Genomic DNA, 129,205 nt, shown 5'->3' with positions numbered 1-129,205 from the left:
CAGCGATTCCCAACCTGTGGTACGCGTACCCCTAGGGGTACGCGATAGGTTGTTTAGGGGTACAGAAAAAAGTTAGTTATTATGGCAGAAAAAATAATATATTATGTATCACAAACTAATAGTATTAAAAAATTATTAGGTAAAATATGTTCCTTGCAACAATCACAACTTCATTATACATTTTTTCTTTTAGGTTTTTTTTCTTTAATTTAAAGTTACAATATGTAAAATTAACAATACGGTTACTCACTAAATTTCTTAAATGAGGGGTACAATCTAGAGATATGACATGTCAAGGGGTACAATCTAGAAATATGACATGTCACGGGGTACGCTAATGAAAAAAGGTTGGGACCCACTGCTCTACTGTATTATAAAATTATAATGCTTGATGAACTATCATCAAAAGAGAAGTTTATCATGAAATTTTTCAATTACATATTTTATTATTAAAAACTTTTAAAATGTACGAGTTTGTGTTTAATTCTATTTTTAAAAACTAATATTGAAATGCTAAATCTATATTAAAATATCATTGATAAATTTTTAAAATACTGTATTCGCAATAAGGCTGATTGAAAAGCATCGTTCTATCTAAATGAGTGCTCGTATATATATTAATATATAATATATATATTACACGTTATACGCAATATTATATAAACTTTTTCCATATTCTTACTATATTTAATTAATAAGAATATATTAATAACAAAACAATTATCACTTTAAGTAGCTATTGTAAAAATTTTAAAATTATTAAGCTTTATTTTCATATATTTGATCATATAAAATTTAGATGATAATCAATATCATGATTTTATAAAAAATAACTGGATGAAGTTTTAGTATTATCTATATACCAAGTAAAGAAAGTATTTTAATTAAAATTTAAACTACAAAATGTGTTTCATCAGTAATTTAAGACGGAAATTATCAAGAAATAAAAAAATTTAATTCTAATATATAAAAACATGTATAGGTACAGTTTAATGACGGAAAAGGAAGTGTTAGTTTCTGAAAAAATAACTTTGAAATGTTATAAATAAATAAGGATGATAATGAGATTTCTATTAATGTTTTGAGAAGATTAATAGAAATTAACTGTTCGTGATTTCGTTATAATATATAGTATACCAGAATAGATATTAATTATTAAGAACGAAGGAAAAAACACCTTTTATTTATCTTCAACATTATACTGCAGGGGTGGCTAAACCTTGTCACGATAAGAGCCATACACTGCCTATCAGAAATAAACACAATACTTTCTGTTAAGAATTATACTAGTGTATAATTCTTTACGAAATACACAGAAATACATCCTTTATTGAAATGTCTATAGAAGGACTGATAGATATAATATATCAATTATATTATATATAGTTAAAATCCAGTGGCGTGCCGTGACATTTGATGATAGGGAAGCTGTGTTTCTATAAGAAGCCGACTTCCAGGGGCAATTGTGCGTCAGTGATGGTCTAGGATCCATTCACATTCATTTGTTCTATAAGCCAGTAAAAACTGTACACTTCTCTAAATGTATTTTTAATAGATGATTTGACGTACTTAATAAATAAACAAGTTCATTATAATTACCTCTGTTATTAGATTCAATAGATTCCCTATGCCCTCTAAATGCCAATTCCTGCTTTGATGAAAACATATAACATTTATTTATTTAGATATAATATATCTATTAACCGTAACTATCTCGTTAAAATTTTCAATATTTATTTTATATTATTTACTAATGTTAAATTCTATTCCGCTTCGATTTCCAAATTGCTTCAAATACGAAAGAATCGACGATTTTTCATGTCTTTTGCCAGCTAAATTGTCAAAGCCATTCTTATTCCACACACTAATTTCATTTAGTAGTTGAAAATAGTAGGCAAGCCAAAAAGACTATTTTTGCATTTTTATGCATTTACAGAGCCATTTTATAGTGAAAATGTCGAACAAATTTTTTATTGAAGTTTTTATATTTAACTTAAGCATTGAGCTTTCTCTTTTAATAATGTTTTCTTTTTCATTATATGATCTCGAGCCAAAAATTTTTAAAAATATTTTTTCAATATCGCAATTACATTCCGAATCGCTAGCCACGATATAAGGGCTAAAATTATAAATAAAATTATAAAAATTTACTTTATGAAATAAAATGTGTGATGGATATACATACCCGGTACAAAACATTCTTCAATTGTATGAATATACTTTTAAAGAAAATTATAATTAAATATAGCTTTGTAATGAAACGTACATAAAAATAACAAAATATTCTTTACTCTTTAAATCTTAACCACTTAGTCAAATAGCTCCCTACCAGTGGAATCAGAGACGGTCCTGCTAGGCGTGCGGTGTGTATATGCACGCGGGCTGCCAAATCCCGATGGTGCCGATACCGGTCAATTTCAAATGCCTCTTTTGTCGCACCACTAATATATCTCAAAGGACGCGACAGGGTTGTTGTAAATTTTAAACGTTTCTCACCATAGCTGTAAAAGTATAAATATGTTAAACTTAATAGATTGTCCGTCGTTTGTTTTCTAACTAATCCGTTTTAGGACCAGGTGTTGTCCACGGAAATTTCCAAAATTTACAACTTTTCGGTCACTCTCGTTGAACTGGAAAAATGTCTGTCTTTATTACATTTAATATTTCGAAGAAATCAGTCCCACTGTACTAGGCTAGAGATTGGTTCAGTTAGGCTTTTGTTTAAGTAAAATTTTGGTTCTTTCATCAAGGTTTTGTTTATGTCCCCAATTCCCTAATCGCTTAATTATTTTCCTTCTTAAGTAGAAATAAGTTGAAACCGGTTACTTTGTACTCGAATATTTGTAGTCTCGAGAAAAAAGTGGAAAGACAAATTTTTATGACAAACGGATACATAAATCGTAAATTTAAGGAAAATAAATTCTAGAGCTTTTTCTGTACCTCGTGCATTTCTCTCATTCATTAAATTTAGTTGTAAATGATGCTACCAAAGTAACAGTTAATTTTTAACATTATACAAGAATTGTACACGTTTTTTTTCTACGTTCCCTTATAGATGGGATATACGAAATTGTAATATCACTGGTTTAACATTGAAATCCGTGAGTAATATAAAATCGGAGAGCGGAATAAAAATATCAAATATTTTAATGGATTTTTTAAAACTCCTGTCAACTATACAGAAATATCATAAAAACATACCGGTAAATTCTTATCGGTTGGGTTAAGTTATAAATCTACTCGTGATTCGCGTAATCGGGCGAGGGCGGCCAAATATCTAGCAGGCGGGCGGCTAACAGCCCGGAACCGGTCCTGGATAGAATTGGATGCGGTATACATGTAGCAGCCACCCGAGGTCTTAGGCTTTCACCGGCTAAACAGGGTGAGGTTGATGCTCTGTAAAGCGCATGCGCGAATCTGGCTTTTTGAATGCTGACAATACAGCAATCTTATCTTTTTTTCACGTGTAGTATAGAAATTTGTAATAAGATACATAATGCGGTTATAATAAAATATTGTGCGATTATTTTCATATAATTAAAATTAATATGTATTTATTTTTTAGAAAATACAAGGGAAGCGGCGCATCCACGGACTTCTAATGACGGACGCCACTGTTAAAATCGCTGTTCTTTAGCAATTATCACTGTTAATTTACTAGTACTTTATGATACACTGTTATTTTATGACTAACTAGGTAAAGAATTACAGTATTTAACTCCTTCGACTTTTTAAATGCACCCCAAGCTTTCAGTTTCGAGGTTAGTTTGAGAGTTACATTTACAATCACTATGTATATTACACTACGTAATAGCCTAAAACTTATAAAAATATTATATATATGTAATTAGCATGTACCAAATTTATAAAAAGAAACGGATCTAGAAGAGCCTCATGAGTTTGGCCACCGTGCTGTATTGTTTATTGAAATAGCAAAACGATCTTTGATTTTTGTTTTTTAAATTAATAAGTTTTGTAAATATTTTTTCTTCTAAGAATAGAGATTTATTTACATTTTAAAAATGCTGTTTATATTCGACGTCGCTACTGTAAAATTATATTTTTAATATTTTCAATATATAAAAAGACGAAGAAGTTAGTTTTTCTCGTAAATTTTAATATTCAATATCGTTTATTAGATAATTAATATTATTAAAAATAGTAGCGTGCCGTGACATTTGATAATATGGAAGCTGTATTTCCATTAAAAATTTAAACAAATACTGGAAATGACAAAAATAAACAGTTTACTTATTTTAATTCTAAAATAGATAATTGACACGAAACAAAGTTATAAAAACTTGTTTTTATTATTTTTTATAAACTAACTATTCGGCAATTTTTTTCCGCGAAGTCGTTGATTACTTTATCATAAAAATAGCTCGTCGTCGATTCCATCAAAGTATTTATAAGCTCTTTTTCTACTGAAAGCAATGCTAGTGAGGACAATCTTTTCTCTGACTGAGTGTTCCTTGCCAATGTATCAATTCGCTTCGTGGTTGAAAAACTGCGCTCAACAGACGCACTGTTAGATGGTACCGTAAAAATTAATGATATTAAATCATATAATTCTTTTAGTACATCTTTGTTCGGATCGTCATTAATTATAATATTTTTTTACGTCTAAGAGTGACTTGCCAATATAGTCCGGACATAAATCTAAATATTGCAATTCACTACGTAATTTAGATGAATCAAAAAATGCTCCATAAAATTATTTAAAGAATTAAAATTCGCTTCGGAAAAATTGTTTTTCATAATATTTAAAATTATTAACATTTAAAAGGGATAAAAATTCTAAAGATTTTATATCTTATGTCTGAAAATCTGTATATATAATTATAATTAAAAGAAAAATCACAATTAAATATAGCTTTGTAAAGCAACGTACACAAAAATAACATTGAATATTCTTTACTTTTTAAATCTTAAAACAATGCACTTAGTCAAATAGCTCCCTACCAGTGGCTAATGGATAGAATCGTTGGAAGCGTTATACGATATTTTGGTGTGTAGTATCCATGACCTAAACCGCGAGGTTGGTGCTCTGTAAAGCGCATACGCGAATCGTATAATCTGGCTGCTTTATACCGTTCAGATATTTTCACCGTGGAAGCTGTTCCGTATTCGACAATACAGCGCTTCCATTGGGAGTATGTATATACGAATTTATATTCGAATATACAAGACCAATCTTATCATTGTTTTTCACATGTATAGAAATTTGTAATAAGATACATAATGCGGTTATAATAAATTATTAATTTCAATTAATTTAAAGTACGTTAAAATATGAAAATAATCGAGCAATATGTATTTATAGTTTAGAAAATACAAGGGAAGCGGCGCTTCCACATCTTTCATCAACGGCACGCCACTGTTAAAAATTAACTTTTAGGCTAGCCGTTAACGCTTAGAATGATTAACATCAGTTATATTAATTACTTATAAACATGTTTATGAAGTTTAAATTCACGCATGCTTAAGATATGATCATTTAAAAGAACTTTTCATTTAATTAATTAAATGACAAAATAAGTTTTAAAATAAACTTATTTTATTCTGGTTCTTTTATAGAAATGCGCTTATATTATTCGAATCATAAATTTAAGTTTTCAATAATGTTATGTGCGATTAAATGTACTTTATCATGTAATTGCTTTCCTTGTTAATTAAATTAATTCCTTGTTAACGAATTAATTTCGAATTCGTATTATCGTACTATAAGCTATATCCTATATAGACTACTCGAACGATTTCACGTTTGACATTCAACAGAAAAGCCAGGAGTGTTTATCAAGATAATTTTCAAGGTAATTGATGTCGCAAATGTTTTATAAATAATTTCATTTTCAATAGAAAGTTTAAAAAAAGTTAATATATTTGATTCTCGAAACATCTCAGATTACACATTAAGATTCTATTCTAGCAGAAAAGTTTTGATTTCTTCGAAATATATAAAACAATTTTACAAGACATTTTAATGAAGCCATATGACTGGGAAGTAATCTATGAAATGTATATAGTCGTGAATTAAATAGTTTGAATGTTTGTGAAAGCAGACGTTTAGAAGTAACATCGAAAACTTGTAAAAACGTCAAGTAATGTAAAATATAAACCTATGTCAAAGTTAATAACTTTATACATTTAAAATTTTAGACATTTTTGTTTCAAGTAGTAATTTAAAAATGCTTTTAAAACTTCATTAAATCGAATAAAAATGCCTAAATTAAACATGTAAAAATTCTTATAATAAAAATATTAAACAATATTGAACTAAACACTGGGCATTAACATTAAAGTTATCAAATTATGACTAATATAATCAAACAGGGAAAAAACCAATTACTTTATATTTTACCAGTATAATTTTTTTATTTTTGTTTTGTGTTGCTTTGTTATTGATTAGTTCAAACATAATTTTATATTATTTAAAGACCGTATTAATCGATTAATTATTTGCTGGGTTTATTACAACCGTATTTTATGTAAGTTTATTCATAAAAAATAAATTATTGTTTCATTTTAAGGAAAATGAGAAATTACGTTTCAATATTGCGATTAAACGAATTCTCTAATCATGTACGGTAGGCCCTAATATCTTCGAGTTTTCATAAATTGTAAAGAAATATTTTCTATTTTCAGTAATAGAACTAATCATATGAATGACATCATAAAAGTATAAAAAAACAGCTGAAATCAAACATCAAGGCATAAAAGTGTAAAAGAAGTTTGGAAAGCAATAAGAATTAAACAACTTTTGAAAAATAAAAATGTTTTCTCAACTCTACAACAATGATAAAAATAAATACAAAACCTATCGAAGACAACAGTGATTTGTCAAGTGAACAATGTTTGCTTATTTTGGGTGATTGCCTACAGAATCGATGGACATTTCAAGTAAATAAAGTGTATAACTTACAGAGTTATGCACTCTATCCTCGCTATATATATAGAGGAGAGAATTATGTGATATATTTAGACTCTTCTACAGTATGTATTTAGAACTGTCAAATACAGTGGATTCTCGATCTATCGTTCCTGTATCAATCGTTTTCCCGCATCTATCGGTTGTTTTCTCCAGTCCTAGATAAGGATACATATGCATAATGTTAATTTTTCCCCTATTCTTCATTCTGTATTGTGTGTTTTACTCACAATAGAGGACGCAAAATTTAAACTCTTTTTTAAAACTCTTTCCGTCCTCCCGTCCTGTGGGCTTGCTAAGAGAGCCTCTTTTAGCAAGCCCATTATGGTTTGGCCCGCAATGTGGCAACGGGGTGGTAATAGTTAAAACTTTGACAACAGTTAACCAGTTTTTATTGTAATTTTTTACTACTTTTTGTCTACAGCTTTACAAAATACTGTACTTGATTGGCGACACTTTTTCTTAAAGCCTGGCAACACTGGTAAAAATTAGCACGTTGTCTTCAGGTAGAGATCATGTCTGGACAAGTGAGAAAAGTCAGAATCCTTGCTTAAAAATTGAAAGTTATTGAGGAAATAGTAGGAAATCCGTCAGAAAAAAAAATTAATAGAGAAAATAGAACAAATTTCAGTATTCTTAATAATTTTTTAAAATATATAGAATAAACGAACGTCCGTGTACATGCTCCATATCATTTAGTATTACATAAAGCCATCATATAAGCCTATCACTGAAAAATACACGTTCCATACGAGATAAACAATACAAACATCGATGTCATAAATTTCCCTTGTCAGTCGTTTTTCCGCATTACTCATTTCCCCCCAAACTAATAGATCGAGAATCCACTGTATTTTAGAAATAATTCGACTAGTATGAACTGTACTTATTTTTAAAAGTGTCAACAATAGAGTAATTCCGGGATAGATAGCCATTCGGGAGAGATTTCCAACTGCTGTAATTCTGAAAATAAATGTTAGAGGTGTGCTATGCACTAGTCAGTGGGAGTGATGCAACTATACTAGAAAGTGTATACTACGACGTATTCCGAGAAATCTTCTTGGTAAGAGAAAAAAATAAACGTCTTGTTTTGGTAAATAGTTAATATTTTACTTGGCGTATACAAAAGTGTGGAAGTACTACGTATAATGAAGCAGAAATCGGCGAGAACAGTCTTACATAACTTATGTATATGTTATACGTTATATGTTTGCTTCGTTTACCAAATTCACATCCAAACAGACAGTCGAATGAGTTATGTTACATAACTCATTCGACTATCTGTTTGGATGTGAATTTGAATTACGAGCAAACGCGACATGTTTGTACAGTAGAGACCGATAAATGTGTGTCTCTATAGAAATTGAAAGAGACGGCTCATTTATAGGTGGCAGTTGGTCATACCCAATAAAACCGTAATAAGCAGTAACTAATTGCAACATTCACTCTTCTCAGATGCAAAACAAATGCTTGAAACTGCCGGTAATTTCCCGAACAATTGGGGAGAGCTATAAATGCCGTAATTGATGCCTTCACTGGTGTAGATAATCCACTTTCTGTGAAGAAAGAAGCGTGAGAGCATAACATTTCAAGGAAAATACTCGAAAGACTGTTAAAGCTTGGAAACAGAGTTAAGGGTTTCACGGGAACAGGTTCAACTCTAATTTAAATTAGTTTTATTGATACCAATGGATATGGCCATCTCGCTCGTACTGTTTGGGTTATATGGCCAATGCGAAGATTTTCTATTTGTGTTTTTTGTTGCCACGCTTGTATTTTTTTTCTCACACTGTGTTTAAGTAAAGTTCAATCATCCAATCACACGTTGAGATCAAAAATAATTTTTTTCTTCAGATTTAACAAACACCATTTATTTACAACTAAAAAAAAAACTATGTGAAACACAAAGCAAATGCATAATAATTTTAATAGAACCTAATCAACAAGAATTTTGAAAATACAGGTCTATCACATATTTTCTGACAACTTTGATTCCAAAGCCTTGTTAGATTAACAATTTTGCAGGACCAACCGATGTCACGTAATAATAACAGCAAATCGTGACTACTAATTATATCCTTCTGATGTCTCTAAAGCACCATGATTTGCTGGAAACTTAATCGTATGTTAATATGGCATGTACAGTACAGTACGTTTAATGCCCCACACTGATAGTTGCACCTTTTTTATAACTTCAGCAAGAATTAAATCAGAATAAACTGAACTAAAAAGCACGGAATAGTGAGAACATCAACAATATCGACAATTGAAGTTGGTTGGTTGGTTATGATCTAGTCGGCTTGAGTTACTAGGGTATGCAGCCCCTGCATAAGTTTAATGGTTGGATAGTTGCAGATGGCATCTAGTATTTAGTATATTTACGGAAGTAGTTGGTTAAGATTCTGATGCATGATTGAAGGGTTTTAGCTGTAGGCAATCACTTAATTTCTTAATGGTTTGTTTGAACAAATAATTGAAAGTTAACGTGTGCTACACGCAATGCCATCTGTGGCCATTCGGTGAATTAGTCTGTCAGTCGCGGAATTTTAAGTGACCTTTCGAAAGTCTGTCTGGATTAAAGAGGTGTCGGAAAATATATTACAGGAAAAATGTTTCATATTTTGCCTTATATAAATTTCTTAAATTTTTATCAAATATTCGCGTCAAAAGATTTGAGAAGATATAAATTCAAGAAATTTCTTATAAAAATCTACTAGAAATTTTAGAAATGTATATATGAATAAATAACGTTTAATGAATTTTAAATGAAACAATCTATATAACATGATTTAATAGTTGTAAATAGTTCATAGTTTAAATAGTTTTAAATAATTTAAACAGTTCACAAATTTTTGAAATAGAAATTCAAGCGACTTAAATCACTTTTAAGAGAAGACAATATATATATTAATAGTTTTAATACAATAAAATTACTTTTAAATGTACTTAAAATAATTATGAAATAAATACAAATATTCAATTAATTTAGGGGAGATCGGGGCAAGATCGGCATGTTAAGCTTTACTTAAATTTTGTGTAATAAATACTGCTGTAAACTGAAAAAAAAGCTTTGAATATTGTCTATTGGAATGTTACCTTATTATAGAACTGGTTAAAATCAGTTTGGAAATAAAAATAATTAAAATAATTACAACTTTACAAGAAGAGAGAAATTGACGAAGTTGCCCCGGGTATAGGGGCAAGATCGGCAACTTCTCTCTTTTTGTAAAGTTGTAATTATTTTAATTATTTTTATTAAAGTTGCCCCTGGTATAGGGGCAACAGTAATGGGGCAAGATAGGCACGTATATAAAATTATGTTATTAACAATGTATAAGTTGGAATTCACTATTAAAACAAAGAAATACAAATCCAACACCCATTTAATATTATTACAACGAAATGCAAGTTCAAAGACATATATACATGAATAACAAATGCAAACATGTTTTCATTTATCATCTGTTTGATTTTTATCCTTTGCTTCTAATGTGGCTTTATGTTGCCGATCTTACCCCGCTAGTCATGATTTCGAAACATTAAGTACAACCCTGAGAACAGAATGCCAAGCCACGATCTGGCCACGTGAATAAGTTGAAGTTACATCCTTCTAACAGGAAAAGTAACTTTCGTTATCATGGAATTATAACAAAACCTGCCAATTCAATATAAATGGAAAAAAAATATTATATGGAATTGAACGAAAATGAAAATTTGCTTGATAATTCAACTACGCTTGTTGGAGAACAATAAAAACACTACACTCAACAAGCCACCAATAAAACTCAACTGCCTAACCTATAACCAAAGTCTCCTTTTAATTTGTTTTTTAAAAAAAGCGCTTGACAAACTTGCCCCGCATGCCGAAGTTGCCCCGATCTCCCCTAAATATATATAGCATTCTCAAATACTGCATTATAGAAATCAAATGTAAAAAAACATAATCCAAATTTATCGGAATGACGAAATTTTTCTGATGATTTGTTTATCATTGTTATTATAAACAATTTAAAACAATTCAAATTAAAGTGAATAAAATCAAATAATCGAATAATTTAAAATCGAACAAAAATTGAATTTAATTAGAATATATCTTCCAAATATATCAATAGTTTTTAAATTATTTATTACTTTATTTGGATAATATAACACAATTTATTTTTAATTATATTTATTTTTAGTCTATTGAACGGATATACGTGTTCTAAAATTATATTTTTCTAACGTAAAAGAATTTATTTCCGGCTATTATAAGAAGGGAAATAGTTTTTTTTTCACTAGAAATATCGTCATAATTATCCTATATTATAGTTAAATTTTACGTAATTCATGGAAATAATTGATCTCTCTAAAAGCAAATTTAATTGAACAACAATTAACAAAATTAATTAAATAATTATAATTGATTGCCGAAAAAATATTTTGATTATCTGAAAAATTTATATATTAATTTATATAAAACATTCTTCGATACAATTTCAAAATTATTAATCGTACCACTCTTAAATACTCGACTTTAAATCGAATAAGTCCACTATCTAAAACAGTGTTTCTCAACCTCTAACGAATCGCCCCTTCAACGTAGTATCGTCCCCTTCACTTCAAAATTCCGATGAAGAGGGCCAAGGCTAACGCCAATTTCGTACTGCATTGAATAGACTAGTGACTAGTATAAAGTTATTTGTTTAATTATTGTACGATATAATGAATAAAATAACTAATTAATCTTAATATAATGTTTTACTATATAGCCCAGAAAATTGTTTTTTCGCCCCCTAAAATATAAATTGTTACAAATCGCCCCCTCAACATGGAAAAACGCCCACATGGGGCGATATCGCCCCCGTTGAGAAACGCTGATCTAAAAGCTTTAAAAGTTATCGTTTAAATTATCAAAAATAAAATTTTGAACTAGACTAATAAAATTATATCGAAGTTGATATTTATTATATTAGAAAATTATAATTTTTACTTTCTATCTGTTTATATATATTTTATTATTTAAGAAACAAATAAAAAGTTATTATTGTAAACCGGAAACACATTATCTCTATTAGTAAACTACAGAATACGTCAATTGACGTTGGTTTGGGGCAGGAACTTTCATAATTTAGTACGATAAACAGAATGTAAAAGTACTTTCATTTCTGTTAGAGATTTCATACATATTGAAGAATTGTATATTCTTAAAACAATAATATATGAGAACATTTTATTCATTATGTTAATATGTTTACTAAATGGCAGTAAATATAGTAAATGCAAAAATTTCTATTAATTTCTTGATTATAATAATAATTATTTATTATATCATAATAAGAATAATTTCAATACATAATAAAGTTATGATATGATCAGGTTTATGCTTATTGACTTAATACATTTTCATAAAATTTTAAAATTATTGACAATAAATATTTCTAATATGTTTAGGGTAATGTTTGAAATACGGCACTTTCTATTTATCAATAAGATTAATTTTCTTAAATGTTTACGGATTATTTTTGGTGTAGCAATACGACAAAGGAAATTATATGGAAATTCTTTCTATAATGAAGAATTTCGAATTTGGCCGATGACTCGAGCAAATACAATATATTTTAAAATGCAATTCTAAGTATTTGTTTCAAATGCTTATTTCAATCTATTTTCTTAATTAAACAGTAACGTTATTTGAACGTTTTGATGTAGCACAATTAGAAATACAGTATATATGTATTTAATTTTATAGAGAAGACTTGATAATAAACGATTACTATTGAATAAATTAATTCTAGTACATAAATTACATTCATTAAAAAAATTTGTGTATTTTATTATTGCTATAATGAAAAAAGTATATGAATTACTTTCAGTTTTCATATTAATATATAAATTGGTCTAGAATAATAATTTACATTTATTTTTTAAAGAAATAATTCAATTCATTGTTAATATCCGTGATTTCAATTGTGAAACTGTTTAGTGAAACAAAAATTACCTATTGTAATACTATATTCAGTCATTGGGATGTAGGCAGAACTCCCTCGTGGTAGTGAAATCTTCTAAAACTGTTTTTACTAAAAAATCAAATATTTGATTTAGATCAGAGCTTTAAATAAAATGTATAATTTATCTGCTCAACTTTTCATATATTTCCTCTTCGACTCCTCCATTTTAATTCTAATGAAAGGAGTGTTACAAAATTGTTAATAATATATTATAACTTTTTTAAAATATAAAATATTTTTAATACAGCATGTAAATAAATAATCTCTTCAATTATTTTAATGTAGTAACAAAATTCATAAAAGAAATATTATTAGGAACGATGTAAACATCCGATTTTTAAATGTACTGTACGGTGTGTGCCGCTCGGTGTCGGAACGTCATAGAAAAAATAAATACACACTATATTGTGAAATAACACACAGAACGTATTCTTCCGTCATTAGATATGGATATGTACTGAAGAAAACGTGTAATATTAGCTTATCTTGTATACAAAATATATTTTGGAACAAAAGAGACGATTTTGGATACATCTATTTAATGATTGAAGACTTAAAAATTATTTTATTAACTTTTAAATTTATATGTATCAACAGTATATAAATTATATATGTATATAGACCTATATAATTTCTATGTAAAATAACTTTATTATTTAAAATAGAACTGTTTTTTTCAATTATTGCTCTAAAGCAATAATTGAAAAAATATGGATTTTTGATACTAGTGTAAGTAACTACACGTTGGCTTATGGCAAATTATCGGATGTTTCCATTAATCAACGTACTGTACACAAAATATTAAAAGGCCGAAGTTACGTTTATGATACCGCTGCGACATCGTAGGGATCTGTGGCACAACTTCATGCAAGATGGACGTGCGTCCATATAACGTCGCCAGAGGTATGTATGCGGAATCCTTCTGACTTACAGTATCCCACACCGTAATTCCGACGCTGCTGCGGTACCGTACGTTTAAAAATCGGATGTGTGCACCGGGCCTTATTCGGTTAATTTTTGTCATATTTCATAAAAATTATAACTCATTTAATCATCAACAATGATAAAAATATTAAATTAATATTTATATATTAGCCTATTATATAATTTTATTAGGGCTCCTATTTGTCCCTTGGTATGTACTGTACCGACTCCTTTTTCAAATTACTTAATTTATAACGACACTATTTAGAATTTCTAATTTAAATGAAACTTGTTTTTATTTATTTATTGATAATATTTTTAGAATGAATAATATACTGTATTCATTTGTCACTAGAGGGAGATAGTGATTTACGTGATCGTAACTCGGCGTGTTGTCTGGTAAAGCGGCTTTAATTCTCTTTATGAGGCGTTGCTTTAATACAGCTAGATAAGTAAGCCAATAGCATAGCCCTTTTCATATGAAACGGACTACTGTATGCTATTCGTCAGCTTACTTTTCTTCTTGTCACTTAGCTATGTTTATTTTTACGATCAGAGAATACTAAGCGCTTAGTATTCTTTGATCTATGGAACTATGAACATATATGGACATGGAACGCTCTATGGAACAAGCTTCCTAGAGTAAACAATTCCTAGAGAGGCGTCCCATGGACAGAGTTATCTGGTCTTTCGACTACCTATCTTCGTTACTTGCTAAAATCAACTCGAGACAAATGTTACCACCAGGGGCACTTCAATCATTGGGATTTTAAGTAAGAATTTTTCTGTGTTTTTTACTTTCAACTGATGAAATAAATGATTGATTAATCGTTCGAGTGAAAAAATGCAACCGACAGATAACAAAAAAAGTGAAAAATGTAAAGGTCAAGTATGACTTGTTAACAGCTTTGTCGCATCCTTTCATCAATGTAACAAAACATTAATTTAATATTATATCCATTATTGAGAAATAAACACCCATGTTTGGTTTTGTTAACTGTACATACTTTGCTTTTTGTTCAGTACATGAATTGGCAAAGCTTATGCTTGGATATAACAACTACCTCGAAATTTGATGAACGTAAACGTCTTCTCTGGTGCAGCATCTCAAGGTTTTGCTGTGATTATATTTTTCATTCATCGCAACCAAGTGATGGCAGTAGAGAATAAACAATGTAACCTCGTAAATAGTGTAGAATAAACTTAAATGTTTTTGGTGCAAAATAATCATGATCTAAGAATTCACTATCAATATGGTCTCCATAGACAGGCTCGGATTACAAAGCAAATTTTGTAAATGTTCTTCCAGCTGTACTTGGAAGTGCGTATCTTGCAAATCTAATGATTAATTGTATAATATTTCTTTATCAATCTCAAAGTATTTATAAGGAAAAGTGGGCCACAGAGAGATAGTTAAGATTTTTGATATTTACTGCTAAACAAAACCGTGATTAGGTAGGCCTATACATTAAAAATTGTTCAGATCCTAATAAAAAAAAAAACATTATAGTTAATGGCTACAGTGCAATTATTCTACATAAGCTTGCTCTTCAATGCGATGAAAGTTTAATGTTGTTGTTTGGAGCTATAGGAGCAGACGCGAGCGAGCGAGAAAATGTGGTAAGAAGTGGCGAGACGCCATAAATATCAAACCCTGTCAGATATGTGCGAGAACCAGAAATTCGCTCTCGCCAGCGAGATTTCTCGCTTCTCGCTTGTGCGTTGTTTTCCTTTGCGAGAACTATCGCTCGCTACTAAATTCGCATCTGCATAATCGCACCCTAAAGCTTTTCTATCTGTCGTCCCACCTTCCTTTAAGATTAAATAACGAACATATATTATCTTTGGTATTAACTTATGTATTTGTGAGCTCTTCCTAGATGGTTCATTTGTTGTTAGACATTGCGTTGATCGTTTCTGAGGTACAAACTTACTAATGTTCTTAGGACAGTTACGACATGACACGGATATGTTTGTTTTGTAAAATTACTGCAACACAACACTTGAGCGACCTGCCTAAAGGGGATGATTTACGGGAGGTCTTTTTAATGGTAACTGGCCCTATTCGGGCTTTACAGACTGGAGAAAACACGGATAACTCCATGTGGCCAGCCCGTTCTGGCGAGGCACTAATCCACCACCGAACGCCCAGTGTTCAGCGAACGGAACCGCTTGGCCACTGGTGGGCCACTTTGATGGATATGCATCTGACGTTAATGTCCTGCGATCTCGTGGAATTTCTACTTTCTCTCAATTTATAACATAGGAGTAAGTTTTTAAATAAATTTACTTGTAAAATGTATGTCACAAACGTAACATTTATTTGTTAGCATCTTGTCGTCTTGTGTCATCGCATCTACGCTTCAATCTTATCGCTAGATAACGGAAGAAATGTCTCTTCTCGTTTGATGACTTATATCCTGCCTTGCATCCTGGCACAAAGCACGTTCACATTTTTACGTAGCTTAAAAAAATAAACAACTATTATAGGTCGAAATCACTGACTCACCAGTACAGAGCCGTAACTAGGCAGATTTATTTTTGCGGGTGCACCTGTGCAGGTGCAACAGTTGCACCCGCACAGGGCCCACTTGGAAGGGGGGCTCAAACTGCTGTTCACAAGAAATTATATTTTAAAATTTTAAATTTTCCCGCTTTTCTACAGCGCGGTTTGGCGATTATATTTCGCCTTACTTAGACCTTAGATGTCTGCTCACCAGTGTTCCCAACTGTGGCGACTTTTAGAGGGACGTAGTGAGGTAGCGGAGACCTCAGACAAATCAGCCAAAAGTAGCGACTTTTAATTGAGAAATTTAAATTTATGTTTATAGTTTTCAAATTTACAGATTTTTCTCTCTGGCAACTACTAATATTATTACGATATACAAACTGTATTTCTAGATTTTTCTACAGTGTGCAGAGCTAGAAATCTGTAAAGGTAACATTATGTAACAAAAATAAATCTGCCCGAGGAATTTTTTAAAATTACTAAATTGAAACGGTAACTCCCGAATAAAATCTTAGTCTCGAGGTTGTAAAAGGCGTGCAGAAATTCTGACATCAATTTTTGCTTTATAGTGGTACGCATATGTAGTGTAAACCTGAACGACTGATTAAGCGGTAAGCGAACTATGCGGGCGCGTAGGGCCCTAAGGAACTCCCGCAGTCTTTAAAATGCTACTTAAAAAAGGGATTGCGAAAACGCAGAAGATAGAAATAGTCAAAAAAAAAAACGCTTCGACATATATAGATACATGGAAGTAATAAATGATATAGCTTTATGGCCAACAATATTAACAGATGCTATTATTGATCATATTCTTAAAACAAACCAAAAAGTATAGAAAAGGGATTTCTTAATTAATAAACGAAAAAAAGGAGTTAAGATAATGGAAATAGATAAAACACCAGATGAAGGAAGTAACTTGACACCCGAAAAATTATTTAAAATATAAATTTACAATGTTCTTGACACTCTATTATGTCAAATAGATTGGCGTTATGAAAAAATGAAAACTATGTGACGATTTTTGCTTTCTCTGTGGCTTGTCTTTACAATGCGCGAGTGTTGCTGATTTAAAAAAATCGGCTGCAGATCTCGCTATTAAATATAGCAAAGATTTAAAAAAGTACGAATTCACAAGTGAAATTGAAAGTTTTAATTTTGAAGTAACGACTCTTATACAAAATATAGAAACTGCATCTCCTCTTAATATTCTACAGGCTCTTCATGATTTTGGTTTAATTGAGTCTTACCCAAATATCAATGTCGCTCTTCGAATATTTCTAACTCTTCCCGTTTCTATTGCTTCGTGCGAGAGAAGTTTTAGCAAGTTAAACTTAATAAAAAATTATTTAAGATCAACTATCGGACAAGAACGATTATCCAATATTTCTATTACAGTGGTACCTCGGTATACATCTGCTTTAGAATACGTCCAATTCGGAATACTGTACGTCCTGTCTGGACGAAACAAATTTTGCTCGGTATACGACTTTTGTTCGGTATACGACATAATTCAATTATACGCGCCATCAATGAACAAGTAGCACTATCGGTGTACTAGACCAGACTAGACGTTCGCGGTGCAACGGTTTATAACTTTGTTTAATTTCTTCTGATTTTAATTCGTAAGTAAAATTTTATTATTTTTATTAATCACGAATCCCAAAAAGGCAAATGAAAAGCGACAGAAAACTAAAAAAATGACTAGAATTACAATGGAACTGATGAAAGAGATTATTGAGAAATACGAAGGTGGCACGCGTGTTCGAGATTTTAACTGTTGTTTACCGTATTGGGAGAACAACGATATGGACAATCGCAAAAAATAAAGCCATTATTAAATCTGCTAACGTTGCGAAAGGGGTTAAATCAATTTCTAAACAGAGATCGAAGACATTATACATTAGATCATGTCGAGAAATGGCTTTTGCTTTGGATAACTGAAAAACAGTGCTGGAGACAGCGTATTGGAAGCAATTATTTGCGAGAAAGCTAAAAAGATGCATGCTGATCTCACGAAAAATCAAGCAGGAACTAGCCAGGAAAGCGAGGTGTTTAAAGCCAGCCATTTTTTTTTTACACGAGAACGGATTAATCATTTTTATATTACTTCTTATGGGAAAGGTTGGCTTGGTATACGTCCAATTCGGTATAAGTCCAAACATCTGAAACAGATTAAGGTCGTATACCGAGGTTCCACTGTATTTCAATAGAATACAATATCGTTAAAAATATTAATTATGATGGTGTAATTAACGAATTTGCTGAAATAAAAGCCAGAAAAATTCAATTAAAATAAATCTTATTAAAAATCTATTGTAATGTATTTGTTTTATTATTTTCCCAAAACCAAATAAATTAAGGGGCCTAAATGCAAATTCTTACACAGGGCACAGGAATGGCTAGTTACGGCTCGGCACCAGTAGGCCTATATCCAAAGCAAGAAAAAGCTCTTCTGCCAACCGAGGTGCCAACTAACGGCAAATACTGGCTCTAGCTAAGTTTGAACTGTTAGTCGAAAGACCAGGTAATCTACCGAATCTACCCATGGATCAAGGTCAAAATCTAAGATGAGGATAACGCTCATACACTGCCATGTAAATAAGCAATTTATTGTACTGAATAATTTATTTCTGAAGTTTCAGAGGTTTTTTTATCGTACGTCTTCATTACGAGCCTATTAGCGTAGTACTGAACTTCATATATTCAACATTAATTTGTCTATATTATTTTGTTTTTTTTTTTAAGATGTCTGTCTCTTTGCAAATCAACTTGTTTGACATTGACAAAAACAGCTAGACCCTGAGCGAGCATTAATGTTAATTTCTTCGTGGCATATATGCAAGTCAGCTTTTTCGCTCGATCCGAGAGTAAAACTAGCGTGTTTACCGTTGTTTATCATACTGTCGATGTCGAGGAACTCGTTATACGTTAAATAAAATGAAATGTAACGAGTGTGGTTTAAAATANTCAATGTTGCCAGATCGCGACGCTTCTGCTTCTGATGTTGCCGAATGTTTTTCCCTTATTCCATACTTGCTTTATTCTTCATAAGTGCTTATCACTATATAAGGAAATTTATAAAGATCTTTTAACTAGAAGCAAGCAAACTAAAATTACATACATTTTGCAAAAAGTAAATATGAATCTGAAGATAATGCAGAAAAATGCTCAGAGGATAAGGATAACTTGCCAAAAAGAAAACGCTCTCGGTTAATTAATAGAGTTTTTAGTGATGACAAAGAATACATTGTTTAATTTATATTAATATGTATCACTTAAAAAATTTTTAATGAAGATATTTATCTTAATTATGAAAATACACTAGCATGTTTTTTTAATTTTTGGAACCTAACCCCCCTTTTCGTATTAGTTCTTTGTTTCGTATAACACGGATTCACATAACACGGCAATTTTTTGGAACGTAACTACCGTGTTATACGGGGGTTACCTGTATATATAATGCTATTGTTAAAAGCATTCTGTTATACAGGGAGGAGGCAAGAGAAGCGAAAAGTAACAACGGTTGAAATGAATGCATTGAGAATATCGTGCAGAGTCTCAAAAAGAGAAAGTAACTAATGAGAGAATCAAAGACCTAATGGGATTGAAGGATATGGTTTTGGAAGAAATAAAGAGGAAACAAATTATTTGGTTTGGACATGTGAAAAGAATGAGTAACGAGAGACTCCCGAAAATGTCAATGGAATACAATCCACAAAAAAGGAAAAAGAGAAGAAGACTCAGACAAACTTGGTACGATGGAGTAAAGTTAGCATGTAGTGAAAAGGGGATTAAAGAGGAATGGTGTATGGATAGAGAGATGGGGAGAGTTCCTGAGATCGAAAGGCGACGTCAGACGCCATAAACCGAATATAGATAGATATTATAATTGAATAAATATAGATCTCCAAAGGCTATTTAGATATTCGGATAAATTCTTAGGGGTGATTTAAATGAATTGAATGTTGTTTATTTTATAATAAGTACTGATAAATAATTTATGTATGGAAATTTTTATTAGTTACATTTTCACTTATTCCGCTTACTTTATATCGGCATATATGCAAGTCAGCTTTTTCGCTCGATCCGAGAGTAAAACTAGCGTGTTTACCGTTGTTTATCATACTGTCGATGTCGAGGAACTCGTTATACGTTAAATAAAATGAAATGTAACGAGTGTGGTTTAAAATATAGTCATAGACAAAAGTTTAAACAGATATATTAAGGCAAGCAAGCACATAAAGGACGCCAACGGCAGTGATAAAAATATTAAAGTATTTAAGTGCAAGTTGTGTTTACTTACAGAACACAAAAAGAACAGTTTTCTCTGCAGCATTGAAAAAGCTTCTTGAGTTGCTCTTGATTAAAATTTGCTCAAATCTCAAGAAATGTTGCAATGCAGTTAGGATTCTGTAATTAATAACAAATAGACAAATGTGCCAAGTATACTTCTATATTTCCATGTAAGGCATATTTCTATTTAAATTGAATTTGCTGATCTTAATTAAATGAGATAGTTAGGTTCAAGTCACCAAGCTAGTTAAACCAATTCCTCTTTATTAATATTAGACTACTAAACAAAAGTTTGTGGGGCAAAAATACGAATCCGTAGTCTTGCTCCAACACTCTTGCCCCACAGGGTACTTTTGATGTTACACTGGATAAGTTAGATTACATAGAAAAAACATTTACCTCAAATAACGAACAAGCCTTAGTCTCGGCGGTAGTAAAATCGCACTCAGTACATGTCCACCATCAGCTTTATCAAGTGATACGTTTAATGTTGTCAACAACATACAAAACAAGACAAAAAACTTAGATCGTGCTATTGCCCTTCGCCTAATTAACCTAACCGCTCTTGCCCCACATTCCTTTACCCCAACTACAATGCCTTGAGCAGCACTTTCATAAAAGATGGAGCGCTTCGGCATATTGAACGACGTGTAATTTATATTCCATCAAAATATCCGTTTAAATAGGCGTGCTTCATGGCTATTTAATGAATACCCATTAAATACGTTTGTTTTCTATTATTAATCAAACTCTATTATGAATTCTATTTTAAAATCTAGGATTTTGCTCTGGGGCGATCTAAAAGTACAGTACAATTAGAACGAAGAAAAATTAAGCATACCATAAAGTTTCGTTTATTTATAAGCAACAAAAATTATTCATGATAAAATATGATTTTAGATTTGTTGTTTAAGACGATTTTTTTTATATTTTAAACTTTATTCTTAATGCTTCTGGGGACCCAATACCCACATCACCCTAAGTATTACTACAGATTATAAATGAATTTAATTCATAAATAAATTCGAACAGCTATTGACGATAGAGATAGAAAGATAAATATTTATAGTATATTTAGTATATTTGTAGAAATTGTATATTTACAGAGTTTACATTGAGATAATTGAGTGATTCTACTGTAATCATCATAAACTTTACCAAGCAAATCTACGATCTTTTTATATATTTATTACGAAAATATTTTCTATTTGTTACAATCCTATAACAACATTGAGGTTGACTGAGAGAAAACTAACAAACGCTTTCGATTTACTTATTCAAATTAATTTCGATGCGCATGAGCGTAAGATATTACTCCGTTTTTCGGATTTATTAACAAGATATAAACATAGAAAAGGATATATCAATTCATTTAGAGACAAAAATTAAACAAGCATGTAAGAAACCGAAGAATAATAGAGCAAGCGGTCCTGGAGTAATACCGGAAGAATTGATAAAAAATGGAACAGAAAAATTATTTAGAATGACAACAAAATTATTCGAAAGGTGTCTTAATGAAGAAGACATTTCAAAAGAATGGAAAATTGGCTTTTTGACATCTATCTATAAAAAAGGAGATAAACAAAAATGTGAGAACTGTCGAGGAATTACAGTAACAGCAACATTTAATAGATTATATAGACGAATAATAAGAGATCTAATCGAAGAATAATATCAAAGAAAAGAAAAAGAAGAGTAGAGTGAATTCAGAACAGGAAGATCATGTATGGACAATATTTTCTGTATAAAACAGATTATGAATAAAAAGATTAGCAACAGGACAGGAAACTTATTTGTTGTTTTTAGACTTAACGAAAGCATATGATAATGTCCCAACATCAAAATTATGGGAGACATTAAAAGAGATAAATATGAATAACATGCTTATTAAAGCAGTTAAAGAATTAGGCTATATAGAGAATCCATAAAAAAAAATCAAAATTGAAATATATANAAAGATATTTTATTAAGTGAAATGATTTGTTTTTTTATTAGCTCATTACTATTTTATTTAATTTTTTAAATTACCATTAGGTACTTGCTATTCTAATACTTGATGTATTTTATAAAAATTAAATTTATCTCTTGCAAAAACAAAACATGTAGGTTATATGATACTTGTTTATAGGAAGCATTTTAAATTCAATTATAGTTTTTATGAGTTTTATGGTTTTGTATATATTGTAAAATGAAGAAATGTTAAACTTTTGCCTTCTCATAATTCATTATTTAAATTAGTGTTGTTGTTAGAATGTAAGCAGTAATATATACAAATACTTTTTTATATATATAAAAAGTATTTTTTAATTTGCATATTCCTTTCATGTAATTTAATAGTATGGTAGCTTCTCTGCAATAAATTTCTGTTTAGCAGAAAAGCTAGATGTCATAAACTTCTTTTGTGAATCACAATAATAATTTTTTTTTTATACATAAATGATTTTTTTTTAATAGTAAGGCTATTGTTCTCTTTGTTTTGGATTTTTTTTTTATTTCAAAAATAACAAAAACATTTTATGAAATGATACATAATGATAGAAAATATTTGACTTTAAATTTAGAATACTTAAATTTGTGATAATACTATGTTGTGAATTTGTAAGATTTTATAATATTTCAATATATTAATTTTATAGTTAGATCATATTTGATTTTATTTTAAAATTTAAAATATCAATGACATTTTCCAGATTTGTGTTAGAGAAAATTATCATTATGAAGAACATAATTAATTTGAGTTATAAACTTGAATCAATTGATTCCAATTTATGAATGAAACATGTTAATGATTTAGAATGTCATATTGGAAAATATTCTGTTCTGTAATAAAAATGATATTTCAAAAACTTTATAGGAAAATCTTTTTAATAATTTATATCAAATGAATAAAGTTAAATTATATTATATAACATTAGTGGGAACTTTCTCTGTTTTTTTCGTTGCACACCAGTCATTGGTTCATAAGGTACATTGTTTACTATGCCCCGGTATTGTGTGTTGTTCATAGTATATAACTTTTAATTCTGAATTTCTTTATGTTATAATAACTCTTTATACTATAAATGAATGTGTTTCTGGAATAATTAATAGCAAAGATTATTGGAAAAATATTATTATTATTATTATTATTATTAGATATTATTATTTTTCGTTTAACATATTTGGAAAATAATGTGTTAAATGAAAATAATAATATCCACTCTAAAAACCATTTAATGCAGTAATATTTCTTTATTCTAACATTTTCAATGGTCTTCAATCATATTCAGGAAAATTAACGTTGTAAAAAGAACAAATGCCAATTATTATTACTGCATTAAATAGTTTTTAGAGTGGCTATGTGTACAATTGCAGTTCATAAAAGGGTAATTAGTGAAAAAATAATTGTAAAACTATGCTTGGTCATAAGTAAAATTTCATATTTTTTATTGTGATCAAAAATTTGAAATTTTAGCAAAAACACAATATTTATAATCATTGTGTTTTTGCTAAAACAAAAATTTATACAATATATAATTTGTTTCTAGTTACACTACTATTAAATTTTAAAGAACATCATAAATCTTGATAAAGAATAATATAGTTTAAAAGAACTTTGTTTTTTTACTGTAAAACTATTAAACTATTTTTCAAATTAAAAAAAAAAAATGCTTATACTAAAGATACTTTTTTCTTGAAAGCTAAACTTATTGCAGGGATGCAGTTTACTTTCAGAGCATGCAATGAATATATGGAAATAGAAATGTCTTCTTTTTTATTGTTTTACTAGCTGCAAGGACCCGCTTCACTAGGTTTTTATTTGTTTGTACATTTGTATGTAATATAGTTTTTTTTTTTTATATAAAAGATTGTGTTTTTCTAAGTAATCTAGAGTCTAGCTGCAAGGACCCACTTCGAAGTATAACATTTTTATATATAATATTTATCATTATTTTATTTCTTAATTCGATTTAATCGTATTCTTGGATTTATTGCGTATTGAAAAGAAAAGAAGACACAACTAGTTTTTATTTTTTAAATACAACCAATAGTTATAGAAAGGTTTTGTGACGTAATAGTTTTTGACCAATCCATGTGTAAGCAGTTGGGACAAAGTGATACAGTATATCCGGGCATTCTTGGAGACAACAAAGGCCGCCATTTTGGAAATTGCAACATTGAATCGTTATTGTTGGTTAAGAGTTAACATGTAAATGTGTCAAAGTGACAGTTATCTCTTGAGCACGAATAATGTGAATATGTTCTTTTCCAATATAAGAAACGCAATGGCACGAATAGAATTTTGAATGGCGACACTGTTCACAATGTAATAGATTGGTCGATCGAGATCGATTCCTCGTCTTTGTTCAATGTTTGATTGAAAAGTTCAATAATTTGGACAAACTTGGACATGAAGTATGAGGGAAATTACTAAATATTGTCTAGTGATTTGGTATGCAACAGGTTAGTTCATGTTTATGTATTACATTTGTTTGTATGTAATGAGAATTAAATGAAATGCGGTCGTTCGCATCTTTGTACATTTGGACGAGTGCCAACTTTCCTACAATTGTTTATTATTATTATTTTTCTCTTTTTATCTAATAGATTGAGGATATTTCTCAGATATTGCTAATTATAAACATGCAATTAATCAGGAAAAATTTGTCAATATCTAATTGTAATTTAACAAAGAAAAATCGCAGAAGATATTACTTAAATATTAACAATAAGCGTTATTTTCCAATATAGTGTCGATTTCTGCAATATTTTGCCTGTTTAGTTATTTAATATTATACTTTTATCCATTAAATCTGNTAATATTTTTTTAATAGGAAAATTCCAATGTAGTTAAGTTTTAAAAATAGGTCATACAGTTAAAATGTTTTATATAATTGAAGAAACATTTTGTAACATTAATTTTAAAATTAGAAATATTCATATTAATTTTGTAATCATTATTAAAATTTAAGACAAAAATAAAAATAACATAATAAATAAAATACGGAAATAAAATGTAAATATTGGCAAAATCGTCAGTTTTATAATTTAAACATTTAAAAATATACATAAATATCCGGGATGTAACCAGAAATTTCTGATTGTGAGTCACCTGCTTTGCTGATTGCTTGGCATATGTAGGTATACTATATTATAAAAACACAGTAGCTCAAGACCCAACAACACATTGAGTACAGGGACATGCAAGGAATTGCCTTATCAGTATTGTAGCTTCTTGCATGGCATATGCAAAGCAGTGATACACATGACAATGGTCAACAGAAAAAAAGTGCAGAATAAGAACATCTATTAAATTTTTTTTTTTTTTCATCATGACTAATCATGTAACCTAGTATTTGAGTCTGATGTATCTGTTTTCTGTTTCATTGAGTGGTTAAATTCTTGTGACTTTATGCTGTTTTAAAGTTGTGGGGTGGCAGTGAGGACCAGCAGAGGGTGAATGGTGGAAGATCATTAGTATGGGGAAACACCATCCCTTTCTGCTTGTCCTTGTAACGAGTCCCTTTCATTAGAATTTTAAATTTTTGGAACAGAAAATAGTCACAGGGAACCAAACCAGATTGGGAGAATATAATGGAGGTCTGGGCTTACAATATCTTTTTGGGCCAAAAATTGATGAATGAGGCGGTGCTCTTGTGTGATGGTGCATTGTCATGCAGCAGTGTTCAGCTTCCTTGAGCTTGATACTCCGGCCATATGCGTAAAATTAGGTTTCAAAGATGTTTCAAAATACTCAAATCATAATCCCCAGTAACATTTGGCCATTCAGGATAAATTCTTTGTGCATGATATACAGTAGACCCTATAACACGGGTTCATATAACACGGCGAAAAAATTGCGATTGTGTTTGTATAACATGCTAAAAGAGACTCGTATAACACGGTAAAATGTCATCGCTGACTCGTGTCGTGACAGGATTAGTCGAATCTGGATCAATAGCGGATATTGTACAAACTGTTGAGTTTAAATGAGCAGCGGATCTACTGAAAATCATTTATTATTTAATGGCCATAAAAATTATATTTATATTAATGATGTCTTCAAAGTTCAGTGAAATTTTTGCAGAAAAATAACTTATAAGGAAACACGCGTTTGCCATTCTGTGATGAAAACAAGCTTAAGCAATGGCGTCGTTGAACGATGCACACTCGGTAAGTAATCCTATAATTTTTTGTTTATAGCGTAGTTTATATGGATTATTCCCAAAAAATTATACGTGTTTTGGAAATGTTGAGTCAAATTAGTCTAGAATTGGTTAATTTTATGGAAGAAAACCTTTCAAACAGCCATTGTCCCTAAACTGCATACGTGCCGACCTGTGATTGGCTCATGTATTTAAGTGACTCGTACAACACAGAATTCATATAACATGGAACGTATCTACCATGTTATAGGGGGGTCTACTGTATTTTTGGAATGAAAAACCAGTGGTGTTCCATGACATTTGATGATAGGGAAGCTGTGTTTCTGTAAGAAGCTGACTTCCAGAGGCAATCAGTTAATTGCATGCCAGTGATGGTCAAGGGTCCATTCGTATTGTTTGTTTGATAAGCCAGTAAAATCCGTAGACTTCTCTAAATGTATTTTTAATATCACAATTACATTCTGAATTGCTAGCCACGATATAAGGGCTAAAATTATAAATAAAATAATAANAGTGAAGATTAAGATAATTACATTATAGCCAATCTTACCCATTTTCACAGAATGCAAGAATTAGGTTTCCCGTTTCCAGACTAATTAGAGACCTGGTCCCGATTCTATTTCGGAACATCTCCTGTTCACGTCCAGTCAAACGAACTATTTTCAACGTTTCTGGAACATTTACAATCGTTCTATAATTGAACCAATATTCAAATTTTATGTTCAAATTCAAATTTGAATATTGTTCGAATTAAATTCGTACATAAAATTCAAAATAGTGGTTGAAAGACTGATAGTGCTGATAGTGGTTGAAACCACGTTTCAACCACTTTCAGCCCCATATCTCCTGCATTCTTATAGCTATTGAGACACAACCACCATAGTGCACGAATGGAGACTTGGGGCTACTACCACATACAAACACCATTCATGTGCGATGTGTAGTTTTGGCTGAAAAGTGAAATATAGGGACACACACGTCCATTTTTATATATACATATAGATTTCTAGTAAAAACATCAATTTAAAGAATTATATATTTTAAAAGATTATATATATATAATCTTATGATTTAAAATGATAATGTAGAGAGTATATTAAAGAATTTTGAGATAGAATTAAAATCATCTGACTTTCAGATTTTTACAAAATTGAATTTTAAGTTTTAATATTTCGTAATATTTTTTTAATAGGAAAATTCCAATGTAGTTAAGTTTTAAAAATAGGTCATACAGTTAAAATGTTTTATATAATTGAAGAAACATTTTGTAACATTAATTTTAAAATTAGAAATATTCATATTAATTTTGTAATCATTATTAAAATTTAAGACAAAAATAAAAATAACATAATAAATAAAATACGGAAATAAAATGTAAATATTGGCAAAATCGTCAGTTTTATAATTTAAACATTTAAAAATATACATAAATATCCGGGATGTAACCAGAAATTTCTGATTGTGAGTCACCTGCTTTGCTGATTGCTTGGCATATGTAGGTATACTATATTATAAAAACACAGTAGCTCAAGACCCAACAACACATTGAGTACAGGGACATGCAAGGAATTGCCTTATCAGTATTGTAGCTTCTTGCATGGCATATGCAAAGCAGTGATACACATGACAATGGTCAACAGAAAAAAAGTGCAGAATAAGAACATCTATTAAATTTTTTTTTTTTTTCATCATGACTAATCATGTAACCTAGTATTTGAGTCTGATGTATCTGTTTTCTGTTTCATTGAGTGGTTAAATTCTTGTGACTTTATGCTGTTTTAAAGTTGTGGGTGGCAGTGAGGACCAGCAGAGGGTGAATGGTGGAAGATCATTAGTATGGGGAAACACCATCCCTTTCTGCTTGTCCTTGTAACGAGTCCCTTTCATTAGAATTTTAAATTTTTGGAACAGAAAATAGTCACAGGGAACCAAACCAGATTGGGAGAATATAATGGAGGTCTGGGCTTACAATATCTTTTTGGGCCAAAAATTGATGAATGAGGCGGTGCTCTTGTGTGATGGTGCATTGTCATGCAGCAGTGTTCAGCTTCCTTGAGCTTGATACTCCGGCCATATGCGTAAAATTAGGTTTCAAAGATGTTTCAAAATACTCAAATCATAATCCCCAGTAACATTTGGCCATTCAGGATAAATTCTTTGTGCATGATATACAGTAGACCCTATAACACGGGTTCATATAACACGGCGAAAAAATTGCGATTGTGTTTGTATAACATGCTAAAAGAGACTCGTATAACACGGTAAAATGTCATCGCTGACTCGTGTCGTGACAGGATTAGTCGAATCTGGATCAATAGCGGATATTGTACAAACTGTTGAGTTTAAATGAGCAGCGGATCTACTGAAAATCATTTATTATTTAATGGCCATAAAAATTATATTTATATTAATGATGTCTTCAAAGTTCAGTGAAATTTTTGCAGAAAAATAACTTATAAGGAAACACGCGTTTGCCATTCTGTGATGAAAACAAGCTTAAGCAATGGCGTCGTTGAACGATGCACACTCGGTAAGTAATCCTATAATTTTTTGTTTATAGCATAGTTTATATGGATTATTCCCAAAAAATTATACGTGTTTTGGAAATGTTGAGTCAAATTAGTCTAGAATTGGTTAATTTTATGGAAGAAAACCTTTCAAACAGCCATTGTCCCTAAACTGCATACGTGCCGACCTGTGATTGGCTCATGTATTTAAGTGACTCGTACAACACAGAATTCATATAACATGGAACGTATCTACCATGTTATAGGGGGGTCTACTGTATTTTTGGAATGAAAAACCAGTGGTGTTCCATGACATTTGATGATAGGGAAGCTGTGTTTCTGTAAGAAGCTGACTTCCAGAGGCAATCAGTTAATTGCATGCCAGTGATGGTCAAGGGTCCATTCGTATTGTTTGTTTGATAAGCCAGTAAAATCCGTAGACTTCTCTAAATGTATTTTTAATATCACAATTACATTCTGAATTGCTAGCCACGATATAAGGGCTAAAATTATAAATAAAATAATAATAACTTACTTGGTGAAATAAAATTTGTGGTGGATGTACCGGTACATACCCGGTACAAAATATTTTTCAATTGTATGAAAATACTTTTAAAGAAAATTATAATTAAATATAGCTTTGTAAAGAAACGTACATAAAAATAACATAAAATCTTCTTTACTTTTTAAATCTTAAAACAATCCACTTATTCAAATAGCTCCCTACAAGTTACTAATGGATGGAATCAGAGATGGTCCTGGTAGGTGCATGCATGCGGGCTAATTGACCAGTATCGGCACCCTTGGGATTTGGTTCGAGGGTGCCGATACCAGTCAATGTCAAATGTCTCTTTTGTCACATCACTAGTATACCTCAAATGACACGACAAGGTTGTTGTAAATTTTAAACGTTTCTCATCATAGCTGTAAAAATCTAAAAACGTTAAACTTAATAGATTATTTGTCTTTTGTTTTCTAACTAATTCATTTTAGGACCAGGTGTTGTCTACGGAAATTTCCAAAATTTACAACTTTTCAGTCACTCTCGTTGAACTGGAATAATGTCTGTCTTTATTACATCTAATACAGTATTTCAAAGAAATCAGTCCCCACTGTACTCGGCTAGAGATTGGTTCGGTTAAGCTTTTGCTTAAGTAAAGTTCCGGCTCTTTCGTCAGGGTTTTATTTATGTCCCCAATTCCCTAATTGCTTAATTATTTAACTAATTAAGTAGAAATAAGTCGAAACCGGTTACTTTGTACTTGAATATTTGTAGTCTTGGGAAAAAAGTGGAAAGACAAATTTTATGACAACGGATACATAAATCGTAAATTTAAGGAAAATAAAAATTCTAGAGCTTTTTCTGTACCCCGTGCATCTCTCTCATTCATTAAATTTAGTTGTAAATGATGCTACCAAAGTAACAGTTAATTTTTTAACATTGTACAAGAATTGTAAATGTTTTTTTCTACATCCCCTTATAGATGGGACATAAGAAATTGTGATATCACTGGTTTAACATTGAAATCCGTGAGTAATATAAAATTGGAGAGCGGAATAAAAATATCAAATATTTTAATGGATTTTTTTAAACTCCTGTCAACTATACAGAACTATCATAAAAACATACCAGTAAATTCTTATTGTTTGGGTTATAAATTTACTCATGATTCACATAATTGGACGAGGGTGGCTAACAGTCCAGAACCAGTCCTGGATAGAATTGGAAGTGCTATACGTGTGTTGCTTCAACCATCTAAACCGGTGTGAGGTTGATGCTCTGTAAAGTGCATGTGCGAATCTGACTGTTTGGAAGCTGACAATACAGTGCTTCCACTCCGCCACTAATATTCGAATATACAATAGCAATCTTATCATTTTTTTCACATGTATAGAAATTTGTAATAAGATACATAATGCGGTTATAATAAAATATTGTGCGATTATTTTCATATGATTAAAATTAATATGTATTTATATTTTAGAAAATACTAGGGAAGCAGTGCTTTCACCGCTTCCAATGATGGCATGCCACTGATAAAAACAGATAAGCATGGTCTTAATCCTCAATTTTTGGAAGTGAAGTTTTTTCAGTGTGGGTTTGTCTGATGACTTCCACATGAAACTTTGATGTTTCATCAACAGGTTGTACTGGTAGCATCACGTCTCATCACATGTGACAATATTTTTGAGAAAATTTGGATTGCATTGAGCTGTTTTGAGGATGTCCTGAGCATGATGAATGCGCATTTGTTTTCGTTCCTCAGTGAGTGAGTGCAGAACAAAGTGGGAACAGACATTACATTCAAATGATCACATAAAATTATGTGGAAAAAGTCCTTTGACACTCCCATCTCCTCTGGCAACATTCTATGGGTCACATTTGGATTCTTTCCTAATATTTGTCGCACTTTTTAATGTTACTGTCCGTAGTTGATGTATTCGGATGACCACTTTTTAGATAGTTTTCAATTGACTCCCAGCCATCTTTGAATCAACCAAACCAGTCGTAAACTTGTATTTGGTTTAGGCAATCAACCTTATATACTTGTTTCAGTAACTTAAACATTTTGGTAAAAGTTTTCTTTAGTTTTACACATAACTTAATGTTGGCACATTGCTCCATTGCAATTTTCTGATGAGGGTCACGAAATAACCTTTACATTTTCACACCAAACAAAAGATTGTTATGAACCAATTCAAATGTAATTGCACACGATTGATAATATAACATTCAAAATTTTGAATTTGACTGTTAATACTAATTGCACCATCTAGTTATATTTCTAGAGCAAAAGTTAAGGTTTTTTTTTTAGACAACCTGTGTATACATAACAGCAGGGAAAGTGAAATGAAAAATTTATTTCAAAAATAGGCAGAGAGTGCTGAAAATTAATTGACCAGATGTGATAATTGGCAATGAATGAGATCAAAACTTACTTATTAAAAAATACATAGGCTATTTCTAAAAATTTATTATTACAAAATAGAACATTTTTACTTTAAAAACAGGTACAAAAAGCTATCAGTTTCTAACAGAACTAAATATATTGCCATGATTATCTCTGTTTGGGAGTTTCTTTATATCTACTGGAAATTTGTGCTGTTTAATGTAGATTATCTTCTATCCTCCCTCTGGCGGTGAATTATTATTAATTTTAAGCTTTAAATTTTTGCTGGATGATAAAATTTTCTTTTAAAATTTTTTAAAGAAATTTTTAATTTTTAAAGAAAATTTTATCATCCAGCGAAAATTAAAACTTAAAATTAATAATAATTCGCCGCCAGAGGGAGGATAGAAAATAATCTACATTAAATAGCGCAAATTTCCAGTAGATATAAAGAAACTCCTGAATGGAGAAGGATGAAATAAGCAAGATGTCATAAGATTATCAAATCCAATTTTAAAAAAATTATTACTTTTTTAATTGGTTGTTTTAATGTTTTAAGGAACTTTTTCCAGGATGGCCACGTAGCCTAAAAAGAAAAGTCAGGTCGTCTGAAGTTTTTACTAAGGAACATCTAAAAGAAATATGATGATCACCCAAGAATTTTTGGAAGTGACTATGTCTTAATTTTTAAAGTAAACATTTTATGTTTAATATACAGTGAAACCCCATTTATCTGGCTCAAATGGGACCAGACCCAATCTGGATCACTGAAAATCTAGATAATCCAGAAAATTCATTAACGACATAAATAACAATTTAGATGTATACTGTATTTTATTTATTGCAAATTATATGTACTTTTATAACAATATTAACAGTATAAAGCAAAAGACATATCTGCATACAGTATCAGTTCATTGTTTTCTATCAGCTGGTACAGTATATGTATGTAAATTTCCTGACCTTTTGTGTGGGACAAATGGTCAGGAAACTTGCAGACGTGTATAAAATATAATGTACATCTAAACTGTTATTCTCTTCTCTTTGGCTTTTTTTGGTAATTAGAGTTAGTGCTCCATAGGGAAAAAGAAGGACTAATTTGAACTGAAGTAATTGTGATGTACTGTATTTATTTTTACTAGATCCTCTGTTATAAAGTTGCAGGTGTTCATAATTTCCATTGAGCTAAGGGCAAATGGTATTCTTACAGCTGCAATAATGCCATGGCTCACTTTTCCCACCGTGTCATTCATGGTGCAGGGGTTAGCATCTTCACCTATAACAAAAGGTTCCCGGTTTGCACCTCTTTGATGTGGTTCTTTTTTTGTGTGTGTACGTTCTCATAGTCTGAGAACACATGTTAATTTGTTATCATTTACAAATGTCAACGATGTCCTCACAGTATATAAGCGCGGGCTCTTGGGTTGAGGGCGTTTGTTGGCTAGCACTGCAAGCTGCAGTGGTTGTATGTTCTATGAGTAAATAAACACACCATTGTGTTCCTTAAGACTCGTTGCTATTTGTCTACACAACAATACTCCAGCAAGAATGTACTACTTACAAGTCTTTGATTTTTTCGTGTCTATAGGTTTTTCGTATGTCTGTCTTTCTTGTTCTGGATAAACAGGGTTCCACTGTATTAGTTTTAACTGAAACACAATTCACTACCAAGTCTATATAAGCTTAAGCTTTTCGAAGTTTTGAGAGTTTGGTTATAACATATTGCAATTTTTTCCATTTAAATGATATGTAGACTCCTGGTTAAGATTTTCCTGAAGAACATTTTATTTTCAGAAATAGATTACTGGTATTAAGATTATATATGTATGCATGTGTATATATGTATTTATATTACAATTACAATAGAGTGTTGTTTATCTGAAAGCTGATCAACTGAAAAGTTGGTTAACCGAAAGCGTTCCAATCGGACTGTGTCGAGCTGAATTGAATGTTTTTGATACTAGATTAACATATACATATAACCAACACCTTATTCTTGCCGAGAAATATAAATTTATTCCAAACAAACGTTTTCAACCTGATTTACAGGCCATCGTCAGGTTTATAACCAAATTCGAATTATAGGATTCCATCAACGGAATACAAAATTCAAAATTAAAAATTAACCAAGCAACGGAATAAGATAAAAATAAAATTAAAATATTAAATATCCAACAGGGTAACATAAAACAAAAATATAAAAATGTAAAAAATGTACATAGAAGTATTAATACAATTATTATGACTGGTTAGAGCTCTTATTAAACTTCTTAACAATAAACTTCCATGCAGAGGGAAGACTTTCTGCATCCCTCGCATTTAAACAGCCTTCCTGTATTTTACTCCTATAAATCTGCAACTTTTCTGCTGTCAATGCCAAAGATGGAGAAGATAAAGGTTTTATGATGGCTGTCTCATTCCATTTGACTACAGATCCTGGCATTTGCGCCATTTGGGACAAAATCGTTGCATTAGATTCCTTTTTGATATTATAACTATGTTCCTTGATTCTAAGTCCTAAACTCCTGGTAGTTACTCCAATGTAGTCTTTTTTAACGACCAATTGCATATTCTCATAAGGTATTCTATAAACCCAGTTTTCTCTTCCGACTTTATATCATCCTTATCATTCCTGAGGATTTTGTATAAATTAGGGGCCCTTTTTGTAAGCATCCTCAAACCTTTTCTGCGAGCAATCTCTTTCATAACACTATTCATACTTTCATTATATGTAAATTTTATGATTCCAGTGGGAGCATTTTTAAAAGACCCTTTCTTGATGTTCGCTTCATACTTCCTAACCATTCCCAGAATTGCGCTTTTTTGGTAACCTAGGGTCTTGGCCACGCTTATTATTCTATTTATTTCTTTCCTCCTGTCTTGTACTCTTTCACAATACAAAAATGCCCTTCTTATTAAAGCTCTGAAAGCTGCAATTTTATATTTATACGGATCCTTGGATTGGGAGGGAATATACAATGGGCTGTGGGATGGTTTAATAAAAACGCTAGTGGACAGGTGGCCTTTTTTGAATTTAATACCGATGTCGAGAAAATGCAGATCCAAGGAACTCTTCTGCTCCAATCTTAAAGTAAGGCCATCATTGTTATCATTGATCTTATCCAAAAAATCCTTAATCCTGCTGTTATTTCTCCATAATATAAGTAGGTCATCAATGTATCTGCTAAAATATATGCTCTCAGGGATCCTATGCGAATTGGTAGTTAGAAGACTGGAAAGAAGAATTTTTTATGGTTTTAAGGAGGATATCATATATTTTATCAAATTGCTAAAATCTGCTAAAATATCTGCTAAAAACTGAAGATGGAAAGAAGACTGGAAAGAAGAATTTTTTATGGTTTTAAGGAGGATATCATATATTTTATCAGATTGCTAAAATCTGCTAAAATATCTGCTAAAATATATGATATTCTCCTTAAAACCATAAAAAATTCTTCTTTCCAGTCTTCTAACTACCAATTCGCATAGGATCCCTGAGAGCATATATTTTAGCAGATACGTTGATGACCTACTTATATTATGGAGAAATAACAGCAGAATTAAGGATTTTTTGGATAAGATCAATGATAACAATGATGGCCTTACTTTAAGATTGGAGCAGAAGAGTTCCTTGAATCTGCATTTTCTCGACATCGGTATTAAATTCAAAAAAGGCCACCTGTCCACTAGCGTTTTTATTAAACCATCCCACAGCCCATTGTATATTCCCTCCCAATCCAAGGATCCGTATAAATATAAAATTGCAGCTTTCAGAGCTTTAATAAGAAGGGCATTTTTGTATTGTGAAAGAGTACAAGACAGGAGGAAAGAAATAAATAGAATAATAAGTGTGGCCAAGACCCTAGGTTACCAAAAAAGCGCAATTCTGGGAATGGTTAGGAAGTATGAAGCGAACATCAAGAAAGGGTCTTTTAAAAATGCTCCTACTGGAATCATAAAATTTACATATAATGAAAGTATGAATAGTGTTATGAAAGAGATTGCTCGCAGAAAAGGTTTGAGGATGCTTACAAAAAGGGCCCCTAATTTATACAAAATCCTCAGGAATGATAAGGATGATATAAAGTCGGAAGAGAAAACTGGGTTTATAGAATACCTTATGAGAATATGCAATTGGTCGTTAAAAAAGACTACATTGGAGTAACTACCAGGAGTTTAGGACTTAGAATCAAGGAACATAGTTATAATATCAAAAAGGAATCTAATGCAACGATTTTGTCCCAAATGGCGCAAATGCCAGGATCTGTAGTCAAATGGAATGAGACAGCCATCATAAAACCTTTATCTTCTCCATCTTTGGCGTTGACAGCAGAAAAGTTGCAGATTTATAGGAGTAAAATACAGGAAGGCTGTTTAAATGCGAGGGATGCAGAAAGTCTTCCCTCTGCATGGAAGTTTATTGTTAAGAAGTTTAATAAGAGCTCTAACCAGTCATAATAATTGTATTAATACTTCTATGTACATTTTTTACATTTTTATATTTTTGTTTTATGTTACCCTGTTGGATATTTAATATTTTAATTTTATTTTTATCTTATTCCGTTGCTTGGTTAATTTTTAATTTTGAATTTTGTATTCCGTTGATGGAATCCTATAATTCGAATTTGGTTATAAACCTGACGATGGCCTGTAAATCAGGTTGAAAATGTTTGTTTGGAATAAATTTATATTTCTCGGCAAGAATAAGGTGTTGGTTATATGTATATGTATGATTTGCTGAGTACTTTAGGATATTATTTTAGGATATTACTAGATTAACTTCCAAAATATAATTTTTTTTGTTTTTATATTTTTCAATATATTTATTTTGTTTGTAAAAAATAAAGAAATGATTTTTAATGCTACAATAGCCATGATTATTATTTTAAAAAGTTTATGTTATGCTTACCATCGATGAAAATTCAACGCAAAGCGACATGCAACAGAGAAAAATTTCAACGTGGGATAGGTTAATATATTTTTTCTTACATAATTGGTTATCCGAACAACCCCAGTCCCTAATTGATTCAGATAAACGACGGTCTACTGTACTTCCAAAGTATATAAGTATTTATCATTTTGAAAACCTGCAGTGTTTATTATTTTGATATTACTTTTTTTTTCTTTTTTTTACTACATACTAATGTTTTTTGGTTACCTTTAAAGATTTTCTTCAGCAAACTACAACATAACTAGTAAATAATATAAAATNCTCCATCTTTGGCATTGACAGCAGAAAAGTTGCAGATTTATAGGAGTAAAATACAGGAAGGCTGTTTAAATGCGAGGGATGCAGAAAGTCTTCCCTCTGCATGGAAGTTTATTGTTAAGAAGTTTAATAAGAGCTCTAACCAGTCATAATAATTGTATTAATACTTCTATGTACATTTTTTACATTTTTATATTTTTGTTTTATGTTACCCTGTTGGATATTTAATATTTTAATTTTATTTTTATCTTATTCCGTTGCTTGGTTAATTTTTAATTTTGAATTTTGTATTCCGTTGATGGAATCCTATAATTCGAATTTGGTTATAAACCTGACGATGGCCTGTAAATCAGGTTGAAAATGTTTGTTTGGAATAAATTTATATTTCTCGGCAAGAATAAGGTGTTGGTTATATGTATATGTATGATTTGCTGAGTACTTTAGGATATTATTTTAGGATATTACTAGATTAACTTCCAAAATATAATTTTTTTTGTTTTTATATTTTTCAATATATTTATTTTGTTTGTAAAAAATAAAGAAATGATTTTTAATGCTACAATAGCCATGATTATTATTTTAAAAAGTTTATGTTATGCTTACCATCGATGAAAATTCAACGCAAAGCGACATGCAACAGAGAAAAATTTCAACGTGGGATAGGTTAATATATTTTTTCTTACATAATTGGTTATCCGAACAACCCCAGTCCCTAATTGATTCAGATAAACGACGGTCTACTGTACTTCCAAAGTATATAAGTATTTATCATTTTGAAAACCTGCAGTGTTTATTATTTTGATATTACTTTTTTTTTCTTTTTTTTACTACATACTAATGTTTTTTGGTTACCTTTAAAGATTTTCTTCAGCAAACTACAACATAACTAGTAAATAATATAAAATAGAATGTATAAGTATTTAACTACAGTTTATCAGCCTTTAATATGCAGTCTATTTTATTAACGTAATCTAATGTTTTCGGTCAATTTATTGACCTTCATCAGGATCAAACAATTTTTCAATTTATGATGAACGAAACTGATTATAGAACATTTTTAACTTTAAAAGTTTTCTCAACAGCTATTGCGCAAGTCCGAAAATAGATAAATAGAATCTACAGACTGAAAATGTACAAATGTCACATAAAAATAAAAGTAAAAATAAAAATTAATATTAATAAAGAAATTGATAAATGAATAGATAAATAAACAAGTGATGATATAATGGGCACCGACTAATGCCTATCTTCCGTGCTTCTTTCTTTTGCTGGTATGTTCATAATTCATCTGCTTCATCTGGGCATATTCACAAAAGCAGTCTAGCAGGACAGGCTATAAACTTCAGAGAATCATATAAAGTCTCCACAGCATGGAGAGAGGGGGCATTATGAACATACCAGCAAAAGAAAAAAGCACAAACAGATAAAAGATAGGCATTAGTCGGTGCCCATTATATCATCACTTGTTTATTTATCTACTAGCAGGTGGGCCCGGCGTTACTTGGGCAAAAGTAACGATAGCGAAGATTAAGATTATTACGTTATAGTCAACCTTACCCGTTTTCACAGAATGCAAAAATTGGATCCCCCGTTTCCAGACTAATTAGAAAATTTTTACATGGGTCTAAAAATATCTTCAATTTCCTGCAAAAACGAAAACCAACTGCACTTTCTCTTAAAACGTTGCTTTCTCTTAACAACTCCATTGTTATGTAACACGTCCATTGTTGACACTTCCATTGTTGACACTTCCATTGTTGACACTTTCATTGTTAACACTTTCATTGTTACTTAACACTTCTATTGTTGATGGAAGTGTTAAGCTTAATCCTGTCCCTCTCCCCCCAGGGGGGCATTTCGAAAAATCCCTTCTTAGTGTGCGTTTTCGTGACGCACCCTAACTGTGTACCAAATTTCAGCTTCCAACTCCTAACCGTTTGGGCTCTGCACTGATTATTATTATTATTATTATTATCAACTCGTCTCGATTATATATATAGATTCATTTATCTATTTCTTTATTAATATTAATTTTTATTTTTACTTTTATTTTTGTGTATAATTAGTGTATGCGTACATTTGTACATTTTCAGTCTGTAGATTCTATTCATCTATTTTCGGACTTGCGCAATAGCTGTTGAGAAAACTTTTAAAGTTAAAAATGTTCTATAATCAGTTTCGCTCATCATAAATCGAAAAATTGTTTGATCCTGATGAAGGTTAATTAATTGACCGAAAACATTAGATTACGTTAATAAAATAGACTGCATATTAAAGGTTGGTAAAGTGTAGTTATTTTTGAAAGTGCAGTTTGAGTAGTGTATAGGTATTTAAAAATTAATGTATATAGAATGTAGAAAATAGAATATTATATTTTGCATTAAGAAATCCAAAATATCTGAATAAAATTATTAACTACAGTAGAGCGTCGTTTATCCGAAAGTTTGTTATCTGAAAGTATTCCAGTCAGCAATTTTAAATTTTCGCTAGTGCTGCGGCACTGCAATCTTTGACTATATCTTGGGCTACTCCGATATTTTTTTTGTTGGTTTGTGTGTTTTAGTTGGCAGCACTGGCACATTTGTGTGGTGTTTTTCTGAGGACTGTGTATCGTGTTGAATCGAATGTTTTTGATACTAGATCATCTTCTAAAGTATATATTTTTTGGTTTTTATATTTTTCAATATATTTATTTTGTTTGTAAGAAATAAAGAAATAGTTTTTAACGATACAATAGCCACGATTATTATTTTAAAAAGTTTACGTTAGGCTTAACATCGACGAAAATTCAACACGAAGCGACATGCAATGGAGAAAAATTTCAATATGGGTTAGGTTAATATATTTTTTCGTACATAATCGGTTATCTGAAAAATAAGTTATTCGAAGAACCTCAGTCTCCAATTGATTCGGATAAACGACACTCTACTGTATCTTATAACAAATAAATAGTGTCATTATTTTATTTTTTAACGAAAGACACAAAGTGTTAGCTGGTGGAAGAAAGGAAAGGGAAGAAGGAGGGTGAGGAAATGGAAAGAAGAAAAAGGCACCTTATGTAGCTTAGCTGTTGAGAAAACTTTTAAAGTTAAAAATGTTCTATAATCAGTTTCGCTCATCATAAATCGAAAAATTGTTTGATCCTGATGAAGGTTAATTAATTGACTGAAAACATCTGAGGGGTAACATAAGGTTACCACTCTCTCTACAATTAATGTTGGCAAGCAGCTTTTAGGCTGCAAAGAATACTATCAGTATTGCAACAAGTTTCATTTTTTTTTTTTTTTTTTTTTGGTCAGTACATTTCATATAAGGATTTTCATACAGCCAAAATTCCATTTTCATCAAGGAAATTAGTACATTTAAGTTTTCTGGCCAATTCATAAATCTTAAGTAATTCTAAACTCGATCAAGCTCGAAGCTAGCAACATTGAACTGATCCCTTCTGTCTACTCCTGCTCACTGTTAATTAGTAGGAAAAAAGAGAATCTTTTGTTTTTCTAGTGCAATGTTCTTATTTGGATAATTTAATTTTTATTTTTACATTTAGTGTAATTTCCTAAAATATTTGTTTTAATTGTTCATTTTTTTAAAGAAAACTACAAAGAAAAAAAGGAGGCAGGAACTATGTCAGCAATGTTTGTAAATATTTTAATTGATTTTAAAAATGTTTTACTTCATGTTTTCTTTTTTTTGCTTCTTTAGTGGTTAATCTAAACCAGGGGTGTCCAACCCGCGGGCCGCATGCGGCCCAAGGCAAGTTCCAATGCGGCCCAATAAACGTGTAAATAAAACTGACAAATTTATTTATTTCAATGGCATAATCTCAAAAAAGAAGTTTCACAAAGCCATAAACCTTTATACATAATTTATTTTTGAGTGGAAAGAAAATATTTTCAAATAGTTGGAAATGTGTGAATGAGGAAGATATAGGCTACTAAATAAAGCTGGAGTTGTGACTCAAAGGAGTATAGACTCAAATTCAGGGAAAGGAGAGAAAGGTTTAAAGATAAAAAACAGTGAGAAAGGTTTAAAGATAAAAAACAGTGAGAAAGGTTAAATAGACCTTCGGTTATGCGAATATTGACCCTTAATTTTCCACATTCTTTTATCTTGTGGCCTTTCTCTCCTTTCCCCCAATTTGAGTCTATAATCCTTTGAGTCCCAACTCCAGCTTTATTTAGTATTCCTTACAGCGTTGCAAGATTTGGCTACTTTGTGCCAAATTTCGTTACTCTTTTATTACTTTGGCATAAAAATATCATTTGGACATTGGCTACGTTTTGGGCTACATCTTATTTATAAATTACAGTCGACCCCCCTATAACACTGTTGATTATTCCATTTTATATGAATTCCATGTTGTATGAGTTACTTAGATTTTACAAATAAGTGTGCCGGCTGTGAACGGCTCACGTATTTGTAAAATCTAAGTGACTCGTACAACATGGAATTCATATAAAACGGAATAATCAACAGTGTTATAGGGGGGTCGACTGTATTATTTGAATAAAAATGCACTTTAAAATGGTGTTTCGTCGTTTTTATTAATTAGAGACCCAAATAAAACAAATGTTTGTGTTTTTCAAATAAATTTTTGTTTGTCTCCTTTATAATAAATGAATTTATCTATTTCTAAGTAAAAACTGAAAGTGTCTATAGAAGTAATTTTTTAAAATAACCTTTTTCGTAGAGTTTTAATACTTATTACTATAATCTAGACATGTTAATCCTTAAATATACTTGTATATTGAAGGATTGGGCCAAAATATACTTAAGCCACAAGTATATATAATATACTAGTGGCCCAAAACTCCATGACTTCTTCCAATGTGGCCCAGAGAAACAAAAAGGTTGGACACCCCTGATCTAAACTCTATAATCAAGGTTTAATGAGATTTTTTGTTATTAGTTTTCATTGTTTTCAGACTACACCATACTTTGTCTAAAAATCTTTAATTGTGAAAATAATTACACAAAAAATTTAAATGCTTATTTCAGTCAGCTGTATTTACAAAAGTAATGTTTTCATTTCTATTTCATAACATCTTTAGCTTCACAAAATAGAAATAGGAATGAAAATGTTACTTGCTGTAAATAAAGTTGATTACCTGAAGTAAAACATTTTAATTTTTTGTGATTATTATGGTCCCAGAAATGCAAGAGAATAAATTTTTGATATCTTTATTTTTCAATGTTTTTATTCTGCTCAAGCAAATATAAATATAAAATTTACAATTTCAGACAACTTATTAATGATGTAATTTATTTCCTGTTGATTTGTTAACTGTGGTGTGTTCTGCTTCAATATGTGGTATACTTGCTGAACCAATCAGTCTTATATATTGAGGATTACCTATATTTAATAATCCTTTCCTAATACTTCACATATTTTCTCTAGTCTTTACATCTGTCCTATTTTCTACATTCTATATATGTTAACTTTTAAATATGTAAACATTTATTTGTATTCTTTACTAGTTATGTGCTAGATTGCTTGGAGATTTTTAAAAATGATCAAACATTTTAATAGATAAGGAAGTAAAATTAGTTTGTTACACATACAAGAAAGTTGCTTTTTTGTTATAATAAAAATGGTGTTGATCTAATAAAATCATGAAGTGATGCAATGGAATTAATGACAGAGAAATTAGATGCATAGCAACTAGAGGTCACTTATTATGATGCATATGATTTAATATGCACTTTATTTTCAAAGATATTAAAACTTGAAGAAAGTGCATCTTACATTCAAGTAAATATGGTAGTATTATATTAAACTGTATTTTGTTCTGTATTATATTAAACTGTATCTTGTTGTTATATTAAACTGTATCTGTGCTTGTTCTATTAATATTTAACTATTTTATATAATTTTAATTTAAATATTGTAATGTTTTAGTGAATATTGTTATAAATACTATATTTTGACATTTAAGATTCATTTGAAATTGAAATCAAATTTTAATTAAATTGTTCTTAAAATTACAGTTGTAACAACTGCTTCTGCTTCATTATATTGTGAATATTATAATGAAACACTTTGCAATAGTAATAGTCTTGGTCTAGGCTGTAATGGAACTGAGGAATGTAAACCTAATGAGGACATCAAAAAGAACTTGTGTTATATTTTATGGCAAAACAGCAGTGATGGACTTAGTATTAAACTCAAAGGTAGAAAAATTTTTATTTTTATATGAATATTAAGAATAATAAAAATTATTGATTACATTTGTTCTAATGTATAATAAATTTTTACTATAAATTTAAAACTTTATTTATGATCTAGGATACGTTTAATAATAAACATAATAAATTTGTCTTTAAATCCTTTTTTCAAGCTCTATATAATATAATATCAACTCAAAAGGTTTATGTGATGCACAATAGACTTTTTACATTGATTCATTTAGCTCATAATTTGAATAATTATAATCTACAACATGGCAAACTAGTTGTAACTAGCAGACCCAGTCCTGCGTTGTTGTGGCTCAAAATGTATCTATTATAAATGTATAATACTTTCCCTGTGGGGGGAAATTTTTTGAAAAATCCCTTCTTAGTGTACGTTCTCTTGATGTACCCTATTAAAACGCAAAAAACCGCATCTAAAATAGTATAATAGAAGCCAGGTTCTTCACGATAAGCCTTAATCCTGTTCCTCTCCCCGTGGGAGAATATAGAAAAATCCCTTTTTAGTGTATATTCTGTTGACATGCTCTATTAAAACACAATCAAAAATGCAAAAAACTGCATCTAAAATAGTATAAATAGAAGCAGAGTTCATTACTGTAAGCCTTAATCCTGTCCATCTCCTCCAGTGTGGGAAATTTGACACATATATTATGTAAAAACACATGTGCATTTGAATGCAGCATTGTGTCAAAATTTCAAAGGAATACATTTTTATTTATATAGATAGATAGAAGATGATCTGCTTTAGTTCATCCTCACAGAAAAGCATAATGCCTCACAGAAAAGCAAACTTGGGCGTCGTACTTGTAGCGCCATCTGTTGGACATAAATGCCTTAACCTAGATTATATATTGTAATTTATATGAATGTTTATCGGAATTATATACAGCCTATGTCCAGTCTGAGGTTCCATTCTAAATATTGGTGAAAGAATTTTTGAAATCGGATGAGTAGTTTCGGAGATTACCCCTACATACAAACTTGCAAACATTACCTCTTTATAATATTAGTATAGATAATTGGTTACTATATAGGGTATTCAAAAAGTTACTGTGCAGTAAGAAATTTGTAAAATGGCTCTAAAATTTTTGCTGGAATAGGGTTTTTTTTTTGTCTTTAAATATTTACAATAATCCAGTTAAAGCGCAGTATGTGAGAATAATATAATCTTTGAACAAATGAAATGCTAATTTAATAATTTGCATTGTATCTATGTAATTCGTGGTGAATTAACATTATGTCAACAATCAGTATTGAAGCAAAATACAAATGAAAAGAAATTTAAATGTATGAAAATGTTTTTTTTTTAAATTTAAATTAATTTAAAATTATAGGATCTAATTGATTTTTAATGACCTTTATCTGGATCTTTCATTGCATTCATCTATATTATTGCCTTTTTGTAACATTGATAAACATTTTCAGAACTTTGTTCCTGCTTCAGATCATTAAATTCAAATATTTTTTAAAATAGTTGAAACAATTATTATATCAAAAAATTGGAAAAGTGCCAATTTTTATGGCATACATACTTTCTTTAATTTTAAACCTCTGGAATATGTAAAATTTTTAGAATAAATAAATAAATAAATGAATTAATTTGTCTATATCTACATAGCTATCACTAATACTTTACATCTCTTATTTATTATACTATCATCTTATGTAGTGATAAAAATTTTCTTGGTCTTTCTTTTCAGGCTGGCACTTTTAAACTTATTTATTTTAACATCACCAAACGATTGCCTAAATAATTGGGCTATAATTCTGCTAATTTAATAATTAATACCAAGTAATTTGCTACTAGAGGTAGACGCTAGGCACCATTTCTTATCCAAATTAATAATTATAATTTAAATAATTTATTAAATAATTTAGAATCATCTGGAAAAAAAACTGACCTGGGGCAAGGCTTGAGCCTGCAATTTCCGTTTGCTGTGCGGTGCACTTGCCAGTTGCACCATCCAGACACCAAGCAAGCCTTCATTTCCAGATGTATTTAAATTTAGATATAACCTTATGTGGTTAATCATGGCACTGGCTTATATGTATGTATATATAAATAAATAAATAAATATATATATATATATATATCTCATCAGGTATATATAGCTCATCAGGTAAAATATTAGCTAGCTGAGTGCTGTTGTGGAGTTTTACTTAGTCCATGGGCATAGGAGTTGTCCCCAGCTTCATGATTAACCACCTTAGGTTATATATAAATTTAAATACATCTGGAAATGAAGGCTTGCTTGGCGTCTGGATGGTGCAACTGGCAAGTGTACCGCATGGCAAGTGGAGGTCGCAGGCTCAAGCCCTACTCCAGGTCAGTTTTTTTTCCAGATGATTCTAAATTATTTAATAAATTATTTAAATTATAATTATTAATTTNGCTTGCTTGGGGTCTGGATGGTGCAACTGGCAAGTGTACCGCATGGCAAGTGGAGGTCGCAGGCTCAAGCCCTACTCCAGGTCAGTTTTTTTTCCAGATGATTCTAAATTATTTAATAAATTATTTAAATTGTAATTATTAATTTGGATAAGAGATGGCAACTAACATCTACCTGTAGTAGCAAATTACTTGGTATTAATTATTAAATTATTGAATTATAGCCCAATTATTTAGGCAATTGTTTGGTGATGTTTCTATATGCATATTGGGCTTTGTGATGTTTGTTATACATATTTATTTAATTTAACATTGTATTAGCATAAATTTTAGTCTTAATAGATTTAGTTATTTTTAATGATATGTTTAATAGACAGTAAAAATATTATAGGTTTATTTTTTAATTAGATTACTTTAGAGAGAGAGCTTTATTTGCCTGTGCAGTGGTATTTTTTATTCTTGTAAATATTGTATTCACATTTGGCAAATCTTGCTTCTTTGGATCCAAAACTGTTTCCTGTATTATTTCAGATAGATAAGAATTTTTATATATTTTCTTGTTAAAAGTTTTTGATGAACAAAAACAGGAAGAACCTTCAAAATTTACTTTCTTACTGACATCAAAATCCATTGATCATACATCTAAGAAAATTAATTGACAGATTTCAGTCATAAAAGAAAAATATATTTTATGAAATTATGAATTTGATGGGAAATTCAGTCTTGAGACTTTAAAAAGATTCACAATATATGCTTTTTAAGATTGATAACTATTAGGAAGTTATCAATTTGCCATTTGGTTGAAAGAAACTGTTCTGTTTTACAAAAGAGTTGATGTTTATAAGATTCTTATACATATGACACTGATGATTTGATTAACAAGACTATAAAGACATTAGCCTGCTGATTCTGCAGATTGTTGGTCAAATCTGGGTTGGTTGACTTGGAAGTTTTTATGAATGAGTTGACATGAATATTATGGGTCTTTACTAATGATGCAATGAATAGTATATTCAGCCTCAGGCTGAATATCGAATATCTGACCAAACTATTCAGCTTGATTAATGCATGTACAAAAATTGGCGTGCAAACTGCATTATGGCAAGGATTGCAGACCTTGCTCTCTATTGGCCTGCTGTCACTATGCTTCGCCAATCATGTTAATTCTTGACAGTTGTAGCTGACAGACATGATCGTCATGGCAGTATGTGATAAGTGATGATATCAAGTATGGGTAACAATGAAATGACCTAAATGTATAAATAAGAGAAAAAGAACAGAGAAGGACCATGAAGTGAAAATATGAAAATAAATATGAAATTGAGTTGATAACATAAGTACTTGATAAGTACTTGAGCATGAAAACTTTAAAGAGAAATGACGATCCATTTGTCTGGTGGGCTACACATAAATCTAAATTTTCCCGAATGTTGAGTCAAACTGGCTGCTAAGTACTTATCAGCTCCTGCAAGCAGTGTGTATTCAGAGAGGCTTCTTAGTGAAGCAGGAAATGTATACAAAGAAAAGAGGAACATACTTCTTCCCAAAAATGTGGAAAAGTTGATTTTTTTGCACCATAACCTATCACTTATTAACTTCAGTTATGATAAATAATTTTGTACAATGAAACAAAAAAGTTAATTTAATTTTCGAGTTTATAATAAGGGATGATTTCATAAAAACACTTTACAGATCATTGATTATTATTATTTTCACATTTTATGACCTAAGTTTCGATTTAATGTGCCCACGCAGTAAAAATTTTCATACAAACTTTTTACCTTTTTACACCCCTTTAGGGTTGAATTTTGTAAAATCTTTTCTTAGCATGCCTAAACTTTACAAAAGGAACACACACTCAAATTTTTAAGTTTCTAGCACTGGTAGTTTTGGCTCTGCGTTAATTATCCTATTGGGACTTTTTCTTTTATATATGAGTATATAGATGACTAAACTACATAATAAGTATGTAGTTTTCATTTGATTTGTTACTTTTTTTTGATCTCTTAAGAAAATAAGTTAGTTATATTATTTTTCCTTTGATTTTTTACATAAATAAGCAAAAATTGTGCTATCTTGAACTTGAGATGTATATTCAGCATTTATAAAGGTTACCAAAATGATTAATTTACTGTGTTTTTGTTATTTCTTACTCCTGTTTTTAGGTATTCGGTATTTGCTGAATAGTGATTACATATTAGGTATTTGGCTGAATAGCGAAACATATCGAATAGTAATCAAATATTCATTGCATCATTGTTTACTCTGCTGCCCTAATGTGAGTATGGTAGAACCACAATGGACAATAAAAGATGTCCTCTCAGAAAAACTAAACAGTAGGTTGTCAATTTAATATGCTTTAGATTTAACAAATGAAAATTTCTGTCCTAAAAGAAAAATTAAAAAAAAAAAAACTCTTTCTTCTGCAAATAGAGCATGTTAAAAGATTGGATCAATGAGTCAGCTTTATTAGTCAACTAGCAGACTCCACCATACGTTGTTGTGGCTCAAAATGTATCTATTATAAATGTATAACACTTTCCCCAGGGGGGGAATTTTTTGAAAAATCCCTTCTTAGTGTACATTCTCTTGATGTACCCTATTAAAATGCAATCAAAAACGCAAAAAAACGCATCTGAAATAGTATAAATAGAAGCAGAGTTCATTACTGTAAGCCTTAATCCTGTCCATCTCCCCAGTGTGGGAAATTCAACACATATATTATTATAATTTTATAATATATACATATTATAAAATTGCTTGTCCTGACTGACTGACTGACTGAATGAATGACTCACTGACTGATTCATCATCGCCCAGAGCAAACCGCTTAACCTAAAGAGGTGAAATTTGGTACACAGATAGGGTACGTCATGGAAACGCACACTAAGAAGGGATTTTTCAAAATTCCTCCGCAGGGGGAGAGGGAGAGCATTAAGGCTTAACCGGAAGAATGGCTTCTACTGTACTATTTTAGATGTGATTTTTTGTTTTTATCTGTGTTTTAGTAGGGTATGTCATGGGAATGCACACTTAGAAGGTATTTTTCGAAATTCCCCAGCAGGGGGAGAGGGAGAGCATTAAGGCTTAACCAGAAGAACGGCTTCTACTGTACTATTTCACATGTGATTTTCTGTTATGTTTAGTCTTCATTAAGTACTTAAGTGTATTAAATTAATAACCTTTCAGACATTGTTATAAATATTTTTATATATTTTGATTTTTTAACCAAATGTTCGAACCTTTTTAAATTCAAATTTGTTATTGCATATTGGTTCGATCATAGAATGATTGTAAATGTTCCAGAAAATTGATCAAATTGAAAATAGTTTGTTTGATTCTCAGCAATTCTCATCATTCTCAGCGGTAGGTGTTATATAACAATTACTATGGTTGTTGAAATATTGAATATAAATGGGGTTTGCTTGCAAAACCTCTGCGGGCAAAGTCGCAGGTAACAGCTAGTATATTATATAAAAACACGTGTGCATTCGAATGCAGCATTGTGTCAAAATTTCAAAGGAATCGGTAGGAAGAAACGAACATTACATTTTTATTTACATAGATAGATAGAAGATGATCTGCTTTAGTTCATCCTCACAGAAAAGCAAACTTAGGGCGTCATACTCGTAGCGCCATCTGTTAAAAGCCTTAGCCCTAGATGATATGTTTGAATTTATATGAATGTTTACGGAATAATATACACTCTATGTGCACCCTGAAGTTCCATTCTAAATATTGGTGAAAGAATTTTTGAAATCGGATGAGTAGTTTCGGAGATTACCCGCTACATCCAAACTTACAGTACTTACTTACTTACTTACTTACTTACAAACATTACCTTTTTATAATATAGATATTTATTATAATAATTTATCCATTCTTATATATTATAAAAACATTTTAATACATTCTGTACTTTTAAGCTCATTGTTTTTTGTGGGGTGTGGTAGCCCGGACGACAACCTTGTGAAGTTGATCTTTCGGTTAAAGCTTATGACTTTCGCTTTGCCTGCAATCTGTCAGGATGACGCGAGAAAGCCTTTTCCTTATGGGGGTAGTGGTTTGCTGGACGCAGAGAGACTCACACAGACTGAATCTCCAAATTTAATGCATTTATTTGTATGGAAAATCATGCTTACAATGAATTATACCAATGACTGGTCAAAAGGCGTCCATCACTGAAGAGGAGCTCTCCGGATAGTCCGTTTTCTGATTATATAGGTTGGCACAGATAAAAATGGAGAGAATCCGCTTCCTGAGGGTCATAGGTAGAGGCTTGGAGGTTGGAGGGATGGAAAAATTGGCACTGGGAAGTCGAGTCCTAGTCCCTTCCGTTCACTTCTTGGGAGATTTCTGGGTCCTCTGGGTTATTCCAGATCCATTCTCTGAAATCATCATTCTTAATCTCCAGCTTGCATCCTCCCCATGTTCTTGGAATTTCAGGCTTTTATAACCTTTTTTTTCCTGAAATTTTGAGGTTTTGGTTGGTTTAAATGATGGTTCTCTGTAACTCTATTGTTCCCTTGGTCTGTTGCCAGGGATGCAATTCGGGCTGCGGGGTCGCTGAACATCCTTGGGCCGTTCCCCTCCTGAGTTGGGTCAAGCCCTTTCCCGGATGACGGATTCGTAAATTTTACCTAATGTGTATTTTTCTGTCCCGGAGAAGACATAGCTGTCTTAGCCGCCACCCCCTCTATGGGAGTGTCAGCAGGTCCCGCTTTGAACTCTCTGTAAGGTAACCATCCAAAGTTACCCCGGTAGACAATCCTCTTTCCTTCTCATGATTGATGATCGCAGATCTGTCAATTAGGTCTGGAATGCGAAATTAAATCGTCTCGCACCCCATTCCTTGGTCACACCAGTCCTATTTATGTAATAAGTCACTGATTTATTGACTTTAGCTCGACAGCAGGTTCCCGTCCGGGGGGTGTTGTTCCAGCCTCACATTTTAAAATACATTTGATTTAAAAAACTTTTGAGAATAGTGGATGTCCCTTCCTTTTAGTCGACAACTCTTGATTCAGCTAACAGATAATAGGTCTGCTGAATCAAGGGTTGTCGACTAAAAGTATACAGCCTCTAGTTCTACTGTTTTACATAAGAAATATTATAAATTAGAAGTTCAGACTATTTACAAAAAATTAATTTAATTTTTGAGTCTATCAATTAATCTTTTTCATGCACCATAGAAGTACACCTTTTACATTGATTTGAAGAAATCACTTCATAAAAACAATTAACAATAGGTAAATATTACATTATTAAAAATGATCAGACGTCAGCCTTTCACTTTAGGTTCTGACGCCTATAACATTAAAAATCAAAGTAAATCTTCTCACCCAACTGTCAAATTTATACACTTTGTATCAGGTTCAAGCCCTCTAGTGGTGGATACAAGTTATCTTTAATTTGCATGTAGTTTCAAATCCATGATGAACTCAGGATATTTTTCTTCTAAATTATAAATTAGAAGTTCAGACTATTTACAAAAAATTAATTTAATTTTTGAGTCTATCAATTAATCCTTTTCACGCACCATAGAAGTACACCTTTTACATTGGTTTGAAGAAATCACTTCATAAAATCAATTAATAGGTAAATACTGTATTACATTATTGAAAATGATCAGACGTCAGCCTTTCATTTTAGGTTCTGACGCCTATAACATTAAAAATCAAAGTAAATCTTCTCACCCAACTGTCAAGTTTATACAAAGATACAAAGAGTATAAATTTGACAGTTGGGTGAGAAGATTTACTTTGATTTTTAATGTTATAGGCGTCAGAACCTAAAATGAAAGGCTGACGTCTGATCATTTTCAATAATGTAATACAGTATCTACCTATTAATTGTTTTTATGAAGTGATTTCTTCAAACCAATGTAAAAGGTGTACTTCTATGGTGCATGAAAAGGATTAATTAATCCTTTTCATGCACCATAGAAGTACACCTTTTTCATGCACCATAGAAGTACACCTTTTACATTGATAGACTCAAAAATTAAATTAATTTTTTGTAAATAGTCTGAACTTCTAATTTATAATTTGGAATAAAAATATCCTGAGTTCATCATGGATAAGAAATATGTTTAAATCTTTAGAACAGGGGTGTCTAACCCGCAGTCCAATGCAACTGTCCGCAAGTTCCAATGCAGCCCAATAAACATGTGAACAAAACCAACAAATGTTTAATTTTTTTATTATTTAACAGCATAAACTCAAAAAAGAAGTTTCACAATGCTGTAAACTTTTATTCATATTTTATTTTTGAGTGGAAAGGAAATATTTTCAAATACTTGGAGATGAGGAAAAATTACTAAATAATGCTGGAATTGTGACTCAAAGGATTATAGACCCAAATTTGGGGAAAGGAGAGAAAGGACAAAAGATAAAAAGTAGTGAGAAAGGTTAAATAGATCTTCTATTATGCAAATATTGAGCCTTAATTTTCCAGCCTTTCTCACTTTATCTTTTGTCCTTTCTCTCCTTTCCCCGCATTTGGCTCTATTTACCTCCTTTGAGTCACAACTTCAGCTTTATTTAGTATTCCTTCCAGCATTGCAAGATTTGGCTACATTGCACTAAATGTGGCTACTGTTTTTTAATTTGATGTAAAAAATATCATTTGGCACTTTGGCTACTTTTTGGGCTACATATTATTTATAAATATATTAGTTGAATAAAAATGCACAAAACAACCATATATATATATTAGTTGAAAAAAGCAACAAAACACCATTTTAAAATGGTGTTTTGTTGCTTTTTATTAATTAGAGACTCAAATAAAACAAATATTTGTGTTTTTTAAATAAATTTTCATTTGTCTCTTTATATTAAATATAATAAATGAATTTATAATAAATGAATAATAAATAATAATAATAAATGAATTTATCTATTTCTAAGTAAAAATTGAAAGTGTCTGTAGAAGTAATTTTTTAAAATATCTTTTTTCGTGATAAAGTAATAGACATGTTAATCCTTAAATATACTTGTATATTGGGCCACAAGTATATATTATATATACTTGTGGCTTAAAACTCCTTGACTTCTTCCAATGCGGCCCAGAGAAACAAAAAGGTCGGACACCCCTGTTTTAGAAGAAAGATTTGATGAATATGATGTAATGTTTCTGGCACAAAGATAACATTGCACTAGTAAAAGTACTTCATTCAAGAATGTAGCCATTAAGTGGGATGAGGTTTTTATATTATTATTATTGAACACTTTCTCATTAAGATAGACTGGCTAAAGAAATTTTTACTGCTATGAGAAATTTGATAAATAAAAAATGCAAGGGATTAGTCATATATGTATAGGTATGATCTTTTTCTTGATGAGAATCTACATAATTTATTTTATTTATTCCAAACATTTAAAGTGTATTTAAAATTTGAAATTAAAAATTATCTATGCAGTGAAGAACATTGATAACATTTTAAACAAAAAAGAATATAAATATAAGAATTGAATATTTTATTTTGACTACAAATAATACAATTTATAAAAAATTAACCTTTCATTATGTATACTATTATAGGTTGTTGGGTTGGAAATCATCGTGATTGTAGCAGTGAAACACCTTGCATGGAGACTCGTAGAGAATCAAAACTACAGTTATTCTTTTGTTGTTGCGAAGGAGATTTATGTACAAGACATATGAATCCATCCTCCCTTATTCTTTTATCTTCAATGACTGCAGGTAATGTGTTATTTGATTCTGAATCTTTGTTATTAAAAGTTGGATATTAATTAATTAAACCAAATTTTTGATATTGTTTGCATTCTAATTTTTGAAATTATCATAATTAGTTTTGTTTTGTTTTGGCTTGGTTTCAAGTTTAATGTAAAATCTTGTGAGGACAAAAAGGCTAAATTTAAAAACTTACGCCAAGTTTTATATAGTTTCTGGATACAAATTCACTGAGTTCAGCATTAATAAAGTTTGATGTGCAGAACAAAACAGGTAGTACCGAAGAGCATACAACTCAAACGCAAGGCATTCCCGGTGTGCCTACGAGGGATGCTTCCGAAGGTAGAAAAATCCTTCTTAGCTAAGCTGATCAGGAATAAATGCAAGTGCCTCGTGGAAGCAGAACTACAAACTTATCAGACGCATCTGTAATTCTCTAAAGCGTGTGACCCTTCTATGCTATATATTGAATTAGGAAAAATACGGAGCATAGCATCTAATTCTACGCAGGTGATAAGAAAGAAATTAAGTGAAAAACTTCAATGGTTAATGAGCTCGTCACATATACAAAGAAGGGTGGTAACAACCACTCCGTATTATAATTATATGGAAGAAGATGTGCCCATTGAAGTGCACAGCATACTACAAAGGAGACCCAAATATATCTCCCCCCCTAATAATACCGACGTTAACTAGTTAGTCCCAGCGGCATTAGCAGCATTTGAAATCCTGCCAAGCAGCAGCCACGTATCCACAAATGGAGTTAGAAATCATTACAAAGCTTGCAGTGGCGAAGCAAGCGTCTGGTGCGCCTAAATGCCATGTGAACCATGAAGCAAGTAAAACAATTCCTAGCTACGAATAACTTGAGGCTTCTGGTCTCTGATAAGGACAAATGATTTGTTCTGTGCAAGGAGGATGATTTTGTCTTTAGAGCCAATGAGTTCCTATCACAATCACAATCACAGATGATAAACAACGATCCAACACCAACAGTACTGTGAAGGACAAAGAAAATAATAGCTTTACCAGGAGTAGCCTCGACTTTAACTTGGTGTCTTGATCCTCCCACCAACGTAGCATGCCTCAGGCTATTCTTTCAACCGAAAACGCATAAAGCAAACTGGCCGTTACGCCCAATGGTAAACAAGAGATTGCATCCTACATATTTCCTAGAAAAGACTCTCGCAAAGTTTTTGTGTGAACTTCTTCCGGAATCTCCATATGTTACCCTGTTGTCTGTAGCTGCCAAGTCCACCATTTGCTTCCAAAATGAGTGGTACATATGAAGATTCCTATACTTTCTAAAAGTTGGATGTGGTGTCCTTATAGCCATCTGTACCTGTTTTTGAAGCTGTAATACTTGCCAACTCCTTGATCATCAAAAAGGGATTTAACATACAAGTGCTAGACATACGTGATGTGCTGACATTCATCACTGAGCACAATTATTTCCTTTTCAACAAGAGCGTCTACTTTCAGAAGCGAGGAGTTCCTATGGGCTCCCTGCTATCTGCAGTCTTGGCCGAGCTCGTCATGAGAGAAATTGAGTGTAGAATTTTCAACTCCCCTCTTATCATCAGTTATCTGTGTGTATACTTACATTATGTTGACAATATCCTAATAGTATGGGAGAACACAGAGGAGGAGTTTATCAAATTTGTGCAGCAACTCTCAAGCATATACCCTACTATCAGTTTCACTTGGGAGAAGGAGCATGAGGAATCAATAATGTTCCTGGATCTGTGTATACAAAAGTCGGTGAGGGCCGCAATTTGCTGTTCATCACAAATCTAATGTGTTACCGTATATTATCCCGGCAGATGCTTTCCAACCGTCGCGGTACATCAATGCTGCCATTGCTGCACTCGTTAGAAGGGCATTACTGCTTCCATTGATGCAGCTAGCAACAAAAATTGAATTAGACATCGTCGGATTAGCAGTATCTCTCGCTGGATTCACGCATGGCAAATATAAACATGTGCTCTGTAAGGTAAAGTAACCACGCTGTACAGAAAAGAAAAAGCATCCGTGATCCAGTTGTCATTGCCGTATCTTGGACCAAACTCTACACGCATCAGCCGTATATTTCAGCGGTATAATTTCATACTGCCCATAACCTCCTACCAAACCTATGCAGATGTATCTGCAATGATCGGGACAGGCTGACCATTTTAGAAAAGTCAGGGGTTTACACAATACACCTAGAAAATCCGGCAACGGGAGCTATTACAAGATACATAGGAGCAACAACAAGAATGCTCGCCTCCCGCCTTGCTGAGTATCAGGACGATGTAGCCAAAGGAAGATGTTCTACAGAGCTCACTAAAAAAGTTCTTGAGCAAGACAACAACCCGTTATGTCCCAGAACAGTAATAATTAAATGCTGCAACAATCGAAGGTTTGTGTTCATCTGGGAAGCACTTCTCATGGCTACTACAGAAGCATGAAATGTTCCCACCCTCAATCTACCCGGGGTGTGGATTGCCTTGTATTGGCATCTAAAAAACGAAATGCGCCTGACATCGTATCGCCAATGCGGTAGCATTTCCACGCATGCGCCGCTAGCATTGTAAAAATTTAAAGATTCGAACATATCAAAAATTATTTGCACGTTCTTAACGAAATTTCTGGACACCTGGTTTGAATTTAAATATTTTGTTCCTTTGGAACATTCTGCTCATTTGTTTCGTTAAAATTTGTTCATTTCACCTGAAGACAACAGTTATACACTCATCGAAAGTGCTTATGTTAATACTAAAGGAACTTTATTAACGCTGAACTCAGTGAATTTGTATCCAGAAACTTGAGGACAATTTCTTCCTTCCAAAATATTTTTCAGAACAAATGTTTCAGCAATTTTACCAATAAAATTCAGGTCTACAAAATTAAAAAAAATTTTTCGAAAAAAAAATATTTAAAATATTGAATTTATATATTTGTTTTTATTGCAGTAGAGGATATAGTTAAACCAATGTTAACCTAATACAAAGTGCATATGGTACTATATTTCTTTTTGTTAAAGAGGATTTTATCATATTGATAATCACTGTACTGAGATTTGACTATTTAATAATAAAAAGTGTGATGCAACCTTTGCATAATTTTTTAAGTGTGCTCTGAGCCCATAAATAATTGAGAACCATTGTTTTAAAGAACACTATAATCTGCAAATAGCAGACACCATCGAGACCAAGAAGTTTGTCTGCTATTGGAAAGTACTGTACCGTACATACCAGTGGCCATACTGTATTTTAATGCAGTCGTCATATAGTGAAGAGTATGATATATTACAAAAACATCAAATTTTCATTAGGAATATGAAAATACCAAAAAGTACACGTAGCATATATAATTAAAAAATATATACAGTATATTCAATCATATGTTGAATTTACTAATTGTAGCTGTATATTCATTCAGTGAATGGTTGTCTCTTTAATCCGAAATAATTCTTTCGGTAGACTATCTTACAGCAAGTATTATACAGCACTATACAGTATATTATTTATCTCTTCAGCTTTAAAAATTATATTTTAATTGAATTCTAAAAAGAAATAGATTGAAAAGGATACTTTAATTAAATGGAATATAAAAATTATGACAAAACTAACATTGATTAATTATTAATTCATCAAAAATGATCTAAGTGGAAGTAATGAAAAAGAAAAATGAAACTGTTATTACAAAGAGAACGGTGGACGAAGGTTGGTTTAGCAGTGAGAGTTTGAATGTTGAGTTACAAAGCCACTTCAAGGTGTGGAAAGTGTATTCCATATTCTTGCATTTATAACATCATTTATGATCTAATCAACTAATAAAAATTGATATAGTGATTTATCTGCTTTATACTTATCAAGTAGGTGTAATTTTTTAAACATTTTTACTTTTTTCAATAACTGATTTATTAAAAATTACATTTATAACTACCACTCCATAAACATTTAATTATGATAGCAAATTCTTCTGTTAAATTACAACTTTTCTTATCCCTATTTACATCATTTTTTAGGTTCCACTAATAAAGTAAGAGGATAAGGGAACAGTAAGAAACAGACACTGAATTACTGCATTCATATAACAGGTGTTTCCTAAATTTTGCAGTCCAGTAACAGCTTTATCCATTTGCATTTATTTCTTCTCCAATTACTTGTATTGCATTGTCTTTCCCTTTCCCTATCAGTTCTCACAGTTCTATTAAAAATTTCACTTTAGCCACCACAAAGCTGTTAAGATCATAAATTATGTCATAAATTTGAGAAAACCGAATATCTTCATACACTATAAAGTGGCTGGCAAATCGTCTTTGTAACTCGACTTTTGAACTTTCACCAAATAAATGTTGATGTCATAATATTAAAACTGTTTTTTTTTTTTCATTATTACTGTACTATGGTTCTTGTCAAATGAATGAATAACTTTGGAAAAGTTTATGGTTTTTTGGTACCATAAGCTTAATTCCAACAATAAGACAGAAGTTTAATAACATTAGTATGTATGATGATAGTGATTGACAACGTAACCAGATTAGTCTTCTCTAACAGATAAAGAATATTGTTTGGCTTTTTACAACCTGTCTTCTTCCCCTATTCCTATTTTAAGCCAGTCTTTATTCAATGCTTACAGTCGAAATTTGTTCCCTGAAAGAGTACTCAAACTGATTCTTTGTTTTTGTTTTAAAAGATTTCATACATAATTAATTGTTTCTGAATATTGAAGGTGGGACTTTCTGTTTTCATGAGGTAGGTTATGGCGTTCGTTGTTTAGAGTGTCTGTTATTTAGAGATACATATTATAGATGTCCTATTTGAAGGGTCTGGGGATTGTAAAAATATCCATTAAGTAGAGCTGTCTGCTATTCAGGAGTGTTATTGGAGATTTCACTGTACGTATATTTAGAGAGGGCGTCGAGTCGGCAGTTGGGAGAGTCGTGGTTAAAGTGAGCTCGTGCAAATCGTGCAGTATTTCCGAGGATTTTATCTCTAACCTGTGTTGTTATACATTTTTGGATTCGGCAAGACGTAAGGAATACAGTGGTGTTGGAATTTTGGAAGTGTGACCCTTTTTTCGGAGGTTATTGGAAGTTGAAAATTCAGGATAATTCGGATCGTTTTTCCGGACGACGGAAGTTGATCTTCCGGAAACGGCAACGGGGGACCATACCGTATGCATATGTGAGTACTGTATTAAAATTTGGAGGTCTAGGACCTATTATTTTAGAAGTTATTTAACTTTTCCGAGAGGATAGTATCGGGAATCGAAGGCCCGCATCGGGCTAGGGAATTATTAATCGACGAAAATTTCGACGGTTTTAGTGTGTCCTACGGTTCAGTAACTTTCGTTAAAAATTTGGTTTAAGAATCTTTTTAACTTGATAAGTTATGACAATTTATAAAATAAGAAAAAAATCAGCTTTTCCACCACTGTACTTTAAATAACGATTTTTATAACGGCCGTTACTATAGCAACGGTGATTGACCGGAACACCTGTTGCTATTTGCCAGACCATCTGGCGATATTAAAAGTAAACAGGAAGTGACTTGGATAAAATAAATTATCTCTTTATTTAATAAGATAAATTAAAATAAGTGTTTTAATTAAAATTATGGATGAAAAAAGGAAGGATTTGATAAAAGAATTTAACAAAGACACAAGTAATATTATAGAAGAATTACAAGATTACATCGAAGATAATAGAAATGGCAGGATGTCAACTCCTGATCATTATAATATAATAATGAATTCCATACAGAAAATAGTTAAATTAGCAGAGATAAAGATTATAGAGATAGGATCAACAACAAGGTTGGATAGAGATTCCCTAGGGAATCTAAAAGAGGAAATAAAAGAAATTGTACAGCAAAATAACGAAAAAACACTTCAGATGGTTGAACAATTAAGAGAGGAAATTAGAGAAATTAGAAAAATGAAAGAAACGGGGAAAAGTGAAGAGGAGGAGAGGTCTGATATAAAAAGAGAACTAGAACAGTTAATTACAGAGAATACAAAGAAAACTATAGATGCAATAACGACAGTGCAAGGGGATATAACAGAATTAAATAAGAGCTACTCTAAACCGATTAGTGCGCAAACACAAAATACAAGTTACAGCGAAATACTTAAATTGGGGAGAAAACAAACAGATATTGCTCTTCCTACGCCAACACCCCGTTACTCAATATTGGTTCATAGTAAAAATAAGAAGAAAACATCTGAAGAAATCAAAAAGATAATGGTTAAAAATGTCAACCCTACAGATATAAATATTGGTGTCAAACAGATGAGAATGATTAAAGATGGAGGGGTGGTAGTGGAATTAACAAGTTCAGAAGATATGACAACATTGAAAAAAGAATTAGATAAGATTAAAGAATTGGAAACGGTTGAGAGGAAGAAAAAACTGCCAACTATAAAAATAGTCTCCGTCCCAAAGGATATTGAAAAAGAGGAGCTCGTACATAAAATGTACGAACAAAACATGTGCTTATCAGAGAACTTATCTGAAACATTTGTAGAGAAGCAGATAAAAATAAAATACTCAATTCCTCAAAAAGACTCGACACTACAGACTTGGATAATGGAGGTTTCACCCATGATCAGAGAAATTTTAATAAACGAAGAAAAATTGTACATAGGATGGGTTAGGTGCACAGTTTACGACCACATAACAGTGATACGATGCTTTAAGTGTTTGAACTTCGGACATTTTGCGAAAGAATGCCAAGAAAAGGAACAGGTGTGTAGTCACTGTAACGGTGCTCACATCTATAAAGATTGCGTCAAAGAGGGGCCAGCAACATGCATAAATTGTGTAAGAAACAGTCTAACAGAGGTAAATCACAACTCAATGGATAAGCACTGCCCAAGCTACGTGAAACAACTCCGGAAACTTCTTGGAATACAACGACAATAGAAGATCATTGTAGAAGCCATCGAGTTGATGGACAGCAGTATGTCTTCGACCTACATGAATGGTGAATATGATTCAACAATTAGAACAATTGATTGGAACCATCAGACTTTTCATAGTGGCCGAATTGACCACTACACTGGACACATCCAATTATGTTAACCACAAGTTGTGGTTAAATTGTACATACTGTATATACTTTTTTGGTGTTCAATTTTCTTTGTTCTTCTGTTATTTTAAGTTTATATTGTCGGGACCAAAATTTTTTATGTAGCCACTGCCAGTTGCATCTGGCTTTTTGTTAAATCAATTTTAAGGATTCAATAAATGCCCGATGCGAGGCGCCTATGGGTCCCATGCCTTCTTTCACACTTTCCTATCTTCCTTTCTTTTCACACTTCAAACCTCATGCTTTCTCTTCTTTCCTACTTCCAAGGGCTAAGTCCGTCGCTTAAAAGACGGACAGCTCTCTAATTCTCTTTTTAAAGATGTNTGTTGCACTCTTGTACGTAACTATCCTGTGGATAAAAGAAAAGACCAAGAGCAAGAAGAAAATAGTTGTTTCAGCCAATGTAAATAATATATATATATATATATAATAGTTTTTGTTCAGAAATATCTATAAATTATTCTATAAAATAAGAAAATTCTGTTTTATCAGCCAGATCGTAGTTTCATATCGTAAGAACACCCTTCTGGATGATTGTTCTTCACTTTGCTGTTCGAAAAAGATGAACATTAAGTAATAAGAATATAAATGTATTTTCTCACTAAATTTAGTATTGTAGATTTAAAAATTGTAATTTTTCTAAATGAATATATTTTAATTGGTATTAAAAAATAATAGTTTAAAAGATAAAAGTAAATGAATTTCAAAAATAAAAAGTAATAATCTATATAAATGACAATGATTGTTTGTTTTTTGTTCGCTATACACGCCTAGGCTGTTCGACCAATCGGCAGTTACGTTTATATAATGCTAACTTAGATAATGTTGAAATTCCACCCCAAAATATCTGGATTTATTTAAATCAATTAACTTTTATCTCCATACTGTTTGTTGGTTTACACGTAGCGCCGTCTATTGGCAAAAAATTAAAAAAAACCATTTGATTTGCTGAATTACACGCGGCTCCAATAGATGGCGCTACATGTTTTTACAATTAGATTTTCTTAAATTTCTTACGCTACTTGTATATCGCAAGAAAGTATTCTAAAATACAGTTAATAAAGAAAATTCCCGTAGGTACGAATTCGTCTTATTTCACATCGTTTCCTGGTAATGTTGTGGACTGCGTGGAATCGAAAGTGTTATCCTGTGAAAAGTCTATAAGAATTTAATTTTCTTCATTCAACAACTCGAGTGTTTTCATTTCTAAACGGTACTTTCTGAATTCTAATAAGCGCTTTTTAGTAGCCTAGTGCATAAAACCACCAAACCCTTGTAGTTAGTTAGTCGAGGGTTCGGGCATGGTCAACGGGCTGGATTTTTCCATGTTTTCTTCAAATTAGTAACACTTAAATAGATCAAGCTTTTCATAAAAGTCTTCCTGGAATGCTTCCCCCCTCGGCATATTCGGTGTCTCGTTGTCCTAACCAAATAAAACAAACTAATTTTAACGAGCAATTATTTATATACGTGGCTATTTATACATATGATATGTATACTCAATTGGCTATTTATACATACTGACTGCATGTTCCTATATTCCGGCTGGATACTAAGTGTATGCGCTATTATTATAATTAATATTTTGATAATAACTACACAATTATAAATAATTATAGTTTTATTTATTAAAATTCAGTTACAATGTTGTTCAATAAAGTAATCAATAAACTATGAAGTATCATTAAATCAGTGAAATATAGGTAATGAAATTTAAAGTAGATTGGTAGGTATACCAATAAAGTAAAATAAATATATTATTTTTTATTCTGTATTTTAATTTTATTTTTGTAAAAAGAGGTCTGCTTAGTCTTTCTCTTCAGATGTCCTTTGGATTTAATTTTAGTTTTAAATTTTAAGTTTTTATTTGATCGATTTGAACGGGGCTCGTTATTATACCGAATTTGTTCTTCAGATTCTTCTGGTTCAATTGTACTAAGCCCACTATTCTCATGTTCAAAAAGAGAAATTCCATTTTTTGCATTGCTTTCTATTACTTTTAATCCCTCTACATATTTATTGAAGATTTGCGTTCCATAATTAGACAAAATATCTGCAATATTTTTAGTTATCGCCAGTGCTGTATTAAATTTTTCCCTATCCGATAATATTTTGTTGGGACAATCAATATTATCAGTAAAAGTTTCATCTTCAATATGATCATCGATGTTTACATTTAACCACTGAAGCCTCAGCTTGTGCCATACTTAAAATAGTGTTGCAGTGTCCTTTATTAATGTTATATTTGTGTTCCTTAAGTCTAATAGCTAAATTCCTTCTTGTGACTCCAATATAGTCTTTCTTAATTCCTAGCTGTTTGTTTTCAAACGGAGTTTTATACACGCCCGCTTTTTCTTCTTTCTTAAGCTTGTCTTTGTCGTTTCTAAGAATACTATTCAAATTAGGAGCTCTTTTGTAAACAATTTTAGAATGTTTTTTGTCTGAAACTTGCTTCATGATGTCCTTGATGTTTTTATTATACGTGAACTTGGTGATTTTTAACTGTTCGGGTTCTTAACCTTTTGCCTCTTTCATAACTTTTAATTAGCCCTTCGATTGTACTTTTCCTATAACCCAAGTTGGTTGGTGACTTTTTTTGCTGAGCTGTTATGGCGACGTTAGACATGGAATTTTTACAACAGAATATTAAGTGTAGAACTGAAAAGAGTTGTTTAAATGTTTCATTAACTCGAATAATAATTTTTATGTTACTAATGATTGCTGGCATTGAGCTAAATNATTGAAATTTTTGGTATTAAATTAAGGTTAAAATTTAACATAGCATTTTTTATTGAATATTTTTTGAATTTAAATTTTTAAAAATGTTCTTTACAAAATGACAAGTTCATAAGATGATGTTTATTTAATTTTTTAGCTGCTAAACCAATAACAAGTATACCCATTAAGTTAACCAGCAGTGGTAGTCAAGTTATTAGTATTTTGATGTGTACACTGATTCCATTTGTGGGGCTAACTCTAATAACTGTTGTAGCTTATTGGGTCTATAGAAATCATAGAATGTTATATTTTAATGAAGTACCAACAGCTGAATCATTAGTATCACCACTACCATCACCATTGTTGGGTTCTCATCCAATTCAGCTGATAGAAGTCAAGGCCCAAGGAAGATTTGGATCTGTCTGGAAAGCACGTATTCTAAATGTAAATGTGGCAGTAAAAATATTTCCTCCACAGGTAAGTTAAAAAAAAATGCTTTTATTGGACTAAATTTTCTTGTTAGTTAAATTTAATATAAAATACTTATATAATGTAATTTAGTATTACTTGCAATTTATGTGGCTTTTTTTAAACTCTGTCCTATACATACTAAGAAGACGTTTTTTTTCCTTGCCCATCATGGGTTTGGTCAAATCCACAATGGGATAAGGTGGGAGCAACTATATGTTAATGGCTGACATGTCTGAAACAGACTACTTGTAAAACATTTTGAAATTTCTAATCTGCCTTTGAACTGACATTGTATAGTGGTATGTTAACACCTTTTACCATCTCGTCCATCCTATGGATGTCCTTATATGCAGTTTTGTTATGATGAAGTACACAGTACCAATAATTCAATTAATTTTAGCTATAAAATTTACTTAAAGCTCTAAAGCTCATTTGGCTCTTAGTATGAGACATTTATATGTAGGAATTAAGAAATTTACAATTAATTTGAGTATTTTGCATGGTCATTGTGGATAATTAATATATTTAGAGAAATTATTTAAGAAATTGGTGATTTTAAGAAAAAAAATTAAGTAGTTCTAAAAAATTACTTTTGATAATCAAAAAAGAATTTATATGTTTATTATTATTATTATTATTATTATGTTGTGTTTAGTGGGTTATACTTGGTACACACTGGTGGCTGTGTACTATACCGGAACAGAGTCAAGGCATAGCAACCAAGAACTAAAATTAAATAAGTGTGTCTGTGTCTGTATTCAGGAATTTCCTAACAATGTGGCATGTATTCAATATAGTGGCCTTCTGTAGTGTGATGTATGTATTTCTACTCAATTGTAATGTTCCCAGGCTTTTGTGTAGTGTGTGTGGCACACCTGTACAGGAGAGAACAACAGGTAGGAGGGCTGTTCGGAAAGTTTGCGGTCTCAAATAGAACAATAAACAAAATAAATGTTATAAGTTTTTTTATTTTTTAATGTAGTCTCCTTTGTTAGCAATGCACTTATTCCAGCGATGTTCTAGCTTTTTTATGCCATCACAATAGGTCGATTTGTCAAGGTGTGCAAAATACTCGTTCACTTCAGAGATGACTTCGTCATTTGAGTGGAATCTCTTTCCAGCCAAGAATTTTTTTAGGTTTGGAAAAAGGTGGAAGTCACTGGGGGCCAAATCAGGTGAGTACGGTGGATGTGAAACTAATTGGAAGCGAAGTTCGTTTATCTTTTGTTCAGTGATTCTGGCGGAATGTGCAGGTGCATTATCGTGGTGGAACAGAACCCTTTTCTTCTTCAAGTGTGGCCTCTTTTCTTTGATTTCTTTCTTAAGTTTTCCAAAAGTTTACAGTAATAGACAGCATTAATGGTCTTTCCTCTTTCTAGGTAATCAATAAAGATGATGCCTTTATCATCCCAAAAAAACGAGGCCATTACTTTCCCCGCTGATGGAACTGTCTTTGCCTTCTTTGGTGGTGGCGAAATGTGGTGCTTCCATTGCTTCAACTGTTCTTTTATTTCAGGATTGTAGTAATGGATCCACATTTCGTTGGTAGTCACAAACCGACGCAAGAAATCCTGTGGGTTTTTCTGGTAGAAGTCCAAACACTCCTTTGATATCAAAGCGCGAATATGTTTTTGCTCAGCAGTCAGCAGATGTGGCACCCACCTTGCTGAGACCTTCGTCATACCCAAATTTTCAGTTAGGATGTGGTGTACTCTGTCGACAGAGATGCCTGTTGTCTCAGCTGTCTCACGCGTTTTCAAACGGCGATCTGCTAATACCAAATCGTGAACTTTGTCGATATTTTCTTCAGTGACAGCAGTTGATGGCCGTCTACTGCGAGGGTCATCTTCCACACTCTCTGCCAGCTGTTTAAAGGGCTGTCCATTTTTTCACAGTGGTGTACGAAGGAGCAGACTCTCCCAAAACTTCATCCATGTCAGCTTTGATTTCAGATGGGGTCAACCCTTTTTTCGTCAGGTATTTTATGACTGCATGAGTCTCCGTCTTCTCCATTTTTGACAAAGCATGTGCACACTGACTATCTGCTAAGCTGTCATGGCAAAACTTTATGACAAATCAAGTGGAAATTGGTATTGTATCTCTAGCAAAGATGACTGAATTATTCCTGCCAAAAATTAAATTGATCGCCGCGCTGCATATAGGAAAGGCTGCAAACTTTCCGAACAGCCTTCGTACAATAAGCACCCTATCCATCTTCCACAGATGCCTTATTTCCTGGGCGAGTTCTGTGTACTTGCTAATTTTTTCAGTGCATGTGTTTTGTACATTGTGAGTGTTTGGAATGGCTATGTCTATAATGTATGTGATTTTATTGTGTTTATCAACGGTGTGATGTCTGGTCTGTTGTGGTAAATTGTTTTATCTGTGATTACAGCTCTGTCGTAGTACATTTTGTGCGTGTTGTTTTCCAATACTGTCTGTTGAATGTATTTGTAGTATGGTTTGTGGATGTCTACCAATTTGTGTTTGTTTGCAAGCTCTTGGTGTATTATATTTGCTACTTGATTGTGTCTGTGTAAATAATCTGTCTGTGCCAAGAGCTTGCAACCAAAAGTGATGTGTTGTATAGTTTCTGCATGTGTCATTTGTGAGTGTTGTATCTTTGAGTATGTGTTTTCTGTAGTTTTTAGTATTTATGACCTGATCCTGTATGGCAATCATGAATCCTTCCATCTCCCCAAAGAGGCATCCCCGATCTAACCAGCTGTTTGACGCAGTTTTGTCAACAAAATCCTGGGCCAGGTCATAAGGATGCCTGCCATGGAATGCCTTTTGAGCCCACGATTGCTTGATGGTGTCTATGCTTTTTATGTGTTGTGTCATGTAGGTGTGATGTGAATGTAAGTTTAATGGTGTGCTATTTGAGTCGGCTAGAGTTACTGCTTTATGTAATTGTGATGTTTCTTGTTTATTATTATTATTCTTATAGACATTAATGCACATTTAAAACCTTGGTTGTACCATATGCATCAGCTTCATTCACTAGTATTACAAAACAATCTGTCAGATTACAGTATTTATCAGGCTATATTAAGGCTACTTAATAATAGATACAAAAGCAATTTGGCCAGAGGTAATCAGTTAAGATGCTATATAGGACACTGTCGTGTTGTGGTGTTATTGACAGCGATTTGTTAAATTTCAGATATGCTCGCTAGTACTTTCGACAGTTTACAATCTTTCTGTTGTCTTCAGGCAAAATCGAATACCTCTGTTTTTGAATTGACAGCTTTTAACGGACTTTTCAAATTACGTAATGCACGTGGTTGGAATATAGAACAAATTAATAAAAATTGAATAAATAAATATTTTTAAAGAAACATGCTGTAATAACTTGAACTCCCCAAAACATATAAATATTGAGTAATGGTGCTGTGCATGGTAGTGGAATAAAATCAGATCACAAAATTATAACTTGGATTGTTTAAATAAAGTTATCTATAGCTGTGGTATTTCCAGTGTCGGCGCATTACATGGCAAAGCAGCAGATATGTAAAGGTTTTCCCATATGAATATTTGCCTACGATCATTGCAATGCTTAATTAATTTAATGTGGTTCCAAAGTGAAAGATAATCTTGGTCTAGAACCTTTTTTGCTAATTCTGTAGCAGGTCTGTTATTTCTAATGTCCTCTTGATGTTCAAAGATGCGGGACCATATCATTCTGGTGGTAGTTCCAATATAGATAATTTCCTCCCCTGATATTGTATGTTTTAATGGAATTTTATAAACCCCCGATTTTTCATTCAACGTGAGAGTGTCTCTATCGTTGCACAATGTTCTTTGTAGTGATGGTTGAGTGGTTATAGGTAATATAAAACCATGCTTCCTGAATATGCATGTTATTTTTAGTGAGATGGTGCCCAAGTACGGTATTGGAGGGTTTATTATCTTTAGACTTTGTTGCAGAGGAAAGATTTTGGAAACAATTTGTTTATGACCCGGTTGTAGAGATATTGATATTTGGAATTAGAATATCCGGCATTGTGCACTGCTCTGTTGATAATTTGTAATTCTTCATCAATTAATGCCTGGGAGGATGGAATGAAGAGTGCTCTCTGAATAAGCAAAGTAATAGCAGAGTTAACAAAGCTTGAGGGCTGGAAAGCAGTTACAGCTTTTCTTTTCTTTCTTTTCTTAATAACATAAGCAGAGTTACATTAAATTAATCTACGAATATAATAATAGAATTATTACAGAACTGTTCATTCTCTAATTTAGATAGGTTTTTTCCTTCTCATTACTCAGTTAATTCTGATTTTCACAAAATTATTTTAATTTATTGAACTATAAATCAGTAAACTGAAGCTCACATAATATTTTGTGGTCATATAACTTTTTTAAACTAGTTTACTAGTTGTTTCTGGGCTTGTGCCATTCATTTTGTTTGAACTATTTCACTTTTGTTATATATAATGAAATGCTTTCACTCTTCTAAGGCATATGGAGATGATTATGTATATAATCAATATAATCATATTTTTTAAATTAAATTATTTTAATTATAGTTTTTATCAATTACACTAAATTATATTATTAAAATTGCATACATGTATTTTATTAACATAATTTAGAAAAACAGTTTATGTAGAAAATTTGGAATAATTTGACTTAGAATTTTTGAAGTTATATTTTTTGCTTATGGATGTCTACCAATTTTTATTTTTTGTTGTATTATATTTGCTACTTGATTGTGTCTGTGATGTATTGTTTTTTTATCAAAACTTAAACAAACTGAACAAGCAGCACTTTTACCTGGAGTTTTATTACCATATTTGAGATTAAGTGTTAGCAAAGCCTTTTCTATTTGGCTTACAGAATTGTTCATTCTCAAAATCTTTTTTGATCAATTTTGATTAAGCTTTGCCATTTTAAATTAATTGCAATGAGGAATCTAAAAATGTAATAAAAATTAGGGGTTCATGACTTCATTTTTGAGTTATAAGATTGTTTCACAAGTGTGCGACAAAGCAATATCATATGAAACGTGTGACTTTGTTGTGTGATGTTTCATGGTCTCTAGCATGTCTTCTATGGGCTTATAGAATCGAGTTCATTCTCAAAATTTAATAGGCTGATTTTGATAAAACTTTGCCATTTTTTATTAATTTAGATAAGGAATCCATAAATGTAATGTGGGTCCATTTAAATGTAAAACATCCAGCAATGAGTTGCTTAACTTTCTCAGCAATTGTGTTTTGTACAAAGTAAAATTGCACATGTGTGACCATCTTTTATGATATTTTATTATTAAAAATTTTTTCTATTTTTAATTATTATAAAATGGCAAACAGCTTAATTTTGAGGATAGGGGTTGGTTTTACAAAAAATTGTAAATACTAGTAATGAGTAAAATCATCATTTAAGTCCAATCCTACTCAAGATACAACACATGACCCCCTTTATCTTCCCACCCTGTCAATCTTCTAACCACCAAAATTTAATAGCATCAATCTTCCTAATACACAAACCACCCTGCAAAATTTCAGAAATTTTTCACAAAAAACACAGCAGTTATTGAGCTTCAAAGAGAGTTTCCCCCACTAAATTGTGTTCCCCACACTAACATACAAAAAATAACCTGAATTTTTTGCATTTTTTGACGTTACAAGGTCCCGAGTCCAAAAATGTAAAACTCTTAAGAGGATCATTTTTTTTGACTAATTGACGTATGTTCCCTATGTTATATATAACATATCTTGAAAAGTAAAAATAGGAGTCCATTACTTTGACAATATACAAAGATGTTAAAGTGACAATGTCCAAGCTCTCTGATGAGACTAAGCATGCCTAACAGAATTTAAACATAGGGATCAAAAATAAAAACAGCATTGTGTGCACTTAATGTAAATAGGCATGAAAAATGCACAAAACCTAAACAATTGATGGCTATTGATTTGTTCTTGGATTGCATCTCCATGTTGGCGAGTGCAAGGATTGTCTCTCCTGTGGCTGGCAGGTACAAGGTTAGCCTCTTTTGAAGTGGCAAGTGCAAAATTTGCTTGTCTGCATTTGTTAGGTATAAGGATTGCCTCTTCTATTCCTAACAGGTGAAGGGATTGCTTCTTTCTTTTTAGCTTGCCTCAGTTCTGTCACGATATGACAAAGTTGTGTGATGTCCTAGTTATATTTTAAATGATTACTTGTAATAATTGTATTGAATAATTGATATCAGAACAACTCTGTGTTTAAACTTAATTTATTAGCAACATAATTTAGTTATCATGAATATAATTGAGATGAAAGGCGCTAATTAATAACTTAATTTGTTTCTTTTATATCTTTTGAAATTACTAATTGTTAAATTTGAAATAAGAATAGTTTATTTATTTCTACAGGATAAAAATTCTTGGTTTGTGGAGCAAGAAATTTATAGATTACCCCAAATGAAACATGAAAATATATTGACATGGATGGGAGTAGAAAAGCATGGAGATAGTATGCATTCAGAATATTGGTTAATTACAGCATATCATGAGAAAGGTTCTCTTTGTGATTATTTAAAGGTAAGTTATATATTTTTTAATAGAAAATATATTTACTGTAAATATTTAAATTTAGACAAATAATTAATAAAGCATTTAAGTATTATTATAAAATAAAATTTTGCTTGAAAGAACACTTTAAATTTTTAATAATTTGTTTGAATATCAGAAACATGTTTTTAATTTTTTATATTTAAATAATATGTTTTATTTGCAATTTTTTCATTAGGCGAATCTTATCACTTGGAAGGAACTTTTGAGTATTGCCATATCTATAGCAAAAGGTCTTACTCATTTACATGAAGAATTACCCCCACGTAAAGGTGAAGGATATAAGCCATCTATTGCCCATAGAGATTTCAAGAGTAAAAATGTACTATTAAAACGAGATATGACTGCTTGTATAGCAGACTTTGGTCTTGCTCTTGTATTTTATCAAGGCCAATCACCAAGAGATGCACAAGGACAGGTATAAAGTTTTATAATTTTCTTAAAATACTTGGGGAAAAGTTAACCTTTTTGGAATATTCTTTTATTAATGCATTTACAACATTTCTAAGAACTTCATTTCATACAATCTCTAATTTTATAATTAATTATTTCNTTTTTTATGTAGCCACTGCCAGTTGCATCTGGCTTTTTGTTAAATCAATTTTAAGGATTCAATAAATGCCCGATGCGAGGCGACTATGGGTCCCATGCCTTCTTTCACACTTTCCTATCTTCCTTTCTTTTCACACTTCAAACCTCATGCTTTCTCTTCTTTCCTACTTCCAAGGGCTAAGTCCGTCGCTTAAAAGACGGACAGCTCTCTAACTCTCTTTTTAAAGATGTATTAAAGATGTACGTATATTTAAGCACAGATAAAGAAAAAATTTGTAAAATATTTTAGTTCAAAATAGATATGTTACTGGCCAAACTAGTTTGTCCTAGGCCAAACGGGTTTATCTTACGCGTGTTAGGATATACTAGTTTGGCCTAGGACAAAACTGATTTTGATGATTATTGTTTTTATATTTGGAAGAGGTTTTCAAGTGTTATGAATTTTTTCAGATAGGGTTTTTGTATATTATTTACTTATAATGAAGGCCTGATAAAGATCTTCAAAGTAAAAAAAGCACGATGTTAAACGCCGTTTTGTTTGTTCTAAAAAGCATAAGTATGTTACGTAATTTGGTCAAAATAAAATATTTGTTTATTACAGTATGACTTTTGTACTCAAAAATTTCTATAAGAAAGTGATGTTAATTAAGATGTTCAAATCTCACTAAGGACTGCAGTTACCAAACATTTAGTTGGGACAGGACAAGATGTGCCTGTACCAAAAACTGTGCTACAAATAGGTGCCAATGTAAAAAAAATGATTTTGTGTAATTCGAATTGCCACAACAGTACACCCTGTAAAAATAAATAAAAGATTAAATATTTTATATGTTACACTAAGAAGCACAAATAAGTTAATTTTTAATTTTAGTTAGACTCTAAAAATTATTTCTATTAATGATGTCTCCAAAGTTCAATGAAGTTTTCACAGAAAAATAACTTATCAGAAATCGCGGTCATCGTTTGGTGCGCTGCTCCGCGACGAAAACAAGCTTAAGCAATGGCAACGTCGAACGGTGCACACTCGGTAAGTAATCCTACAATTTTTTGTTTAAAGCATAGTTTATACGGATTATTCCCAAAAAAATATACGTATTTTGGAAATGTTGAGTTGAATTAGTCTAGGAATTGATTAATTTTATGGAAGAAAACCATTCAAACAGCTGTAGTCCGTAAACTTCACACGTGTCGGGCTGTGATTGGCAAGGTCTCCTAAAACATAAATTTCATAAAAAACGGAAAGTATCTACCGTGTTATGGGGGGTCGACTGTATATTAAATATACTTATCTTAACCATTGAACAAAATAAAATATTATATGAGTGCACTTTCACTGTTTTAAGTTTGCATAACTTTATAAATATTGTTATGGTTAATTTATTAAGAAACTAGAGAAATATTATGTAAATGTACATTACACTGAAGGAGGTTACCAGCACCTTATTAGCTTTCAAAATACAGAATCAAATAAAAGTGTTGAATAAGACCAATTAAAGTGTGAATGGATACACAGAAAATGAATCAGAGAGGAATACAGGTGTGGCATTTGTATATGTCCTTATGATGATTTTTGGAAAAATCAAAATAGTAGATGAGTATATCTGCAATACACAAATAATTTTCCACATTTTCTAAAGATGCTCTTGGTGATTTTAGATGAAAGAAAAGGCATTTGACCATAATTGCAAGTTAAAATTGACAGATAACCCATATCATCACATAACTCATGTCTGCTTTTAAATTGACTTTTTTAAACACAGATAACCTATGGGTTATCTGCATGAAATTACACTAATTATTGTTTGTTTAATTCCATTAAATTTTAAAAGTTTTTGATATTTATGAAAACTTAATAAAATTATAGAACTTGACATTGTGAACAAATATAAATTAATATATGACACAGAGTACAATGTTATGACCAAATTGAACTTTTGACTAAAAGTTGAAAGTTTTGTTAAATTATACAAACACACTTTTCATACATTTGCAGCATCACTCAATACTTTGAACAAATTTACAGGCATGCTTCAGGTTAGAAGCCATCCAAATCCTTTGTATTTGGATGGCATCCAAATCCTTTGTATTTGGATGGCATCCAAATCCTTCGTATTTGGATGGCATCCAAATTGTTCCAAAATGGAATAATTTGAAAATTCCTTGACGTTATTTAAATTTTTTACATTGTAATTCAATATTTATAAATTTAAATAAAAATAAACTTATTTTATATTATCATCAAAAAGTAACTTATAGTAATATTAAACACATGGAAGTGGATGGTTAATAAAAAGTTATTTGTTATAATTACATTTAGAGAGTAATGCTTGTGATATGTTGAGGTTTTCTTTGTTAATGCAAAACCCTTTTGGCTTGCTACTTTATAGATGTTGATAGCTTCAGTTATTCTTAAAATATTTGATATACAAAAATTAAGACTAATAATACGATGTAACTCCTTTGAATGTAGTATGATCCAAAAGTTCGGGGACTTGGCATAAAATTCCTTACCTTAAAAAGTTTATATTGCCTTGAAAGTAATTATCTTGGGTGACGATACACTTTTGCCAGTGCTTGTATAACTTCTGGAAGCACTGCTGGAAGCCATTTTTTTGAAACCCTCCTATAAGGCCTCCTGCGATGCTGCTCTCACCTCATCTGACAACACAAAAGCAAATGCAAATGCTTTTTCATTGATGGAAACAAATAAAAATCACACAGGACTAAGTCCGATGAATAGGCAGGGTGTGGAAGCATATTAATTTGAGTTTTGGCAAGAAACTGTGTGACCATTTGGAACCGATGTGCAGGTATGTTGTCATGCAGATGGTACCAGTCTCAACTTTGCCAGATCTGTGGCCATTTATGACGAATGGATTCCCTCAAATGATGTAAAATGTCTAGATAATGTTCCTTGTTTAATGTTCTGTCTTCAGGAATAAATTCTGAATGAACAATTCCTTGAGAATCAAAAGATACTTCTATCATGACTTTCCCTTTACTCCGATCCTACTGGAATTTCTTCGATCATGGTGAGGAGTGTGATTTTTATGTTGGAGAAGCACATTTTGATTGGATATCAAATAAATAACATTACATTTCATCACCTGTTATGTGGTTCAAAAAAGCTGGTTCCTTATTGGCTTTGTCAATTAAATCACCCAATATTCTCATTTGTTTTTCCTTTTGTTCAGAAGTCAAAAGCTGGGGAACAATGTGCTGAGACACTCTGTGCATATTAAAATCTTTTGTTAAAATACGCTGGCAACTAGTCTTTGATAAGTGAGTAGCCACAGTGATTTTTTCAAGGGTTTGGCAACGATCTTTGTGAACACATTGAGTGACCAACTCAACATTTTCCTCGTTTTGTGAAGTCAAAGGTCGGCCAGAATGTTCATCATCTGCGATGGATTCTCGGCTCTCTCTAAAATGCTGATGCCATTCATACACCTTCGATTTCGCCATGGTGGAATCACCGTACACCTTTCTTAGCAATTTTAAAGTCTCTGTAGCTGTTTTACCTAAATGCTGACAAAATTTAATGTTGCAGTGTTGTTCTTGAAACTCCATTTTTATTACGTCTCAGAACAAAGGTAACTATTTCCAAAAGAAAACAGAGTGATTGTGGTTTAATCATGTGACATGGGCAAAACCAACCTGAACACATAGGGGTGGTTTGGTAAAATCCATGAGTGAGTGCTGGAAATGTATGAAAAATGTGTTTGTATAATGTTATGACCTTTTTGTTATAAAATAACATAAGAAACTCATAACATTGTTCTGTCATTTATTAATTTATAAGAAAACTTAATTTCAATGTTATTAAATTCTGAAATTCAGGAAGTTTCTCCCAAATAAAATTACTACATATTTACAATCTAATTCTTATTACTATGATTATTTTTATACAATAGAAATTATATTTTATATTTTGACTTCATTATTCAATTTAATCAAAACAATAATTTTTTTATATATAAACAACAACTCTATAACATGATTTTTTGTAATTAATCACAACCAGATGATCTGCTGGATTAGACTTTTAAAAGCTTGATAATTTGGCAGATCATCTGGTTGTGATTAATAATTATTTAATTTAACTAAATAGAAGAAATAGCTTTTATATTGAATGTATGAAAATAAGTTGTATCTATCTATGTTAACAAAATATCTTTAACCTGTTCCCTGGTATTCCCAAGATATTTCAGGCTGAAACATGATGGATGACCTTGACCAGTTGACCTGAGATATTTTGATTCATCATCGGAACATTTTTGAAACTAGATGTTGCTAGTTGTTATAATTTTTATATTAAAACTAACTTCCGAAATATAATTTTTTTTTGTTTGTACATATATTAATACAGTGAAAACTGTTTAGACGACCAACAGCATTTGACAGGCACCTGTCAAAATGGGAAAAAATTTCTGGCATGGAATAGTTTATCCATAGAGTCTTTGTATTAGTTACCCATATTAAACAACCACCTGTGTAACGTGACCGTGGGCATCGATTTTTGGTCCGAAACAACATACAACAACTGTAATAATAAGCAACCACTTCGGTGAATATAGCGTTTTACAGGCAATCTTCCTTTTTCAATTTCTACGATTTCATTACATTCTGTGATTGTCATTGGACAATCGCAGAATGTAATGAAATCATATTATGAGAAAAAATAATAAAATTGTTTTATTATTAATTAATAATTTATCTTATTGTACATAAGAAAATATTAAATATTAAAAAATACAATATTTTTAAAGTTAAAATAAGATTAAACTAACAAAAACCAAAATGATGGAGAGATATGACACACTTGTATATGAGACATAATACACGTAACTGAGGAGCAAACAAAAAGAACCAAATTGAATTAATTAAGTTGGAATAAAGAAAGTGTGCATTATAATTGAGAAAATGCGAGTATTGTATTAATTTTTAAAGTATTGGTATTGAATCTGACTTATAAAATCATGACGACTCCTGTAAATCAAGTTATTTGATAAGAATAAAATATTCATTAAATACCAATATAGCTCTCTCATTGAAAAAATTTGCTTATTTTTGCTCATCTCGAGTTTTGCTTAGAAATGGCTAAAAAGTGTGCAAAATATGTACGGAAATACAGTATTATAGCACCACCTGTATTGGATGACTACCTGTCTAAAAGACCACTTTTTGAAGGAACTGTGTGTGGTTGTCATAGACAAGTTGTACTGTACATCTATTTAGTTTGTGCAAAATAAAAACTTAGGATGATAAAATAGCCACAATTATTTTTTTTTTAAATGTGTAATTTTCATTATGCTTAACATCAACAAAAATTCAACATGGTGCGACACTCAATGGAGAAAAATTTCAACATGGGATAGGTTAATGAAATGATAAATTTTTGTCTTTAATAATAACAACTAAAATAATGAATTCATTATGAATATTAAATTTAATAGTTAAGTTAAGATTTAATAGTTTAATAGTTAGTAAGATTACGTTAAATTATTTTTAATATATATGTATATATATTTATCATTATATTAGGTTGGTACACGACGTTACATGGCTCCAGAAGTTTTAGAAGGAGCTGTAAATTTTAACAAGGATGCTTTTTTGAGAATAGATATGTATGCCTGTGGATTAGTTCTGTGGGAATTGATATCACGATGTTGTGCCCAAGAAGGTAACGTAAATTATTTTATAATGAATTTTGCGTATTTGTTGTTATTATTAACTATAAAATACAATATAATAAGGTGTAGAATAATATATTCATTATTATTATTTTATTTAGATTACAAAAAGTTTCTAAAAATTTTAATAAATAGTGATTACTACAATTGTTTTGGGATGTAGTTGAAATGATATTATTAATCAGATAAATGAAAATTCAACAATCACAAGAAATATTTGTAACCTAGAATAACGACTATATAACTAACTAGCAGACCCCATCATAAGTTATTGTGGCTCAAAATGTATCTGCCAAGTTCTTCATGGTAAGCCTGTCCCTCTCCCCTGCGAGGGGAATATCGAAAATCCCATTTTAGTGTATATTCTGTTGACCTACCCTATTAAAACGCAATCAAAAACGCAAAAACCCGCATCTAAAATAGTATGAATAGAAGCAGAGTTCTTCACAGTAAGCCTTAATCCTGTCCTAATATAATTTCGACATGTATATTATATGAAAACACATGCGTATTCAATTGCAACGTTTGTCAAAATTTCAAAGAAATCGGTAGGAACAAACGAACATTACATTTTTATTTATATAGATAGATAGAAGATGATCTGCTTTAGTTCATCCTCACAGAAAAGCAAACTTAGGTTGTTGTACTCACGGAGTTAGTGCCATCTGTTGGACATAAAAGCCTTAATCCTAGATGATATCTTTTAATTTATATGAATATTTAACGAAATAATATACAGTCTATGTCCACCCTGAAGATCCATTCTAAATATTGGTGAAAGAATTTTTGAAATCGGATGAGTAGTTTCAGAGATTATTAACTACATCCAAACTTACAAACTTTACCTCTTTATAATATTAGTATAGATGAGAGGACAGCATGATGTTGGGGTCATTAATTTTGATTAAACTTGGTGAGGTTGTAGTGCGTCTCCAATGACTGACATGTAAAAATTGCAAATTACTTAAAACATTTAGAATTTCTATCTTTTATCAATTGACCAGTGGCTCGGTGGGAGTGCATAATCTGTTTTATAATTGTGAGGTTGGTATTTTGATTCTTTATGGTATCAATGTAATTTTTTTTAATACAGAACTATAATTTTTACTTTATTCTTTGTATTTTTAAATTTATTTCATTTATTCAAAAATTATTTTTTAATATTCATGTACAGTACATATGGGATTTGTACTAGCATTTATTTATAATTTATTTGGGAAGAGGATTAGATATAATCATAATTAGCATTATTTAAGGCCAATTTAGTTAATAAAAAGATATATTTATTAACATTATGCAATCTATTTGCTCTCTGAGAGCACAATTTTGTGGATGATAATTGTCATAGAAGTTAGTGAAACAAAAAACATTTCTGCAGTTTATGTATTGAATAAATGCAGATTTTTACAATATAAAGATGATTTACATGTGTTACTGGAAAAATAAATTTGATTAAAAGTGTTTAAAAACACTTCTCCATCATCATCTAATTTGGAGGCAAATGATTTGTACTGTGATTGTCCAAATTTTAGCAAAGGTTGATTGTTGATGTCATCATACTTGTTCAATAATTATTGTCATCTGCTACCTGAGAGAATCTCCACTTACGTTTTCTCGATGAAAAAATGACACATTCCTGTAACCTGTTGACTTCTTGGCTGGGTGATATCATGCTTATAGCATAATTAATGGCCAAAGAGTCAGTCACCGTTTAGTCCTCCCCGACTCAACAAGTTGCAGTTTAGTTCTTTCAGAGATAAGTCGCCGGCTGATCTGAAAGGGTAGTTGTCATCGGACCCTCAAATCTGTTAGCCAGTTCAGGATCTCCTATATTACCTTAATGGATTCCTTGCCCATTCTCCACACAAAGACTCCTCCAGCAACGGATATCACCTATCCCACTAACAGATATTGCCAAAGTTCTCCAAGTTGTCTACTTTCGAACTGTCCGCACAACACCCCTACCAAAGATGAACTTTTGCAGTTGGAACATGACAACTGGATCCTTCAACTACAGGTATTTATTGCCATACGAACCTCATGTGAACTCTCTCTTGTGCAACCCCGGGCATATTTAGATGTACTTTTCTTCCATTCAATTTATTATAACTTGTTAATGATAAAAAAAGGTATAAAATGTATAAAATTTTCTTTACAAATAAACGATTGTTTAATTAACCTAGTCTCTGCATGTGTCCCTTCCTGCTTGCTAACTCACAGTCTCCATCCTGAATCCGATTGTTTGTTCATACAATCACTTGCGTGACCTATTTTCTAATCAAACTGCTGTCACGACTTCTGTGTCAAGTGGGACACAGTGGTGTCAATCCTGAACAGGGCACCAAAGAAGTGCTGATCCTCCGGTCAGAGTACCATATCACATTGGAAAATATCAGAGCACTTAATGTTTTTTTTTTTTTTTTCTACCAACTTTCAAACTTCTGAAATTGAATGATGAATGCTCGGCTGCAATTAGGTCTTGATTTTCAAGGATGCTTTTTCATTATGTGAATTTTGTAATATTGTCATGCAGTGATTCTTCTGCAGAACACATCTGCAGAACACATTTCTATGCTATTGATGTTACCCTGAGATATCGAAGCCATCTTTTTTGTTCTTTAGTGAACAAAGATGCAATTATAGACACATTTAGGGTAAACAATGACTTTGTTGCCAGAGTATGTACTGTACATGAAAATACAGAAAATGTTTTGTTTTTAAATAAATATTGTTAGGTAGCATTTGTTAATAGCTTTTGACACTGACTTGTTACTTGAAACAGATGGCTTTTATTGTTTTATTACCCTGTTTATTGTGCATTTGTACTTTTCTAATCATCATCAAATTTATCCAAAAATTACTCAAGTGTATGTTTAAAGGACAATGCAAATATAGTCTAAAACTAAATCAGTTTTTCTCTTTGACAATATAATCACATTATTCTTGGTACTTTTAAATTTAAAAATTATAGTTTTAGGAAAAAAAATTACATTGATATTATAGAGATTCAAAACACCAACCTCACGGTTTTGAACTGGAGCATCCCCACCAAGCCACCAGTCAATCAACAAACGATAGAAATTCTAAATATTTTAAGTGATTTGCAATTTTCAACCTCAATTTTCTAATTTAATTTTGAGTATTGCACCTTATTGCTTGCCACATATCAGTCGTTAGGAATGCACTATAAACTCACTGAGTTTGATCAAAATCAGTGACCCAAATGTCATGCAGTTTCCTTGTAAGAGACTGAAATTTGAATTTTGTGTAACTTGACTATTTAAAAAGAAGAAAAGAAAATACAAGATCTCCAAAAGGAATATTACCATTTTAAATTATTGTAATTATGTTATTCATTTGATAATGTTGTAATGCACAGTACATTAAAACATTGAAAATCTGTCCAAGTTTCACATTTGCCTATTACAATTTTAAGTTACAAATATTGAATGTGTTCAAAATTAAAAATACAGTACTTGACCATATATGTGGCAAGCTTGCCTGTGTCCAGTTTTCTGGAAACAGGCAAAATACGACCTCTGGTCAAAAGTATGGAATATTATGCACTTTGCAGTATGTCATTCATAGAGCTTAGTTTTAAAAAACATACATTAAATAATTAATTCTTTTTAACAAAATGTATTTGCAATCTTTTGCACATAACAACAGAAAAGAGATGAAGCAATTATATAAAAATTTAAGAAACAGCACATCAACACTTGAGCAACATTAGACAAAAATATGCAATATAGTAATTACAGAGACATAAGTATAGAATAAAGTAATTAATACTGTGTGGGACTGCCTTTGGCATTTATTACTGCTTTAACATGTCTCAATATTGAACTAATTTTTCACATAAGTCTGCAGGTATTTCTGGCCAGCTGGTTCAAATGACACTTCAATTTGGCAATGAAATTAGTTTCTTTTTTTGAACCATTTTCTTCAAAACATTCTACAAATTCTCTATTGGATTTAAATCTAGGCTGTTTGGTGGCCAATTTAAATGTGAAATGTTTTTGTTTAGGAACCATTGGCATACTGTTTTAGCATGGTGGGAAGATGCATTATCATCTTGATAGATAAAGTTCGAGTAATCAAAGTGTTCCTCAGCTGTTTTTAGTACAAAATTGTCTAAAATTTTCAAGTAAACCTCTTCAGTCACTGTAGTGTTGACAATTTCCAAATGTCCAGGTCCTGCTGCAGTCATGGCACCCCAAATTGTAACTCCATTTGGAAATTTTGTTTTTGAAAGAAGGCATTCTGATAGAAACTTTTCATTGGGTTTTCTTCAAACTTTGCTACCATTGTTATCTCTCTATTCCATACAAATATGTGACTTGTCATTAAACGTAACTTGTTTCCAATGCATCAAATCCCAGTTCTGGTTGGCTTTTGCCCACTGCAGACATAGTTTTTTTTATGCTTCTCAGTCAGATATGGTTTCTGCTTTGCTTTTCTTGATATGTAGCCATATTCATTTAACCTTCTGTGAGTTGTTTTTTCAGATAATCTGTACCAGATGCTTTCCATTCAGCATTTATCTCTCTGAATGACTTAAATCTTCCTCAACAATTTTGATGAGATTTCTGTGTAGTTATGTGGGGGAGTCCACATCGATGTTGATTGGAGACAGTTCCTTGTGTTTTATATTTAGCTATAATTTTAGACACTATACTTTGTGTACATTGTACATGTTTTGCAATTATCTGCTTCTTTTCACCATGCTTGTAATATGAAATTATCATCATTCTTTGCATCACTCAATTCTGGTGTTTTTGGCATAGTTTTAGAATGCAAACATTAAATATGAGTACAGTTCTGCAGATTCAATCTGAAAGTGTGATATTACTCAATAACAGTGTCACTAAATTAACTTTAATATGGAACATGCCCATCATATTCTAAACTTTTGTCCCTGTTATGTCTGTATTCCATATTTTTGTCCCTATTCTTGATTAGTAAAATGAATCATGCTTTTCATGTTTATGCAAATATAGCTTCTCAAACGTTGCATAAGAAACCAACAAGCAAACATTAAATATTTTTTAAAACTTGCCTATGAAATGTTGTGATACAGGAATTAATAACATTATTCCATACTTTTGACCAGAGATTCTACATACTTAAAATATAGAATAAACAATGGAAAGAACAAAATTGTATTTAACAGATACAAATTAATACATTTCTAAAACAGAGTCCATTTGATCATTATTAATCCTATTAAAATATAGAATACCTTAATTAAATATCAAACTCAGCTTCTTTTAAAAACACTTAATAAAACATTTAACACCTATCGCTGAGAATACTTCATTTAAACACACGTTTTCAGCCTAATGGAATAGTTCACCTGAGGATGGCCTATTCCATTAGGCTGAAAACGTTTGTGTTTAAATGAAGTATTCTCAGCGATAGACGGTGTTAAATGTTTTATTAAGTATAGAATATCTTGTTAATGTAATACAGTAAAACTTCTCTAACTCGAAGCTCCAATGACAAGAAAAAACTTTGAGTTACAGATGATTCAAGTTAAAGAACAATAGAGTAAAAAATGCTGATTCTGAATAGATAATTTGTACTTTTATCTCTCTTGTATTATATGAAGAATCTCTGATAGTTTTTTTTTAAAAGCTCATGTAACACCAGAAAATTGTTCAATGTTACTAATGGAATTAAACAGTTTTATAGGTACATCTTGTTGAGATAAAGTGAGAGGTCCTCTCACTTTGGACTGGAACGTTGCTTGAAAATTGGTGTTGCAGAGTAGATAAAACTGTCTGAAAATTTCATGGAGATCCGATAATTAGAATCACTTTGGATAGATTAAATATTAAAATTCAAGTCGGGGAAGTTGAAAGTAACATAAATTATTGTCTGGGGACCATGAAAAACTTTAACTTGGAGAAAATTTGAGTTAAGAAATTCAAGTTGGAGACATTAAAGCCCTATGCTATTCCACTGAGACCTACCAAATGCTTCGTTTTCTTTGAGTTAAGTTAAAGAAATATTTGAGTTAGAGACGTTTACTGTATTTAGGATTAAAATTAAATGAAGAAAAGTAAAGACAATAATTTTATTTAATATCTTTATTAATTCAATTAAAATTCTTAGTATTGTGTGATGTGTATGACTTGGAAATCAAAACAAAGGAGCTGTACTAGTCATTAAATTCAAAATTAGCCAGCTTCAAAAATATCCAGTTTTCTGATGATTTTGAATTTCTGGAAGCTTGTTATTTGGTCCAGTACTATAAAACATATTGTCTGAAAAAATTTAACGGAAAATATTTTTATTTGTATTTTTGTTGATATATTTATTTATTTATTTTTTGATGTTGGAATCTTTGACTCTCTTATGAGGCATACATTTTTAAAACTTTTACTCTATTTTAAGAGAATTTTAAATATTTTTCTAACAGGCTTTGAATATTAGAAAAGCACAAGAATAGTGCTGTATATTTGTATAAAAATCATTTTTTACAATCATGTATGGTCATCACCAAATTTATCCAAAAATTACTCAAGTGTATGTTTAAGGACAATGCATATTGTTCAAACAAATACACCTACAACTGCTGTAAATGATCAGGCTATATGTCAACATGTCCACATGGTAAGTGGGAGTTGCGGGTTCGAGTCCAGCTTCAGGCTGATTCTTTTCTTTCAGTTTAATTTAAATTAATTAATAAAATATTATAATTATTAATTTGAATAAAAGATGGCACTTAACGCCTCACTCTAGTGCCAAATTCATTTCTAATCTATAATTATACGGTCAATCCCCCTATAACGTGGGTTCATATAATGCGGATTCATATATCGCGGCGAAAAAATTGTGACTGTATTCGTATAAAGACGCTAAAAGAGACTCATAAAATGCAGTAAAACGTCATCGCCGACTTGTGTCATGACAGAATTGGTCGAATCTGGACCAATAGTGGACGAGCAGCTGAACTACTTACACGCTATGGAGAGCTTAGGCGGGTAAGTTGAGTTTACTATTAATCTGTACAGTATATAAATTAGGTACTGTAAGTCATAATACAGTACTGTAATTTTGTATATTTCTTGTGAAAAAAACATTTCTTATTCAATGGCCATAAAAATTATTTATATTAATGATGTCTCCAAAGTTCAACAAAGTTTTCGCAGAAAAATAACTTATCAGAAATCGTGGCCGTCATTTGGTGCGCTGCTCCGCGACAAAAACAAGCTTAAGCAATGGTGACATCAAACGGTGCACACTTGGTAAGTAATCCTACAATTTTTTGTTTATAGTATAGTTTATATGGATTATTCCCAGAAAATTATACATGTTTTGGAAATGTTGAGCCAAATTAGTCTAGAATCGATTAATTTTATGGAAGAAAATCTTTCAAACAGCTGTAGTCCATAAACTGCACAAGTGCCGGACTGTGATTGGCTCATATATTTAAGGATTCCTACAACGTGAAATTCTTATAAAGTGGAACGTATCTACCGTAAAAGGGGGGTCGACTGTATATCCAAAATATAGCCTGATCATTTATGGCAGTTGTAGGTGTATTTGCTTAAGATATTGGGTTTTCGATTGAAGTGTATGTTTATATTGTTCAAACATTGCAAAATTACAATATCTATGTATTTTATGAACAAAATGGCAGATTTCACTAAACTGTACAAAGGTAGATTTTGAAAAATCACACACATCATGATAGAAGTACTAACGTTTTTGGGTATTTATTGATGACTAACCTGATGATAAAATTCTTGTTTTAACAGTTTTGCATCATTCAGATGATGGAAGTGTTTGGTAAATTGTATGTGCATTATTTTTTGAATGTCATTTATTACTACTTGGAAGTGTAAGAAGCATTATATTTTATTTCTTAGTTTTGTATTTTTCCAGGACATATTTAATTATAATGGTTTTTCAACCTTTTATTGTTCAGCTGGTGCCAGTGACTCAATTGTGCATCATTGCATATAATTCCATAAAGACTGCTTGAAATAAAAAAAATTTTATTTCTTAATTTATATAGTTACTTCATGAAAAAAATGATTTGAAATTATTTAGTACAACTGTTTTGCTGTTGCCATTGAAAAAAAGTGTTAAATTTAGTTAAAATGAAAATATATCACTAATAGCATTTTAATTTTTCTAATTTATTTCTGTAGAAAGTTTCAAAGAATCAGAATTTACTTCTGATTGGGCTGCAATTTGAAAAAATTATAGACCTATAAATTCCCACTGTCATCTTGTCTGTTTGCCCTTCTTTAATCTTGAGAATGGTGTTAGAGAAATGAAAGTTGAGACCAAATATAGAAAGCTTAGAGGCAGGATTAACTATCAGTACATTTCTATATTCAACGATTGACTCAGCAGTGAATTTTCTGTTGAATCCCTCCGTTGAACGATCTGACATCACATTTTGTAGAAAAAAGAAACACTCTCGTTGAGAGTAGTGTTGAGAGGTCGCTTTTCAAGATGGCTGACTTAACTAACGAGAAGGTGGCGATTATGACTGTTTTATTAAATAGTATTTCTGAGAGTAGAGGGAGTTACAAGATGTTTTTTAAATCTAAAAAAGATATTGAAGATATTCCATTTCTGTATGCTGCTGCAGCGGGAAAATCGAAAAAAGCCAAAATAGAAGGCTGTGTCGAAAATATCGTTCCCAGATACAACGACATGGACTTTAAGTCTCATCTTCGTCTTTCTAGAAGCACTATCAAAGTAAGTCTCTGCTAAGAATTGCTAGCTGTAGTAACTATCTACAGAAAAATTGCTTTATTCGGCTTTTTTAGCTTTTTATTAATGTTTAAAAATAAATAATTGTGTTATACTATAATATGATATTTTATTTTAGATTTTAATGGAACAGCTTCCTGAACAAAGGACTGGCCCTGGTCAAATAGGACTAAGAGAAACATCACTACAAACAATTGTGTTGATGTCACTATTTTCGTTAGGCAATCAGGAGTCATTTCATGGCATTGCGGACAGATTTGGAATAAGCAGAGGACATGCCTATAGAGAATTTGTATATTTTATTAAAACCGTCTCTTCGTTAATCCACAAATTAAAGAATAAACCAAAATTATAGTTATAAATAATATATATATTTATTTTGTATAAAAATATGTACATAAAAGCATTTCAGTTATTTTTTCAATATTTCTAATAATTGCTTCATAACTTTAAGTTTCTCTTCTTCCATCTTTTGAAATTCCCTCCAACGTCTTTCTTCTTTTTCTTTATATTCTTTTTTCTTATTTTCAACATAGTTCTTAAACAATGCTGGAGGTTCTTCTTTTGACAGTTTTGGTTTTTTTGAATGTGGAGTATCACTTTGGTCATTAGAGGATGGGGAGAATTGTGAATAGAAGTAGTTGCAATAGTAGAGTTTTCCAAAGAATTCAATGTGTCAATAGGTGAAGGTTGGGAGTAGATAGGGCTGGGAAGAGAAGACAATAGTGTTTCTGCTGGAGGAGATATATTGGTTTTGTAACCATATTTTTTATCTAATAGTTGAAAATATGGCCAGGTGATGCAACCTTTCCCACTCTTTCTAGCCCTGTCTTTGTTTTTCCTGTATGTTGCTACTAAATTTCTCCATTTCATGTCACAATCTTCATCAGTTAAATTATACCCTTGTGACTCCATTATCCTTATTTTTTTTTTATTTCCTGTCTTTCCAAATTGATCCTCAAGTGCCAGTCTCTCTGAAATTAGTAATTTAATAATGGCATCTGTCCATACATCTGTAAAATTGGAAATAAAAAAATGTCAAGAATAAATTAAAATTACAGTAGAGCATCGATTTTCCGAAAGTCAATCATCCGAAAGAATTCCAGTCGGCAAATTTTAATTTTTTCGCCAGTGCTGTGGCGCTTCAATCTTTGGCTATGTCTTGGGCTACTCAAATATTTTACGTTTTTGATACTAAATTAACATCTGAAGTATAATTTTTTATTGTTTTTATATTTTTCAATATATTTATTTTGTTTGTACAAAATAAAAAAATAATTTTTAACGATACAATAGTCTTTGTTAGGCTTAGCATCGACGAAAATTCAACGCGAAGCGACACGCAATGAATAAAAATTTTAACATCGGATATGTTAAACTATTTTTTCGTACATAAATCGGTTATCCAAAATATCAGTTATACGAACAACCACAGTCCCCAATCGATCCGGAAAATTGACGCTCTACTGTATTTCTGATTTTATGACATGTTCATTGCTGGATGACAGATGCTAAATCATATGCTTACCTCTTTTCTTTGTTGTATAATTTTGGTCCTTCTTTCCTGTTAATGTAATACAAAAATTAATAACTAAAGTAATTTACGTAAGTATTATTCGAAAAAATTTTTACCTGTATCATTTTCTATATTAGATCTATCTTCAATAAGTTTGATATCTTCAATATTTAAGTCATTAGGCAAACCTAATGATGGCCAAATATCTGTTTCAATCAAATTTTTAAAGAATTCATTGAGATAGTTGGCCTCTGAAAAAGAAAGCTTAGTATTTCAATACTGACCAAATTATACAATATAATCGTACAATAACGTTTTATCATACATACCTTTCAGTAATCTGTCTGCTATTACATCGTCCACAGCAAGAGTGAATCAACAATTTTTATACAAAAAGTTTACTTGTTTCATGGAAGCCGCCATATTAGTTCATTATCTACTCAACAGCGTTTAAGGTCGTTGAGTCTGTTGAGCTCAACGATGAAACAGCGCTGACATCACTAATCTCAACAAACAACTCAACGGTCTATTTAGAAACGTCATTTTCTCACCGTTGAGTCAACCGTTGAATATCGAAATGTACTGTAAATATGAACTTCTGGTGTGCACCGGAAGTTAATTACAGTAATACCTCGACTTACGCTACCCCGACTTACGCGAACCCGGAGTTACGCAATTTTCAAATCTCGTCGATTCGTCTTTTGTTTTAGCGCCATGCAACTTTCGATTACTCACTCCCCCACACTATTGTTCGGCTTACATGTTCGGACGTGTAGCACGGAATCGACCCGTAGCTACAATTTATTTTGTGTTATTTATTTCTGTTCGTTATATCTACGGAGACTCGAGAGACTCTTATGTGGTGATTTCTTGTAACCGTGAACGAATCAAAAGACGAGATAAGATTAACGAGAACATTTATTAGCTTACATACGTCCGACTTGGATTTTATACAAATTGCAAAATTATACTCCGACTTACGCGAATTCGACTTACGCGGTTATCTCTCGGTCCCACCTATTGCGTAAGTTCGGGGTATTACTGTATTTCAGTTAAAAAATTGTCCCCTAAGCAGAGTTAGATAGATGACTAGCATGATTGTATTGTTAACAGGAAAAGTATGATTCACAGAAGCAATATACTATTAAAATCAAGGCTTATATTTTAAAAATATGATTAAAAATTGCAGCCTGGCATTGTGATGATTTTACAATAATTGCTCATTTTGAAGGTTTTTAAACTGATTTTGCATTTAATGTTAAAATTTGAACAATGGTAAAAATTCTCATTTTTTGTTAGTGCCATTTAAAAATTTTTTTTATTAACGTCATAAGTAAAATTGAAATAAGTTTTCTATAAAATCAGCTTTTTTGAACTCCATTTTCTTATTAGAATTTTTTATACACACACTATCTTGGAAAGAGAATTTTTGTTTTTAACTTGATACATATACATTTTCCATTTGTATTTTAGATTTTTGAAATTATATCTGGGATATATGCTTCAAAAAGTACTCAAATATATGTAAAATATAGTTTCTGCTGTAATAAAAGAATGCAAAAATTAGAAGATTTTATTATGGGACTTGATTTTTGAATTGGTATTTTCATTGTTAAGTCTGATAATAGAATTAAATTAAAAAGTTTTAATAAAAATTAATGTTTTTTTCTATATGAAAAATTGATAAATTCCAACAGTTACAGGTAGATTAAATAAAAATTTTAGAACATTTTTCATTGTTAATTTAAAGAATTCAATTGACATAATACCAACAATGTCATAATGTATATATTATACCATTATTTGTTGTTAATGTATTTTTTAATGTATTACATTTAAGATAAATAAATTTTATTTTTAATTTTAGGTCCAGTAGGCGAATATTTATTACCATTTGAAGAAGAAATAGGACAGCATCCTACACTTGAGGATATGCAAGAAGTGGTGGTTCAAAAGAAATTTAGACCAAAATTCAATAAAGATTGGAAAAAATATCCAGTAAGTAAATTTTAATCTTTATGCAATTGATTATATGATTTAAGTGGTAAAATTATATTACTTGTAATAGTTAATAACCAGAAATGGTTTTTGGTTTTTAATATATTCCAATACAAGTAAAAGGTTTTGATACATTTTAATGAATAGATTTATTTTTAATTTTGATAAATAGAACAGTTTACTGTTTGAACACTAATTGAATGATTTAATCAATTAAATTATATGAGGCATTTTTTTTAAGTAAGTACCGTTTTGATATTAAAAAAACACAACTGCAATTTTTAAAATAATTTTATTCTTACGTGAAAGCCTGTATCTTAATCTACTTTTCAACATAATTTCCTCTAATATGAAGGCACTTTTCATATTGCACAACCAGCTTCCGAATTCCATCCTCATAGAAACCTGCCGCCTGATTTGCCAACCACTGCAGCAAGGTATTTTGACATTGTCATAGTGCTGACTGCTAGATGCCTTTTCAAGTGGAGAAACAAGTGGTAGTCACTAGTCGCTAGATCAGGGCTATATGTAGGCTGATCAAGTTGTTCCCAGTGATAAGATCTTGGATTTGTTGAGCCACGTGTGGACAGGCATTGTCATGAAGCAAAACAATCCCCTTACTGAGCTTGCCACACTTTTTGTTTTGGATGACAAAATCATAAAGCGTCTGTTTTCTCAAATTTTTGCATCAACTTTCTGCACCAAGTCTTCAGTAATGACAGACGGTCGCCCACTACACTCCTCATCATGGACATTAGTACAGCTATCTTTAAATGCTCTAATCCATTCTCTTACCATTCCATTGCTTATAATGTTTTTTCCATACATCTCACTAATCTGCTGATGAATGTCAGCCGCTTTCATGTCTTTTGCATTAAAAAAATGAATCATCATGTGTAATTCACAATCGGCAGGATTTTAAATTGTCTGAGGCATTTTAAACATGCACAAATAAATGTAAAATGAACGAATGCTTCCATAATCGCGTCTGTGGCTAACCAACAGATGTAGGTACTCAGCACAATCACGGAACACCAATTGTAGCACTGCAGTGATCCTATTTTAAAATGGTACTTACTTAAAAAACACGCCACGTATTTATATTATATTAATGATTTACACTAAAACATGAAATTTTAAACAAAGACAACATTTAGGCAGAATTATTGTTATACAAGACCTGAATGTTGTTGAATAAAAATTAAGTAATGTGCAATATATTGAAGAATGTTGATTTATTTAAAAATCATGGAATTATTAAGCTAAGTAAAAATTAGTTAATAATCTTAAGTTTGCATATTTAACATTGTTCGTAGCAAAAGTGACAGTTATAGTTACAGACTAAATCTATGTGCATGACAGCGTTTCAGTTACTGTACAATCATGGTAGATGCATGACTACATGCAACTTAGAGGGAACATTGTTCTGCAGATAATGAATGGATTTGCTACCTTTCCTATTTCCCAAAATTTTTATTAAGCAGACAGCGTGATTTTTGAGAAATATATTTCATTTGAAAACTATCTTGCTTATCTTCAGTGTCATTGTTTTGTTGAATTCTTTGTTGAGAATACTGTAAAACCTTATTAACTTGGACATTTGAGCCAGTATTATATTGTAAATGTGTAACAATCATCTTTATTTTCTTCATAGAAATGGCTGTTTTTATAAAATCTCTAGGCACAGTTGTTTATAAATCAGTTGTCCGTAATGTGGGGAGCAGGCATTGTTCAGTAGCTGCCAAACTCTGGATCAGATGCTGCTTGTAGATTGTTTTTTGTTTTATTTGTCCTCATTGACTTTACTGGGATAAGTGAAAATGGGTGCTACTCATCTTAAATTAACAAAGTGCTCTGTTGAGAGAAGGGTTTTTTTTTAACTAAATGTTATATTTTTAGCATAAATAATTCTATTTAAATGTTTTAATAATAATGATAAATCTGATTTTAATTAGGGATTAGCAGCTGTCTGTGATACAGCTGAAGATTGTTGGGATCATGATGCTGAAGCAAGAGTATCTGCTAGTTGTGTATTAGAAAGGCTTTCATTATTAACTAAGTCTCAGTCATCAATATCTACCAATAATATATCTACAGGTAAGAATTTATTTTTTATTTTTAAATAAACAATGATGTTTATATAAGCATTTAAATATATAAGAGTATGTTGAAACTAATATCCCAAATATTATAGTAGAGATAAGAGACTTGTCACACTGTTACTGGTAACTTCAAAATGACACTTATATCATCAGAATGCAACTTTATTATTGATGATAGAAGTATCATTTTGATGTTACCAGTAGCAGTGTGATAAGTCTCTTATCTCTACTATAGTATTTGAGATATTAGTTTCAACAATTTTTGAGACAAGAAGCTCTTTTATAATATAAGAGTTTGTTTTATTGATTTTTTAATAGTAATTATAATTCAATAAAAACATTTGCTTTGTGTAGATCTTAATATGAATTTATTTATTAAGTTAGATTGTAAAATAATCAGTATTTAATAATAATGCATTATTAGATAGGCTTAAGAGAATGAATGTGATTGTTTAAAATTGAATGTAATTTTTGGATAAAAATAAACTGAATTTTAAGACATGTCTTGTGAGGTTGAATGCCAACTTTGTAGTATGTGAAATGGAAATTAAAAATCTTGCAAAGAAATATTGTCTATTCTGATACATAGAGGATGCAAAAAAAGTAATTACATTGCTTGAAACAATATCTTAATAGAAAAATCCCATTGTAATAACAGTTGTTATTCTCTTCTATAACCTATAGTCAAAAATACACATGTGACTAATGTCACATGTGTAATTTTAAAGGATATGTAGAAATTGTAATTTAAGTTAAAATAAGTTTTCTGTTAATAACTACAAATATGTATGATTGAAATAAAATCAATACATATCTAGTAATACCTCGACTTACGCTACCCCGACTTACGCGAACCTGGAGTTACGTGATTTTCAAATCTCGTCGATTCCTCTTTTGTTTGAGCGCCACGCAACTCTCGATTACTCACTCCCCTCACACTATTGTTCGGACGTGTCGCGCGGAATCAACACATAGCTACAATTTATTTTGTGTTATTTATTTCTGTGTTTGTTATATCTACGGAGACTCAAGAGACTCTATGTGGTGATTTCTTGTAACCGTGAACAAATCAAAAGATGAGATAAGATTAACGAGAACATTTATTAGCTTACATACATCCGACTTTGAGTTTTACACAAATTGCGAAATTATACCCCGACTTATGCGAATTTGACTTACGCGGTTATCGTTTGGTCCCACCTATCGTGTAAGTTCGGGGTATTACTGTACTTATCTCGTCTTTTGATTCGTTCATGGTTACAAGAAATCACTATATAGAGTCTCTCAAGTCTCCGTAGATATAACAAACACAGAAATAAATAACACAAAACAAATTGTAGCTATGTGTCAATTCGGCGCGACATGTCCGAACATGTAAGCTGAACAATAATGTGGGGGGAGTGAGTAATCAAGAGTTGTGTGGCGCTCAAACAAAAGACGAATTGATGAGATTTGAAAATCGCATAACTCCGGGTTCACGTAAGTTGAGGTATTACTGTATTCTTATTTTTACTATTGGAAAATTTTTAGTATATATTATACTAAAAATTCATTCTCTAATATTAAGAGCATTAATATACTTTTATAATTCCAAAAGAAAAAAAAAGAACTTAATGGAATAATTATTACCAATTCATAAATTTAAAATTTTAATATATGTAGGACACATGAATCACAGGATGTCCCATGTGAAGATTCAAAAATATACACCTTTCTTCTGGGGCAGTGTTTTTCAACTGGGGTGCTGCGGTGCCACGATTGGGGTGTCACAAAGTTTAGAGCCTTTAGGCATTTTCTTGGAAATTTACTTAAGTGTAGTTCAAGATAACTTATTGTCAGTTCTATTTTGCTACGAGATATCTAGTAAGCAAAGAAACTATGACTAATCGCATGTTAATGTAATGTTCTACGCTACGTGTACGCACGACTTGTCACGAGTTCGCCCAAACCACATTGCTTGGCCTTCATGTTCCCAGTCCCAGTACCAGGCCAACCACCAGAGAAGAACGACGTGGACACTTGTGTCTTGTATATGCTTTAAAAAGCGTTGCATTGTACTTTGAAAAGCGTGTGGTTTCAATCACAAAGTAGGTGCATATTACAGTATTTTCATAGTATTCAAAAGCAATGATGACAAATAAACAATTTTTAATCATTTTTTTAATTTAAATTTTTTAAATTGATATGAAAAAGATAAGAAAAAAATAATGAAATTTTATTTTATATATGCATCAAAATAATATAAAAAAACTTAACAAAAATTGTTTATCAATAAAATGATGATATATTTGATAATAAAACTATATTTAAAAAACAATAGCGAGACTATTATTTTACATGTAGGTATTTTGACAAAATTCAATGGACTTAAATTTTGATTTTGAACATGTAGAAACACTTTTGCGTTGTGCGTAATATTCGTTATAGCAGAAAATTCATCTGACCCATTAGTCCCTCTCCCTTATTTAGATTCTAGATCCGCTGCTGGTCAAGGGTGTTACAATTTTTTATTTTTCAATTAGGGGTGCCACTGAATGAAAAAGGTTGTAGAACACTGTTCTAGGGTTTCATTTGAAATAGGTGTGTGCCCCTGTCCCTCTATGAAAGAAAGAAAAGTGTAACATAATTTTATCATTGTTATGAATCTCTGTTGAAGTCATAAAAAAAATATAAAGTAGTTGACATTGGTTAAATTTCTTTCAAGTCATTAGTTTATAACACTTTGTGAGATTGTGTGTGTGTTTGTGTATGTTTATTTTTTATTGTTTTAGTTTGTCAAGATATTAAAGTTACAAGTTACATCTGCAACATTTTTGGAAGGCCATTTAGTAGATTTGAAAGCACTAGTAATTAAAATAGGATGATTTAAAATTGTTTGTATTTGAAGCAATAAAGATTTTATTCCTGAATTAGGTTTATCTTTTTATGCTCATAAAAATTCTATTTTCATGAAGAAATGAATGAATCCACATTTGAAAAATTGCTTGCTTGAAAATAATATAGTATCCAAGATTTAACAATAAAAAAAGTATCATAATTAACAATCTTCTTTATCACAGTATTAGTGATTAATTGATATAGAAATTATTCAATTTGATACCAATATTTTTTTGATCCTATTTGATATCCAATCAGGATACAGTAAGACCCCGCTTAATGCTGATTTGTATAACGCCATCTGCTCAAGGCCTAAAAAAAAAAAAACTCAAAATTTATGATGATTTAAATTATCACAGCATTTTATTGATTCATATATAATATGATTATTTGTGAACACTAACCAATCAGCAATAGGTGGCAAAAAAGTGTACTTTCTTTAAATTATGTTTGTTTGGTGCAATATTGGAAAAAATATAACATCATGGATGCCTTAGGAAATATTGACTTTGCTTGGCAAGAATTAACTGATAAATGCACGAATGGAGTGTGGAAGAAGTTATGGCTGAAGGTATCCAAGAATTCTCAACGAGAAGAGCCTATTGCTATATTGTTAGGTTGATCAAATTGTCAACCTAATTGATACAGCAGGACTAGGAGATATAGACGAGCAGATATTGAGGAGTTATGGCAGTTTTTGGTGAGAGCCTTACCAACTACAACCTTCAAGAACTGGCAGAACAAGGAATTCATGTAGAACTGGAAAATAGAGATTCTGAAAATGAAGAACCCAAAAAAATTTCTCTACAGATTTCCTTAGTAAAAGTTTGGTAATGATAACCAAAATTGTTGATCAAATTATAGCGAATGATCCAGATTTTGAAAGGAGTGCAAAAGTAAAATGGGGTGTTTTGGATGCTATCTTCTACTACCAATGTTTGTTTAAGGAAAGAAAAAGCGACAAATGAAACTTCACGACTTTATTGCAAAAGAACAAGAATTTCAGAAAAATCAGGACCTTCATCACAAAAAATGAACTTTACATTTCTGTATGAAATTGTTTATGTGTTATTTAACATATTATTATACAAATTAATATAAAAATAACTTAAAATTAAAGTAAAATTTTTAAATTTTTGGTCGCATGTTCCCCTATCCCTATTTACTCTGTGTTAAAATGACCTTGTTTTACGCTGTTTTGTTTAGCACTTTGTTGTCTAGGAATGCATCCTCCCCATTAAGCGGGGTCTTACTGTATCACATTTAAAAAACTTCTTAACTTTTTAATACACAACTAATGTATAAAAATATGAGTAAAGATATTAAAATTCACAGAAAATAGAATTTGCTTAATCCTGATAAATATGTGACATAATACTGATTAATTAATTCAAAATAAAATAGAAAATGCCACATTGGACTGAATGTAAGTCTACCCTGAATATAAATTGATTTTGAAATCTTTACAATATTTCTAATTTTGAAGTCATAACTTCTTGAAAATATTAGGATCTGAATAAAAGCCATCCTTTTATTATTAACTTCATTTATTTCATTTCAATTCAAAAAATTAGAAATTTTCATTAAAAGTCTTGAAAGTCACTGAAAAAATACTTCACCACTTTCATTTTCATCATCACTTTCTTATTATCATCATTCCTGTTTTCTCTTTCATTGCCATCATGCTCTTAGCCTGCTTGAACAGTGCATCATCCTCTGTTCTATCCAAAATATCAGTAATGGAACATTTCTGAAAGCCCTTTATAATTGTATCTTCACCAACAGTGTTTCAAAATTCTATTATTCAATTACATTTCTTTCTTTTCAAAACTACAGTAGATTATCCGACCCCCGATTAACCGACACCTCGGTTAACTGACCGTCCTAGTCGGCAAATTTCAAATGTCCGCTAGTGATGTGGTGCTACAATATTTGGCTATGTCTTGGCTACTCTAATATTATTTTTACGTGTTTTAGCTGGCAACACTCATTCGACCATGAAAGGGAGCCAGTATTTAAACGAGGTTTAATTTTGTAATTTTTAACAATACAATAGCGACGATTATTATTTTAAAAAATTTTTGTTAGGCTTAACATCGATGAAAATTCAACGCGAAGTAGGTTAATAGCGATATACTAATTACATGGGTTATAATAATATACTACACTAATAATGGATTTTTTCATACTTTTCAATTATCTGACCAACCCCAGTTCCCAATTGGGTTGGATAATCGAGGCTCTACTGTACTTTAGTTAGAAATAAAAAACTTTTGAATATGTATTTACAAATATCTGGGAATCAATCAGCATAAATTAATTTTTAATTGCTTTCTTTGTAATTTTTACAAATTACATTTAAACTATATTTAGTTGATTGGTTATAGCTATCCCTTGTCAAGTCTAGCATCTAGCACTGGAAAATGGTGAATCTGATTTTCTTATTGAATCTAATGACCAACACATGGTAGAAAATGGTGAATCTATTGTTGCCACAATTACAAGGTATGAAAGGCTTAGTGAGCAAATTATGAATGAACCAAGGCTTAGATAGAAACCTGCACTGCTATCACATTGAGTTTCTTGTCTTATCAGAAATGAAGAAAACAAATTCAGTCCTTTCTCACTATAAAACTACTTTCTATATCATTACAAAAGAAAAACTATTGGTGCTGACCAAATACAGTGTCCCCTTTAGTTTTCCTTGGTTTTTTGCTTACACATTAAATACAATTACCAATACAGAGTTCTATTGAGATTATTATTGATCACATTTCAGTTTTGAAAAAATTATATTTGTAATTTAAAATTTTTTAAAAGAATTCTTTTTTTAAGTTTTTGGTGTGTGTGTGTGTGTGTGTATCTACAAGTGCAGGGCAGAATTATATGCCAGTGTAATTTTTTAAAAAATTTCTTGAATTATTTAGAGTTTATGAATAAAATTTTACATAATTATTTAACGCTGTCTTCTAATGACTTATACCTTATATTATCCTAATAGATTAATCCAAACATTAATTACACAAAAATAGTCATTTCTGTATTGTAACTAATACTTAGATATTTACAATGAGTATCAAAAATTCAACATTTTTATTTATATCTTATCTCATAATTATTTTATTTTTTTCTCTTGGCAAAAATAAACAGGAAATAGATTAACACTTGGAATTTCTGTAATAGCAGTGTAATGAACATATACAACCTGATAATTACTTATAAATTTTTTATTTAATGCAATGAATAGTTACTGATTGGTATTATATTTCTGTAACTGTTTGATATGTGCAACTATACTGTGTATTATAATTGTGTAGAATGAACAAATGACTCAGGACTCATAACAACTCATAATTTTTCAGATTGCTCACTATTCACTACTATTTTTTAAAAAACCTTGCTTTTCTCACTAATTTTGAGATCTGAATATACATTACATGCTATATACCTCATTTTGGATACAATTATGTTGTGTTTATGAGATTTGTGACAAAATAGATGGGGTAATCATTAATGACATATCCATCTCACAATGCCACCTGTTCGTTAGAGAAAGTATGATGATGTGAGCAGCTAGAGGTATTAGCTACTTCCCACGAAGTCATCTTAAAGACTTGATTCAGTAGCCACTTAATGTAACAAATTGGAAATGAGCCAATAACATTAGCAAACTTGCATCATTTTTACTTCAAATCTTTATTAAAATTTCAAAATATGAAAAGATAATACCACCAGGAAAATTCAATAGATGATGTATTTTGGACCAAGTGAATCTGAAACGACATAATTTATGCAGATTAATATTTACAATAAATAGCACCAAAATACAACAACAGCTGCTGATATTTCGATTTGGAAAAAGAATTGACCTGGACTTTAATGCCATCTTTGAAGACAATTTTCTACTATGACTAAAAGTCATGTGCACCATGATCGTTGGTTGGCGCACTCAGTTTCAAACATCAGCAGCACAGCATTTACACCAAACTCTATTAGTTTCAGAGTGAATCAGAGAAGAGGAAAGAAGTAGTACTCATCACATCTTACTTTGCAAAAAGAAGTAAAACTGACAATTAATAAATACTGAAAACTAACATGTGCAAATGAGGATTACACTAGAAGCTAGTGATGGGAAGATTAATTAGAACCAGAAAAATCAAGCATTTCCCAGGAATCAGAATCAAGCAAATCTCGTCACTATTCCCAATTCTTAAAACGATTCTTCCACATTTAACAAGACAATTATTTGTTTTGGTCAAAGATTAAACATTTTAAAAATTACAATTAACAATTAAGTATTAGTTTATTGGAAATGAATACTTAATTGTTAATTGTAATTTTGTGTACATTCATATCAACAAAGCAGAGAGTACACCATGATGTCTGTCATGGTGACTTTTCTTTCATGTGGTCAGTGATGAGAAATTTACTTGGTCGGTACTAATTATCCCAATTTTAAGGGAAATTGGGTGACATTATTTGGGCAGTGACAACATTTTGCTTTTAATATATACACAGATCAGCAGTCAAGCTTGACCAGGCTTGACCGCTGATCTGTGTATATATTAAAAGCAAAATGTTGTCACTGCAACACACAAATAACATAAATTTAAAACTTAATTTGATTTTACAATTTGAAAATTTCAAAACAAATTTTAAACATTTTTTAAAAAGTTTGTTTTAATTTTTAATTGATTTCATTTTAACTAATTTTGTTTTTATTTTAAATTTTAGTTCTGGTTTTGGTGTAAAGGCCAGAGTTTTAACTATTAGTTTTATTCAATAGTTTTTATAATTATTTTTAATAATTAAATATTTTATTTTGCCTGCATTTTTTGAACCCTTTGTTTTTTTAATTAATTTCAACTCTTTTTTTCCTTTGCAACACAACTACAGAAATTGGTTGTGTTGTTTTGCACAAAGATAAATTTTAATTTTTTTAATTTCATTAATTTTTGTTTTATAAATTTGCCTGCCTTTTAAATTTTTTTAAATTTCAATTTTAAGTGAGTTAACATTAATTCAACTGTCAGGCTATCTAGTATTTTAATAATTATAAGTTTCACTAATATTGGACCAATGCAAGATTCTGTTCAAATGCCATCAACTTGAGATTAATATTTACCCTCCATTTTAAAATAATAATTATTTAATATAAATTAAACAATTTCTATCAAACAATCATCTAAATTAGCCAATCTATTTTCTATATTAATATTTATTGTATCTGGGCTTTCTAATAACTGATCTGTTGTTATATTAATTTAAAATATTTATGGTTTTATCCTCCTCATAGAAAATTTTTTTATATATTTGACAATATTTTTATCATGGAACCCTTTTCACTTTAATAAAAAATGTTGGAACCCTGCAGATATCAATGAATTAAAGCATACTAGGTAGACACTTTACACCTAAACCAAAAGTAAAACTACAATGAAATATAATCAAAATTAATTAATTAAAATTGAAATCAAATCAATTGAAAATTAAAACAATGTTTTTAAAATCCACTTAAAAGTTATTTTGAAATTTTCAAGTTGTAAATAAAATTTATTTTTAAATTTACATTATTTGTGTGAGGTGTGCAGTGTGACAGAACATTTTGCTTTTAATATATGTATATTAAAAGTATGTATGCATGTATGTATGTATGTATATATATACAGATTTAATGATTATATTTTTATTTATATGATATTGGATCCTTTTTAAGGTTGATTTTTAAAATGATTTTCTAGCTTTAGTTTATGTTTTACTGTTTTTATGGTTTCCATTACCTTTTCAAACATTATATCATTATTTTGGTTCATTCCATTATCAATAAATCAGTCCCCACTGTTTATTAAATCTACAAATAACTTTAACATGTGTTTAGTCTTGGATTGAGTCCTCATATTGTCATACAAGGACTCCATTCAAGACTAGAATAGTTATACCTCAACTCCTAAATCTGCATCGGCACATTCATGCATCACTAGACTCAATGGATTTTATTATGGAACCCCAAATTTTTATTGGGTTTCAGTTGGGAATCCCTGATTTAATGGATAATACCTAGTGCTCCTGTAGCAGATTGAGAATAGAAAGTATGAAGAATCACTTATTTTTGTCTTGTGAACTTATTAACTTAAGTGATTTTTTTTTAATAACAAAATTTATTATAATCCAATATTTAATGATTAAAGTGTGATTTAAGTCAAAAATTTTTGTATGCTATATATTGGGGTGGCAGAACTTGTCATAATAGGATACCTGCATTAGAAGTACAAAGAACCACATTCTCTATTGGAATCATATTTTATATATACATACATAGTTAAAATACTATAGTTTCATTGTTATGTTAAGTTAAAAATGCACACATTTAGGTATGTATGTAAGAAAGCTATTTAGAAAAACTGAGAAAATAGTTTAATTATAAATTTCTTATCTTTTTATTTAAATACATCTCTACATCTCAATGTTTCTTTTCTATTACTAGTAGGTTTGTAGGTTTGTACTTTGGACACTTAAAGCTTATAATTTGGTTCATAACTGAAAACTCAATGTACCCATTTAGCTTTCAGTTGCCTGTTCAAGATTAAGTTGTGAATTAGAAATGTATGTATTATACTATGTAAAAGTCAGCAAATTTTCAAAAATTTTAAATATGTTTAAGTAGTATGTACCAAGTTTATTTTAAAAAAACTGTATGAGTATATGGGAGCTGCAGCAATGGTCTACATGAACAACATATTACTTGTGAGGAGCTGCAGTTTGGCTGGTGGGTATATATAAATTTTTTGTACAATCTTTAAATTTGTTTGAACAAATAAATATGTTTATAGTATTAATCTAGTATTTTGTTTTTTTCCTTGCAAAAGCAACAAACTATATCAATAAGTTGTTGTTATATTTGGCAATATAAGAGGATTACATTAATGATTAACTTACATCATCAGTTTAATTTTTTAAGTAAATACAATAAAAGTTTATTAAATGCACAAATTTTGTAATATTCAAATATAGCCTTAGTAGCAGTTTACTTATTTAGAGAAAGTACCTGGTAATGTGAAACTGCATGTTCTGTAAAAAATATAATAAACAATAATTTGCTTTCTTGGATTAGTTTTGACAACAGGTTTTTCTCAAATACTTCAAGTACATTGTGAGGAGAGAAAAGTGAATCATTATAGTAGCTACATCACCTGAGTTTATACAATGACTAGATGTTATGTAAGACTATAGCATTTGTGGATTCATATTACTTATATTATATTACATATTACATATATATATTACAGTCAAAGTTTCAGCCTTCTAATGTAATTAGAAGTGGATGAAACTTGAGTTGCAAGATTTGAGGACATGCTACAAAGTAAGTTAAATAAAAGCACTTAAAAATATGATATGCCATAGAACAGGGATGGTCAACACATAGACCGCGGTCGACCGCAAAGGTTTTGAAAGTAGCCCACGAAGCTAAAGTTGAACAATTTGCTTTCACTTAAATTAATGTTTAAAAATCTTAATTTGATAATTTATTCTTACAATAATAAACTGTCTGTGCAGCGTACCCATACTGTTTGTATTTATCCCAATGAACAATGCAAATGAATGTTAATGCATGCGCATATAAAAATCCTAAAATTGTTTGCCCATATTCATAGTCACCCACAGACTATATTTTACCAAAACAGTAGCCCCTAAGGGATAAAAGTTTGGCCACATTTGCCATAGAACATGTGACAGTATTCCTTACATTCATTCTTCACATGATTGAGAAACTGGCTGAAAAAGATGTTTTTTTACCTCAATTTTCACATTTGTAGCAATAGTACAGGTAGGAGAATAGATGACATATCAAATACAGATGATAAAAGACTAATAGGTCTTTTAAAATATTGCAATTTATTGAAAAATGAAATTTCCAGAACACAGCCTAGAACAGGTTAAATGTATTTTTGAATGTTTGTTGGATAAAACTTGTTGCATCTGTGTTGATTATGATAATAAAAATTATAAAATATGCAATAAATAATTTGTATGAACTAAATACATAATTTTTTTTGTTTTTCTTATAGGTTCGAGCAGATGTCTTAGCTGCCTTACATAACAATTTTTTACAAACATTGAACCAAGCGTGGAATGATCATCAAACTAGTATGGTAATGATTAGAGATATTTTAATGTATATGGTAAGTATTTCTTTTAAATTTAAAAACCCCTACAGTGTAATTTAAAATGGAAAATCTAGTCAAAAAGATACATATATATGTATTTCATAGATATTTTTATTGACTTTGATCAAAAAGTTGTTATATAGTAAATAGCTTATCAATAACATAAATCTTGAATGCTATTTACTTTTTGAAAATAAATTGCCATAATATTTATTGTTAGTGATTATCACTAACAATAAAAATTACTTTGAATGTAGTATCAATATGTTTAGGACAAATACCTATCTAAATAAATTTCAGGCTTATCATCTATGTAGTTATAAATAAAAATTTTAAAGAAAATATATTTCCAAAATATCTCAAAAACCAAAGATAAAACATTAGCACACCTTTAGTTCTTAATTGTAAAAAGTTTTTTTTTTACAAGTAACATATTGGATGTTCTTTCTGTAAAAAAAAATTAGTATTAATTTCAATCCAAATTAAAATAACACAATTATTTTCAAAATATGANAGGATTGCAAATCAGTTTCCGAATACCTTTGTCCTTGCAGTCAGGAAATAGTGATTAAATTCATTTTTCAAGCTTTGCAAATGGAATGTAATGTTCTTTTGTATTTGTCCTTTAATCTCAGCACACTGTCAATCAATAATTGGGTTCAATGTATCAAATGCAGAAAAATTCTCTCTTTCGACTTTGCTGATCCATAGGTTGATTTTAGTGATAAATGCACTGATTTTATCTTCAAATGCAAATTTATTGCTAGTGCCTTCCAATTTCATATTTCCTGACCACACACCATACCCCAGCCCAGTCCACTATCGGCTCTAACCTTGACATACCGCGCATTGTCATCAACTCGTCGTCATTTATTTAATAATTTTGGGATAACTTCATGGACTACTTCGGGTGCTTTCAGGGACCACCAGTGGTCCATTGACCACAGGTTAAGAACCACAGGTTTAAATTATATTGCTGTTTAAAAACAGTTGCTCTTTTTCTGAAAGATTGGTTTTAACATTACATATTTCTAAGTCAAGCGTTCGTCTTTTTTAAGCACAGTATGGTACTATTTGTATATCAGAGAATACTGTTTGTTGACTTTATGCCTCCTTGTGTTTACATACAAATAATAATGATAAATGATAATAAAATAAAAAAGCTCAAGTTTTGTTTGTAAATTGCTTATTTTTTCATTACATTGAAGTTGTGGATTCTATCAAACATATAAAAACATATTAAAGCCCGAGTAGTATACAATAAATCATCAAACAATAGCCTAAATATCAGGCTATAATATGGCTAATTAAATGATTGGTATAAAGTAATTTGTTATTAGAGGTAGACGTTAGGTGCCATATCTTAAGTAAATTAATAATTATAATTAAATAAATAAGTTATTAAATTAATTACAAATTACTTTATACCAATCATTTAATTAGCCATATTATAGCCCAATATTTAGGTGATTGTTTGGTGATCTATCAAACATTTTTCTACAGGCTGTATATACTATATTTTTTTAATGTGACAGTCTTTGAAACATATGAACTGTGCAAAAAGAGGGATAGATGCACTCATTGTTCACAGTAAGTAAAATGCAGTTTTATTACATCAATATTCCACATTGTAAGAAATGTGAGGGTCAGGGAATTTGGACAAAGTTGGTCAGCGAATTCAAAACAAAAATTTGAGTAGGAACCCTGTCTACAGAAACTGATCTCATGCTACAACAGATGTTTCAACAACAATGAAAACTAAGTGGAAAAATAGCCAAAAGTATGTAGAATCTGAGAAAAAATAAAGTATTTGTAATGTTTAGTAATTCATTTTTTATTGGAAAGCAGTCCTTACTTTAAAAATATCCCTTGTAATTTGTATTCTCTCTTGCAATTTCAATACTAAGTTTTTTTAATCTATTGTTGATATTCATATTTCTAATCCAATTTTTACACACACGTATACCATATTTTTGCAGATTGTCCAGCATGTCAGTCTATCTGGGGAGACCATAAAATCAGATATTTCTGTATGGTAAAAACTGGCATGCTGGTTTATTCTCAGGGAATGCCAGAATATCGATTTACGTGAGGTTATACATCCCTCTCCAGAGGGTGTGGCTAGTTACATCATGTGGCATCTCATAGACAGCAGTTTTTATTCTAAAATTGTGAAACTGTTGGCATTGTATAAAAGAACTACAATTATATTTTTAATTTCTGCATTTTTTGTCATCTTTCTAACAATGTAAAATACTTATAGAATGCTGAAAGTGCTTTTTTTTTTTTTTTCAATTTGAAAAAATCGTAGATCTATAAATTTCCACTGTTGTTTGTCTGTCCATCTGCCTTTCCTTAATCTCAAGAATGGAGTTAAATAGATGAAAGACAAGACCAGATATAGAAACCTTTGGGGCAGCAGGCCCCGATTAACTATATAGGAACTTCCGATGCAACTGGACATCATGTTATTTCAATTCAAAATTTTCCCTTGAAAGCAGCAAATAGATGACCAGCATGACTCTGTTGCTAACAGGCAAAGTATGATGTACAGGGACAAGGCACTAATAATTTGAGGTGAAAAAGCATATATTTTAAATTAAATAAATTAAAAATATCATTAAAGATTGCAGCCTGACATTGTGATGATGTCACAATAAATAATTGCTCATTATCATCTACATAAAAATAGATGAAAACGTTACTAATTTTTTTCTTTCATAATGCTGGTGTTGGTTTTGTGTGTTGTGTGTTTATACAAACCCAGTTTTGGAGAGATACTATTTGCTCATTATGAATAAAATTTTGAAATTACTGTAATTACTCAGGAAATTACTGTAGAACAGTAATTTCTTGAGAATGGCCTATTAGAAATAGGCTGAAAGCATTTGAGTATTAAATTAATAGTAAGCTCAGTAAGTGTTCGATGTTTGATTATATTTGTAAGTAAATGCTGAGGAAGTGAGGATAGATGGTTGATTATGTTTGTTTTATTGTAATTTGATCCAAAAAATGCAAAAATAAACATATCAAATTTCAGAAACTTGCTGTAAATTATCTCAACTTACACAATTAACATGTGCTGTGTGTGAAATTTGAGAGGAGAGTGTTATCTTTCAAGGTCAGGGTAGTAAAACTTTATTACTTTGGCTGCAGATTGTCAGTGCAGTCCACACTGACTAAGTCTACTACTACTAATTGTATTATTACACTGTAAATGAAAACTCTTTCTGGTTGTAAGTCAGTCAAATTGCAATGCTATTTTATTGCAACTACACTTTACCAACCTTTAATATGTAATTGAGAAAACTTTTAAAGTTATAAATGTTCTATAATCAGTTTCGCTCATCATAAATCAAAAAATTGTTCGATCCTTATGAATGTCAATTAATTGACCGAAAACGCTAGATTACGTTAATAAAATAGACTGCGTATTAAAGGTTGTTACCAACCTTTAATATGCAGTCTATAAAGTGTAGTTATTTTTGAAAGTGCAGTTTGAGAAGAAGAATTATTTTATTGTACTGGGAAGAATGTTTTCTTTAACATTTATTTAACAACAAATTTTGTTACATATGATTAATTTTAATTTTTAGTTGCAGTTTAACTGGCATGCCAGTAACCTTGTGGTTTCTGGCATGCTGGTCAATCTACAAAAATATGGTATATATAAACAAAATACAGTGGAAGCTCATTAGTCCAGCACCTAATGAACTGGAGTTCCTTAGATGGATTATCTGCTGGATTATCAAAAATGCTAATTATCAGAAGTTTTTATACATTTTCAAAATTCAATAAACAGTATTAGATCTAAATTTTAGATGTGACTATACATTTTGTATCAGTATGTGCTGCTGTATGCTTCTGAATTGTTTATGCACATTCTTTAATTACTCTGAGGATGATACATTCCATGACTACTGTATTAAGCTTGATTGAAAAATTTGCAAAAGCATTAATGAATGCATTGTGAATGTTGATTTTCTGCAATAATGATTCATATGCATATAATTTTCCTGACATGTTCTGTATTTTTGTCCAGGGTCTTTAGCATAGTATGTGTCCAAATAAATTTTGATTCATTAAATATAGTACTAGTATGCTTGAATATCATCAGACAATGGTACAATTCCAACATTGCAAAGAACCTCAACAAGAAATACCAAGAACAACTACTGGTAAAAACCAGCACCTCTGAATTTTAGGCAAGTAATCTACAACAAATTATTAGACTACAACTACAGAGAGATTGCCAATGCTAACAATGTTTCCTAAGTGGTCAAAAGGAGCCCTACTATATACACATTGCTTAAGAACAAGGGTCCCTCATAATAATCAGACTTCTAGGCATGTATATTAATGGACCAAAGATTAGGCAAGACAGTAAAATATATTGGGAATACAAGACCATTATACTAGTGCCTCCAAGAATACTTAAATTCAATTTTTAAAAAAAGGCCAACCACCACTGCTCTGGCTACTCTAGTGTTAGAAATGGATATTCATGTCCATATGGATCAAGCAAGGCTATTATCCCCAATGATGAAAAAATCAGATAGTTATCATCTAGAAAAAATAAATTTTTAAAGCATCGAAGGACAACTCCTCCATCAACTACAAAGATAACTTCCTGGTACAGGCATGGAGAGCCTTGATGGAAATTCAGCATATGTACAGTAGACCCCCTATAAAACGGGTTCCTATAATTACGATTCCTATAAGACAGCGAAAAAATTGCGACGGTATCCATAAAAAACGGTAAAAAACTCCTATAATTACGTAAAACGTCATCGGGCAGCCGAACTACTTTCCGCGTTGTCAAGTGCCACGCTACGGAGAGATTACTATCGTCTGTACAGTATTATATATAAATTAGGTACTGTACATATAATTATATATAAATTAGGTATTGTATATATAATTATATATTAAGTATATATAATTATATATTAACTTATTGTAACTTTGTTATAATTAAATATATAATTTCCGCCGTCTACCGTGGCGCCACGCTACGGAGATTTTTACGCTAACTATCGTCTGTCAGTATGTAAATTAGGTACCGTAAGTCTAATACAGCACTGTAATTTTATACATTTCTTGTGAAAGAAACATTTCTTATTCAACGGCAATTAAAATTATTTATATTAATGATGTCTCCAAAGTTCAGCGAAGTTTTCGCAGAAAAATAACATCAGAAATCGCGGCCGCAGTTTGCTGAGCTGTTCCGCGACGAAAACAATCTTGAGCAACGGCGATGTCGAATGGTGCACACTCGGTAAGTAATCCTACAACTTTTTGTTTATAGCGTAGTTTATACGGATTATTTCCAAAAAAAATATACGTATTTTGGAAATGTTGAGTCGGATTAGTCTAGAATCGATTAATTTTATGGAAGAAAACCTTTCAAACAGCCGTAGTCCGTAAACTTGACACGTGTCAGGCTGTGATTGGAAGGACTCGTAAGAAATCGGATTCCTAAAGAATGGAACGTATCTACTGTTTTATAGGGGGGTCGACTGTATTTACTCATGTCCTCAATTTTCCATTCAGTGAGCAACATCTAATATATTAATGTTTCCAATGCATGTGACATTCCAAATTTTGAAAGAAAGAAAACATTTGGTCTCCAAAGTTATTCTAAGTTCAAAAAATTAACATAACTGGATGATGATGGCTTAGCCCAACATTTCTCAACCTATGGGTTGCATTAAAATTTTAATTGGTTGCTAAATGATACTACTTTCCACATAAATACTTAGAAAATATTTCATTAATACAAGTATTATAAGAATTAAGAACAATAGATGGATCTGTTAGGTACTAAAAATTTTTAACAACTTATTTTCTTATAATTCTTGTCATTTAGTAATAAATTTAAGATTATAGAATGTGTGTGTATGAAATTGATTTCTCTTTTCTATTTTGAATAATGTCAAAATAGATATTTTATGTGAGGTCATAATCATAAAACCATTTAAGTTGCAATTGTTTTGAAAAATTTTTAGGTATATTTAATGTATAACAATAAATTATAAAAAAATAAATAATGAATGAATTTTGGTTCAAATCAATAAATAATTTTTTTTATTTTTGTATATACAAAATGAAATTGACAAAATCTCTTACAATCTGAAAAGTAATTTTAAAAATGGGTTCATTAAGTTTAAAAAAAAATAACCTGTAATATTTAAATTTTAACTTACTTCAATTACAGTTTTTAGTATTATTTGTTACAAATTGAAATTGGCCTGAACTGCTCTTAATTAATAGAAATGTATTCAATGTTACATTTCACACACAGAAGTAATTATCAATAATGCATAATTTTATAAGCATTTGGGTTGCAGAACCATTACAAATATATTGGGTTGCAGGAGTAAAAAGTTTGAGAAACACTGACTTGGACAATTTGGTTGGTTTGTTTTCCATACAAACTAACAGCTATTTGCTGGAGTTTGGGTAAGAAATATATTATCATCAAACAATACCAGATTATCAACTATATTTCAGATTTTTCCAGTTAACCAGATATTCTGGAGTATCAAATGGTGAATTAACAAGCTTCTACTGAATATCAGATTTAAATGAATAACTACAACAGTTTTAAATATTAGTATTAATTTAATTGAAAAAGGTTAACTAAATAAAATTCAAACAGAATAAAATGCTTTTATTCATTTTGAACTTTTTTATTTTATTTATTTATTTTTAGTGCCAGAGCCACAAAGGAATGCATCTACCTCAAATATAAAATCTTCAGCTCCAGTGTCAGAAATTGATACAGAAACACCACAAGAATCTACTATTTGATTAATTCTTCTAGAGATTGTAAAGGATTTTTTCAAATCCTTTCATTTCTCGACAACCCATGTCATAAATTAATTTTAAAAATGTTGTATGTACAAAGAACCTGTTCTGTGGATGATTATTAGTCTGTCTTTGCAACATTCCCCTCATACAAGTAACCCATTAATCTTCCTGTGCCTTCTCATCATTTTGTAGTACAAGGAAATTTTTTTATCTCCCAGAGTACAAAGGTAATTTTTGGCAACGATCAAGCACCATATTTGGTGTTATAGTACAATTTCATTCATCAGGGTGCATTACTTTATACTGTATATGTTATATATAAATTTTAATGCAGGAGTAGCACTTTCTTAGATTCTAGAGCACAAATGAATTTTCAGGCTAAAAATATTACATATTTAAAAATATTAATTATAAATATATGTAAAAGCATATAAGAAAATTGTGAAAATGAATGAATGAATGAATTTGTGTGTGTGAGTTTTATGTAATTCATATTTAATGGAAATGTTTTTTCTTTTCCTTAATAATTAGTGTAATTTCCAGTATTAAATTAGAATTCAAAATCTTGAAGTGTTGTTTCTATTCTAATATTATAAATATTAATTTGAAAATTGATATCAAATAATTTTGTATAGTGTTATGATCTAGGTCCATATGATTATTTTTAGCAGGAACAACAAAAGCATTACAAATTAAATTTGGAATAAAAAAATAACTAAAATATATTTTATAATGAAATGTTAATTTATATATTTGTCAAATATGAAAAGCTTTCAAAAGATTGCTAATTATCAATAATTTAAAATAAATGACAAATAATGATGAATTTAAATATTGTACCTTTAATAAAACAATTATAGACTCATTCTAAAAATTATATTTGTTTCAGAATGAATTATTGAAAAATTTATTTTGTCACAAGTGTAGCATGCAAAACAGTTTTTATTAAAAACAAGATACAGTTTATAAAACATTCCATTAAAAAATAGTAATTTTAGTTTATAGATAATAAAAATTAGGTGTGCATCATTTTTAAGTAGTATGTTTTAGTTCTTTTTAAAATAAATTCAGTTTTCTTAAATAATTTTTTATTAAAGAAAAATTTTTTATTCATTTATTCTTTTTAAAAAATGAATAAATGTTTTCTTTAATGAAAAATTTTGAAATGGTAATCATTTGTAAAGAAAATGTACTGTACAGGATACTTAATCTCTCTAGCTTGTATTCATTAGATATAATTAATTTTTCATAAATACCTTATGTTTTTTAAATATAAGTATTTTGCTAATCATTACATTTTCATATTTATTTAAATAATTTATTCATTTATTTTGTAATAAATCAATTATATTCAACTGATATTATTTTGAATAGCAATTAAAAAGTAATATTCATTTTGAATTACAATTCATTTATAGTATATCTTATATTTATTAAGGTATGATATATTAGGACAGTTAAATTATCAGTCTAGCTGTTTTAGACATTATAATTATTTTCAGTCAATTTGTTCTGATAAATTTTTATCACATTCTGAACTTTTTATTTTTTTTCTGTGTTTTGTAAACAAATTATCATATAGTAAATTCATCAAATATTGCCTACTATTTGCACAGTGCATTCATTATACCATCAACTTCAAAAATTCCATTGATACCAAACTTCAATATCTATTTCAAAATTTTTATATAGGATATTTAGTGTATACATTTCTTGCAGAATTTGAAAATGAATGTGTAAGTATTTTTCATATGTGTCAGATACTTTAATTTCATTCAGGAAAAACTATTAAAAAATTTTGAATATTTTTTTATTACAAGAAATTTAATGTTTACAATATATAGTTAGTTGAGAATTTACTTCAGGGATTCTAGAATTGAAATTGAGAATTGTTTTGAAAGCATCTTATATGAAAAATTAATAAAATTGTTTTAAACTTGAAAGAACAATATTTTTAAGAACTTTGTATATTACTTCATACCACATTTTGGTACTGTAGATTTGAGAAATTGTGTATTTTACTATGTCATCTGCCAATCCTGCTCTCCAGCATTTGTATTTCAACTATTTTATTTCTTGGAAAAACTAATAAATATATAATGATTAATAAATTTGATTTTATTGTTTTGCTCAAAAATGTTTGAATTTCTCAAAATTTGATTGTCCTAAAATATTAATGTTGAAATAATTTCATTCTTAATCATAACAACATCACATACATCACAGACATAACTCTACTAAACACCCATACCCACAACATACAAAATACATAACACTGAAAATTAAATACTCAGAACTCATTCACAAAATCTGTAGAGAATGATAAGGTACTTATTATGCTGGTAGTTTTTTCCTGAATGGGTATTATATCCTACACACTATACAACAGTCTAGAAACATAGTCTTCAACAGCATATATATCATACTACAGAAAGCAGCCATACTAACACATGTCATTCATATAGTCAGGAAATTCTTAAACACACATACATATACAAACAGCATGCAAACAATAATATTAGGGGCAGTCAAATGAAAACGAGACAGACTATATAACAAGTGTGGCATGGAAGTTGGTAATGCAGGTAGGTGTGTATATAGAAGTGCCCTCTATTGGGAATCATGAAGGAACAGCGTAAACATTCACCGCTGTGCCATTTGTCTATTAGACGTGCTCGAAGTGAGGTTGACGAGTCGTGTGTGCATCCAACATCACTATGGAGATCACTGCTTGTTGACTTTCTGGAACACGGCGCCACAACTAACGAACAGCAGTACATAGAAACTTTGCAAAAATTGAAGTGTGCCATCAAATCCAAACACCCAGGAATGTTGACAGACAGCATTATTTTATTGCAGGATAATGCCCACCCACATGTTACCAAGGTTGTTTTGACTACGCTGCAGAAGTTTCACTGGGAACTTCTGCAGCGTAGTCCATACACATCCTCCATACAGTCCCAATTTCTCCCCTTGTGATTTCTATATTTTTGGAGCCCCAAAGAAAGACATTTGTGGCCATCAATTTGCTTTGGACGAAAAGTGCACACCTGGGTACGATCATGGTTCCGTAGGCAACCACAAACATTTTTCTATGAAGGCATTGATCGTCTTGTCTCACAGTGGGATAAATGTATTAACAGTTACATTAACATGTAACTGTTAATACATTTTTAACAGTTGGCGATTAAATTTTGAAATAATAAACAGTTTACTTACTTTTTTCCCATCTGTCTCGTTTTCATTTGACTGACCCTAATAGTTTGTTCTGTAGCTATGGCTTGGCCTTTGTTTGGCATGGCACTATATACTAGTATCAGAATATATACTGTGTAGGATCACTCCACTAATGTCAGTGTAGTAATAATAGTATTAGGCACCAGTATATACTCAGAGTAGGATACATTCCACCAACACAATAATAATAATAATAATAATAATAATAAATATGAAATAAGATTAGATTTTTTTGAACAAAGTTAAAATATTATCTATAGCACTTAATAAAATTTGTAATTTTTTCCCTATATGTCTTGTATGTGCTAAATATCCTATATAAATATTAGAATAAAGCTTTTTTTATTCTAATTAGAATTAACTGAAAATTTTTTTATATTGAAGTTTTTCAACCAAATATAAATTATGGAAGTGATCTATCTAATAGATCTTTTCAGCATTATTGTGGCTTTAAAAACATTCTAGAATTTATGAGTTATAGTACATTGATCATCATATTTGATGAATCAGTTAGCATATCATAACAAAGTATGAGTATTAATAAAAAGATATTTATGCAATTTCAAGAGCAAACTTTAAAGAATTGCATAAATAATTTGATATTTTTTTATATTATTTATTAAATGATTAACTACTATATATTAACTGAATTTAAATATTATAATGCAGCATCATAACATAATAAACACAATTATGAAAGATTGCATATTTTTATCAGATGTCAATGCTCATTAACTTTTGCTATTGAAAATTATATTTTATCTTTAACAGTAGGAAAATTTTGACTGTTGTCAAAGTAACACACACTTTTTTTGCAGTAAAATGCATTGAAACATGTTTATAATGATTTTATTAAGTGTTTTATAAAAATTTATATTAAACTCTTTGTATTATGACTAATTTTCATAAATAGTTAATTAAACAAACTCCATCATTTAAGTGGTTGTCATGCTCTGCAATTTTCATCCATGCAAGTAACTGCAACTGCAAGAACTGCTCCCATTAACTACAAATCACTTTCAAATATTGTATGAGTGAAATATGAATAATGACTAAAAATAAAAAGTTTGTCTTCACATGGATTGCATGCATGTAGCCAGTGAGAAAAATCTTTGTCATTATAATTATTTAGAATGGCAATCAATTAGAAATATACCATATGTTGGAATCTGGAGTAAAGAGGGTTTTTGTTATTTTTTAACAAATTTATTACATGAGAAGCCAATGTAACAAACCCTTATGCAAGTTTTTTATTTACTCAATGTGCTCTCTCTTGCCCAATAATGCTGTATCCATGAATTGAACACCTTCTGACCATTTTGACATCAATCTTGGATCATTCATGTTTGCAAACTTTCCAAACACATCTAACATTGTTGATTTTTGGTTAAACAGCTTCTGTTTCAGCCAGCTAAATCAAAAGACTCTTCATGGGTATGTCCTCCTTGTTGATATGGCTAATTCCCATTTTCTGATGGAAATTGTCAAGATATTGTTTGATATGTGATCTTGCTTTGTCAAGATGCGGAAACACTGTGCATCTCATTGGGTACATACAGTATGTAGCAGATGCTCTTCAAACAGTGGTTTTAAAATGTGGTACTGCTCAGATATTTTCATTTTCAGGGGTATACTGAAAAACAGAAATGGGTCTCTTCTCAATAAACAGCCCTCAAGCATGAAAACTTGATAATTTTCTCTGTATTGCCATATCCAGTTTTTTGGACAGTCTTCTCTGCAACTTTTATGGGTGCCATTACAGTTGAGAAGGTACACCTAACACTTATCCAAAGTCATAGCAAATTCACTTCTTCCACCTACCAAATAATTTTCATATAACTTTCTTGTGTTGATCTTGTGATTCTCTTTGTCAGAATCTGTTTATGAACATTAATCTTTACCAGTGTATCCATATTCATATCTTTGTGAATAATGCAGTTAATGAACAATAGTGACACTTGACAATTCTTTACCAATGCTGTTTGGGTCAGAGTATTTGATGTGGTGATGGAATTCTTTACTTTCCTGATGAACTCTTTTGTCCTAGCTGTGATTGGTTATTGTTTCTTTGGAACTGGTTGGTTTTCTTTGTGTGATTCCAACATTATTTCAAACATTAGAAATTGTAGCTTTAGAAGCATGAATGCCATCCTCTAAAAGTCTCTTCTGGATTTTGCTATGTGACATTGGAAACGTGAAAAAAGTTCAGACCAGAAACCCTGTTCAGAGGTCAACATGTTGGAATGAAGAAAAAATATTGAATGCTCATGATTCAAATTTCAAAATAGACAAAATTAGAATGTCACATGTGCAATAACAATGGAAGTGCATGCGAGCGTTCCAATCGCTCTTCTTCAGGTCAACTGAAGGAATTCCCCGGACGGAGTGTATATTATTCTCTGGGATCGGGTGTCGGGGAATTCCTTCAGTTGACCTGAAGAAGAGTGATTGGAATGCTCGAAAACGTTTGTCAGGAAGTGCATGCTATTTTTTCACTAATAAGGCTGCAAAATCATTCAAAACTAATTGAAATCCTCTGAAATATAAAGGGGAAAATATAATGCTAATAAAATTATTGCTCTTCTCTTTTTATTGAGATACATAAATTATGGTTTGGTTCATTTATTACACGATGTCAATTGTAACTTATTTTGTTGTTAGAATATCATTGGCCAATGTATAGAAAATGTTGCAGTTGCATCTCAAATCTGTGACTACTGATGTAGCATTCAACTTTTAGATGTGGTTATAATTATTTGTGCAGCAGAAAATTACAGTGTGACTTGATTTAAGAAAAAATAAAGTACATTAATTTAATACACAATTCTCAGAAAGCACCTTAATTTGCTGAGACTATTTATTTCAGTACAAACTAATGTTTTCAACCTATAGGCCATCTTTAAGTTTATGTAACTTTTGGAACAACAGTTATAAAGTGTTCCAAAATACAACATTGAAATTTTAAATGAAAAAATTAACAGGAAAAATAACAGAAAAATAAAAAATAGTGTTGTTGTACATGAATTTACTGGATACTTAATACTGAATACTAAATAACTGGATACTTAATTTAATAAATTAAGTATCCAGTTATTTAGTATTCAGTATTAAGTATCCAGTAAATTCATGTATAACAACACTATACTGGATACTTAATTTAATAAATTAAGTATCCAGTTATATTTTTAATTCTGTATAATTTATTTCCTGAAAATCATATCAAATATTAAAATTTACATTGCATAAACTTCAGAATCTTTGTCATATTTTGAAAGATAACTATAATTGTTTTTTATTATATTCTTCTAAATTTTTTGATATTAATTAGTAAACAGCAATATATAGGTTTTAATACTGGATGGAATAAAAATCAAAATGCACCCCATGGCCTTTAATAAAAAATGAGGCCATTGGGTCTTGTCTTTTACTAAAGAAAGCTTACTTTTTTAAAGTTTATTTCTGGATTTGTCCTGTTTTTTTATTTTGTCATCTTAGTATAACATTTTGATTTAAATTATAGTGTTTCACTATAATGTGAGATTATATAAATAAGTTGGACAAATTATTTCCTATTGTTTAGTAATGAATAAATGTTCACAGATTTAGAGAGCATGAAAAAGTAAAACTGAAAACAGAAGTGATTCTGATAATGTAGCATATATAAAAACACTAATGTAATTGTATTGAAAGTAAAATTTTGCTTTATGTTCATAAAAATTGCACAAGTTCTACTGAAACTTGCATAATTTTTAAATATATTTTAAGTGGATAATAGTTTTTTTATATCACTGAATTTCCATTTTATTTTAAATAATTCTTGAGCACTGCAAAATATATTTTAAACAATACAATTTTATAAATAACTATTATAAATATATAAATTAATGTTTTTTAGAAGAAATATTGTCAAAATATATTACCTTAAATACTTAAGAGCAGTTGCTGTAATGTATTTCTATGTTAGTTCATTGGAATTGATTGATTAAATGATCTGGAAAAAGTGATTTCACTTTCAGAAAGTTTAACTGTCTAGTATCTTTAATTTATACACAATTATAATATATTGGACTATAATAAGATTCTATTAGAAACAGATTAGAGCAACTACAGTATATAAATTTTATATTAAAATTTATGGTTAATTTTAGTTTAAATATATTAATGCAAATCTTTTTGTTTTTTGTTGTTTGGTTCAGTGATAATTTTTATCATAGAATTTCGTTAAATTGATTTTTGTAGAAAAATACATAGTAAAGATTATATTGTGCAGACTACAGTTTACATTTTTGGCCTATAATAACTTTGCTTTGTTAATGATGGTAATTATCAAAATATTCTGCTTAAAGTACAATAGATACATGCTTTATGCCACTCTTAGCATCCTGAAGATGCCAGCATGTATCAAAGTAATATAAATGAAAAATAAATTAGATTACATTCCATGGGATATATTCCATGTATTCAAAAATTGAAAGTCATAAAGTAATACAAAAATTTATAAATCCACGATTACAATGTCTATACATATATTACATTTATTTTGTAATAAAATATTAATGGGCATTTGAGTACTATCACAGAATGGTGTGAATATGTAAGAGTTATAGCTTTTTTGGAAAATTTGTTTTTATGTCTTAATCATTCATTCGTTTCATAATCTAAAAGTTTAGTACACTATTAGCAAGCCATATGCATATTTTCCATAAGCTGAATATCATAAATTTCAATATCTTTTTAATAATTTTTTCCAAAGCACTATATAATAAATTGCATAACTTCAAAAAAGAGAGATTTTTCTCTAATTAAGAATGAAAATTAAATCAGTAGTTAGCAGCTTTAAGATTTAAATGTAATAAAATTTTAATAGTATTAAATAAATACATTAAAATATTCCATCAAATGGCTTCCATTTTATATTTGAACTATTACTTAATTAAATGTAATTACTAATTAACTCCATTTAGAAAATTTTAAAGATAAAAACAAAATATTTTAACAGAATAAAAGAATAATTTTCTCATTAGAATAATTTATAAATGATATTATAATGCAAAAATAATGTAATATACTGAAATTTTGCTGGGATAGTACATTTAAACAATGTATTTTAAAGTATTATGAGATAAAATGAATAAGTATATGCCAAAAGTATTAAATTGAACTTTACTATATGTCAGTGTAATATAATTTTTTTTAAGCTGAATATTTCTGAAAAGAATTAATACAAAAATTTAAGACAATATTCTTTTAAGTTATATATTTAATATGATTATACATTTTCTCAGTTCTGTTATTTTTAATAGGAATTATTTCTCAAATATAAAATAAATATGCATCCTCATTCTTTGCTTTAAGTATATAAAGTTTTATTCCTTTACAGTAAGAAGTACAAATAACATAGAAGAGAAAATTTGAAATAAATTTGGAAAGAAATGGTATCTTATTGCATTGATTATTGTAATAGAAATTATTTTACATACAGTAGAATTTGTGTTTTAACATATTTTAAACAGTAAAGGCTGGTTTATAGTCCTTGACATTGTTCCATCATATCCATTGACTATATTCCATTTTGTTATAACATTTGTAGTGTCAATGGTCACATTCCACATTATCATTGGCTTGATGCTGGACCTCATAATGGTCTAATAGAAAGTTCAGTTCAAACTTGATATTCTTCTGTTGATCAAGAACCAATAGAATTGTGAAATGGTATCACATTCTGTATTTGATGTGAAGTACTCAATTGGCTCATCTCTTACAAATGTAACGTGGAGAATATTTGAGATTTGTATGATAAATTGTACAACAAATGCTGAAAAGAATCATGTAATTTTATATAAAACTTGAATTTAAAAGGGTAAAAAAAAATAAACACTTGTAAAGTTTTTATATATATTACAAGTGATTTGTTTCCTGGAGTAATAGATAAAAATTAAGTATATAAAATAGACCTAATAAATAATTTCATTATGTCAAATTTATTTATGATAGATATTATTCTGTTATTACTGTTGTTTATTTTAACAAAAATAAATAACAGTAAATTTTGAATATATCTACATTTTGGAACAAGGAATATGTTTACATCATGTATCGAATTGCAAGTATCATGCAAGTATCGAATTGGACTACAAACTACAACTACTACAGATTCATAACTGTCAAATATTCTATGAACTGTTGAACTACAACAGAACATTGTTCAGGGAACTTCAGTACACCTTAGCAAAATTGCAACATCTAACAGAAGTGGATTATAAATCAGTCTTAATATTCTGATTTTAATTCAAAAAAATTTTAATATCTGAATTTCTCTTCATTAATTTAGTCTTTCATTTGCCAACAGATAATGGATGTCACAAAAATTTTCACTACTAATTGCTATCATGTGATAAAATGATTGGGAAAAATATATCTATAGAAAAACAATTTATGAAATAATCGATTTATTTAGATCTTGATAAAATTAATTTTGAATTAGTCTTAAATTTTATTTTTATTTTACCATATCATTATTTAAATATTTTAATGAAACTTGTATAATTTTGAAATAGTAACTTTCTTTTTCCTAGCTATATCAGTTCCGAATGAATGAATGAATAAATAAACTAATAATACTTTTTATTACATTTTTAAGTTTATGTTGATTTATAAATACAGTAGAGCATTGATTATCCAAATACCGATCAACCAAAACATCAGTTAAAAGAAAACATTCCAATCGGCAAATTCAAATTTCTGCTAGTGCTGTGGCACTGCAGCATTCTCTCCCTCCCTGCCAACTTAAACTATAGTCCTACTTTAATGTACTACTTTATGTAAAGTATGTAAGGTATTTGTAAGACATGTGATACAATATATATACAGTACAGTTTTGTATTTAATATATTTTTTCATAAATGATCAATTATCCTAACAACTCCAGTCCCAAATTGTTTCAGATAATGCTCTACTGTAGTAAATTTATTTTATGATATAAAAATCAACATCTTTAATGCATTGGCAATTTATATGATTTTTTACTAATGTAATCTTTCATTAATGATGCAGTGAAACACAAATTAAAAGTTTCAAATTTAATATACAATGGTGCCTTGTACTTTGAATGCTAAATTGAGAGAAATTCAATCTGGAATTTGAATGATGCTTCTATGTTTGAACTGTGTGTGCAGTGGAAAAATGTTCTCTCTGCATAAAAACAATCTGTTTCATGTGTAAGTCATCTCTTGTTCTCATTGTGAAAGCATCTGTTGCATTACTCATGTTTTCAGTGCTTTTTTTCACTTTATATATAACCAAACACACCGAAAATATAACACCTACTTATTAACTATTGCATCCAAGAAGAGTGGAAGCAATGAAGTCTGAGAAGAAGGTTGTTGTTTCAACAATTGAGGTGAAAAACAAAATTATCACATAGCATGAAAGCAGTACACATATGGATCTGGAGGCAATGTTTAAGATGAAGGCAATGGTCTCCATCATTCTTAAGAACAAGGAAGCAAATGTGGCTAAAGTTGTGACATTGTTGACCTCTATGAGATTGCACATTATTGAGGCGATGGAAAAACTTCTTGTGTGGATAAATGAGAAGCATTTGGCTAGTGATATTATCTCCAAGAGGATTATTTGTGAGAAAGCCAAGGTAACAATGTGATGGTCTACCCTTAATCAGTGCTAAGAGGCAGAAGAGAGCAAGAGAACATCAGAAGTACAGTTATTGGGTGTTTATGGATAATGAGTACTTTTCCAAATAGTAACATTTTCTTCCTTTCCACCAGCTGCATAGGACATCACAACTCCTCACTAAATACAGTCAGTGTTGGGCATTAGTTGACTAAATTTTCAACCATAATCATATTTTAATATTAGTCTCTGAATTGGATTGTGTATTAGTCAAATTATTTTTCAATCATGACTAATAACGAATGACTAAACTGAAGACTAATAGCATCGCAGCAAATAGCAAACCCAAAGCTGTAATTTACTTTATTAGGTTGCAATTATCAAATTTCTACACCTATATGTTCCCATGTCCGTCCACTATCTGTCTGCTCGTTTGGCTGTCCACCTGTCTATCCATCTGTTCATTTGTCCATTCATTCGTCTATCCATTCATTTACTTGTTTGTCCATTTGTCTGTTTGTCTGTTTGTCTGCAAACAGCCAACAGATGACAGTGGGAACGTATAGGTATATTGACGAGATTATTGGGCTGTAGTCTTCAATTTGAAAACTGCAGCCCAATGATCTCATCAATATCAGCTACATATNGTATGTAATGTATTTGTAAGACATGTGATACAATATATATACAGTACAGTTTTGTATTTAATATATTTTTTCATAAATGATCAATTATCCTAACAACTCCAGTCCCAAATTGTTTCAGATAATGCTCTACTGTAGTAAATTTATTTTATGATATAAAAATCAACATCTTTAATGCATTGGCAATTTATATGATTTTTTACTAATGTAATCTTTCATTAATGATGCAGTGAAACACAAATTAAAAGTTTCAAATTTAATATACAATGGTGCCTTGTACTTTGAATGCTAAATTGAGAGAAATTCAATCTGGAATTTGAATGATGCTTCTATGTTTGAACTGTGTGTGCAGTGGAAAAATGTTCTCTCTGCATAAAAACAATCTGTTTCATGTGTAAGTCATCTCTTGTTCTCATTGTGAAAGCATCTGTTGCATTACTCATGTTTTCAGTGCTTTTTTTCACTTTATATATAACCAAACACACCAAAAATATAACACCTACTTATTAACTATTGCATCCAAGAAGAGTGGAAGCAATGAAGTCTGAGAAGAAGGTTGTTGTTTCAACAATTGAGGTGAAAAACAAAATTATCACATAGCATGAAAGCAGTACACATATGGATCTGGAGGCAATGTTTAAGATGAAGGCAATGGTCTCCATCATTCTTAAGAACAAGGAAGCAAATGTGGCTAAAGTTGTGACATTGTTGACCTCTATGAGATTGCACATTATTGAGGCGATGGAAAAACTTCTTGTGTGGATAAATGAGAAGCATTTGGCTAGTGATATTATCTCCAAGAGGATTATTTGTGAGAAAGCCAAGGTAACAATGTGATGGTCTACCCTTAATCAGTGCTAAGAGGCAGAAGAGAGCAAGAGAACATCAGAAGTACAGTTATTGGGTGTTTATGGATAATGAGTACTTTTCCAAATAGTAACATTTTCTTCCTTTCCACCAGCTGCATAGGACATCACAACTCCTCACTAAATACAGTCAGTGTTGGGCATTAGTTGACTAAATTTTCAACCATAATCATATTTTAATATTAGTCTCTGAATTGGATTGTGTATTAGTCAAATTATTTTTCAATCATGACTAATAACGAATGACTAAACTGAAGACTAATAGCATCGCAGCAAATAGCAAACCCAAAGCTGTAATTTACTTTATTAGGTTGCAATTATCAAATTTCTACACCTATATGTTCCCATGTCCGTCCACTATCTGTCTGCTCGTTTGGCTGTCCACCTGTCTATCCATCTGTTCATTTGTCCATTCATTCGTCTATCCATTCATTTACTTGTTTGTCTGTTTGTCTGTTTGTCTGCAAACAGCCAACAGATGACAGTGGGAACGTATAGGTATATTGACGAGATTATTGGGCTGTAGTCTTCAATTTGAAAACTGCAGCCCAATGATCTCATCAATATCAGCTACATATAATTAATATACTAACTGTTATAGATAATTTCTATAAATTATATTGAAAACTGGACAAATTAAGTCAAATTAAGAACAATCCATTTTACTGTTACATGATGTTGTAACATAGAATTCAGGGCAAAGTGTACATTACTATTTCAAACTTTGCAACTTTGTTTTGTAATTTTAGATGTAGAATTCAAGTACATAGAAGAAAATTCACAATGCACTAAACCTATTGCAGAAGCATTTAGATATTATGCAGAGAGAAAAATATGCATACTGTGGAATCATACCTACATTAGTAGCTGTAAGACGTAAATTATAAAAACTAAATACACTTGAGTTCCATTACTGTAAGCCCATTATACGCTCTCTTTGGAAAGCATGAACAAATGATTTTCAAATATTTTTACTTTCTCATCTGAGAAATCTGTAAATGCAGCAATGCAGCAGCATTCAAGAATAGATGGTTATCATGTATACCATGGGAATATCATGATAAATTATTAACTGCCCTGAAAGATAGGTGTTACCTCACCGAAATATCACAGAGGTCTGTAAAAGAAAATGAAATTTCCAAAAGCCATTTGGATAAATTTTTTGATTTTGGTGAAGAAAACACTGCAAATTTCAGCTACAATTGTTGAACTGAAGTTGAAATAGCAGATTTTTTTCAATGACCAATGAAATACTTCACAAATACTAAATAATTATGAGCCAATAAAAGCTATTTTCATAAAATTTAACACGCCACTACCAGCCTTGGCCCTAGTAGAAAGATTATTCAGTTATGCCGCTAGGATGAATTTGCCCAAAAGTAACAGATTATTCAATAAAAAATTTGATAAAAGGATTATTCTATGAGCAAATTTGCATTTATTCTCATAAATTGGAAGAAATGACATTTTATTTCAGTTGAAAAGTGGTTATTTATTAATAATAAGAACAAATACTTTTATTTTATTATACAGTATTTACACATTTTATTTTAAAGCATGAAAAGAGTATTTGTGTTATTTTTACCTTAAATTATGTGTATTTGCTGTTTAAGTTTATCAAACTGGATATTGTTAGGGTCTTGGAATGGATTAATTCACTTTCCCTTATTTCTAATGAGGAAAATTGATTTGGACTTTGCACAATTCAGTGTTCAAATGGCCTCCTGAAACAAATTAAATTCAAAATACAAGGCAACACTGTATTAACTGAAGTTTGAAATTATCTACATCCATAAAATTATATTATGAATAATCTGGTTGTAATTACAGTCTGTTTTATATTTCATATATATTTTGTTGTAATATTATCTATTTAACTTACTAGAACTTATAAAAATACAGTATAAAGTTTTTATTGTATATTGATTAGTATGTTTCCATTTGATTTTTATACTTTTTTAAAATATTTTGTCTTCCAAGGAAAATGTACCAGTATAAATCAGTTTACATTTATATAATTTTAAATATATAGGGTGCTTGGAATGAGACTGATATGTTTTAAATCACTGCCAAAATTCAGTGCATAAAGATAAATGTATTTAATGTATTAGTGAGGAAAAGTAACTATATAAGTTTTCCGTAGAATTAATTGAGTTGCATGGAGTAATTGTAATGCTGCAGTCAATATTGTCAAAATGCATTGGCTCAAGGGAAAATGCAAACTATGTAGTGGTATGCTGAGACAAATTTTGTTGTGCAAGTGCAGCAAAACTTTTGTCATGTGCTTGGAAAGGATCCACCATTCCAAAAACACCATCAAGGCATGGAAGGAACAGTTCCTATTGACAGGAAGTGTGTTGTAAAACATGGAGATGAGAAACCCCAATTGTCAGATGAAAATTTTGAGACGATCAAGAAAGCTTTCCAACGATCAAGAAAGCTTTCCAACTAAAGCCTACTGAACCCATTTGTCAGGCAGCTAGGCAACTTAGAATTCCCTATTCAAATGTTTAAGATGTGGTATATCAGTAACTATGCTATTCTCTGTGCAACAGGGAGAGCACATTTGGAAATCTTATAATTTTATATAAAAACAAGTAAAGGTAGAACTGAAGGGATTCTTACAATAAAAGTTGTGAGTTTGTCTTGAAATTGCCTACCCTACTTTTATTGTAGTTCTTACCTAATTTTACTTATAGCTTTGCAGTCTCAATTCAACATCCTGAATATCTAGATGTATCTTAGGATTACATTTATTAAATCATTAAAAAGTCCATTATTTTTAAATTAAGAAAATGTTTAAAAAATATTTTTATACTTTTCATATTATTAGCTTATACTTTAACAAGAACTAATACAAATTAAGTAGCAATTACATTATAACAAGTCATGTTTATACAAATAATAATTCTAAATATTTTGTAGAAGAAATACAGTAGAGTAATTACTCTTACTGAAAGTTTAAATTAAATAGATTTATTATTTATTTCTAATAAACTAAACATAAATTTGTATAATATAAAATTTTCTGAGCATATAATGTTATTTATAAATGTTAATTTAATCAGTCTAAGAAATATGTAGAAAATTTCTAAATTTAAAATTTGTATTTGATCTTGCTAGAACTAAATTGAACTAAAACTGAAGTTGTTAATTCTAAAATTTTATTTTAAAATAGGAAATGATTTTCCATTCTCAAATTAAATTTTTAAGATATAAAAATTTATACAGAGTTCTGTTTTAAATCATGTTATGTATCAGAAAGAAGTATATGAAGATGAAAACCAGATCTTACTTGTAAAAAAAGATAAATTATATAATATAAAGTAAAAGTATTATAATTATACAGGGTCTGGCAGAAAAATGGGCAATTATATATAGACTGTTATTAACTTTTGAATATTTTAAAAGAATTTTCATGCACAAGATTTCAAGCAACATAGTTTGTCATTTATGTTTTGAAGATATCATGCAAATGTCTATCATTAATGTGCAAACACACTTCATATTTTTGTCATATGTAGTGGCACAACATATTCCTGGTGCAAATTTTTCTCTTAAGAGTTTTAATACAGAGAGATTATAAAGTCTCTACACATTTTTATGAAAATGGTAACAAAATCATATGTAGGTTATGTGAAACATGCTGGACCCAAGAAGAGAGAATCACTGTGGTTTGGGCATATTGAATGGATGGAACATATGTGGAACCATCAAAACTTCCTATTTTACAGCCTTCTAGAGATCAAGACACATTTAATGGGAGGCATAATCCTCTCATCCAGCTTATACAACACCTGGTCATGGTATTAATGAGTGTGTAATGGAAGATCTTTCACACTGTTTGATGATGAACGATTGTGTTATTACGGTATCTACATATTGAACCATTTTGTTGGGTTTCCTGGAACAGTGAGCATTGTGTACACTATCCATTCACCTGAATTTGTTAACCAACACTCTGATATTGCCCTGGTGGGAGCAGGCTTCCTGAATTTTTAGATGAGTGTGTTGGTACTTCTGTGTTCATTAATTCACTCAAACATGCACAAACCACAGCAATACTCTTCTCTTGGGTCCAGTATGTTTCACATGACATGCAAAAACAAATGATTTTTGTTAGCATTTTCACAAAAATGTATACACTTCAGGGGCATGCCATGACATTTGATTATAGGGAAGCTGACTTCCAGGGGAAATCAGTTAATTGTGTGTTAGTGATGGTCTAGGATCCATTCATATTCATTTGTTCTATAAGCCATCTTCTTTAAATGTATTTTTAATAGATGATTTGACATACTTAATAAATAAACAAGTTCATTATAATTACCTCTGTTATTAGATTCAATAGATTCCCTATGCCATCTAAATGCCAATTCTTGCTTTGAGAAAAAACATATAACATCTATTTATTTAGATATATTATATCTATTAGCTGTAATTATTTTGTTATAATTTTCAATATTTATTTTACATTGTTTACTAATGCTAAATTCTATTCTGCTTTGATTTTCAAATTGCTTCAATTTTACAAAAGAATCAACAATTTTTCGTGTCTTTTGCCAGCTTTACTCAAATTATTTAAATCGTCAAAGTCATTCTTATTCCAGACACTAATTTTATTTGAAAATAGTAGGCAAGGCCAACAAAACAAATTTTGCATTTTTATGCATCCACAAAGCTGTTTTATGTCTTCATAAATTTTATCATGAAGATGTCAAAAATTTTTTTTATTGAAGTATTTATATTTAATTTAGGCATTGGTCTTTCTCTTTTAATAATGTTTTCATTTTCATTATGTGGTCTTGAGCCAAAACTTTTTAAAATAAAGTTTCAATATCAAATTACATTCTGAATCACTAGCCACAATATAAGGGCTAAAATTAAAAACTTAAAAATTATAAAAACTTACTTGGTAAAATAAAATGTGTGATGGATATACAATTATACATACCTGGTACAGAATATGCTTCAATTGTATGAATATACTTTTGAAGAAAATTATAATTAAATATAGCTTTGTAAAGAAACTTACATAAAAATAACATAAAATATTCTTTACTTTTTAAATATTAAAACAATCCACTTAGTCAAATAGTTCCCAACCAGTGGCTAATGGATGGAATACAGAAGGTCCTAGTAGGTTTGCAGTGCATGCATGCACACAGGCTTCCAAATCCCAAGGATGCCGATATTGGTCAATGTCAAATGCCTCTTTTGTCACATCACTAGTATATCTCAAATGACATGACAGGGTTGTTGTAAATTTTAAATGTTTCTCACCATAGCTGTAAAAATCTAAATTTGTTAAATTTAATAGTCATTTGTTTTCTAACTAATTTGTTTTAGGACCAGGTGTCCACGAAAACACGAACTGGAAAAATTTCTGTCTTTATTATGTCTAACATTATGAAGAAATCAGTCCCCACTGTACTTGACTAAAGATTGGTTCAGTTAAGCTTTTGTTTAAGTAAAATTTTGACTCTTTTGGCAGGGTTATATTTATGTCCCGAATTCCCTAATCTCCTAATTATTTAACTACTTAAGTAGAAATAAGTCAAAACCAGTTATTTTGTACTTGAATATTTGTAGTCTTGGGAAAAAAGTGGAAAGACAAATTTATGACAATGGATACATAAATCGTAAATTTAAGGAAAATAAATTCTAGAGCTTTTTCTGTACCTCGTGCATCTCTCTCATTCATTAAATTTAGTTGTAAATGAGTAAATGATGCTACCAAAGTAAGAGTTAATTTTTTAACATTGTGCAAGAATTAAACATGTTTTTTTCTGCATCTCCTTATAAATGGGACATATGAAATTGTAATATCACTAGTTTAACATTGAAATCCGTAAGTAATATAAGATGGGAGAGCGGAATAAAAATATCAAATATTTTAATGGATTTTTTTAAAACTCCTGTCAACTATACAGAACTATCATAAAAACATACCAGTAAACTCCTATTGGTTGGATTAAGTTATAAATCTACATAATGGTGCGAATCTACATAGTGGTGGCCAAATATCTAGCACGCAGGTGGCTAACAGCCCAGAATCGGTCCTGGATAGAATCATTAGACATTACGATATTTTTATGTGCAGCATCCACCAGCTAAATTGCACGAGGTTGGTGCTCTGTAAAGTGAATGCGTAAATGCCTATAATCTGGCTTGTTTACACCATTCAGATATTTTTGCCATGAAAGCTGTTCCATATTCAACAATACAGCCCTTCCATTCAGCCACTTAATATTCAAATATACAATAGCAATCTTATCGTTTTTTTTCACATGTAGTATAGAAATTTGTAATAAGATACATAATGCAGTTATAATAAAATATTAATTTTAATTAATTCAAAGTACATTTAAATATGAAAATAATTGCACAATATGTATTTATATTTTAGAAAATACAAGGGAAGCACTTCCACCACTTCTAAGGATGGCATGCCACTGATAGACTTTATAATCACCCTATATTTTGTGGCATTTCATATCCAACATTTTTTGATTATATCCAATATTCAAAATGTTGAAACTCTGAAGGCAAAAATTCTTCATGCAATCAATGACATAACTGAGAATATGTTAAATTGCTCTAGGCATGACATACTTTGAAGATGTGAAGAGTGTTTGCACATGAATGATAGACATTTGCATGATATCTTCAAAACATAAATGGCAAACTATGTTGTTTGGAATCTTGTACATAAAAATTTGTTCAAAATATTCAAAAGTTAATACCATCTGTTGTCTATTTCCTGCTATATCCTGAATAATTAATAATCCACTTGATACAATTTTATAGTCCAGTTTATTTAAATAATGAAAGAAGCCATATAAATTGCAAAAAGTTTTAGAATATATTACAACATAATTTACCAAATTTGAATATATAATAGTCTTACCAAATATTACATAATGTATGTTCTTCCATAAATTTCATTGTAAATAAAAATATTTGTTGTTATATATTTATTTTTCTGAAACAGTACATTCTAATTCTTGTCATTATCATTAAAATTATTAGCTAATTTGTAATTAGCATTTGAAAATAGTTTTTTTAAGCTGTTGTTCAAATTAAGAAAGAATTCAGTTTTTTTTTAATTATTTAAGTTATCATCTACTCTTTTATATATGTTATTTTATTTCAGGCCCAAATTGAATTTTCTTTGACTTTTCTTCAAAAGTAGTAATTTCTGTTTATATATGTTTCTAAGCAACATGATGACACTTTATTTAATGAGTTACATTTTTTACTTTTATACTGAGATTGAGTTTATCAATATACTTAACAATAAATTATTTGAAGAAAATAAAAATTATAAGTTAGATATTTGATAGTCTTATATCATAAAATAATTAATTTTTAATTTATCTTTTATATTTGCTTTTAAAAAATACTAATAAAATTAATGAAATAAGACAAATTATAATTAACATTAATTATTATTGCAATAAATCTGTTTTATATATACAGTAGAGCGTCGATTTTCCGAAAGTCAATCATCCGAAAGAATTCCAGTCGGCAAATTTAAATTTTCGCCAGTGCTGTGGCGCTTCAATGTTTGGCTATGTCTTGGACTACTCAAATGTTTTACGTTTTTGATACTAAATTAACATCTGAAGTATAATTTTTATTGTTTTTATATTTTTCAATATATTTATTTTGTTTGTACAAAATAAAAAAATAATTTTTAATGATACAATAGTCTTTGTTAGGCTTAACATCGACGAAAATTCAACGCGAAGCGACACGCAACGAAGAAAAATTTCAACATGGGATAAATTAATATATTTTTTCGTACATGATTCGTTATCCGAAAAATAAGTTATCCAAACCACCCCAGTCCCCAATTGATTCGGATAAACGA

The 129,205-nt window shown here is 30.5% G+C and overlaps 3 protein-coding genes across 4 annotated transcripts; 2 read left to right on the top strand and 1 right to left on the bottom strand.

The window, feature by feature from the left end:
* Nucleotides 1-24,740: 24,740 nt before the first annotated feature.
* LOC111625691 (activin receptor type-2A-like) lies at nt 24,741-119,497 on the top strand. 2 transcript variants are annotated; one of them, XR_002756767.1, is made up of 11 exons: nt 24,741-25,087; nt 43,389-43,571; nt 53,524-53,685; nt 63,631-63,950; nt 70,304-70,471; nt 70,680-70,919; nt 76,598-76,736; nt 88,866-88,996; nt 90,952-91,093; nt 108,856-109,180; nt 117,571-119,497. XR_002756767.1 is itself a non-coding variant. In XM_023368901.1 (10 exons), exons 1-10 carry the CDS (start codon nt 25,042-25,044, stop codon nt 108,951-108,953), a joined length of 1,629 nt encoding a protein of 542 aa, XP_023224669.1. In that variant the 5' UTR covers nt 24,741-25,041; the 3' UTR covers nt 108,954-109,616. The 2 variants fall into 2 exon arrangements, 1 of the variants encoding a protein (XP_023224669.1); XM_023368901.1 differs by lacking the exon at nt 117,571-119,497 and having other exon boundaries at nt 108,856-109,616.
* Nucleotides 73,326-74,844, bottom strand: LOC111625693 (putative uncharacterized protein FLJ37770). Its single transcript, XM_023368904.1, has one exon. It carries the CDS (start codon nt 74,621-74,623, stop codon nt 74,147-74,149), a length of 477 nt encoding a protein of 158 aa, XP_023224672.1. The 5' UTR covers nt 74,624-74,844; the 3' UTR covers nt 73,326-74,146.
* On the top strand, nt 84,152-86,587 carry LOC111625692. The gene is made up of 2 exons (XM_023368903.1): nt 84,152-85,467; nt 85,601-86,587. The coding sequence occupies exons 1-2, from the start codon at nt 85,219-85,221 to the stop codon at nt 85,835-85,837; spliced, it is 486 nt and encodes a 161-aa protein (XP_023224671.1). The 5' UTR covers nt 84,152-85,218; the 3' UTR covers nt 85,838-86,587.
* Nucleotides 119,498-129,205: the final 9,708 nt, after the last annotated feature.

Source organism: Centruroides sculpturatus, unplaced genomic scaffold (assembly GCF_000671375.1).
Source record: "Centruroides sculpturatus isolate CEXI.00-Female unplaced genomic scaffold, Cexi_2.0 scaffold78, whole genome shotgun sequence".
Classification (NCBI taxonomy): Eukaryota; Metazoa; Arthropoda; class Arachnida; order Scorpiones; family Buthidae; genus Centruroides; species Centruroides sculpturatus.
The sequence above is the reverse complement of the archived record's forward strand: the minus strand, read 5'-3'. Positions and strand labels throughout refer to the sequence as shown.

Bases quoted from the DNA above. Each gene is read 5' to 3' on its own strand.
- LOC111625691 (XM_023368901.1), top strand. From the start codon at position 25,042: ATGAGGGAAATTACTAAATATTGTCTAGTGATTTGGTATGCAACAG. The intron at 63,951-70,303 runs GTAAGTTAAAAA...TTATTTCTACAG, and splicing joins TAAAAATATTTCCTCCACAG to GATAAAAATTCTTGGTTTGT. The intron at 88,997-90,951 runs GTAAGTAAATTT...GATTTTAATTAG, and splicing joins AAGATTGGAAAAAATATCCA to GGATTAGCAGCTGTCTGTGA.
- LOC111625693 (XM_023368904.1), bottom strand. From the start codon at position 74,623: ATGGAGTTTCAAGAACAACACTGCAACATTAAATTTTGTCAGCATTTA.
- LOC111625692 (XM_023368903.1), top strand. From the start codon at position 85,219: ATGGCTGACTTAACTAACGAGAAGGTGGCGATTATGACTGTTTTATTA. The intron at 85,468-85,600 runs GTAAGTCTCTGC...ATTTTATTTTAG, and splicing joins TTTCTAGAAGCACTATCAAA to ATTTTAATGGAACAGCTTCC.